Below are 144,179 nucleotides of genomic sequence, written 5' to 3' on the forward strand. Positions count from 1 at the left end.
TCTAAATTTCTTCACACTCAGTTCTTTGGAACTTGCCTTTTTTTTTGGGGGGGGGCACACCCAGTGATGCTCAGGGGTTACTCCTGGCTATGTGCTCAGAAATCGCTCCTGGCTTCAGGGATCATATGGGACACATGGGGATCGAACAGCAGTCCTTCACAGACTAGTGTTGGCAAGGCAAACTCCTTACTGCTCAGCATCACAGCTCCGGTATTCTTACAGTATCTTTTCTTTTCTTTTTTTTTTATTATAGTTACCTTTAATCAATTATCGTATTTTCCGGTGTATAAGACAACTTTTGAAACGAAAAAAGTCAACTGAAAATCGGGGGTCGTCTTTTTTTTTAAAACTTGAGAATGTGTTCACTATTTTTCTTTTATCCTTTTTTAAAAATAATATTAAATAGTATTTATTATTATTATTATTAAATATTAAACACAAAATAACTTTTGTGTCTGGTTTCTTTCACTTATCAATATGCTTTTAAGGCTTAATATCTAGTATAAAGTGTACTAGTGTTTCATTTTTTATTACCAAGTAAAAAAATTATTTTTAATGTGCCTTGTTGTACTTTTGTTCAGGTGTCTCTTGGCTGGTAATCTTTTTTTTTTATGGAAAAAAAAACCCTTCACCAATGCAACATTCCCATCACCAATATCCCAAGTGCCCCTCCTCCCCACCCTACACTGACCTGTAATCTAGACAGGCTTTCTACTTCCCTCATTCAGTCACATTTTGTTATGTTAGTTCTCAGTGTAATTATTTCTATGACTGCACCCAACAATCTCTGGGGTGAGCTTCATGTCGGGAGCTGGATCCTCCAGTCTTCCTCTATTACACAAATGTTTTTCATTTTTCTCAAAACCCATATATGAGTGAGACCATTCTGTGTTTATCTCTCTCCCTCTGACTTATTTCACTCAGCATAATAGATTCCATATACATCCATGTATAGGAACTTGCCTTAAAATACATAACTATATCCATAGTACCTGTTCTGAGACAGCTGCAGTGCCCCTACCAAATAGAAGCTGACTTTAGTTGTATTTATTGCATTTGAAATTTTAGGAACCACCATGTTTGAATTTTATACCATTTAAAACATGTATCTGAATGTTTAAAAGTAAAAATAACATGTCTTTATTGAAAAATTACAGGAAAGCATTGATGAAAAAACATGATTGTGTTCATTCCTCAAAAATAGTGTACATACAAGTACCTTTAAAATTTTAATACACTAGATTTCTTTCATAGTTTCTAAAATGTTGAATAGAAGATAATAGTAAATTAAGTGGAATTAGATAGGGTTTTGAGAAGTATTTTAAGAAGTGGATAATCTTCCTTTGTTCTCTTGCATTTACAAGATCACTGACTGGTTAATATTCATCTTTACTGCTAGATTAAATAAAATTAACTTATCAAAACTACAGAAAATATTTCTTTCCATTCTCTCAAGCATTTTGTTTCTTTTATTTCTAGGAAGGAACTACTTCCATAGAGCAGCCATCTGTGAAACTAGACAAGATTGGTTTATGAAGTTCAATCAGGCTGTGTATCAATCATGCCATTCTTCCAAGCACCAAAATACTGCAGTTGTAATAGGACAATAATCTCGAGCGATGGGTCTCCTGTCCATCTCCAAATGATTAAAGTTAGTTCAGAAACTGAAAATGTCACAGAAAGGTTCCTCTTCTGCCTGGGGCTAGGCTGCAAAATTTTCTTTTTTCTCTGATTATATCCAGCATCTGTTGCTCCTAAACCCTGTGTGAACCCTAGAATCTCCACCAACACAAGTAAACTTAATAGGTGTTATTATTAGTTATTATTAGTTTGGATTGAGCTAATGTTGCTGCACAGTTTCTTAATGTAATATTATATTTTATATAATCTCTGATCTCTACCTTTCTATGTAGATTCCTTGAAAAATCCCTTCATGATGAGTGTGAGCAGGATCTATGAATCATATTAGCACAGTAACTCCTGGAATTACATTTAAGACATGAAAAAGAATCATCCTGCTGGAATGCTCACAGCTTTGCTATGGAAAAGCTAAGGACAATCCTAGAAGCTAGAGCAATTCCAATGAACAACTGGCAATAAAACATGAATCTTTCTAATTTTATACAGCTACAAGGAAACAAATTCTGCCAACAATGTGAACAGCTTAAAAGTGACCATATCCCAATGCATTCAGATTAGAACATCATTTGGCTTATATCTTTATTTCAGCCTACTGAAGACTTTAACAGAGGGTTCCGCTTCAGAACATAAGCAAAAAAATAGTGGGTGCTATTTATAAAAACTGTTTGTAGGGGCTGGAACAGTGGTGCAAGTGGTAAGGCATCTGTTTTGCCCACGCTAGACTAGGACAGACTGCGGTTCAATCCCCCAGCGTCCCATATGGTCCCCCATGCCAGGGATGATTTCTGAGTGCATAACCAGGAGTAACCCCTGAGCATCACCAGGTGTGACTCAAAAACCAAAAACAAAAAAAAATTGTAGTCATTCGTTATGTAGCAACAGAATACTGATTAACTCAAAGACAAGAACTTAATACGATAACCATTTTCTGCAGAAGGAAGTTGATTAGGAAAGATTAACTGACTTTCATTCAAGTGGAAATAAATGACATGACTAAAATTGGATTCTCATTTTTACTCAAAATTTTTTCCATTGTTTTTGCAGTATTATATTGTTCCACTTTAATGGATATTATTGGCAGGATTTTCTCTTTTGACCACTACTAACAACATCAATATATAAAAAGAACATGTAATCTTCCTTTATACAGCTCATTATACATTATACAGCTCATAAAAATAATGCAATGACTTTTATTAATTTTACATCAATCCTATAGTAATAGAGTACTAATCAAATCATTGTGATATATTGCCAATATTTTAAGAGAAATCTGAATCAAATGTCAATCATCATCTCTAATTGAGCAATATTCTGTATAGTCTAGATCAGGAAATCGTATATTTAATTCTACCCACTTTTTGTACTGTTTCTTCGATGAATCATTTTTGAAAACCACTACAAAATTCCTTATTTTGAGACATGGCAAATCTAATCCTTTATGTACCATCATGGTTCCCCAAGCCTAGAAAACAAAGAAAGAGCAAGGAGATAGGTAAATAAAATTTAAATATATGATAAAAATTTTCTTTTGCCCTTTTCTGCACCCTCCCAATTACTTACTTGACCACATTTTTTGCAAATTATCTCTCCATTTGTTTGATAGTCAGCAAACATCTCTGTTAATGCTTTGTTTTCTATGACAATGTACATGTCTCTAAAATTATCAAGGAGAAAGAATCATTCTTGAGAGCTCACAATGGACCAAAATGAAGCCTGTAATCATTAATGAATGGATACTTTTCTGCATATGTACATATTATTCTACATACCATTACTTCTCTCTTTTCCTTTTTCAGTTACCAGGAAGAATCCCAGTTCCTCTCTAAAACATTTCTCAAACAATATGCTGCATTTGGGGCCTTATCTCCATTCTGTTGTGTTTTGCTTCTTTTTTTAGGCAAGAACCAATTGTACACTGGGCTTACTCCTTAGTAATTACTCCTGGCAGTGCTCAGGATACCAAATGGGATGCCAAGGATAGGACATGGGTTTGCCATATGCAAGGCAAACATTCTACACACTGTACTATTTCTCTGGCTTCTCTGTTGACTATTTTAACTAGATTTAAATTATTCAAAAAATTTAAACAAATATGAACACACACCAACTTATTTATCAAAGTGGTTTGGGTGTCTTATATGTTTGCAGTGTATCTGAAAATTTGATATGTGAGTGGAGCATAATTTGGTTACTTAAGAAAAAAATAATAAAATTTAATTTTACTATTTTGGAAGAACTTTTATAACACAACTATTTCTATCATTTAAAATTTACTTAAAATTGAGTTATCCTAGACTTACTTGAATTCTTGTGTCATATTGACATGGTGCATCTTCTCAATTACATGGATAGCATCCCCAGAGCAGGCTAGCACACTGCAGTTTTTACAGAGAAATGTTATTAATGATGGGTTTTCCTTGTATTGTCTTGAAATATTTTTCTTGATTTTCATTTTCTTTTCCATTATACTTATCATCTGTAACTCCAAAATCTGCATAAAGAAAAGGGATAAAATAAGTCTTTGTAATTAAGAGATTTTAGATAACTATGAAAATACATATTTGGTCCACCATCTAGAAATAACAATAGTCCTCAAATAATTAAATATACCATCTTTTCTTACAATTATGTGGTATACACAGCACATAACAAACAGTTTTTTAAATTAAAATAAAAAGCTCTATTAGAGAAAGTCTTGGTAATTTTCAATAAAAATATTTCCTTTTAGAGCCTAGAGCATTAAAGCAGGTAAGGCATTTATCTTGCACACAGGTGACCAGTCTTCATTCACTAAAACTAAACATGGCCCCCTAAGCTGTGCCAGGAGTGACCCCTGAGTAATTCCTGAATACTTCTGGGCAAGGGCACACAAGACTTTCCATATTCATTTAAATTCTGATTCTTTTTTATTAATATTTTTATTTAAACACCTTGATTACAAATATGATTGCAGTTAGGTTTCAGTCATGTAAAGAACACCCCCCTTCACCAGTGCAACATTCCCAGCACCAATGTCCCAAATCTCCCTCTTTCCCACCCCACTCCCATCTGTACTTTAGACAGACTTTCCACTTCCCTCATTCATTCACATTGTTATGACAGTTCTCAGTGTAAATTCTTATTCTTAAAGAAGTCTCACCTTTTTCCTATGTGAACTCTCTTTTCAAAACTAAGCTGTTATTAACTATTCACAGACATCTGAGATTCATAATAATCACCAATGTCTTTCATTTTTTATAAGTTATAAGTTTTTATAAGTTTTATAAGTTACCTATCTTAGCCAATTTTTATTACAGATATATAGCACAAACAAACAGTTTTCTACTCAGTATAAATTCCTCTCAGAAATATGCAGGTGCCTGAAGCCCCCCCAAAGGGGCCCGGCCAGCAGGATTCAGCTGGGGAGACTTCTGGACAACTGCACTCCTATTTTGCTGAGTAGAATCACAACCACACCTATAAAAAATCTGAGAGAGGTTAATAATAAATGGCCTAAGACAATATCTCACTGTTCAAAGGCAAGTTTATTGGGCTACAGTTTCTTTTTATATAGTGAAGGAGAAAAGGGGCAGTACAAGGTGATGTCAATTATACTTCTGGCGCGAAAGCCAATACATTGCTCCATATAAGGCAAGAATATATTTCCGGGTACAAGAAACAAAGAAATTAAATCATTCTCTAAAATAAGGAAGTGGACAGTGGGCTAGGTGGCAGGAGGGCTTACAAGTCGTGTTGGACGTGTCGTTTCTATGGGAACGTCTTATGACCTTCTAGCTGCATTCCTAACTGCCTAATTAACAGGAGATGGGCAAAGATGTGCTAGCCTCAGTGTTTTTTGAACAGACAAGGTAACATATACTTATTAATAACAGCCTTGTTAGCTTGGGAAGATTTAGGGAGTGAGGCCTAGTTTCTGATAAGGCACCAGGCAGCTTTTGCTCTTCTCAGGCTGAAACCAAATTTTTATCTTGCAGCTGCATTCATATCTTTTCTCTTTAGTTCAAGGACTTAACGGCAAAGACTGCTTGCAGCCTTTTAAGTAAAAGACTGGGTTAATGGCAGAGAAAAACAGCAAAGATGGCCTCAAACTGGTCACAGTCCCCAACAGAAATAGAACTATAATTTTATTTTAGGTGGAAACATGCTAGGTAAATTATAACATTTGTACATCTGGGGACAATAAAATATAAGATGTTCAATAAAATTTCAGAAAATTTTCTTAAATATCATATTAGTGAGATATATACATATATTGATGTGACTATATCAATATGTATACCTATATAAAACTTGAGTGAGTCATGGCTGATGCTCACACTTATACAAAGTGGCAGCATGAAATGTACTTAAGTTGTTTACATTCCAACTGAACCTTTCAGGGCTGGAGAAATAGTACAGTAAGGAGGATATTTTCCTTGTACTCAGTCAGTCTGAGGTCAATCCCCAGTACCCTATAGTGGCCTTTGAGTCCCACCATGAGTGATTCTTGAGCACAGAGCCAAGAGTATAAGTACTAAGCATTGATGGATGTGACCCTATGAAACAAGTGAACCTCTCAGAAATAACAAATTCACATTAAATTGTGGAGATCATTGATTTCCTTAAGACCCAGAGTTATGTTTTTAATCAGTGCCAATAAATGAAACTGATGCTTCTCCTTAGTTCTCTCATCAATTTTTAAAAGCCTTGACTGAATGAAGTCCTATTTAACACAGCAGCCTTGTAAATAAACTTGTGGACTACATAACAGTTTGATCAGACAAGTACAAAGACTAATTCCTTGTGTAAATTATAACAATATAATATTCTATTAATTAAAAGCTTAATTAGGTTGTTCTTGCAAGATAATTATGGTTCAGTTAGCTGATTAATAGATGATTTGGCATGGAACCATAAACACGTGGGCAATTAAGAAATAGCTATGACTGTGACAGAAATTTTTTTTAAAAAACAAGCTCATATATGGAAATGTAAACAGGATATCATAAATTAAAAGAATCGTTCTAAAAAAGTAAGGGGCTTTTAAAACTAGAAGAATAAAAATAATAAATAAGTGAAAACATAAAGAATGTATGGCAGGTACAGTCATACTCAGTCTCAGCACAAGTAAGATGTAATAATGGAGAAAAAAATCATTTGAATACTTTCAGGAAAAACAGCTTTAACTTTTCACTAGAAATTGGACTTTATTATAGAAGCTTTTAGTTATATCTAAATTCTGAATTTGACATGAAAACATGTCATGAAGCCTTTAATGTCATGAACCTTTAATGAAAATATACTCACTCTCATCAATTATTAGTGTTGTCTGAATATTGTGCTGACAAAAGATTTTCATGCTGAAGAAAGGAGTACTGTAATGTTGACTGGGACCTTCAAACAGGATAGTTGGGACCTTCAAACAGGATAGTTGTGGCACTATTCATCATCATGACCAACCTTGCTTTAAGCTTGTCAACCTGGAGAATTATTAGGAGGGCAGGTTTCTTAGCTAAAGAAGACCTGACAATATACTACTAGACAAAATACTACTAGAACACCTCCTCCTATCTCCACCTCCAAAAGATTATCATGTTAAAAAAAGTATCTACAAAATTTTAATTCATAATTATAACAATTTTCCCACAATTTGCTCAAAACAACAAATCTTGAAGCATCCTTCACTGAAAAGTTTCAAATCGATTTATTCCTATAGGGCATTTAATGCAAGATAGTGATTTTGCAGTGGTATTGTTTCACCACTGATATTTGATTTGACACTACAAAATGTTTGGTTGTCAAATTTAAAGAGGTTTTAAAATATAAGTTTGTGTAGAAACCTGGCCAGGAAACCTTGGAGTTGGTTATAGCAATGCACACCAATTTGAAAGCATCCCTTTCGTGAAACTCTATTTAGGTTAGAGCCAATTCCAATGTTAAGAAACTAACATTCACACCCATATGCAAGGGTGTGAATTTTCTTCTAAATGGATTGTTTGCTATTATAGTAGTTACAGTCTTTAATTCAGTGGTATGGGAGATTTACTGAAATATTGTGGAAATACACTCTTCACTGCATTGCTCATACTACTCAAATGAATAACTGAGATGCAGCTATCAGGATATATCTAAAAGGTAATCTATGTATATATAGACACAATATATGCATATATGTTCCATGTCACTTTTCCTATCATTTAACCTAAAGTGTTCATTAAGTAATTTGTTTCACAGTGTCCCTTTTAAATTGACCAGCACTTATTACTGCATAACATATTTCATGCTTTATTTCTGAACACTTTTTCTTCAAATTGTATTATGTTTACATCAAAATATAAGACTCATGCAGCAGTTGGTCTAAAACTGTTACCACAGGTCCATATATGTTATCTGCCTATATGTGCCATGTTTCTAGAACATTCCTTGGAATGCAGTAGGCAGTAGGTGCTTCATAATTATTTCTAATATTTCATAATATACTCATAATTAATAATACTATTTAGATAATTGGATCAAATTAAGATCATCAGGTTGTGCTGAGTGGATGAATTGTGATAACCCTTTTTATCAAAGTTTATAATTTATTTACTGGGATACATGACAATTTCTGTCACCATGGATTTGAATCTTCATATGTAAATTTGGCCAAAGCACAGTTCTTCGAACTGGAACTTATAATTCAGAACAAAAATTCCTCTCTGGGGACTTAGCCATGGAGATATCAATGGTAATCACATAAAGCCATTTAGAAGTGAAAATTAACTTCAGGGAAGGACCAAAATAATACCTTATGAGCATACTCCTCTGGATTCATATTCTGTATATGGTCTATGGCTTTATACATCATTTTCTCTCTGAAATAATTTACTGTTTCACGTTCAACAACTCCCGATCCACTGGAGGCAACCAGTATGTAGGTGCTCTCATCAGCTCTAGCTCGACCACGGGCCTAAGGACATAAAGACATCAATTAAATGAAGAGCTGTGTCCATTTGTTAAATAATACTATTAAGAATGGTATTTGCTACTCCATGTTCATGCTTTCCAGTAATTTCACCATTATCAGTAAAATTTGAAATCATCCATGCTTTTGTAGGTCAACTATTTGAAATTTAAGATGCATTTTAATGCAGAAACAATGTCTCAAACTTAGACCTGTGAGCTACATGCAGCCTATAAGGGACATTTTTCTTACAGGCTGGGTGTTTTTGCCACTGCTGCCTGACCTGCTTAGTAGAAAACTCATTCAGGGCCATAGTATGCATGTGTGGGATTTGTGTCATACTCACTGACTCCCCTCCTTATGTCTGTCTCTCAACTCCCCCTCTCAGTCTTGGGCAGAGGTCCTCAAACTATGGCTGTCAAAAGCAGGCCCATAGTTGCCATTGAAATACTTGTAAATTTTGTAATGTATTTGTACTTGTTCTTCATTTTAAATATTGTATTTGTTCCTAAATTTTTTTACTTCAAAATAAGATATGTGCAGAATGTGTAAGAATTTATTCAGGTTTTTTTTTAATTACTGTACAGCACTCCAACAGGCTGAAGAACAGTGAACTGTCACCCTTTTTAAAAAGTTTGAGGACTCCTGTTCTAGATGTTGGGAAGTTCTTAAAAGTCCAATATCAATAATCATTCTATCTTTTTGTTTCTAAGTCTGTTTGCAGCAGCCAACCAACATTAATAACTTTCACTAGGGAGTCCCACTGTCTGCCTGGAAAGAAAGATGGGTGGAAAGAAAGGTAGTCTGACCTTCACACCAGAGCTGAGGAATAAGAAGCTGTGTCTTTGACCGTCTATTTTCAATTCTTTTCATAGAAGTGATATTTAAGTGCATGTGACCAACATAAAATTTTGGCACAGCCCAGGAATCAACTATATCATAACCCTCAAGAAAAATATATTCTACTAATAAACCACAAATCAACAAATTGACTTCTAAAATAAAAGAATTCCTGATTTGGTTGCAGTTCGGTTAAAGTAGTTTTCCATGATGAACACTGATGAGCTATATTTAAAGTATTCACATTGATGAACTCTACTTAAAGAATTAAAGCACCTACGAGGCTGAGAGATGCTGTAAAAGAATAAATGCTTCCTTAACATGTGGCCAATCCAGGTTTGATCTCCAATACTCCATATTGTCCGAAGAACTAAAAGGAGGGGCCCCTAAAGATAGAGTAGGAGTAAGTTCTGAGCACCATTAAGGGTCCACATCAAAACAAAAAGCACTTTTTGGGGGCTGGAGTGATAGCATAGCAGTAGGGTGTTTGCCTTGCATGTTGCTTACAGGGAAGAACTTGGGTTTGATCCCTGATATTCCATATGGTCCCCTGAGCTTACCAGGAGTGATTTTTGAGTGTAGAGCCTAACCCCTGAGCACATCTGGGTGTGGCCCATAAAAATTAAAACAAAAAATAGTACAGTACTTTTCAGATAATATGAAAGACAATGTATTATCTCTATTAACCAATAATGTAACATCTATGAACATGGCATGAGAAAGAAAAAGTGAAGGTGAATGAAATTGGATATACTCCTATTTTTCTATTCTTGCATCTAGCAATCTGGTCCCCATCTCCCATGTTTTATTATATATATGACAAATAAAGAAAACTTTAACTGTCAGGGAAAATGCAGAAACAGTAGGGCTCCCTAAACTCTGAGTAAGTTATTTTACAGAAAATATGAGATTCTACTCCAACTGCTACAGCTGGAACTTACAGAAATCCCAGGAATACTTCATATCATCTGACTTTTATATAGTATGGCAAAAATTATTTTTCTCAAAATATCCTTAGACAAAGAAACAACAAGAAGAGTTGGTTAAAAATATGAAAGGGGGGGGCCCGGAGAGATAGCACAGTGGCGTTTGCCTTGCAAGCAGCCGATCCAGGACCAAAGGTGGTTGGTTCGAATCCCAGTGTCCCATATGGTCCCCCGTGCCTGCCAGGAGCTATTTCTGAGCAGACAGCCAGGAGTAACCCCTGAGCACCGCCGGGTGTGGCCCAAAAACAAAACAAAAACAAAAACAAAAACAAAAACAAAAATATGAAAGGGGACCAGAGAGATAGAAAAGGGATTTAGGCACTTGTCTAATAAATGGCAGATTCCAGTTTGATCTCTGGTACCATCACATATGATGTTAGATACTTGGTCATCAATGCACCACTAGATGTAGTCCCTAAGTACAGAATCAGAAGAAAGCCCTCAAAACCACCATATATGACTAAAAAACAAAACAAAAGATTGAAAACAACAAAATATAAGTATCTAGTGACCAAAGAAATTAAATTACATATAAAATGTACCACATGTACATAGTTCAAGATAGCTCTTTCAGTAAAAAAGCATATTTAACAAGCTTAAAGGATAATTTTTTAAAGGAAATAATTAACACCAGACTTAATAGTACCCCATCCCCCGAACTTCCAGGTGAAAGACGAGCAAATGAATAAGAACAAAACAGTTTAAAATAGAATCTGAGTGTACCTGCACCATAGCTATTTCATTAGTGACGAGGCCATACCGGATAACAATGTTGCATTCTTTGATATCCAGACCTTCTTCTGCCACTGTGGTAGCGATAAGCAGATTTATTTTTCCTGTGCGAAATTTACTAATGACATCTCTTTGTTCATTCTGTAGAAACATTTTAATAAATTAAATTTTGTGATGCTAAACACATTAAAAATCTTCTAATTAGGAGAAGAAATAATAAATTACAAATGGTCAGTGTAAATCAGAGGATTAGCTCATACATGGATTGGCTGCCATCTGTTTTTGGCAATGAACAAATACATTATGGTGAGACAACATTTGATTTCCAATCTGGAATTACCACACAATAACAAAAATATTTCCATTCTCTAGTCTGGAGGTGGGAAGACTATCAGTTATGCCAAGAAATAAATTGACTTGAGAGGAAGGAAAAGGAGATGAATTTGGTTCAAAGAGGATCAGATAATGAAAAGTTAAAATGAAGTTTGTTTTTTCACTATTATTACCCTCTGAATCTTTAATAATCAGAGAATCAAATGCAATGACATTTTTAAAGATTGCTCAGTTATAAATTATGGAGAAATAAACATTATGCACTATACTTAATTACTTTAAATGCAAGTCAAGGAAGGACTCTATGAAATATTCCTGAAAATACATATTAAGTATTAAAACAATGGTTGTCTCCAGGGAGGGAAGTCAAGATTCTGGAAGATGGAAGTATGATCTTGTTTAATTTTGAAAGTGGTACATATACGATAGAACAGATAATATATACAAAAATAAATATGGTAACTTTTATTATATTATCTCAATAAGGAAATAGTATATACAAAAATAAAATAGTCTTAGCTAAAATGATTTTATTTAAAACTTTAAGAATTCTGAAAATATATGTAAGTTATGAAATTACTATAAATATGTACTCTGACCCTTGCACAGGAGAAATGAGTAAGCATAGACTTAGACCATAATGAATGGTGGGTATTCTCCTCATAAAATAATTCTGATCAGGGCTGTTGATCTAATCACCTTTGCTAAATATTTGTTAGATTACATTTTATTTTACCCAAAACAAAGATCATCTCTGGTTTTTTTTGACTCTTTGTTTACAACTTGGTTTCACCCAAAACAAAGATCATCCATGGATCCTTTGTATCTATTTGTTTACAACTTAGTTTTCCCCAAAACAGAGATTGTCTTTTTTTTATTATATATATTTTTTTATTTTGACTATATTGGCTTACATATCTTTCACAGTAGTATTTTAGGTACATATTAACATTGAATCAGGGGAATTTCCATCACCAAATTTGTCCTTCCTTCAGCCCCGTTCCCATCCTGCATACCATTCCCCCCATCAGACCCCCCGGGCTGCTAGAGTGAGTGGTCCCCTCTGTGTCTAGCTTACTATTTAGTAATCATTTATCTGTTTGGTCCTGCTACCCTCCCTTATTTCCCCCTCTATTTGAGAGGCGGAACTAGATAGTTCAAGTTATGTGGTTTTGTTTGAAGAAGAGAAAAGCAATAAAGTGGGGTAAAAATAAAATAAGCCGAAAATAGGTGTAGTCCTTCTAGAGGCTCTCAACCTCAGTTTGAGAGAGGATAGGGAAAAAGGAATTGAAATACCACAACAATACAAAAGAAATATCAAATAAATATTCAATGAGCACTACAGCACTGAAGGCAAGCACCACATAATTGTGTCGGTCCTGAAATAGAACCATACAGAGCACAAAAAAAAAGAGAGAGAGAGAGAGGGAAAGATAAAATAACATAAAATAAAATTGGAGACATCAACTTCAATATCTACACCAAAACAAAGAAGTCCCAAAAAATAAAAATAAAATAAAAAATAAATAAATAGATAAAAAAAGATTATTTTGTGCCTTTTTTTTCCCTGCATAGGCATAGTAAATATTGGGGGTATTAGAGAGGGAATTCCTTTGGCCTAGGAGATATAGGTTTCTCCACCCTTGAAGTACAGTATCATAGGATTGACTGTAAAATCCTTGTCTGTTCATTTACTCTCCCCTTGTTGCTTTGTGGTGTATGGAAGACTTCTGCTTCGTCATGGGCAATAAAATCAGATCTCTGTTACTAGAGATCTTGTTAGCTACAAAGGTCAAGGAATGGAGCTTAAGCTGAAGTCTTTCTTTGTGGTTCTATGAGTTCTGTTCCTTTCGTGTCGATTTAATCTGTCTTCTGTAGTTGGTGGTCATGGTCATTGTGCTGCTCCTAGGATGGAGTCTGGGATAGTCTTTTGTTATGTTTCCAGGAGACCTGTTCAGTTGCGATTGTCTCAGTCAGATCTCTGGAATTGGAGATCTTGTTTGTTGTACAGATTGTAGACCAAAACCTAGGCTAGAGCTTTTTTATTGGTCCCAGGATGCATACTGTCCAGTCATGGTTGTAACAAAAATCATCTGTAGATAGCGATCTTTGCTTTTGCAGAGGGTGACAAGTCTTCTGATTTTGTCTTATCTTTGACTGGTGAGGTAGAACAACCTGCTCTTAGATCAAGTTGTTCCCATTTCCTCGTTGTCAGCAGCATATCATTTTAGAACTGGCACATGTTGGTGTCAGAGCAGTATTAAGGGTGCCCCGTAAGGATTTGGTTCCTGGAGCTGTTGTAGAGAACTGTGTCGTTTCCATGTGTGGGATCCAAGAGTCAAGGCTGGATGGTCAGTGTCTAATTCCCTGGGGTACCTGGGCTGGACTGGCTCAGGATAGCCTGAGTTATCTGTCCTTACTCTGCCCTCTGTCCTTACTCCCCTTCCTGAGAGTCATCTCTGTACTCAATAAAAATGTCCATTCTGGTAGGCAACTTGCTCTTGATAGGAAGTAGATGATTGTCAGAATATCTGGATTATTTTGTGCAAAATCAAAAATGACAGGGAGAAATTATGTCTAATACCATAAAATTACAAATGATCATATTATAAAAAATGTTATAAGCAATGCTTGTAAATTTGAAAAGGACAGAAGAACTTTTACATTTTTAACTCTCCCAAGATTGAATCAGGAGTAAAATAAACCAGAATAGTTGAGAATAAGCAAGTAAAGGAAATAGTAATAAATAATAAATTCCAGGTCCAGATTAAAAAAAAAATTCTTCTAGGGATCAGAGCAGTGGTGCAAGCAGTAGGGCATTTGTCTTGCACGCACTAACCTAGGACGAACCGTGGTTGGATCCTCTGGCATCCCATATGGTCATCCATCCAGGAGAGATTTCTGAGTGCATAGCCAGGAGTAACCCCTGAGTGTTACTGGGTGCCCCCCCAAAAAAAGGCAAAAATTTTCTTCTACATCTTTAAATATGATCTATTACTTATTCTTTCAATTTCTCCTAGAAATTTAAAAACTACATTCTTTCAGTGATATTCTTCCAGAATACCACCATTATTCTGATATCAAGGCAGATATAACCCCTACATATGCACTCACATAATTAAAGACCAATAACCCTGCTGAATATGGAAGCAAAAATCCTAAACAAAACTTTAGTTAATCAAATTTAGGGGGCTGGACAGATGTTATTAATACAGTTGTCCTAAATATGGCTGATCTGGTTCAAACCCTGAAGCACCTTGAGATCACCAGGACTGAGTCCAAATCCCAATGTAGTCTATGAAGACTACCAGGTGTGGTCAAAAGCACTAAGTCAATAAATTTCAACAATTTTAAACACGCAATTGATCAAATGAAATAATTCTAGAGTCACCTTGAGATCACCAGGACTGAGTCCAAATCCCAATGTAGTCTATGAAGACTACCAGGTGTGGTCAAAAGCACTAAGTCAATAAATTTCAACAATTTTAAACACGCAATTGATCAAATGAAATAATTCTAGAGATGTAAGATTCATTCAACATATAAAAATTAATGTGGTATACTACTTCAGTAATAGAAAAAATAAAAATAATACTGATGCAATTATTATAATATCAATAATACAGAGAAAAATTTTGAAAAGATTCAACATCCATTTATGATAAAAAACTATAGAAAAGAAGTAATTTATTTTAACATAGATAAACATAGATATGATATGATAGCATGTTCATAAGTATATATGAACATAGATATTCAACATAGATATTGCAATAAATCCCATATCCAGAGCTAATATACACTTAATGGCAAAGAGCAGAAACGTTTTCTTCTACAAGAGCAGAAACGTTTTCTTCTACAAGCAGGTTAAACAAAACCTCAAGATTTGTACACTTACCTCTATTATTTAATTTAGTGTTTAAAGCCACATGAGAAAGATAAAGGAAAATTAAAAAGAAAAGATAAAAATAAAAAAGGATCCAAAACCTGAAAATAAATTAAATTATATTGCTATATTATATATCATGCAAAGGAAATTCTAAAGAGCGACTAAAAACTATTATACAAAATAATTAAATGCAGAACCATTTGAGGCTATGGAATACAGAAGTTAAATGTATTTCTGTATACAAACAATGAACTTAGATAAAAGTTATGACAAAACCTAAAAACCCCATCAAAAAATGGAGAGAGAAAATGAACAGACACTTCTCTGAGGAAGACCAACAGATGACCAACAGGTACATAAAAATTGCTCATCATCATTTATCATCAGAGAAATTTAAATCAAGACAACAATGAGACATCATTTTACACAACTTGAGGATGCTATATGTTAAAAATGGGAACAATCTCTGTTGGTGAGGTTATGGTGAGAAAGGAACTCTCATCCATTGTTGTTGAAATGCTGCCTACTCCAACCTTATGAAAACAGTATGAATGGTTTTCGGTAAACTCAAAATTGAACTGCCATACAACCCAGAAATCCCTCTTTGGGTAGCTATTCCCAGGACAGAAAAACATTCATCTAAAAAGAATGTAAAATGAATAGCATGCCACGATTCATTGCACCACTCAGTACAATAGCTAAAACTAGGAATCAACCTAGCTGTCCAACAACAGATGAGTAGATCATGAAGATATGTTACATATATACAATGGAATACTACATAGCAGTAAGGAATGATGCAATTATGCAATTTTTTGCAACATGAATGGAACTGGAAGATATTATGTAAAATGAAGTTAGTCAGAAGAAGAATAAATACAGAATGATATACATGGTATTATATATGGTATTTAGAATGACTTTATGAAGAAATGCAAGGGTCAAAATGGAAGTTGTCTCTACCACCTTTGGTCATAGAATATAGCAAGGAGAAGGAAAGAAACTAAGTGGAAGATGAAAAACACAAATACAATACAATGAGGGCCAGGGGACAGGTGGTCACAGGGGCACTGACAAAGATAAAATAGAAGAGAACTAAATATAGAAGCTAAAGTCAACAACAATAGAATCAAGAGATTCAAACTTTAACAATCTAAACTTAAAATGGTCCTGTTATACTGGCAGACTGGGGGGCACAGGGTGGTGGTTGGAATACACTCTAGGAACATTGGTGGAGAGAAGTGGACAGTGGTAATGAGATTGGCCCTGATTCATTGTATCTCAGAAATCCAACTATGAAGGATTGTTGTAAATCACAATTATTTCAAAAAAGAAAAATAAAATAAAAAAATAAATCTACCAAGCACTGTTAGCTTAAACAATAACATAGAAGCCTTAGTAGCACCAACTATAGCCCACTAAATCCTTAGACATTGATTTTAGTAACACCATGAAGAGCAATTACAATTATTTCAAATGACTCTTGTAGATCTACATTTTGGTAATTCCAGCTGCCTTTGTGTTGTAGCAAGTAATATGAAGTGACCTTTTTTTATGTCTGCAAGGGAACAAGAGATGGTGTTTGGTGGGAAGTTGGGACACTGGTGCAGGGAAGGTCACACAGGTAGCTGGTAGTGGGATTAGTGTTTGGACATTTAATGTCTGAAATGACTGCATTATAAAACACTTGGTAAACTACAATATTATAATAAAAAGTTTTAATACAATCCCAGGCCTGAGCCATAGCACAACAGGTAGGGCATTTGCCTTGCAGGCAGCCAATTAGGCTTCGATCCTTGTTATCCCATAAAATCTCCCAAGCACCACCAGGAATGCTCTGAGTGCAGACACAGGACTAATTCTTGAGCACTTCAGCGTGTCGTGAAACAAACTAAATACAAAAAATAAATTAAAAAAAATAAAAAGAAAACAATACCATTTATAATTGCATCAAAATACTCAAGTGCCTAGAGATCAATTTATAAAGGAGGTAAAAATATATACATCAAAAGGAGCAATTATTGCATTTTATTGCAATTTGGTGGATAGAACCGGAGGGTATTCTTTTAAGTAAAACAAGTCAGAAAGTGAAAAACAATACTGGATGATATCACTCATATATGGAATTCAAGTAAAAATCAAGGGAACAGTCAGACTTGTACTATGATTAACACTTGTACTTAGGTTACAAAATTTGTTAAAAAACAGTATGGTAAGAAGTGAATAAAGACAATTTTCAACCCATTGAAGTTTTAGAAGTTACCAAAATTATTTAACTTATAGCTCTATTTCAGAGAAAATAATCCAGCAATGTCCTCTTGGAAATCTAGGCTTTTGAAATAAGTCAGAGAAAGAGGGATAGACAGAATAATCACATACACACTTGTCAGGAAGATCAGTGAGTGGTAGGAATTTGCTACAAATAGTGGGCCGATGAATTAGGGCAAATAAGAGGCCATGATGACAAATAATGATCACTCTGGACAAGAACAGGATGCTGAAAGGAGGTAATGTGATATGCCTGATACCCCTTTAGTAATAATATTGCAAACCACAGTGTCTAAAAACAAAAAAAAATTAAAAAAAGAGAAATTGAGAGAGAGAGAGAGAGAGAGAGAGAGAGAGAGAGAGAGAGAGAGAGAGAGAGAGAGAGAGAGAGAGAGAGGGACAGGGGCAGATGGGAGGGAGGGAAGGAGGAAAAATGTCTGTCACAGAAGCATGCAGGGGGAAGGGCAAGTGGGCAGGATAGAAACTGGGGACACTTTTGGTGAGAAATATGCATTAGTGAAAGGATTTTTACATTATATAACTGAAAATCAATCATGAACAATTTTGTAAACAAAAAAAACTGTATTATGAACAATCTTGTAACCATGAAGTTTAAATAAATTTGTTTAAAAAATGTACTCTCTCTTCTCTCTCTCTCTCTTTTTTTTTTTTTTTTAATTTTTGGGTCATACCCGGCAGTGCTCAGGGGTTACTCTTGGCTCTACGCTCAGAAATTGCTCCTGGCAGGCTCGGAGGACCATATTGGATGCCGGGATTCGAACCACAATCCTTCTGCATGCAAGGCAAATGCCTTACCTCCATGCTAATTCTCTAGCCCCAAAATGTACTCCCTTAAGTAAACAGAGAAAGCTCCTTCAAATTGAACCAAAGGCCTTTGCTACTCTCAGCTCTGCCATATCTTTCCACCGTCCTTCAGCTTATAAGGCAAACGTCCTACCGCTGTGCTATCTCTCCGGCCCGATACTGGCACTTTGTTAGTAAGTTTGATATGATTACATTGTCCCTTTGATTTGATGGGGTGTGATCAAAACTGGTAATTATCAGGAATTACTTCTGGCTTTGAACTGAGGAATCACTACTATCAGTGCTCAAAAACCCATATGGGATGCCAAGAATCAAACCCTCGTCAGGACATGCAAGGCAAGTGTCTTAAATGCTGTCCTATCTCTCTAGAAACTGATTACATCGTATCTTTGAAACAAAAACTTTTTATTTGGTATATTCCTTTATATAATAAACATAAATAATTTATTAATAGAAATATGTTAAGAAAGTAGTAGAAAATATAAAAACATTTTATTTTTAGAAAACATTAAAACACATTCTTTTTTTCGGGTGGGGGCGGTGTTTACAAGCAGCGCGCTCAGGAGTTACTCCTGGCTCTACACTCAGAAGTCACTCCTGGCAGGCTTGGGGGACCATATGGGATGCAGGGATTCGAACCGGGGTCAGTCCAGTGTTGGCCAAATACAAGGCAAACGCCTTACCATTGTGGTATTGCTCCAGCCCCTTTAAAACACATTCTATTTGTTCCATTGGCCTGTATGGTTATATAACAATTGCACAGCCTGCATCTTTGTAAAACAAGACTCAAAGTTATTCAATTACAGAGAAACATTAGTTTAGGTTCCCACCATTTTACCCCATGTTTTTAATGTCTAAAATGCATTTTGTTTCTATATCAAGTGTGTGTTATCTGTATACAATAAATTAAAAAAAAACATAAACTGAACAAAAATGCAAAAGATAAAGTCAGTCTCAAGTCTCTATCAATGTAGATGATCTTAATTATGCCAAGTTCACTTATTGAGTTCATCCTACTCAAACTTTGTACATAGCTCTATTAATAATATGCACATTTTGGAGGATTTGAGTTTCCCACTCAATATTATAACCTAACAATCTTTCCATTTTGTTACTAAATTTAAGTGACTATAATTTTTGCTAAGCACTGTCAAATTTGACAGTTCCATGAAGTGTGTGTGTGGGGAAAATAACTGCTATGTTATGTTATGCTTAGTTTATCAGATAAACAGATTAGATTGCTACCAAAGTCATAATTTAGTTCAGGAATGAGTGCTTTGTTCTGTAAAGATACCTTTGGGGAAAATGAAATAATATAACCACATACAAAAAAAAGTCCTTGGGGCCAGAGAGATAGCACAGCAGTAGGGCATTTGCCTTACATGCAGCCAACCCAGGACTGATGGTGGTTCAATTCCCGGTATTATATGATCCCCAGAGCCTTCCAGGAGTGATTTCTGATTGCAGAACCATGAGTAACCCCTGAGCACCACTGGGTGTGACCTCAAAACCAAAACAAACAAACAAACAAAATAAATAAGAGCAAAAACAAAAAAAATTCAGGACAAGAGAAAGTATAGAGATTGAGGTACTTGCTTTGCATGCGACTGTGGCCAGGACAGTGATTGTAATTCTGGTACTGAGTATGCTACCCCAGGCTTTGTCAGCTGTGATCCTTGAGCACAAAGCAAGGAGTGGGCCCTGAGCTCTACATGCACACACACACACACACACACACACACACACACACAAAATCCCAAAGAACATTTGTACCTGTGTCATAGGTTTGAATTCACTGCTGTGGCCAGCTCCAATCAAATGGTGGGCTTTGACTCCGACTTCTGCAAATTTCTTGTTTTCAGTGATCCACTGGGAAAGCGCATATGCACTCAGTCGTGTTTTTGTGAAAATGATGCCTCGTGCTGTTTCTTCAGTTTTGGTAAACTGCTCCATTATTGTGCTTCTTAATTTGGTCAGCTTTTCATTTTCATGATGTGGATTTTCAGCCAGCTTTTTCAATATTTTCTGGTTTTCTTTATGAGATAATTAAATGAGCAAATAATGTGTTTAATTGTAGTTTAAGGTTTTATACAACAAGAAACTATGATTGGCTCAACTATATCTTGTGCTATAACTAATAACCATATGAGTAGATTAAATTAAATTACTGCAGTGATTTTGACAAATAAAAAATAAAAATGAGTAAATGTTTTATTTTGTATAATATAGATTACAATAAAATTAATTAGAAATAACTGAACTTCGCTGGATCTCAGATGCCAGCACCCTTCTGCCTCTCTACTCTGCTGTCCTGCATTTTTGGCTTGATTTCATCCTGGGTGCGGCCCATCTGCCAGCCTGCCTTCCTGTGAGCCTTCCGTGGAGGTGAGTCGACACGCCCAGAAAGGGAGAAGCCAGAGGAGCACGGTTGGTCCGCTCCCCTTCGCGACGGTGCACAGCATTTAGCCAATGAATACAATCACAACACGTAGAAAAACACGCAGTACTAGTGTGACAATGGGGAAACAACATGGGCCAGTGCCAGACATAGAGAATGAAGATGGCAACTCTGATGACTTGAACATGATCAACCACCTAGTCAGTCTCTCAGATAAGGAGTTTAGAGTTGCAATATGGAATATGTTCAAAGAACTCAAACAAAGTATAGAAGAGAAAACTAAAAAGAATCAGGAGAATATGAAGATAGAAATGAGAAAACTCCAAACGGAAATTTCAGATCAAATAACAGGTCTGAGAAACTCAGTAGATGAATTGAAGAAAAACATGTCTGAGATTTCCCACAGGTTAACAGCAGCTGAGGATAGAATCAGTACACTGGAAGATGAGATACATAACAATTACATACAGCAGAAGAAATTGGAAAAAAGCCTCAAAGCAAATGATCAAACAATGGAAAAATTACTCAAAGAATGGGAACAGATGAAAATAGAAGTCTATGATAAGCTCAACAGAAACAACTTAAGAATCATTGGAGTCCCAGAGACTCAGGAAGAAAATCTCCGGGAAGAATCAACAGTCAAGAACATCATTAAAGAGAAACTACCAGAGATAATGAATACATGTGATCAAATCCTGCATGCCCGAAGAGTGCCAACTAAAAGAGACCCCAGAAAAAACACCCCAAGACACATCCTAGTCACAATGACGAATCCCATAGATAGAGACAGAATTCTGAAAGCAGCAAGATCGAAAAGAGAAATTACATTTAAGGGAACATCTTTGAGATTTACTGCAGACCTGTCACCAGAAACACTCAAGGCTAGAAGGCAGTGGTGGGACATAGTGACAAAACTCAATGAAATAAATGCTTCGCCTAGAATACTGCACCCAGCAAAACTCACTTTTAGGTTTGAAGGAACAATACATAGTTTCACAGATAAACAACAGCTCAAAAACTTCACAGACTCAAAACCATTCTTAAAAGAAAAACTGAATGGCATACTTTAAGACAAGGCTTACCAACAGACACACTAAACTTTAATATAAAGATGGCACTAACTCCCAGGACAATTCTTTCTCTCAATGTCAATGGACTAAATGCACCAGTTAAGAGACACAGAGTGGCTAAATGGATCAAAAAACTCAATCCAACCTTCTGCTGCCTACAAGAAACGCACCTGAATAGTCAGAACAAACATAGACTCAAAATAAAAGGCTGGAGGAAAATCATCCAAGCAAACAACACCCAAAAAAAAGCAGGAGTGGCCATATTAATATCAGATGATGCAAACTTTATACTTAGGAAAGTAGTAAAGGACAAAGATGGACATTTTGTATTAATCAAGGGATATGTACAGCAGGAAGAAATCACCCTCCTAAACATATATGCACCGAATGAGGGGCCAGCAAAATATTTAATACAACTGTTGACAAATCTGAAAAATAATATCAATAACAACACAATAATTGTGGGAGACCTCAACACGGCATTGTCAACACTAGACAGGTCAACCAGACTGAAACCCAACAAGAATATACTAGACCTGAGGAGAGAAATGGAAGTAAGAGGCCTAGTAGATATATACAGGACACTCCACCCCCAGAGGCCTGGATACACATTTTTCTCTAATGTACATGGGACATTCTCTAGGATAGACTACATGTTAGCACACAAAACATATCTCCATAATATCAAGAGGATAGAAATTTTGCAGGCTGCCTTTGCTGACCACAAAGCCCTGAAATTATATATAAACTACAAAGGGACACAGAAGAAAAATTTTAACACCTGGAAGTTAAATAGCCTCATACTGAATAATCAGTGGGTCCGAGATGAAATCAAAGAGGAAATCAAAACCTTCCTGAAAACAAATGACAATGGAGAAACAATTTATCAGAACCTATGGGACACAGCAAAAGCAGTACTGAGAGGAAAATTTATAGCTTTGCAAGCACACATCAGGAAAGAAGAAGGGGCATACCTGAATAGCTTAATGACGCAGCTCATAGAATTAGAAAGTGCTCAACAAAAGGATCCAAAAATAGGGAGGCAGAAGGAAATAACAAAGCTGAGAGCAGAAATCAATGAAGTGGAAACCAGAAAAACCATCCAAAAGATCAACGAAAGCAGAAGTTGGTTCTTTGAAAAAATAAACAAGATTGATAGACCACTGGCAAAACTAACAAAGAAAGAAAGAGAGAGAAACTTGATAACTCGTATTAGGAATGAAAAAGGAGAGATCACTACTGATATGGTAGAGATTCAAAGGGTAATCAGAAACTACTTTGAGAAACTCTATGCCACTAAAAATGAAAACCTGGCAGAAATGGATAAATTTTTAGAATCTTATAATCTTCCACGATTGAATGAAGAGGATGTAGCATATCTAAACACACCCATTACTATTGAGGAAATTAAGAAAGTAATCAAATGTCTGCCCAAAAACAAAAGCCCAGGCCCAGATGGATTTACTAATGAATTCTTTCAAACCTTTCAAGAGGAACTACTACCAATCCTGGCAAGACTCTTTCATGAAATTGAAAAAACAGGAAAACTTCCAAATAGCTTTTATGAAGCCAACATTACCTTGATACCTAAACCAGACAGAGATGCTATGAAAAAAGAAAATTACAGACCAATATCGCTGATGAATGCAGATGCAAAGATCTTCAACAAAATCCTGGCAAATAGGATTCAATGCCTCATTAAGAAGATCATCCACTACGATCAAGTAGGTTTCATTCCAGGAATACAAGGCTGGTTTAACATCCATAAATCTATCAACATAATACACAACATCAACAGCAAGAAAAATAAAAATCACATGATCATATCAATCGACGCAGAGAAAGCATTTGACAAGGTCCAACACCCATTTTTGATCAAAACTCTCAGCAAGATGGGAATGGAGGGAACCTTTCTCAATATAGTTAAAGCCATCTACCACAAGCCAGAGGCAAATATTGTCCTCAATGGAGAAAAACTGAAAGCCTTTCCTCTAAATTCTGGCACAAGACAAGGCTGTCCTCTCTCACCACTCCTATTCAACATAGCACTGGAAGTACTCGCTATAGCGATTAGGCAAGAAAAGGATATCAAGGGAATCCAGATAGGAAAGGAAGAAGTCAAGCTCTCACTGTTTGCAGATGACATGATACTCTACTTAGAAAACCCCAAAGACTCTATCAAAAAGCTTCTAGAAACAATAGACTCATATAGCAAGGTGGCAGGCTACAAAATTAACACACAAAAATCAATGGCCTTCCTATACACCAATACTAATAAGGAAGAAATGGACATTAAGAAAACAACTCCATTCACTATAGTGTCACACAAACTCAAATATCTTGGAATCAACTTGACTAAAAATGTGAAGGACCTATACAAGGAAAACTATAAAACTCTGCTCCAAGAAATAAGAGAGGACACGCGGAAATGGAAGCATATACCCTGCTCATGGATTGGCAGGATTAACATCATTAAAATGGCAATACTCCCCAAAGCACTGTACAGATTTAATGCGATCCCCCTAAAGATACCCATGACATTCTTCAAAGAAGTGGACCAGGCACTTTTGAAATTTATTTGGAACAATAAACACCCTCGAATAGCTAAAGCAATCATTGGGAAAAAGAATATGGGAGGAATTACTTTCCCCAACTTTAAACTTTACTACAAAGCAATAGTTATCAAAACAGCATGGTATTGGAATAAAGACAGGCCCTCAGATCAGTGGAATAAGCTTGAATACTCAGAGAATGTTCCCCAGACATACAATCATCTAATTTTTGATAAAGGAGCAAAAAATCCTAAATGGAACAAAGAAAGCCTCTTCAACAAGTGGTGTTGGCAAAACTGGGTAGCCACTTGCAAAAAATTGAACTTAGACCCCCAGCTAACATCATGTACGAAGGTAAAATCCAAATGGATTAAAGACCTCGATATCAGCCCCAAAACCATAAGTTATATAGAACAATACGTAGGTAAAACACTCCAGGACATTGAGGCTAAAGGCATCTTCAAGGAAGAAACTGCACTCTCCAAGCAAGTGAAAGCAGAAATTAACAGATGGGAATATATTAAGCTGAGAAGCTTCTGCACCTCAAAGGAAATAGTGCCCAAGATACAAGAGCCACCCACTGAGTGGGAGAAACTATTCACCCAATACCCATCAGATAAGGGGCTAATCTCCAAAATATATAAGGCACTGACAGAACTTTACAAGAAAAAAACATCTAATCCCATCAAAAAATGGGGAGAAGAAATGAACAGACACTTTGACAAAGAAGAAATACAGATGGCCAAAAGACACATGAAAAAGTGCTCCACATCACTAATCATCAGGGAGATGCAAATCAAAACAACGATGAGATACCACCTCACACCCCAGAGAATGGCACACATCACAAAGAATGAGAATAAACAGTGTTGGCGGGGATGTGGGGAGAAAGGAACTCTTATCCACTGCTGGTGGGAATGCCGTCTAGTTCAACCTTTATGGAAAGCGATATGGAGATTCCTCCAAAAACTGGAAATCGAGCTCCCATACGATCCAGCTATACCACTCCTAGGAATATACCCTAGGAACACAAAAATACAATACAAAAACCCCTTCATTATACCTATATTCATTGCAGCTCTATTTACCATAGCAAGACTCTGGAAACAACCAAGATGCCCTTCCACAGACGAATGGCTAAAGAAACTGTGGTACATATACACAATGGAATATTATGCAGCTGTCAGGAGAGATGAAGTCATGAAATTTTCCTATACATGGATGTACACGGAATCTATTATGCTGAGTGAAATAAGTCAGAGAGAGAGAGAAAAACGCAGAATGGTCTCACACATTTATGGGTTTTAAGAAAAATGAAAGACATTCTTGCAATAATAACTTTCAGACACAAAAGAGAAAAGAGCTGGAAGTTCCAGCTCACCTCAGGAAGCTCATCACAAAGAGTGATGAGTTTAGTTGGATAAATAACTACATTTTGAACTGTCCTAATAATGAGAATGTATGAGGGAAATTGAGAACCTGTTTAGAGTACAGGCGGGGGTCGGGTGGGGAGGAGGGAGACTTGAGACATTGGTGATGGGAATAAAAAAAAAAAAAAAAGAAAAAAGAAAAAAAAATATAAAAAAAAAAAAAAGAAATAACTTCAATTAAGTTACATTTCTTCTGTCAAAGGATCAGAGCTAGCACAGTGGGTAGAGCATTTGCCCTATAAGTGGCCACCATGGGTTCAATTTCTGGCATAACATATCCTAGACATCCACCTAGCCTGGCAGGAATAATTTCTGAGCACAGAACCAGTAGTGACCCCTGAGTGCTGCTGGGTGTGGTCCAAAAAATAAAAACAAACAAAAAATATATTCTAAGAAAAACTCTTGGAGAGCTTTTGAGAACAGGTTCAAATTAAAGAGTTATAAGATGGGACCATCAATAAGCATTACACTTATTCTTACCAAAAAATAAAGTCATGAGAAATATATCTGCCTCATCCAGTATCAAAGGTTTCTTTTGATAATCCTCATTTCCATCAACATCATTGTCACTGTCACTATAATCCTCTTGAGCTGCACTCTTCTTTCTTTTCTCATCATTATAGAAAGTTTCAAGGTGATTATATGCATCAATCATTCTGATTGTATCATTAATTTGTAGGGCCTCATTGTACTTTCTCAAATGTTCTGCACAAACACGTTTCTTGCGATTTCCTTCTTTTGCAGCTACAAAATAAGAGAAGACATATTCTTAGCTGGCCACATAACTGAAGTTAAAGTCAGTGGGAAGCAAGGAAAAAGGAATAGACATTAAGGATCCTACTGTGAAAGAATATTGACAATTTGGTGGTATTTTGTAGTAACAATATGTCCTTAAAACACAAATATTGGGGCCAGAGAAATAGCAAGGAAGTAAGTCATTTGCCTTGCATGCAGAAGGTCAATGTTTCTAAACCCGGCATCCTAAATAGTACCCCAAGCCTGCCAGGAGTGATTTCTGAGCAGAGAGCCAGGAGTAACCCCTGAGCTCTGCCAGGTATGACCCAAAAACAAACAGACAAACAAACAAAAACCAACAATTTTTACCCTCTTGTAAATCAATCATACTTCAATAAACTAAAACATATATATGTATATATATTTAGTATCAAAATAAGGGACTTGAGATATATCACCGGGTTAAGGAACTTGTCTTATGAGGCTGAACCAGTTGCATTTCCAGTATCACATATGATCCCTTGTGCATAATAGGAATTGTCCTAAATACCACCAAGAGTGGTTTCAAAATCCCCAAATAAAAATTATATGTAGTATAAATAATCCAACACAGTTACTAAAATATGATGTAAGTTGAAAATGTTTATAGTATTGATTCTAGATAGACTATGTCTTGATTTTTTTTTAAGGAGTAAGGGTAGTGATGAGCCACATGCAGTTTCTTGGGACTCTTGCTGACTGTTCTCGGGGGTTACTGTTAGGGATACTGGGTACTAAGGCCAGGCTGACTACATACAAGGCAAGTGCCTTAATCTCTATATAATCTCTCTGCCCATGTTTTTGTTTTTGTTTTTGGTGTATGGGTCACACTCAGCGGTGCTCAGGGGTTATTCCTGGCTCTATGCTCAGAAATCACTCCTGGCAGACTTGGGGAACCAAATGGGATGCTGGGAATCAAGCCCAAGTCCGCCCTGGGTCAGCTGTGTGCAAGGCAAACACCCTACCACTGTACTATCTCTCTGGCTGACTCTTGGCCCATGTTTTTTTTTTAATTGAGGTTCAAGTCATGCTGTGGACTCTGAAAAGGGAAAGACTTTTTAGTTCCTAGATTTCTGCTTATATTCTATCATTGAGCACACGCATGAACTATTCTATATTGAGAAGCAGAAGAATAACATAAAAAGCACAGTGAGGGAATTAGAGAGAAAGTATAGCATTTCAAGAGCCTATCTTGTACATAGTCTAAACAAGTTAGATTCCTAACACCCTACTTAGTCCCTTGAGTCTACCAGGAGTGATCTCTGAGTACAATCAGGAATAAGCCCTGAGTTCTGCCAGATGTGGCCTGAAAAAAACTGAAATAAAATAGACATAAAATGAAATGATAAAAAGAAAAGCACACATTGGGAATTTGCCTTTGGGAACAGAAGAGTTAATATTTATACTGATAGGGCCCGGAGAGATAGCACAGTGGTGTTTGCCTTGCAAGCAGCTGATCCAGGACCTAAGGTGGTTGGTTCAAATCCCGGTGTCCCATATGGTCCCCCCGTGCCTGCCAGGAGCTATTTCTGAGCAGACAGCCAGGAGTAACCCCTGAGCACCGCCGGGTGTGGCCCAAAAACCAAAAAAAGAAAAAAAAATTATACTGATATATGATAAGTGAAAGACTAAAGACAAGAAAAAGCGTTAATAAAATGCTGTCTCCTTAATAAATTGGCACTTGTATAACCTTATATTTTACCACAAACATCACATTTATACATTTACTTTTAGTTTTCTTGAGAATATGTAATATAGTCATCAAATTTCCTGGCATAGATAGCACCCCAAAATCTTAATTCAAATGGGCATTATGTACATTGTGTTCATTGATGCTCTTAGCATAAAACCCCAAAATATAGAAACAACTCAAATGCCCAACTTTAGATGAATTGATTAAGAAGCTGTGTGTGGGGCCAGAGAGCATGGAGGTAAGGCGTTTGCCTTTTATGCAGAAGATCGGTGGTCCGAATCCCGGCATCCCATATGGTCCCTTGAACCTGCTGGGAGCAATTTCTGAGCATAGAGCCAGGAGTAAGCCCTGAGCAGTGCCGGGTGTGACCCAAAAACCAAAAAAAAAAAAAAAAAAAGAAAAAAGAAAAAAGAAAAAAAAGAAGCTGTGTGTATAAACATGTATATGTATATATATATATATATATATATATATACACACACACACACACACACACATAAAGGAATACTACAGAGCTCTAAAAACATGTAATTTATAGTAACATGCATAGAACTAGAAGATATCATACTTAGTGAAGTTAGAAAAATAGATATAGAATTATTTCTCTCATCAATGGGACTTAAAGATACATAGCCAAGTAACAAAATGGGGAAAAAAAAAACAGAATAGAACTGATCAACTCAAATGAATTACGGGGCACTGAAATTAGGGTGTGGTTACTTGAAGAAGGGAGCTAGATATACTGGTGACAAATGTGGTGTTAGAAATATGTGCCTGAGAGCCATCATTAACAGTATTACAGACCATAGAACCTCAGTTAATAAAATTAAATAAATATTGGAAAAATAAATTATGAATAACATGGGACAAACTGTTAAGTCAAAACTAAGTTTACCTTTTTTTTCCATTTTAATGGCCCATTGTTCATAAGGTTGAGTTCCAAATTCATGCATTGGAATCATTTGGCAAAATGTCTGAATTCTTGTCATTATTTCTGTAAGTTTAACTTTAAATAGATCCTAAAAAAAATTACATTTATTATCACATGTTTATATTTTTAAAGAAAGAGCAATATCTTTGCTAAAAGATCTATCAGTGTTATAATAGATTATTTAGAATCTTTGTATAAACAATAACAAATTAATCTAGGGTCAAATCTCTGCATTTATATACTTACTTTTAGTTTTCTTCTTTCTACCCCCCATGCTACATCCATACCAACAACATGTACCACCTTATTTACAACTTAAATATTTTATAGAGTTCAAGGTGATAAATTAAAGGGCTACAATGAATGTTTTGCATGTGGCAAGCCTGGGTTTGATACTCAGTACTGAAGAGTCTCCAAATACTGTTAAGATTGCCTCCTGAGAACCAAGCTAGGAGTACACCACCAGTGGCACCTAAAATGATTCCCAAAATAAAATAAATTTATAACAACAAAATTAATAAATATCAATCCTAAATGTCAATAAAAAGCATATGTATATGTATATACATAGGTCTTTTACTTTTACTTCAAAATCACTCTTGCAAATAATGTTTAGCAAAGCATCTTCACCTCTTAGCAAATCATATTCATCTTAGGGGACAAAGAGTAAATGAACAAAATGATACAATTTTTTAATAATTTTATTCATAGTTACTTGGGCAGTCAGATGATCCATATTTACTAGCACTTGATAGGCAAAATACTTTTGTGGGAAATTTTGATCTACAAAAAAGTGAATTTTATTTGCAAAACGTGGATCTGATTTGATAAAAGATGACTCTGATTTACAAAAGGGTGAAATTGGAGAATAAAACCTGTGTGTGATGTCACAATAATTTGTTACAATAAGGACCATGGCTCAGCTCAGACCATTCTGAACCAAAATAAAGTTCAGAATCAGTCATAACCTATTTTTGGTGCTAGAAGTATTAGGATAGTAGTTTTCCTCACAGGATTGTCTTGGTTGGCAAAAGGAGGCTACTGAGTTGCTGAAAGTATTTAATGTATAACTGTATATTTCACCTAAAGAGCAATGCTCAATTTACAAAAATTCAGCAATCAGCATTTATAATTTAGCATTTATAAGCATGTCCTTTTTTCTGTATGAGTGTTATTCTTTTGTCATTTAAGTTTACCAAACCCTAAGTAAGTTATAATATAAAATGACAAATTCTTAAAATAAAAGCATCTGAAAACATTACAGGTTTTTTTTTAATAATTATGAGTTGGAGAATACTTAAAATGTTGAATAAAACTGAATTAATCATAAATTGGGAAAGAAATAAACATTTAACTATGCTAGTTCAGATAAAAGGAACAGTTTTCTTAGGATTAAAAGAACACTGGCCTATGGAGATAGGTCACTAGCATTTCACTAATGCTTATCACATTTCAAATACAGCACTATTATGTATGTTTCGTAACAGTTAATACTAATATATTTGTGAATTTTTTATATAAATTCACATATTATCAGCAACATATAGCTAAAAAATTTACCATATTTTAAAATTTACAGAAGAAACTATTGATAGAATTGGTGATAATGTATAAAAGAACCTTCAAGGTTTTTTATTTTTTTATTTTATTTATTATTTATTGATTTTGGACCACACCTAGCTATTCTCAGGGTTTACTCCTAGCTCTAAGCTGAAAGATCACTTCTGGTGGGGTTTGGGGGAACATAAATGAAATATTAAATTTTAAGCACATACTTCTCTCGTATCATCTGCTATTACCACCTTTTTATACGGTTCCTTTATTTGGTCTTTGAGCTGATCAATATTGTTTTTCACAGTTTTAATAGTAAATGCATCAAGATTGGCACAGATCTGAAAAAGAGAATATTTTTATATTAAGATAGTAAATTTTCGGGGCCAGTGCAATAGCGCAGAGGTAAGGTGTTTGCCTTGCTTTCGGCTGACCCAAGATGGACCTGGGTTCTATCCCCAGCGTCCCATATGGTCTGAATGCATAGCCAGGAGTGATTTTTGAGCGCTAACCCAGGAGTGACCCCTGAGTGTCACCGTGTGTGACCCAAAAAACAAACAACAAAAACCTATCCCCCAAAAGTAATTTTTCTCTTGTGATTGATTAAATATAATTGTTTTTATGTATGGAATGGCATTGCTGGTTAAATATAACATTTTAGCATTACTTTAATGTGGAACTGATTAAACTATAATACTTATTCTTATGTAGATAAATGAAGCTTTGAAGTACAGTTAGTAATTAATTATAAAAAGCATATTTATTTTAATATTTTACTTTGATTTCATACTTATTTGGGGGGGCACACCCGATGATGCTCAGGGGTTACTCCTGGCTAAGCGCTCAAAAATCACTCCTGGCTTGGGGGAACCATATGGGACGACGGTGGATCTAATTGCAGTCAGTCCTAGGTGAGTCACGTGCAAGGCAAACGCACCATCGCTCTGGCCCCTATTTTAACTTTTTAAATTTAACTTTTCAGCTAGAAAATCTGACATGACTTGAGAGAAAATTTGTTTAGGAAGCAAAGAATATTTGTGAGATATTGTATTTATTCAATAATATCACCACACATTTTTGATATAAAAATACTGGACAAGATAAGAAATACCTGAAGCCCTTGTCCTTGGATCTAGATTGCAGCCAGTCCATTCTCTTAGTAATAATTTATATAGTGGAACATTTAACTTTAGATCTGTCAACTCTACATGATTGTAATGAAATCAAATAAAGTATATAAAATTTTAAATAAAAACTCAATTTTTGATGTCTACATATTTCTTGGGTTTTGTAGAATTCACTTGACACTTGAGGTCAACAGTACTATATTATATATTGCTACCATATGGGGGCAAAAAATACCATGTAGGGGCCGGTGCGGTGACACAGCAGTAGGGCGTTTGCCTTGCATGCGTCTGACCTAGGACTGACAGAGTTTCAATCCCCCAGCATCACCGGAGATGCTCAGGGGTTACTCCTGGCTATGTGATCAGAAGTTGCTCCTGGCTTGGGGACTATATGGGACGCCGGAGGATCGAACCACAGTTCGTCCTAGGCTAGCTCTGGCAAGGCAGACCCCTTACCACTTTGTGCCACCGCTCCAGCCCCTATATATAATTTTTGATCCCATAAAATATGATCATTAAAAACTTTTAAACTATTTTCTAGATCAAATAATCAGTAAATTATTAATAGGAGTATAGTATTATAGGAAGGCATTTCATTATTAGAACTTTTCTTAATTATATCACCTCTCTATCCAATTTGTAAAACACTCTATTCTTTATTTTTATTAAGGCATATTATCTTTTTGAAGAAAATAAGTAATTTTTTGTAGACTATTGAGTAAATTTACTAAAACAAGTAGAATCTCACCTAAGATGATCATGTAACACCTTTCATAAACTCAGCGGTCCTTGGATCTAACCTTACTTAAAGAATACTGGCGTTCACTTTAGCGTTAGATTTTTGTTGTTGTTGTTTTATCACTTAATTAAGACTTACTTTTAAAATGTGTTCTTCAGCTTTGGCTTGCTTTGTGGCTCCTCCAACACCAGGGGAGGCTGTTAGTCCTAATATTTGAGGCAGAGGAATTATTGGCTTGTTTTCTTTCTTGAGTTTATTGTTTTTCATCTTCTGCATTAAATAACGCCTCATGATATTATTGTAGACTGCTTCTTTATTTGTGTGATGGCATTCATCAATGATGATAAGGGAAAAGTCTTAAAAGAAAATGTAAATAGTTTATTTAATAATATGACCAAATTGTCCAAACAGTGAGAAACTTACTATTCAGCTAGCATTGCTTCACCAGTGTCTTTTCTTGGGTAGAATACTGAAACAATAATTTTTCTTTTTCTTTTTTTTCCTCTTTGTATTTTTCTGTGGTACTAGGAATTGAACACAGGCTTTGTGTATACAAGGTGTATGCTTTACCACTGAGCCATATCTCTCACTGTCATTTTCAAGGGGGAAATATCACGATACTAGTCACTTTACATGCAGAAGTTTATTTATATTAATGATCCCACTCTCCCTATTAGATAATAACTAATTAGACAATATCTAATATAAATTGTTGAAAGTTTATAGAGCTATAAAGTTAAAATAGAATTAAAAGATGCAATTCAAACCTTAACATTCTCCAAAAAGTTCTCAGGTTTATTGACCAGCTCTTTAATTTTCAGTTGGTAAATTAATTTTTATTATTTCAGATGAAAACACACTATTTAAAGATTTGCCTTATTTAATGTTTCATTTAAATTTATCCTTATATATGTAAAAATCTGTGCCCTTGCCTTCTCTTCTATTCTCCATAAAATAAAAATGGGTCACTCTTAAGTAATAACTTTGCCTGCTTGCAGTGGTTCAGTGCTAAGCCCCAAGGATGAAGAGCTGTGGAGACCAAGAACTTCTAAGGTCACCCTAGCAGTTCTAAGAAGTTTACATGATAAGGGAATCAAATACTTGCTATGTATGTAATTTAACCACTAAACTATTTCCTTTTCTCTGAGAGGACATTTTGTTTTCATTTTTTTGGGCAAAAAGGCTCATACATAGTGGTGGTGCTGGGCTCTGTGATCAGATGTCACTCAGTGGTGTTTGGAGTGGGTAAGTACACATGAAAAGCAATGTGGAAAACTGGGTCTGCTGCATGTAAACAGTTGCTCAACCTATAGAATTAATTTTAACTCAAAAGTAATATTTTTACTTTTCTTTGGCAAATTCATTAGCCTATAGAAATAATTTGTCAATACCTAAAAATAAGTAAATGGAAATCCAGTATGTGCTTCACTTGATATATTCACACAAAATAAATTATCTCTTTCAAAAGAGGTCTCAAGACAGGAGTATTTTAAGCCCAAGAATTTAAGACAATCTAAGATGCAAAGTTGAAGCAAAGTTCAGCAACAGTGAAGGAATTATTTAACTTATATTGTCTCATTACTATCACTGATATCACTAAGAAATCTGTTTCCAAAATAAACACTTTAACAAACCTGATAACAGAACACCATCATCTTCTCCTTTTTCTGCATTTAAAAGAGAGTTTTCAAGGATCTGAGCTGTACTGATAATTATATCACAGAATTTGACAACATTGGGAAATGATATTTTCAACTGAGAGTCACCACTTACTCTCTCAATAGCATAAAACTTCTTCAAAAATGGATTGAATTCTTTGCGGTAGAGCTGTTCCACTAAAGGTACCTTTAAAGATATGATTACAAGAGAAAAAAATTTGTTAAAGAAAAGAAATTAATGGCCAAAATACCTACTGTCAAGTATTATAATGAATGCTTACATCACCAATTAGTGACATCAGAACTTATCTGTCATTCAATCTATTCATTTATCAATAGTTCTCTTAAATCCATAACAAGTGTTGAAACTGCATATGGAATACAAAAATGTTTAAGATATAGCTGACAACTTCGAAGAACTTAGTCTTGACCGCTAAACCAAGTCAAACAAATGATTATCACTCAATGTTGTAACTCTCCCATAAAAATGCATATGGGGCTGGAGCAATAGCACAGCAATAGGGCATTTGCTTTGCACGAGAACAGACCTAGGCTTGATCTCTGCCTCAATATGGTCCCCTGAGTCAGGAGCGATTTCTGAGTGCATAGCTAGGAGTAACCTCTGAGGGTCACCACGTGTGGCCCCAAAACCAAAACAAACAAACAAACAAAAAATTGCATATGAAGTTGATCACTCTAGAGCAATAGTATTGTGGGTAGGATGCTTGTCTTGCACCTAGCCAACCTCGCTTAGATTAATGACACCCCATATAAACCCCAGAACCTGCCCAGAAAGATCCATGAGTGCCTAGCTAGGAATAATAAATGCTTGAGCATTTCCAGGTATAGCTCAAAAACAAAATACAAACAAATACCTGTACAAAGTGACAGCAAAGAGAAAGAAAAGCTTACAAGGAATTTGAAACTTTTAGTCCAGGGATCAGTGAAAAAAATAATTAAAACTAAGGCTGTGTAAGAAAAAATTCAGAATTGTAAAGTAATTCCTAGATGTAAAAGACTGAATACTAAGTAGAGTAGTTATAATTAAATAGAATAGTTCACAGAATTCTGGTAAATTATGTGGCAGAATTAATCTCTATCTGTATTTTGTTTGGAATCAAGTCAAAGGGATTGAAGGGAGAAAAGAATCATAAGTAAAGAGATAAGATTTGCCTTGAAGGGACTTGAGATAAAAGAACAAATGTTCTGCTAAAAAGTCTCCTCAGATGACTGTGGCTATGCAGATTGTTTAGTCTAAAAAAAAAAAAGACATTCTAGGCCACAACTTTATACTATTATTTATCAGAATGAAAAAAATAATCTAAGAGTTAATGTGAGAGGGTAAAGGGCAAAAGAGAAAGCCATGAATTCTTTTTTAAAGTTGTTCTTCAATTTTGTTTTATTGAAATCATTATGATTTACCAAGTCCTTCATAGTTGGGTCTCTGACATACAATTAATCAGAGCCAATTCCACCACCAGAGTCCACCTCCCTCCACCAATGTTCCCCACTGATTCTCATACTACCCTCTCTGACCTTCAGCATGCCAGTCTAACAGGCCAATTTTAAGTTTAGATTGTTGAAGTTTGTGTCTCTTGATTCCATTGTTGTTGACTTTGACTTGGATATTTAGTTATGTCCTGTCTTTAATCTCAACAAATTCACCTGAGAGCACTTGATTCTGATCCTCATCCTTTGGTATATGTTTCTCCTCTTCTACTCAGTTTCTTTCCTTCTCCTTGCTATACTTGGGGCTAAGGTTTTTCAAGACAACTTCCATTTAGACCGTTGCATTTTTTTGTGAAGTTATTTTTAATAAGTAAATATCAATGTAAGTGATATTATTCTGTATTTATCCTTATTTTGGCATACTTCATTTAAAATAATATCCATGCTGCAGCAAATTTAATAATTTCAACATTTACAGCTATGTAGTATTCCATTGTCTGTATGTAACACATCTTCATGATCCACTCATCTATTGTTGGACGTCTAGTTGGTTGATTCCAAGTCTTGGCTATTGTACTGCATGCTGAATAGTGGTGTGCGTACATCCTTCAAAATAAATAATTTTCTGTTCTGGGGATAGCTATTCTAAAATAAGATTTCTGGGTCATGGTTCAATTTTGAGTTTACTGAGAACCCTCCATACTGTTTTCCATAGATTGGACTAGGCAGCATTCCCACCAGCAGTGGATATGAGTTCATTTCTCACCACATCCTTGCTAACAGATTGGTTTTTTTTAATATGTGTCATCCTCATTGGTGTAAGATGATAGCTCATTGTTAGCTTGATTTGGACTTCCTTAATAATAAGTGATGATGAGCATTTTTTTATGTGTCTTTGGATCATCTGATGGTATTCCTCAAAGAAGTGTCTGTTCATTTCCTATCCCCATTTACTAATTTTTTTTTTAGGTTTTGTGGAGTTAACTTTTGTGAGTACTTTGTAGATCCTAGATATCAAACCTTTATCTGACTTGTTGAATGCAAAAATTTTCTCAGCTGTCTTATTTCTTTTGTTATACAAAAACTTTTTTAGTTTTATGTGGTCAATTTTATTCAGATTTGATGCTATAGCCCTTGCCATTGGCATCCTATCATAGAAAACTTCTTTGGGATCTAATTCTTGCAGCGTTTTGCCTATGTTTTCCTCATTGAATGTTATGGGGTAGGGTCTAATATTAAGGTTTTTAATTCACTTTGAATTTACTTTTGTGTAAGGTGTAAAATATGGATTGATCTTTAATTTCTTATACCCAGGTGTGCTCATGGTTTGCTCAGGTTCTGTGCTCAGGGATCACTCACTACTAGTATTGCTAAAAGGAGCCTAAGTGGTGTCTGGGATTTAAACTGGGGTCAGCTACATGCCTTAAGCCCTGTGCTATTCTTTTGTTCCTAATAGCCAAATTTTGTAGTGAAGGAATATAATATGAGAAGAAAAAAATTAATACTAGCTCCTTTTTTTAAAAAAAGTGAATTTTCTAATCTACCCTCCACAAAATCACTTGAAAAATTATATATATATATATATATATATATATATTCTTGAACTCACTCTAGAATTAATGAGTACAGGTTTTCCTTTTCACTGGAAGAATTTTAAAAGCTGCACTTTTATGAAGTTTTCAATGTAATGTTCTTTAAAATGTGAAATGGAAAGCTTTTCTTTTTCTTCGAGTTACAAGAGAGGGGAGATATATAATTAGGAAGAGAGAAAAATGTTTGGGGAAGAGAACAAGAAGTTAGTAGAACATGATGTAAGGAAAGACCACTATTTGATTAATGGATGACCTCAGACATCCAATTAAGTTACTTAATCATATTGGTCACCTAGACTTCTCTATTAGTTAAGATAAAAATACTTTTTTTTTTTTTTTTGGTTTTTGGGCCTCACCGGGTGATGCTCAGGGGTTACTCCTGGCTGTCTGCTCAGAAATAGCTCCTGGCAGGCACAGGGGACCATGTGGGACACCGGGACTCGAACCAACCACCTTTGGTCCTGGATCGGCTGCTTGCAAGGCAAACGCTGCTGTGCTATCTCTCCGGGCCCGATAAAAATACTTTTAACCCATGATAGAATGTTGTAAGAATTTAATGAAGCAAAAGTTTACTTATTAAAAGTACTCAGAAAATGTAAGTCATCTTTTTATTCTAAAAGGAATATAGTGCAAAATGAAGATTTTAGAGGAAAAGAGTTCAGATCTCAGCTCTGCTACTTATTGGCTAGATGATCATTGTCTGACTAGATAAAGACACAATGTTTCCTATCTAGCAATATAAAAATAATTATGGTTAATTCAAAGATTAGTTGATTGGTATTAGTGAGATAATGTGTAGCCCAAATATATTGGATTATAAAGACACACTCTATTTCTGGAAGTTTCTTGAAGACAGATCTGAATTCGGGCCGGCGAGGTGGCGCTTGAGGTAAGGTATCTGCCTTGCAAGCTCTAGTCAAGGAAAGATCACGACCGTGGTTCGATCCCCCATGTCCCAAATGGTCCCCGCCAAGCCAGGGGCAATTTCTGAGCGCTTAGCCAAGGAGTAACCCCTGAGCATCAAACGGGTGTGGCCCGAAAAAACAAAACAAAACAAAACAAAACTGAATTTGATTTGTCTTTTAAAAACCCTCAGGCTGCTGAGTGATTTAAGAATTGCAGTACTTTGGAGTTACCTAATTACCTGAGATTCTGCCCATAAAGTCAACCTCTTCCAGAAAAACACTATCTTCTGGTCAATGGCAGAATGAAAACAAGTTGCTGCTGGAAGTAGCAGTAAATGCTGGTACTCACTCTGGGTGGCATTGACTTCATACTGAAGGACACAGAGAAAGCCAGATGCAAGGCTGACATGGTTAATTGAGAGGTGTGTGGTCCTTTTGGAGCCTTTTCCTGAGATGTGACAGAGTGCCTGCCAAGACTAATCAAACCCAACTGCTACCCACTTCTGCTGAATCAGATGCTATAACATAGCATCTGAAGAAACCTGGGATTTATCTCTCTTGATGTTGAAGCCCGAGATAGGAAACAGAAAGTCTGGGAACACAGGTGGTGTTTTCATTTTTTTCCTGCATTTGAAGGCTATAACTTCAGAAAAGATGGAGTAAGGGAGAAAAGTAAATGGTGTTAGGGAACAAGATTTCTTTTTCCCTGCATCAAGGGTCATAATACCTGGCTTTTGGAGCAAATGCAAAATGCAGGTTATATGGGTCAGAAATGATGTATGAAAGAAACAAACTGAAATTATTGTAAATTCAAGGAAATGATATGATAAAGTAAATATTTATCACAAATATTGGAAAAAAATATTTCTAGTAATTTTTGGAGAAAAATAATAAGAAAGCAGATCAGGAATTTAAATATCCACAAACATGTTTGCAATCATGGTGCTTAAATAAAGATATTATTAAATGAATAAAAAATAAAATTGCCCACAAAACAATTGTGATTATAATTATCACAAATGACAGTCATTTAATACCTAGTCCATTTAAAACCTAAACACGAATAATAATGTAAATTTTTAAGACTCATACAGGTATAATGTGATGAAAGATTTGTGAAAATAATATACTTTCTGATATATATTCAATTAATATATATTTCAATATATAAATAATTTTAATTGAATTATTTATTGAATTGAATTGGATTCTAATTGAATTGAATTTTTTGATTTGTTGAATTTATTTAATAAATTTATTTTATTTACATGTTTATATATGAATATAAATTATTCAATAAACTAAATAAATCAATAAAGGTTGATTTATTATTCAATAAATTTATTGATTAAATTCAATTAATTATTCAAATATTATTGACATTTAAAGTGAATATTTAAATACGAGTTTGAAGGATTCTACTTCAATGTCCATCCTGAGTATGAATACTTAGGATATTGAAAGATCTGGATGTCATGTTATACAAATGACATTTAAAGGAACTGCGAATATTTATCTGACAAAAGAAAACATAATAATATAGGGTTGTTTATACTAATGTCTCATTGTGACAGGATGTCAGAGGCAAAATTATTGAGATGGAGAGTTATAAAAGTCAAGTTCTCTGGAAGGGTAGAGGATAAGGCAGAGTTTGAGGAAATGACATGATGTTCAAAGGTATGTTTAAGTGGTTGCCAATGGAGTAATTATATCCATTTTCTGAATCTAGTACTTAAGACCCTATTGGCTAGGTAAGGAAATTTTATTTCATTAGTTATAAATATAAGGAGAAGAGAGTAGGAAAAAGAAATACTTATGGAATCTTTCCAATTCTTAATTTAAACTTAAAAACTTAAAAACGTATTATTTCATTTTTTATGAAGCTAAGCTATTGTTCATTAGAAATAGATTAAATTCTAGATTTCTTTATTTGAAGGATAATATCCTCATAAAGAAATAATATGAAGAAATTATAATTTTTCACTATTATAACTTATATACAAAATCCTTTTCTAAAAATAATGTATACTTAAGTATTAAGTTTGAAGTTGGGGAAAGTAATGCCTCCCATATTCTTTTTCCCCATGATTGCTTTAGCTATTCGAGGGTGTTTATTGTTCCAAATGAATTTCAAAAGTGCTTTATCCACTTCTTTTAAGAATGTCATGGATATCTTTAGAGGGATCACATTAAATCTATACAATACTTTGGGGAGTATTGCCATTTTAATTATGTTAATCCTGACAATCCATGAGCAGGGTATGTGTTTCCATTTTCGTGTGTCCTCTCTTATTTCTTGGAGCAGAGTTTTACAGTGTCTTTGTATAGTTCCTTCACATCTTTAGTCAAGTTGACTTCAAGATATTTGAGTTTGTGTGGCTCTAATGTGAATGGGGTTGTTTTCTTAATGTCCATTTCTTTCCTATTATTATTGGTGTGTAGAAAGGGAATTGATTTTTGTGTGTTAATTTTGTAGCCTGCCACCTTGCTATTTGAGTCTATTGTTTCTGGAAGCTTTTTGGGAGAGTCTTTAGGGTTTTCTAAGTAGAGTATCATGTCAACTGCAAACAGTGAGAGCTTGACTTCTTCCACATGGAATGCCAGGATTTGAACCACCATCCTGCATGCAAGGCAAATGCCCTGCCTCATGCTATCTCTCTGGCCCCTTATACTAGTTGTTATCTTTAGCCAAGATAAAAAGACTGTAAAAGACGGGGCCGGGTAGGTGGCGCTGGAGGTAAGGTGTCTGCCTTGCAAGCGCTAGCCAAGGAAGGACCTCGGTTTGATCCCCCAGCGTCCCATATGGTCCACCCAAGCCAGGGGCGATTTCTGAGCACATAGCCAGGAGTAACCCCTGAGCGTCAAACGGGTGTGGCCCAAAAACCAAAAAAAAAAAAAAAGACTGTAAAAGACAACATTTGACTATATTACAGTGATGTTTGAACTTGTTCATGTTCCCAAGCATTGATAACTTAAATTAGTCCCCATCAACTTTAAGTAATACCTGGGTGAAAATAAGCTCTTTATATACATTTTAGCATTTGGAATTAAAATTCTAGCTTATGATAAAGTTCGCTAAAATATTATAAACAGATATTAGATATGACTAGAAAAGCAAATATTTAAAATAAAATAAATTAGCTATTTTGACACTTCTAGTATACTATATCTGTGTGATCCATTGTTACCTTGTGAACAAGAGTTTTAAGTCATTAAAATAAAAATAAACTATGTTATGATTTGTCATTTAAATACCTTATTGACAAGAACTATAACTTTCCCAGGTTCAGATGCTCTTTTCTTCTTGTCCAAGTGATCCTTGGCAATATAAACAGCTACTCTGGTTTTCCCACTCCCTGTAGGTAGGCATATAATTATATTCTTCCCCTCCAAAGCTGGCTCAGCAACTTCCATTTGGTAAGACCTGAGACAAAGTTCTGGCTCGGGGGATGCTCTTCCTTCTATATCTTCTTCATCTGATGGCAAATAAACAAAAGAAAAATTGAGCAACGGGCAAGAAAATAACGAAGGCTAGAAGCCTAAAATTGAACACAGGATTCTTGGTTATTTATACCTTTGTACTGCTATCTTAATGATTCTATTTTTTCTACCGATGACTATCAAGTCTCATTTGTATTTTGGGGATACAATTCATGTAATTTATCAGGTATATAGACTTGGGAAAATGGGTGCATCTGAGGAAGTGAATTAATATTATAGAGCTCTGGAAATTTTTTGGTTCTTGGATTATTTTTTTTTTCTAATGCCATACCCAGTGTTGCTGAGGCCTACTCAGCTCAGTGCTCAGGGATCACTTCTGGCTGAACTCAGAGAACCATAAAGGATACTGGGAATCAAACCCAGGTAGGCCAGGTGCAAGGCAGGAGTGCTACTCCTGTCCCCTGAATGAATTTTTCTTACAAAAAAGACTACTGCAACTACCCAAGAGTTCTTATAGTATCTGATTTTGTGTTTCTTCCTTGAATGCTGAAGTTTCAGTTTTCAACCCATCTACTGGCAAATCAAGAAAACTGAAATGTAAAATCATCATGTCCTCTCTTAAATTTATCTGACAATAAAATACCTCAATTTTTGCTATTTGAAACAACTAGCTTGAGCAAGACAATATTTAGGAAGTAGAAAGAACTTCTATACTAGCCTTTAAATAATAGATTTTCATTAAAACTGAAATGTAAAATCATTATGCCCTCTCTTAAATTTATCTGACAATAAAATACCTAAAACATACATATCTATAAGTATATATATATATATATATATATATGTGTGTGTGTGTGTGTGTGTGTGTGTGTGTGTGATTTTTGCCATTTGAAGCAACTAGCTTTAGCAGAACAATATTTAGGAAGTAGGAAAGAACTCCTATACTAGCCTTTAAATAATAAATTTTCATTAAAGATAAAAACTTCATTTTTTAAACTGAATTGTATCTAATTTTTCACTTAGCTTAGAATTTGTTCTTTCTTTCTTTTTTGGGGGGGTGGGGTCACACCTGGGAGCACTCAGGGGTTACTCCTGGCTCTGTGCTCAAAAGTCACTCTTGGCACACACAGGGGACCATATGGGATGCCGGGATTCGAACCACTGTCCTTCTGCATGCAAGGCAAACACTCTATCTCCATGCTATCACTCTGGTCCCCTAGAACTTGTTCTTTATTGTTTTCATTATAAGTATGTGTCAGTATGTTCATTTTTCTCTAGATTCAATGCACTATATAATACACATTTTTCAAATAACATTTCTAAACTTTCAAATAACGATAATAAAGTAAATATTAATATATGTTTATTTTATAAACATTCAACCAGTTATTAAAACTTGAGTTAAATATATTTTGTTTAAAAGTGAGCATATTAGTGCTCGCTTTGGCAGCACATATACTAGAAGTGAACATATTTATCAACATTAGCCAGAGAAAAATCTAAAACTTCATAACTTACATAATATAAAGCAAAATAAATATTGTGTCAATTTAAAAGCTCATCTTATGTTTTATGCAGTCACAAGAAAAGTGAAATGACAGCATTATCAGTATTTTACTGCACATGAATTTATTGTTCTTTCTCTTATCAAAGATTACAACAAATCTGAACTAACATAACACCATTAACTTTGAAAAAGTTGCTGATGATTCCATTTTAGAAACTGGATGATTCTATTTGACTAGGTTTTAACTTGTTGTGATAAGTACTATCTGAAAGGTAGGAAAAATTTATACCAAATACCACTTAGTAAGAGTCATCTACTAACATGTCAGGAAATTTGCCTTCTGTATGGATGAGTAAACAGATTCAACACATTTAGGCTATCATTTGCTCATCTGTTGATTCATTTATGTTTTCATTTAAAAGCTCATTCAAGAGCACCAACATTTGACAAAATACAAGTCTTTTTTTGCTGTTTGTTTTGAACTTTATAACAATTTAATTAATTCATCTTCTATTATATATTTATGTAAGTTCACATTTATTAAGAATATAAATATTTCTCTAAGTAAGTTTATTATCAAAATTCTAATAGAATACCATTATTATGTACATTTGGTCACTAAAATTTCCAAAAGAATTAGAATATTTGCAAACAAAGACTTACTTGAAATCTTTTAACACCAAGATCCTGGAGTTTAATTTTGCTAAATTGGTATTTGATCTAAGAAATTTGCTAAAATATATTAGCACATTCTTTTTGCTTAATTTTACTCTAGGTACATTTTTGCACATATATATAATTCAGCTTCCCATAATGGGGAATATGCCTTCCACTTGTAATTTAAATATAATTCAATTTAAATTAAATATAATTTTACCATTTGGTAAAAACATTTTTAAGAAAAAATATGTCAAGTCTTTGCTCAGGAATCTAAAACAGTGAAATATATAAACATTATTATCACTTATACATAGTAGATGCTTATTGGACTGATAAATTATAATATAAGTATAATAGTCAAATTTTAATTCAAAAACATAATCATAACATTTTAGTGTTACTCATCATGTACTCCTAATTTCTTCTGTAGTAAATACTTAGTAGGTATTTAGTGGGTATCTATTATAAGCCATATACTTCCAAAAATAGAATCTCTCCTCATCTTCAAAGATCTCAGTCAAGAGCATTATACTGTTGCCAAAAATATCAAGATGAATAAATAGCTCCGTATTCTTTCATATTTTCAAGACAAGTCTAGAAATTTGATGGGTATCCCCAAGTTGAAAAAAAGAAGCACAGAGTGAATTTGAAAAAATATTAGAGTTGGATTCATTATGAGAATAGCATCCAAAGTAAGAGATGGGTGATTGCTAAATATTCAGCCTGCATCTTGTCTTGTCAGATCCTTTGATATGAAGATGGAAAATCTATCCACAAGCAGTGAATATGTACTCTTCTTTGTCACCAGGAGAGATCTGGGCTGGTGTCAATGAGTTATGAGCCAGTTTTCTATATTGAATAAATGCTTGAAGTTTCATTTGTTGTTTATTTGTGTTTATTTTTTGAAGAAGCAAAATCAATTAAATGCTGTAATAAAATGGTATTTAAAAAATACACACGGTTTTAAATAACATTGTGTCCTTGCTCTGAAGGAAATATTTATTTCAGACCTTAAAATTATGCTACATAATATAAATGGTCAAAAAAAAAGCCCACCAAAATTTAATAGGGCTTAAATAATAACATTCTATTGAAACTACACCATGTGGCAAATTTCATTCTCACGTTGATTTTGACAGCTGAGTTATTCTTGGAGAGAAAAGGTCTGTCACTGCATGTGTTCGAAATCTACAAAATATTCCTTTACCTATACTATCTAACCACAGAAAAATACACCATTCCAGCTGGACAAATATTAATAGGAATTACCTTAAAATAGTAAGGAAACACTTTCTGCATAGCAGGCCAATATGCATTGCCAAAAAATATCACCACTTTGTTAGAGGTAGCATATCACTCAAATAATGAGAAACAGGAAAACAAAACAAAAAAGCCTGCCATATTACAATAGAATTTTAAAGTTCTAATGCATATTTAAGTATTTTCTACAACGGAACATCACTTCCAAGAAGGATTACAATGCTAAAGTTAGTGGTCTTCTCATCCATGATCCTGATGACACACTTTGGAGGTAGACAGAGGGCATTTGGAATAAAGTCTCTTTTATTTTATTTGTTTGTTTGTTTGTTTATTTATTTATTTTTGGGGCCACACCTGGTGACTCTCTGGGGTTACTCCTGGCTATGTGCTCAGAAATAGCTCCTGGCTTGGGGGACCATGTGGGACGCTGGGGGATTGAACCATGGTCCCTCCTAGACCAGACATGTGAAAGGCAAATGCCCTACCACTGCGACACTGCTCCGGGCCCTAAAGTCTCTTTTTATATCAACTTCAAAGATTAAAATACAAATCCCAAACATTGTAGTGCTTTCCAGTACTTGATTATGCATTTAGTAATTTGTAATTTATCTAAACCATTTTTAATTTATTTATATTTCATTATATATTCTGCACAGCAGTTCCTGTTTCCTGAGCACTGATCAATCTAGAACTTGAATAGCTACCTATGACTATGATTATGCTTGTCATGAGGTGCTTTTGCTTGCTTTTAAAAATATATTTTCTTTAGAAATTAATCTGTGTTCAGATGCTTTATGTTGTTCATGCAAAATAGAAGAGTGAAACTCAGTATTTAGATTTGCTAACAACTCAAAACAGATGAAATTCATCAATAGTATTTAATAGAATCATTAAATGTGTTTAGTAAGAGCAATAAACAAAATCATTACATAGAAATACCATAAACATGAATTGGGCCAGACCAGAAAGATAACTCAACAAGCTGAGCATATTTTGCACACAGTGAGTCAGGTCCAATCTCCTCTACCACACAGTCCTAGTAGCATCCAGGGGGCTTGTTCATCCCACACTTTCAAAAGAAAAACGAAAACCATAACATTGACAGAACTGAACATAAAATGTATTAATCCTTTCTACTTAAAGTTGTGACCCATATTTGGTGAACTGAGTTCTTCAAGCCCACAGTTCTGAAGGATTCCGGAGTTGTTTTTTATTATTAAAGAATAGTTAAATAAAAGAGGTAGCATGTTCTAATGCTGTGGGTTTGTAGAGCAGATTAACATCTTTATGTAAACATTTTTGTCCCTCTAAATCTAAGCTAATTTTATTTTTTCACAATGCAGAACACTTTGATTTTTGTAAAGTGTCTATACAGCAATCACAGAGCAAGTGAAGTATAAAATAAATTGTTTCTCAATTTACCAGTTATCCACTTCTTATTAGCCACCAATGTCTGCAACTTTTGTGTGTAATGTTTTACTTTAATTTATAAAGCATTAAATATAAAAAATAAATAAAAGTATTAACAGACATCCTAGGACCCACCATTTATTCTTAAAAGATAGTTCTTTAGTAATTGTGAAAACACGTGCATAGAAAGCAGAAAGATTTCACTTAGAGTCAGACTGATGAAAGTTAAGACTCTGACAACAGGAAGCAATGCTTAAGTGTAGATTTGGGAAGAGGCACTCTCACTTACTGCTGGTAGGTTATATAATCAATATGGAATAAAATTTTGGAAATACCTAGTCAAGTTCTTGTTTAGTCATAAAAATAGTTTTCAAACTCTACTCCAATGCCAGATATATTTATGCAAATTGGAACTCTTAACACTATGTATATTTGATAGCTTTTCATTTGATGAGGGACTCGTGTTTTCTGCAGTTATCTACAGAATTATACTTATCAATAATAGCTCCCTTTTAATTTTAATTATTTTTAAAAGGTAGAACTATGGAATAAAATACAACAAATTAATAGAGAATTTAAATGTAATCAAATTAATTGAAACATATCAATAAAATAGAAAACATAATTTTATGTAATAGTAACATATGCCAGACTAAAATGATAAGTACTGGATCAAAATTAGAGAGCTCGATTCTAGGACTTTTTTTTGTAAGTTTTACTTTTAAAGGAAGTGAATGGCAAAGTTCCAAAAGTACTTCAACTGTAGGAAAGAATTGCTTTAATTGCATAAATACATTAGGGAGGGTATGAACAGCCCCCATGCTTTCCACTATACGGCGTCTTATTTCACACTTTTTAAGGTTTACACAACAGTTAGGCAGTACCTGATTCACTTCCCATGGTGCCTGAATCACTGCCCATGTTGCTGTTATGTCCAAGACTTTCATCTAAGCAGCTGACACTTCCTTCTGCCAAACTTGTGTCTGATTCTGCAAAGGAAAACATTTTTAAATATTTTAAAAATATTTCTGAGAATAAACGAATTTTAACAGCACACCTCTACAGCACACAGTACATACAGTTCAATGCATGTGGGGAAGGCACAACCAGACAATTATGAATAAAAATAAGAGTTTCTGGCGAGCTACACATAAAACCTCTACTAAGGATGAGCAGCTGCTGGGGAGTGAATCAAAAATATATACCTACTTAAAGGACCATACACTAGTATGAGAGTCAATTGCACTTTTTCAATGATTTATGGCTTTTATCATAACTCTACATGCATTTTTGTCCCCCCATGATCTAAATTTGATGTCATTTATATAAAAATGTTAATAAAATTAGTGAATTATTTTACATAGAGTGGGATTAAATGTACAAAAAGTTAATAAAAACACATAGATACAATAAATGAAAATAGCAGTTGGTGAACAAACAACGCCATTAAAAATTAAATCTCCAATAAAAATTGCTCAAAATAATGTCATTAAAACCTGGCATTATTGGTCTACTAGAAGCTTATTGAAGACTAAAATGATTATTTTTAGTTAAATAAAATTTCCATCAAAGAGTTAGACTTTTAATAAGTGTGGTAAAGGCATACCCTTTTTTATTGATCCAAAATTTATAATTTCAATACTAGTATCAGTTCCCTTTGAAGCCCTTATATCCTTCAGGGAAAGCTTCCCTTTTAATAGTATTTTTCTAAAGAATTTTTTTGTTACCCATCAGTAAGAAGAATCACTGCTGAACTTACAAAAGTTTATAAAAAAGAGCTTCAGTATGGGAGTTAAAATGAGAAGATCTTTATAAATTTGCTTTTAATTTTATTTGAACTGAATTTTCTGTCAATTTACAAAAGTGGGGAGGGAATTAGTGGAGAAAAGTAGATGGGAGAGGTGTGAAACATTGTGAGCCTGAAACCCAATCATAAGTAACTTTAATTTCATGAAGGCGATATAAAAATGTAAAATTAAATAAAAAACAACTGCAATTTGCTCACATAATCTGACAGTATTCAAATTACTGTCACTAAAAAGATATTAGGTATAATAAATCTTAGCACTGCAACATAATTGCTGGCAGTTGTAAAATGAAATAAAATCAACTTTTTATATTACAAACATGAGTTTCCTTGAACAATATTCTTAAAATTATAATCGCTTTATACTATTTTACTTGTTAGATAAATGTTATTTTACAATAAAACTTTTCAAATTACCAAATAACTTATTGGCATAGCAATTTAAAAGAAGTCTATTTAAACTAAGTTATTTAAAACAGGTCTAAGGTTATAAATTTAGGAATAGAAATACCAATGGGGAAGGTTATATGTTCTATAAAATCTCTTTGAAAAGAGACAATATAAATGCACAACTACTTATAAAAGTATGCAGTTTTCAAAACACCATCATAATTAAGATTTTTCCATAACCTCAAAAGTCTCTTCAAGCCCCTTTGTTGATATTCTCTCCTGCTCTCATCTGATAGTCACTTATTAACTTTCTGCCCCTATGTTCTAATTTTTTCCATAATGTCTTATAACAGATTCATGTAATATGTACCCATCTTGTCTTAATCATTAAACTAGCACTATCTTGAGATACTCATATTGGTTTTTTTTTTTAAACAGTATTAGACTCCTTTTATTGTCAACTAGTGTCCAATCGAATATTTGGGACATCTAAAACAAATCTGTTCTAACATAGCTTAGGAAATTTAGCTTGGGAAATATAATGAAATTACAGCGAATGCCAATCAAACATGTAAGACATCTTTCTTAAAAGTTTGAAGAAAGCTTGAAAGAAAATTGTAGAAAATCTCAATGGACATGCATACTGTTTAAGTATATTAGCACAACACAAATATACTAATGTGGAAATACTGTACTTATCAGTTGTTGTAGATTAGCTCTAAAACTCAGAATTGAGGAATCCCTTATGATCACACTGAAAAACCTGTATAACTCACTGAGAGATTTTAAATATGGCACTTTGCAATTCCCAGAGGTAATGCTTGTTAGATGCTCAGAGGCGAGTGTGGGATAGAACTGTCAAGGAGAAGAGTGTTTTGGGCAGATGTACTGATGAAAAGAGAATATGATTTGTAAGGAAAAGGCAAGGTGTAAAATGAGATGGGGAAATGTCATTGCAAGGATAATTCTCAAGCTAGAAATATAGACCAAGACTTTTGAGACGAAAAAGGAAATTTTAACATGCACTTATTCTAAATGTGATGTTGAGAACTAAATATAATATTGAAAATATTAAAAAGTATTAACCAATGTTATCTAAAATCTAACTCTGCATTTTTGTTTCCCAAAAATGTAAAGACAAATAAAAGTTGTATTTTATTTTCATTTGAGTTTCTAATCACTAGCAGTTAAAATTAATCTCAATTGCTCAATGTACATCCAAAGTTAAGATTTTTCCCAGATTTTGTTTTAATATACATAACATTAAAAAAACCTATTTAATCCAATGTAAGCATAATTCATGAATGCTGAAAATAAGGTATTATTAATTAAGTTCATTATCTAGATGATTTTGATCTAACAAACAATTCTGCAAAGTGTCAGGAAGAAATTTAGCTTAGCGCGTATACAGACATAAAGTAAATTACTTTTTAAACTTTCAATATCTGAGATAGATACCCATTATCACCTCAGTTTTATTAGTGAGAAACCAAAGTTCAGAGAGGTTAAATGACTCATCCATATCACACAGCTGAAGTGGGGGAGAGCCACTTAAATGCAAAGCTAGTTCCTTAATGCAAGGCTAGTTCTAAAATGTTTTTGACCTAACACCAGACTTAGCTGATGATTTGTGTGAATCTTTGTAAACAAGCAATCTTGTATCCATAGCAGTAAGTAAAATGTAAGTTTGATTTTTACGAGCCTATAGATTTTTTTATTGCAATGTCTATGGCTTTTATCAATCTCGAGACAGATTTCTTTCCCAGAAAAAGAAATTATATTTTGCTGACATTTCTGATTCTATCAATAGACTTACATTGTTTAAAGTTTAAACAATCTCTTGTTAGTGTTTTTCTTCACACAAAAGAAAATTTCTATCCTAGATGAACAAAATATTTCGGGATAATTTTTAAATTATGAAATGAAGTGACTATTTCTTTAGCATTTAAAAAGAGTATAACTCTCTAGTATACACAAAAATAGTTTTCACTCTTAGCCAGAAAATTTCTGTAATTTTGATATATTTTGTATTTCATAGATATAAAACCATTACTAATTTAAATAATAAAAGAAAATTTATTATATCTTCCATGGTATTAATAAGTGTTTGCCAGAGATTTTTCTTTAGTTTACTTAAAAAATTTACATATCCCCAAATTCAACTAGAGAAAGTTGTTATATGAAGCAAAAATTAAATAACCTATTTTTAGGACAAGATTTCTTGTTTTTAATTAATTACATATGATTAACTTATTTTATTCTTTGTATTTCTTACATGTCAATCTCAACTCATATTGTAAAGAGTTGCCCTGTTTCTAAGATTTTTAAAATATCAAACAATCAGGTAGCTATTATTTGTATAAAAATAATATATTCTAGGGAGTAAAGATTTAAATTCAGTTATTACTAAATTTTTAAAAGTTAATATATAATAATTTTTACCTTCTTTATTATTGCAACTATTCTTTTAAAATAAAAACATGACTTAAAGAGAAACAGAATTTAAGTTCATAAAGTTTCTAACTAAAGAAAATATTTATATTGGGATAATACAATAAAATTAGTTAAATTTTAAATAGGTATGATCTTATCAAAGGGAAATATCAAAATCATCTTCAAATAGATTAGCAAAGGCTGATGATTCTGAACTGTTAAGGGAAGCAGTTATAACAAATGTGACAATGATAATAAAGAAAAATAATTCATTCAGTTAAAAGAATGAACTTTGTGATAATTGTGTAAATAATATAGAAAAGAATAAATTTGCTAACATTAATAATGAGGGTCTAAAACCAGATTAAAAAAACTATTTTTTCATTTTACATTCCCAGTTTGAATATTTTACTAATAAGACACAATATATCAAACTCAGAAATTTAATGTTTTATAAATCTAAAATACTTTAAAATATTTTAAACTATTTAAAAACCAAAATTACTGATTTTTTTTTTTTAATTAAAGGGAAAAAAAATCTTTTGGTCCCTGTAGCTCCATTTCAATGTAAATTCTGCCCTCTGCTGGAAGATGCCATCAGAACTATCAGTTGTATATTATTCAACCGAATAGCTAAACTATTTTAGGTTAGATTCAAATTGATTCCTATTTCTATTCCTGCCTGCCAGGTAATGTTCTCCTATTTTCAGCTTAAATGCATTTATTGCTGCACCAGAATGTATTTCCTCTCTTACACTCTTGCTTCAGGCAGACATTCTCTTTGCTGCAAAGCAATCTTTGCCTTACAACAGGCAGTAGTCTAAGGGACCAGCACCTCTGTTCCATATTGAGAAAGAAAGAAAGAAGGGAACCAAAAGATCCTATTCTCCAGGTACAATGCTCAAAAGATCCTCAAATAATCTAACTGTGATTGCTACAGTGAGTCGTGTTTATTCTTCCTACTTTGTGATGAATTTTAGCTTTACCTCTTTAGTATTCTAGTTGCATAATCCCCACAGCCTGGAATGTCAAAGACTTCTAAATATTTCAAACATAAGTGCATGCTCATAGAACTGCATGGGTTTCTTAACTGTGCATACTTTCATACTACTAATAATATAGAATTTCTTTTCTTTTGAAATAACAATCATAATCTCTTGGAAAAAATAGATGACTTATTTTCAGCTCTATGTATATGGATTTATGTGTGCGTGCGCACACACGCACTCACACACACACTTGCATGCACTCACATTTTGGTCTGTCAGATTTTGTTCTCTATGCCAGGGAGCATGTGTTCCCACGGAATGGAGAGAAGCCACCTCCACCCACCTTGCATATTCTCTCCTGGATCCAAGATTCTAGGAAATGAGTTCCCCAAAGAGAACAAAACCTCTCCCTAGAGCCACAGGCCCACATGGCTATCCATGGAGAGGCTCAGCTCCTGTTTATAGAATTTAAACTGCAAAATGTTCCAGAAGAAAATTTGTGTATAATAAAGGTGTCTTATATTGTATAATTTATTTCCTAATTTAGCTTTTGGACTTGGAACTCAGTCAAGAAACACAGTTATTGAAGTACAGGATTTCAGGGATAATCATAACCATGAGAATGTCCCATTCATGTACACTGATAATCAATGCCAAAGATAGTTAATTAAAAAGTGAATCATCTTTGAGTGACAAGCCAAATAACACAGGAATAAGTCTGGGCCATCACAAGGCTTAAGGCTTGTGTAACAGAAGATGAACTGGAAATACCTTTGACTGGAGAGCACTTAAAGGAAGAGCTTTGCAAGTCAGGTAGATAGGAACAACATAAAGAAAGTAAATATTCGAAGAGATACATTTAAGTGCATTTCAGTTCATGTTCAACAGTCAACCTTTACAGGAAAAAAAATCCACGATTTACAAGTATTTTCCATCTCTATGATGTTTCATGAAATTTCAGTTAATTTCCATAGCAATTTTAAGCTATGAATGTTAAGTCACTAAGTGAAGTTGGGAAAAGATCTGTATATTTGGCTCTTGCAAACCAGTATGATCTACTGCCAGCTCCCCTAATGGATACATTCCTTTAGCTAAGACTTTTCTAGAAACCTTAGTGAAATTATACCTGCGTTGTGCTACTATTTTGTAAGTGTCTGCAAATTAATGACATGCTCTTAAGAGTATTTTCCATTGCAGTTGAGTAGAGGATTTGCGAAAGTAATAAACTGAGTGGTCAAAGAAATAGTATAGCAGACAAACTGTATACTTTACACATGCTGATCTGGATTCAAAGCTGGCACCTTATAGGGTCCCCTTTGAGTTTACTGGGAATAATCCCTGCACTCAGAATTAAGAGTAAACCCTGGGGCCGGAGCGATGGCGCAGGGATAGGGCGTTTGCCTTGCTCGTGGCTGACCCAGGACAGACTGTGGTTCGATCTCCCGGCATCCCATACAGTCCTCAAGACAGGAGCGATTTCTGAGCGCATAGCTAAGAGCGTCACCAGTGTGGCCCAAAATAAAAAGAAAATGGAAAAACAAAAGAGTAAACCCTGAACATCACCATGTATAGACCAAAAACAGCTAAAAAAATCATACTTACATAAACTAGTAAATTATTTTTTATGCTAGACCTATCTTTCCACCCTCTTTCCACAGTGCCCCACTGTCTATTTTTTTATTTTTTGGGGGGGCTAAAGCTTGGTTTGTTTTGTTTTGTTTTGTTTGTGTGTTTGTCTATGGATCACAACCTGGTGGCGCTCAGGAGTTAACTCCTGGCTTTGCGCTCAGAAATCATTCCTGGCAAGCTCTGGAGATGCTGGGATTCAAACCCACGGTCCATCCTGGATGGGCTGCGTGTAAGGCAAAAGCTCTATCGCTGTGCTATCTCTCTAGCCCAACCATTTATTTTTGATACACACATTTTTGCATGCTAGTTAAAGTAGTTTAGATTTTTTCTATAAACTTTATTTAGAATAGCTTTAGACTTGGAACAAAATTAAGTGAGTGGTATAGAGTTCATTAATATATATACTGCTCTCACCACATACACAATATTTCCCATAATCAACATCCTCCACCCAAAACACATTTTGAAGTTTCCATATTATATTCGATTGTTGTTCCTGATGTTTATGTATCCTGTAATGTCTTCTACGACTTGTACTTACTAATATAGCTTAGGACTTTCAAGCTTCAGGTTTCATATTTCATAAGTGAAATGTATACATGTATATTCTCCTCCGATAAGTTATTTTTAAGCCTTCTTTTACAAATATCCTCTTTAATACTTTCCATTTTGATAAAGGTTATAGTTTCTTTATGAAAGCATGTAATTGGTTTGCTTGAACTGGATCATACACTTTTTGGAGGCGCACATAGCACTTTGATGTCTGATTTCTTTTTTTTTTTTTTTTTTTTTTTTTTTTGGTTTTTGGGCCACACCCGGTGTTGCTCAGGGATTACTCCTGGCTGTCTGCTCAGAAATAGCTCCTGGCAGGCACGGGGGACCATATGGGACACCGGGATTCGAACCAACCACCTTTGGTCCTAGATCGGCTGCTTGCAAGGCAAACACCGCTGTGCTATCTCTCCGGGCCCTGATGTCTGATTTCTATTCAACTCACTCCTTCCTTCTTAGTACACTAGCTTCAAGTCTTTACTCCCCACCCCAAGATAGAGAAATTAAAGTCTAATGATAGAATTAAAATTAAAACCAGAGAAACTACAGAGAGATTATACAGAGATCTATGATATAGTACAGCAGATAGAGTGCTTGCACTGAACGTGGCTGACCCAAGTCCAAACTCCAGCACCCCAACTGGTCTCTGATCACTACGAGGAGTGATCCCAGAAATAGACCCAAGAGCAAGAGTAAAACCTTATCACTACCAGGTGTAACCTAACAATACACAAAACATTCCAGAGAGTACAATACAGGGGTATTTGGCAGAACCTGGTTCACTCCCCAGCACATATATATTCCCCTCAGCTGAGCAGGGAAGGCAGAATTTCTGTGCAATGTCACATGTGATGCAAATTTTCCCCTTAAATTTAGATTAAATCTTAATTTTAACTAATCACCTTTGTTAAACTTTTGCTAAAAATATTTGGGCTTTTAACAACATAGAGATATCATGACATGCATATCCAGCATAAATTATCAATTTATCTTTTAAACTATCAATATCTTATCATTCCTCACATAAGAACATTAAAATTCCTAGAACTATCATACAATTACAAATCATATAATTACCCTACATAGGTCCAGGCAAGTTTAATAAATACACAAGCCTATAATCTCCTTTAATATACACCAATATATGCATCTCTCTTTTTTTTTTTCTCTTTACTTTCTCAGATTTCCTCAGTAATATTTCTAGCTTTTCATTTACAATAACTATTGCCACTAAGCTTAGAAAAATGTAAAATTAAAAATGTTGTTTTAATTCAAACCAATCCTGTAATAATATGAATGAGTCTGAAAAATACTAACACTGCTGTATCAATAATCACTCCCATTAATGTATCACATACTCCATGTAATTTATGTCTAGAAATTCAAAATCACTAGACTTCTAATGGTTAGTGCCATAGAACATTATTCTGGTCTTTAAGTGTAAGGATAAATTTTGTGACATTTTTTACAGAAATTAGTATAGACCAAATCTAAGATTGGACTGTGGTCTATAAAAAGGCAAAACAAAACAACAACAAAAAAGTGCTATAACAGATTGGGCCAGGGAGAAGGAGGCTGTTTTATAAAGGTCAATTTTTAAACCCCTCCTACATAACATGATCTATGCAAAATATATCCACAATATATTCCAAAGCATAATGTCACCGGATAAACCTAAGGAATGGAACATATGGGGAAATATGAAAAAGAAGGTATTAAAGTCTGAAAACAAGCAGGTTGGTAAGCTCATTAGCTGGGGTGGAATTTTAAAATCTTCACGTGAAAGAATATATAAATCAAAATATACACATGCACTCAAAGCCATGCGCACTGTATGTTCATACATGCATTCTCATGCACTGTCTCATTTCACATATTGAACAGTAAAATTTCATTTTCTTTCTAAATCTAAAAGCGCCCTCTGGTGGTCAATCTGAAGTACTTGCATTTTCTCATTACAAACAGTTTCAATACAGAACAGTAAAAAAGATGTTTATGAAATTATTTTGAGTTCCATGTTTAAAAGATGCTTTGTGAAAGAAAGAGACAGAAACAGAGAGCGACAGTAACAGAGAAGAAAAATATCTGCCCATGGGGCCAGAGTAATAGCACAGTGGGTAATTTGTTTTCCTTGCATGCAGCCTACCAAGGTTTGATCCCTGGGAACCCATAAGATCCCCTAAACCTGCCAGGAATATTTTCTAAGTACAGAGCCAGGATTAACCACTGAGCACTACTGGCTGCAACCCTAAAAAAAGGCAAGAAAAATGTATTCCCCAGAGTCAGGACAGGGCATCAGGGAGGAAGAGAGGGAAACCGGGGATATTGGTGGAAGGAAATGTGCACTGGTGAAGGCTGTTGCACGTTGTATGTGGTAACTCAATCATGAACAACTTTATATGTGGAAAAAATAAACTGTATTATGTACAATTTTGTAACCATGATATTTAACTAAAAAATAAAGGTGTTTCATGAAAAAAAGAAAAAAATAAGAAAGAAATTTTCTATAGGATTTTTCATTAAAATAATTATTTTAAATACAATAAATGGTACTTAATATATTTTCATTTATTTTGATTATATACTGTTTATTTCTAAATAATACACATCTATGACGTGAGACAAAACAGTAGACTAAAATCAGTCTATAAAATATTCAGATAACATGGTATTTTGTATAACTAAATATATTTTACATAAACTGTATTGAGTATTTTTCATTTCTCGGATACCTTATATGGAAATACTTATGACATCCAAAGTTTTCAGAAAGAAAAATACAAAGTACAGCATTAAAATCCTAGCAAGTGTTTGGACTCAAACAATTGTCTGATTCAAATATATCTTAGAAATTATTCTTTTAATAGTAAAAAAAAATATTTACTTTTTGTTTTGTTTGGGGCTACGTCTAGTAATGCTTAGGGACTATTCCTGGTTCTGTACTTAGAAATCACTCATGGCAGTACTCAAGGGACTTTAAGGGATGCCATAGATCAAACCTGTGTTGGTTGCATGCAAGGAAAGTGTCTTACCTGTTGTTCTATCTCTCCTGCACCCCACCCCGCAAATATTAGCTTTTAAAATTTAATTAAAATTGTTTTAAATTCTTTTGATTAATGGTATTTTTATTTATTATATTTATTTATATTTTATTTATATATTTATTTATATTAGTGAATCTTAGTTTAAGAGCAAAAGGAAAAGGAACATATATCATATAACCCACAGCATTTATCAGCAGCAGAATTTAAGGAGTATAAAGGTACTGCCCATTAATAAATAAGCTATCTATTATTATTATTATTATTATGGAATGCTCCACAATTTATTAGCCTAAGCTGCTCCGAAAAAATATATGTGAGAAGTCCAAACATCACAAAGATCCTACAAGATTAGAATACTCGCAGCAATGTGCATTTGGTGTGATCCTCAAATTATCACACAATTTCTTGTTCTCACATGCTTTAGACTGAAATATAGTTTTATCATTTTGTAATTTTCCTTTTAAACAGTGTATAATCTGCTCCATGGCACTGGCACAATATATGATTGATATTGGCTGATGCTCTGTTCAAATTTCCATAATGGCCATTTTTGTTATATAGCTGCACTTTATTTACAGTGCTGAACAGTACAAGCTGGGCACAATAGGAGTTTGAAGATATTTTTGATAAATAAATTAAAGAAAGGATCATAAAGAAGGAAAAGACATTTTTTGATTCCTAAGGTCATTATCAAAATTAAGATTTTTGTCACTTGATACCACTTAAATTACAATAAACAAAAAAATGGCAAAAATCGCAGTTTCTCTCAAAGCCCTGCAGCATCTTAACAAGATCCCCTCCTCCAGGTAATTCAGCACTGTGCTACCTGGAAGCAACATATTAAGAAAACCAAGTATCATAAATAAGCAGCAACTGTAAAAGTGTATAATAATATGACAAAAGATTGCTATCCTATATATTTAGTTTATAAAAATCTAAAATATAGAAAGGTAATCATTTAGAATATCATAAATAATTGGTAACTAAAAATAAGCTTGTAAAATGTTTTTAATTAAAAATCAAAAAGTTCAAATTCAAGTTAAAACGTTGTTCAAGTTTGAAAATATTATCTACTCTTACAGACAAGATCTGGGTACAAATCTCCTAGCTGTGCAGGACATGTAAACTTATACAAGTTCTTAAAGTGACATTAGACAATATATCATCTTAGTGCTGTAGAAATATTTTAACCTATAATTTCAACTATCTGAAATGTTTTTAAGAATTAGATGGAGACAATTACAAAAGAACACATCTGAATACTAATCATAGTGCTATGGATTTCATAAATAATGAAATTAAACAAAATTTGGTTGTATATATTAAATTTGGGAAAATTCTAAGTTTTAAAAACTACTAAATAAATATGAAGGAGCCAAGGAAGTGGCCCAAGTGGCAAAGCACATACTTCATCTGTGAGAGGGCCCAGGTTCTCCTCTGCAAGGTTCTCTCCCCCAGAAACAACAGACACATTACTTTTGGTAGTCTTCCATCAATAGATCAAATGCTGTAGAGAGAGACATTTTTTCCATCTCACCCCCTCAGCAAATAGAGTAAAATTAAAAAAAAACATATTACAAAAGAATATGGAAGAAATGAATGGAAAATGCAACTATGTATTCTATATGTGTGTATGATTTGTGTGTGTATTGTGCAGGCAGTGTGTATGACTTTTCTTTGGTTTCTATGATTTCCAAATTGCCTATAAAATAAATAACATTTTTTGAGAATTGTATTGAAATAATAAATGGTATTGCTGTTCTAGAATCAGTTTATGGTGCTTTACAATTATTTTTAAATTCCGGGAATTTTCTAAGTCAGTAAAGTATACCCATTTTCAAATAAATTACATAAGCTTTCAACTAATTAAAATAAAATAAATAAAAAGGTCACTTTAAAAGTCATCAGTTTCTAATAAGTTTCCTTATTAGATTTTACTATTATTAATAAGGCCATTGGTTTATATTTTCTCAGTATAGTGAAAATGTGATAGAATGGTATGTTCCTGCTTATATCATTTCCAGTTTTGTGCTCAGTAACTTGACATAAAGTGTTTAATCAAAATCAGTTTTAGTGGTAATATTTACACGTTTTAAAATTTTGGCAGTACACTTGCAAAAAAGCGAACTCAGACCCCCAGCTAACACCATGTACAAAGGTAAAATCCAAATGGATTAAAGACCTTGATATCAGATCTGAAACTATAAGGTACATAGAACAACATGTAGGTGAAACACTCCAGGACATTGAGACTAAAGGCATCTTTAAGGAGGAGACAGCACTTTCCAAACAAGTGGAAGCAGAGATAAATAGATGGGACTATATTAAGCTGAGAAGCTTCTGCATCTCAAAGAAAATAGTGCCCAGAATACAAAGGCCACCCACTGAGTGGGAGAAATTATTCACCCAATACTCATCAGATAAAGGGCTAATATCCAAAATTTAGAAGGTACTGACAGAACTATACAAGAAAAAAACAACTAACCCCATCAAAAAATGGGGAGTAGAAATGAACAAACACTTTGAAAAAGAAGAAAGGCAAATGGCCAAAAGGCACATGAAAAGATGCTCAACATCACTAATTGTCAGGGAGATGCAAATCAAAACTACTATGAGGTACCACCTCATGCCACTGAGATTGGCACACATCACAAAAAAGGAAAACAAGCAGTGCTGGCGGGGATGTGGAGAGAAAGGAACTCTTTTTTCACTGCTGGTGGGAATGCCATCTAGTACCACCTTTATGAAAAGCGATATGGAGATTCCTTCACAAACTGGAAAATAAGCTTCCATACGATCCAGCTATACCACTCCTAGGAATATACCCAAGGAACACAAAAATACAATACAAAAATCCCTTCCTTACACCTATATTCATTGCAGCACTATTTACAATAGCCAGACTCTGGAAACAACCAAGATGCCCTTCAACAGATGAGTGGCTAAAGTAACTGTGGTACATATACACAATGGAATACTATGCAGCCATCAGGAGAGATGGAGTCATGAAATTTTCCTATACATGGATGTACATGGAATCTATTATGCTGAGTGAAGTAAGTCAGAGGGAGAGAGAAAGACGCAGAATGGTTTCACTCATCTATGGGCTTTAAGAAAAATGAAAGACATTTTTAACAGTATCTCAGAGACAAGAGAGATGAGGGCTGGTAGGTGCAGCTCATGACATGAAGCTCATCACATAGAGTGATGAGTGCAGTTGGACAGATGACTACACTGAAAATTATCATAACAATGTGAATGAATGAGGGAATTAGAAAGCCTGTCTCGAGTACAGGTGTGGGGGGGTGGGGAGGAGGGATATCTGGGAAATTGGTGGTAGGAATGTTGCACTGGTGAAGGGGGGTGTTCTTTACATTACTGTAATCATACAACTATAATCATATTTGTAATCATGGTGTTTAAATAAAGATAAATATAAAAAAATAAAAATAGGTGTAGACCAAAGGGATAACAAATAGCTGAGTCTGATAAGCAGTACTGGAACAAAAAAACCCACAAATAAACAAAAAGATGGATAAAAAAATTGGCAGTACACAGAGGACTTCTTGTAATTTTTTCTGGCAAAAGGTAATAATAATGTCACTTTGCAAGAAGATAAGAGAGAAATATTATCTTATAAAATATTAGGCAAGATATATGTCTTCATTTCTGTGTGTTCTCTGATTTCTTGAAACAATGTTTTATAGTTTTCTCAGTATACGTCCTTCACTTCTTTAATTAAGTTGACTCAAAAGTATTTGAATTTCTGTGGTGCTATTGTGAAAGGGATTTTTTGTTTTGTTTTTCTTTGGGGGCCACACCCATTGATGCTCAGGGGTTACTCCTGGCTATGTGCTCAGAAATTGCTCCTGGTTTTGGGGGACCATACGGGATGCTGGGGATTGAACTGCGGGCCAACCTAGGCTAGTGTTTGCAAGGCATACGCCTTACCTATACTGCCACTGCTCTGGCCCCCAAGGGATTGTTTTTTAATGTATTTTTCTTCTCTCATTATTGTGTATAAGAAGGTTATTGATTTTTGTGCATTAATTTTGAAACCTGCCACTTTGCTATATGAATCTATTGTTTCTAAAAGGATTTTTTGATAGTCTTTAGGATTTTCCAAATTATCGTTCATGTCATCTGTAAACAGTGAGAGCCTGACTTCTTCCTTTCCTATCTGTATTCCTTGATATCTTGTTCTTGTTTAATTGCTATGGCAAGTACTTTTAGTATTATGTTGAATAGGAGTGGTGAGAGGGGGAAGCCTTGCCTTGTGCCAGATCTTAGAACAACTACTGCTGGTGTGGGTGTTAGGTGATAGGAACTCTCATTCACTGTTGGAAGAAATGCCATCTAGTCTAGTCTTTCTGGAAAACATATTTCTTAAAAATTCCTTAAAAGACTGGTGCCCCAGTAGGGCATTTATTTGCCTTGCATGCAGCTGACCCAGGACAGCCCTCATTTCAGTCCCTGGCATTCCATATGGTTCCCAAAACTAGGAGAGATTTCTGAGCACATAGCCAGTGGTAACCCTTGAGCATCACCAGGTGTGGCCCAAAACAAAAACAAAAAATTTAAAAATAATTGGACTTTGAGTTCTCATATGATTCAGCAGCACCACTAATAGGAACATACCCTAGGACCACAAAAACACAATAAAATAATGCCCTCTGCACTCCTATGTTCATAGCAGAGCATTTTACAGTAGCCAAAATATGGAAACAACTCAAATGCCCAACAACAGATGAGTGGTTAAAGAAACTGTGGTATATCTACACAATGGAATACTCCTCAGCTGTCAGAAAAAAATGAAGTCACAAAATTTGCCTATACATGGATGGATATGAAGACTATTATGTTGAATGAAATAAGTCAGAGGAAAAGAAATAAACACATAATAGTCTCAATTATTTGTGGGATTTAAGAAATAAAAGATAGTATAGTAATAACATCCAGAGACAATAGAGATGAGGGCCTGAAGGATCAGCTCATAATGTGAAGTTTACCATAGAGTGGTAAGTGCAGGTAGAGAAATAACTACATTAACAACTACCATGACAATGATAAAGAGAGAAGTGCAATGTCTCTCATGAAAACAGGCAGGGGATGGTGGAGGAGGGAAATGGGGGATATTGGTGGTAGGAAAGTTGCACTGGTAAAGGGAGGTGTGAATTTTATGTCTGAAACCCAAGTATGAATATGTTTGTATTCATGATGCTTAAATAAAAAGAATATTATTAAACTGAAAAAACAAGAGAGATTCATTTACCTTAAAGAAAAACCTTTGAGCCCTGTTTGGGGCATCAGGCAGGGAAAAACCACGAATATGCACCTGCCCAGTGGAGCCCAACTGTGAGTGCTCCTTGTAAATGTTTCTCTACTGTCCTCTTGCGTGAAACTCTTGGGAGTGGGGCAAAAGACGCTCCAGCAGAGCACGGCCGCTCCGCTTCGCTACGCAGCCGTGCGCTCTTTCTAAGAAAAGAACACCATCGTAAAAAGAAGAAAAAATCACACTAAGAACTGAGCTATAACACAGAAGCAAGCATTCCTCTTCGGACTGTCTTCTCCGTTGAATGCTTGGGCCTAAGATTTGATCCAGTGTGAGGCTTCACCACCCTCCCTTAGAGACAAGTCAGCCAATCCAGAAAGGGCGGAACCAGAGAAGTGTGCTGCCTACATCATATAGCCAATGAATACCACCACAACACGTAGAAAAACCCAAAATACAAGTGTGACAATGGGGAAACAACGCAGGCCAGCATCAGACATAGAGAATGAAGAGGACAATTCTGATGACCAGATAATGGCCAACCAACTAAACAACCTCTCAGATAAGAACTTTAGACTAGCAATATGGAATATGTTCAAAGAACTCAAAGAAACCATGAATCGAGTTGAACAGAACACTAATAAGAACCAAGAAAATATGAAGACAGAAATCACAAAACTCCAAACTGAAATAACATATCAATTAACAGGCCTGAAAAAGTCAGTAAACGAAGTAAATGACAAAATGGATAAGCTCTGGGACAGGGTATCAGAAGCTGAGAATAGACTTGGTGCTGTGGAAGATGAGATACATAACAATTCCATACAGCAGGAGAGATTGGACAAAAAAACTTAAAGCAAATGAGCAGACAACGGAAAAATTAGTCAAAGAATGGGAACAGATGAAAATAGAAGTCTATGATAAGATCAACAGAAACAACTTAAGAATCATTGGAGTCCCAGAGACCCAGGAAGAAAATTCCCAGGAAGAATCAATGGTCAAGAACATCATTAAAGAGAAACTTCCAGAGCTAAAGAATATAGGTGATCAAATCCTACATGCTCGAAGAGTACCAACCAAAAGAGACCCCAGAAAAAACACCCCAAGACACATCCTAGTCACAATGACAAATCCCACAGATAGAGACAGAATTCTGAAAACAGCAAGATCAAAAGGGGAAATTACGTTCAAGCAAGCATCCTTGAGATTTACAGCAGACCTGTCACCAGAAACACTCAATGCCAGAAAGCAATGGTGGGATATTGTGACAAGACTGAATGAAATGAATGCTTCACCCAGAATACTATACCCAGCAAAACTCACTTTCCGATTTGACGGAAGAATACATGGTTTTACAGACAAAAAGCAGCTCAGAAACTTTACAGACTCCAAACCAGTCTTAAGAGAAAAACTGAAAGACCTAATTTAAGACAAGACTAACCAAGAGACACACCAAATTTCGATATAAAGATGGAATTAAATCCCAGGACAATTCTTTCTCTCAATGTCAATGGACTAAATGCACCAGTCAAGAGACACAGAGTGGCTAAATGGATCAAAAAACTCAATCCAACCTTCTGCTGCCTACAAGAAATGCACCTGAATAGTCAGAACAAACATAGACTCAAAATAAAAGGCTGGAGAAAAATTATCCAAGCAAAAAACACCCATAAAAAAGCTGGAGTGGACATACTAATATCAGATAATGCAAACTTTATACTCAGGAAGGTTGTAAGGGACAAAGATGGACATTTTATATTAATCAAGGGGTATGTAGAACAGGAAGAAATAACTCTCCTAAACATATATGCACCGAATGAGGGGCCAGCAAAATATTTAATACAACTGTTGACAAATCTGAAAAATAATATCAATAACAACACAATAATTGTGGGGGACCTCAACACGGCTCTGTCAACACTGGATAGGTCAACCAGACTGAAACTCAACAAGAATATACTAGACCTGAGGAGAGAATTGGAAGAAAGAGGCTTAGTGGATATATATAGGACACTCCACCCCCAGAAACCTGGATACACATTCTTCTCCAATGTACATGGGACATTCTCCAGGATAGACTACATGCTGGCACATAAAACATACCTCCATAATATCAAGAGGATAGAAATTTTGCAGACTGCCTTTGCTGACCACAAGGCTCTGAAATTATTTGTGAATTCCAAAGGGACTCAGAAGAAAAACCTTAACACCTGGAAGTTAAACAGCCTCATACTCAATAACCAGTGGGTCCGAGATGAAATCGAGGAGGAAATCAAAAGGTTCCTGGAAACAAATGACAATCAAGACACAAACTATCAGAACTTATGGGACACAGCAAAAGCAGTACTGAGAGGAAAATTTATAGCTTTGCAAGCACACATCAGGAAGGAAGAAGGAGCTTACCTGAGTAGCCTAATGACACAGCTAATAGAACTAGAAAATGCTCAACAAAAGGACCCAAAAATAGGAAGACAGAAGGAAATAACAAAGCTGAGAGCAGAAATCAATGAAGTGGAAACCCAAAAAACAATCCGAAAGATCAACGAAAGCAGAAGTTGGTTCTTTGAAAAACTAAACAAGATTGATAGACCACTGGCAAACCTAACAAAGAAAGAGAGAGAGAGAAACTTGATAACTCGTATTAGGAATGAAAAAGGAGAGATCACTACTGATATGAGAGAGATTCAGAGGGTAATCAGAAACTACTTTGAGAAACTCTACGCCACTAAAAATGAGAACCTGGAAGAAATGGATAAATTCTTGGACTCTTATAATCTTCCACGGTTGAAGGAAGAGGATGTAGCATATCTAAACAACCCCATCACCATTGATGAAATTAGAATGGTAATCAAAGGTCTGCCGAAAAACAAAAGCTCAGGCCCAGATGGATTCACTAATGAATTCTTTCAAACTTTCCAAGAGAAACTACTACCAATCCTGGCAAGACTCTTTCATGAAATTGAACAAACGGAAACACTTCCAAATAGCTTTTATGAAGCCCACATCACCTTGATACCTAAACCAGACAGAGATGCTACAAAAAAAGAAAATTACAGACCAATATCGCTGATGAATGCAGATGCAAAGATCCTCAACAAAATCCTGGCAAATAGGATTCAATGCCTCATTAAGAAGATCATCCACTATGATCAAGTAGGTTTCATCCCAGGAATGCAAGGCTGGTTTAACATCCGTAAATCTATCAACATCATACACAACATCAATAACAAGAAAAATAAAAACCACATGATCATATCAATAGATGCAGAGAAAGCATTTGATAAGGTCCAACACCCATTCTTGATCAAAACTCTCAGCAAGATGGGAATGGAAGGAACCTTTCTCAATCTAGTTGAAGCCATCTACCACAAGCCAACGGCAAATATTATCCTCAACGGAGAAAAACTAAAAGCCTTCCCTCTAAATTCTGGTACAAGACAAGGCTGTCCTCTCTCACCACTCCTATTCAACATAGCACTGGAAGTACTTGCTATAGCGATTAGGCAAGAAAAATATATCAAGGGAATCCAGATAGGAAAGGAAGAAGTCAAGCTCTCACTGTTTGCAGATGACATGATACTCTACTTAGAAAACCCTAAAGACTCTACCAAAAAGCTTCTAGAAACAATAGACTCATATAGCAAGGTGGCAGGCTACAAAATTAACACACAAAAATCAATGGCCTTTCTATACACCAACAGTAATAAGGAAGAAATGGACATTAAGAAAACAACCCCATTCACAATAGTGCCACACAAACTCAAATATCTTGGAATCAACTTGACTAAAAATGTGAAGGACCTATACAGAGAAAACTATAAAACTCTGCTCCAAGAAATAAGAGAGGACACGCGGAAATGGAAATGCATACCCTGCTCATGGATTGGCAGGATTAACATCATCAAAATGGCAATACTCCCCAAGGCATTATACAGATTTAATGCTATCCCTCTAAAGATACCCATGACATTCTTCAAAGAAGTGGATCAGACACTTTTGAAATTCATTTGGAACAATAAACACCCTCGAATAGCCAAAGCAATCATTGGGAAAAAGAATATGGGAGGAATTACTTTCCCCAACTTTAAACTGTACTACAAAGCAATAGTTATCAAAACAGCATGGTATTGGAATAAGGACAGGCCCTCAGATCAGTGGAATAGGCTTGAATACTCAGAAAATTTTCCCCAGACATACAATCAACTAATTTTTGACAAAGGAGCAGGAAACCCTAAATGGAGCAGGGAAAGCCTCTTCAACAAGTGGTGTTGGCACAATTGGATAGCTGCTTGCAAAAAATTGAACTTAGACCCCCAGCTATCATCATGTATGAAGGTAAAATCCAAATGGATTAAAGACCTCGATATCAGCCCCAAAACCATAAGATATATAGAACAGCACATAGGCAAGACACTCCAGGACATTACAGGCATCTTCAAGGAGGAAACTGCACTCTCCAAGCAAGTGAAAGCAGAGATTAACAGATGGGAATATATTAAGCTGAGAAGCTTCTGCACCTCAAAGGAAATAGTGCCCAGGATACAAGAGCCACCCACTGAGTGGGAGAAACTATTCACCCAATACCCATCAGATAAGGGGCTAATCTCCAAAATATACAAGGCACTGAAAGAACTTTACAAGAAAAAAACATCTAATCCCATCAAAAAATGGGGAGAAGAAATGAACAGACACTTTGACAAAAAAGAAATACAAATGGCCAAAATACACATGAAAAAGTGCTCCACATCACTAATCATCAGGGAGATGCAAATCAAAACAACGATGAGATACCACCTCACACCACAGAGAATGGCACAAATCACAAAGAATGAGAATAAACAGTGTTGGCGGGGATGTGGAGAGAAAGGAACTCTTATCCACTGCTGGTGGGAATGCTGTCTAGTTCAACCTTTATGGAAAGCGATATGGAGATTCCTCCAAAAACTTGAAATCGAGCTCCCATATGATCCAGCTATACCACTCCTAGGAATATACCCTAAGAACACAAAAATACAGTACAAAAACCCTTTCCTTACACCCATATTCATTGCAGCACTATTTACCATAGCAAGACTCTGGAAACAACCAAGATGCCCTTCAACAGATGAATGGCTAAAGAAACTGTGGTACATATACACAATGGAATATTATGCAGCTGTCAGGAGAGATGAAGTCATGAAATTTTTCTATACATGGATGTACACGGAATCTATTATGCTGAGTGAAATAAGCCAGAGAGAGAGAGAGAGAAACACAGAATGGTCTCACTCATCTATGGGTTTTAAAAAAATGAAAGACATTCTTGCAATAATAATTTTTAGACACAAAAGAGAAAAGAGCTGGAAGTTCCAGCTCACCACAGGAAGCTCACCACAAAGAGTGATGATTTTAATTAGAGAAATAACTACATTCTGAACTTTCCTAATAATGAGAATGTATGAGGGAAATGGAGAGCCTGTTTAAAGTACAGGCAGGGGTTAGGTGGGGAGGAGGGAGACTTGGGACATTGGTGGTGGGAATGTTGCACTGGTGATGGGTGGCGTTCTTTACATGACTGAAACCCAAACACAATCATGTATGTAATCAAGGTGTTTAAATAAAATTAAAAAAAAAAAAAGAAAAACCTTTGAAACACAAAACCAAAGAGGCAAAAAAATGTATTTGATTTGGTTTGAACTTTCCAGGACTGTTTTTTAGCAAACATGTACATGTTGCTATTTAGTTCTCCCTCCAGTCCATGTTAACGTCAATTTGGTATTTGTTTTACTTCCATCATATAGATATGGTTTTGGTTTCTATAAACAACTGAACTTCTCTGAGACATCACAATCTGTAAATCAGAGGAAATCATTTAGAAGAAATTATTTACAGAGTAAAAAACTATAGTTAACTTTCAAAACTTTACCTGAATCAAATGAGTTAATACCTGAAATTGTATAAGATGATTCCAGTGAAGTATTTTCAATGTCTAAGCCCTCTTTCTCTGGACTTGGCTGATCCGTGATTAAAAAAGTTGGCTCTTGAGCTTCAGGACCATCTTCCTGTGAGAATTTTTTAATTCCTGTGAATAAAAATATAAGAATACAAAACACTGGGGCTAGAGAGATAGTTATGGGTTTAAAGTTCTTGCCCTATATGCAATCAATCCCTGTTCAATCCTCAGCATCACATATGGTCTCCTAATCAGTGCTAGGAGTGATCCCTGAACACATAACCAGAAAGAGCCTTTGATCATGAACAACACCTGACAAAATAAAAATTTTTATAAATATGGCAGTGCATGCTATTATATGGTATACATTATCATTACTTGCCGCAGATTGCTCAGCCATAGGAGGGCAGCTCTAGGGTCCTCCTCAGAAGATGGGGGGCAAGGGGTTGGCATAACAAAAGACTTGAAGTCTTGGGTGCTGAAAAGTGGCTAAGAGCTTTGGCCTGAGCCTCAGCTACAGAGCAACTGCATTTATTTCTCTAGGTTATTTATACATCTAACAGCAGAATATTGGCAAAAAGTCAAAATACATCAATTTACAGGTTCCTCATTCCAACATATATTTAGCACATATTAGCAATTTTCTAGGCATGCTGACCTTATCAAGAGTTAGATCAAATCTTACTATTTTTAAACAATGGCACTCTGGTGATTGTCTGCATTTACTGTATGACCTAAGATTAGTGGTTAATGTGGTTAATCTTTACTTGATTATAGAAATCTGCCCAGCCTAAGCTGTGAGCAGGATTTTTATTATATTTAATATGTTATATATCCACCATTTTAAATCTATGTCTGGGGTTCCAGGTTTAGGTCTCCAATCATGTACTGCTTTGGTCCAAGCCTTTCACAGCCTTCTTTATTTGCTTTTTAGTAAATCCTTTCGTTCCTGTGTAAGACAACTTCAAAGAAGCATTGCTCTTATTAATATTTCTAAACGGGGCAATTTATAATAAGACACTCTTTGTCCTTCATTGCACCACTTCTCTGTTACCAGCCTCATCATACACTCCTGTAAAGGTAAGGGATCAGGTTAATCCTATGCTAAGTGGGCCATAGTCTAGTCCTATGATGGCTCCCATCATTTTTCCCTGTATTACCATCATATGCCTTGCTTTTTCTTAGGAACATAAGAAATCCTGTTTCCTTTACCTGATCTATTTCTGCCTTATTATAGGGACACTCAAATGAATCTGTCACAGTCCTTTAAGTGTCTCCAGCTGTCAGGTTTTGTGCTTTGGGTTTTTCCCTACATTCTTCTATTGGAGACTTTTCTACTTATAACTGATCCAAAGTTGTTGCTAAATGATTCTTACTATTATTATTCTTAAGGATATTAGTGATAGGTTTTAAGCAAAATTCCTTGATTTTCTGCTAAAAGCTTCTTTTCTAAAAATCATTCTTGGAAGTTTCTGTGTGATTCATAAAATCATTAGCGTGCTTTCAAATAATTATGTTATGTATTTCTATAGAATCTAGTGTTCCCAGATTACTGTATTATGGAATAAAAAAAAAAACCAATCATCATTATTCCCAGAGCAGTACATGACATGGGGAATATTTTCTTGCTCCAAGACCACCTACAACTGTTCCAGGAAAAAAACTTTCGTGACAATTTTTCCTCAGGTCTGAGAACATGGCTTTTACTATGTCACAGACTCCATTGGAGCTGCCATGGCAATTACTATTATTTTAAATGAAATGGAAGTATCTAATAGAAAAATATTAGGCTGAATGCAAATTGTATTGCAATGCAAGTTTCTATATAATAGAAATAGTTATTATTTTTATTTTGAAGATGAGGTAATCTTTAGTAGAAATTAACTTCATACTTTGAATTTTGAAAGAATTGGGGCAAGACTTTGCTATGAGATAGCATTTTTATTTTTAATTTTGGGTCAAAATTTGGCTAGGCCCAAAGCCTACTGCTAGCATGGTACTCAGTGATCACTACTGGTAATGTGGTGGGACCATGCAGATCTGGAGAGTAAAGCTCAGACTATCATACTGAAAACTTGCACACCAGTTTTTTGAGCTATCTTCCTAGATTCAAAATTTTTATTTTTAATATGAACATTAAATTTTTGCAATGGCTACATTTTATTTAAAAATAACATAGTATTATGCTAGTAACACAAGAAAGTTAACTTATTTCTTAACTGTCCGGCCTTTTTGGAAAGTAAAGCACTTACTTCAGGATATGAAGTTAAACTTAAGGTTGAGTTCATGGAAATGCAAATTTGGTGCAAGTTTTTCTTTAGCTTGTGCTCTTGCCATTTTGTTCCCTCATGCATTCTACACAATATATACATATGCTTTAATGTCAGCCTAAATGCATGTATTCTGAATTGGGGGAGATTTTTTAAAAATGTAATGAAATATTATATTTTTCCCATCACTTTTCCTTTATTATTTATTTCAATATTTTCTTCCTTGAAGCAAATGTATAGTTTTATTAAGAACCTATATTTATTAAAAAAAGAAAAAATAACTTCTGTCCTTCTGAAGGTACAGTCTGGCGAAGAAGACTGATGACATCAGGAAAATGTCCTAACGTGTATTTCACCTTAGTACATTTGAGGGAATAAGAGGAAAAAGTGCATGTAGAATTTTCTTAGAAAACTTTTCTGACTCTAGACTGTCTTTGTCAGACAATTTGACAATGTTTGCAACAACATAAATTAAATATGTTTGGGATTTATAATCAAATAATCAGTTTATGTATATGTTGGCCATGTAAGAACGTTAAATATGTTGACTCATTCAATCCTCAAAAGTATACTCAGTAATATATATTATCATTTTTGTTTCACAGAAAAATAGACTGAAGCACAAAAAAACAAGTGTCAGGCCAAATTCACATCAAATATCCAAAGCCATAACTTGGGCTCCTGGATCAGTCAGATCTGAATAATATAATAAAATGCTATAGATTAGTAATTTAAGCTTCCAAATTATCCTTTTACAGTTTTGAAGACTAGAAGTCTAATATTAATATACCAGCATATTGGTGTCACTGAGCTCTCTAGTTGGTTTTAAAAGTCCACCTTCACTCTTTTCACATGGTAGAGACAGAGAAAGACAAAGATCTCTCTTATTTTTTATTCTCTGTCCTATCAGATTAGTACTCATCTTTCTGACTCTCATTATAATTACCTCCTGAAAACCCCACTCCCCAAATGCAGACACACACAGGATGAGCTTCATTTTAAAATTTTTGGAGAGCAACCAGACATAACAGTGGGCAGAGTGGTCACCTTGCATATGGCTGACCCAGTTTCAATCTCAGGTACTCCATGTGGTTCTCCACGGACTCCCGGGAATGAAACTTTTATCAGAGCCAGGAGATCCCCAAGCACACTCTGAGTACCAATGTACTCAGAAAAATTTTAAAAAAGAAAGAAAAAAATCAACGTTTTTTTGGAGGAACGGTCAGAAAGTTAATTTAGGGCTTAATATCCTTCCTGGCATTTGTCAGCACTGGTTTGATCTTTGACAACAAATGTTCCCCTAAGCATCCCAAAAGTGACTCCTGAAGACAGAGCTAGAGTAAGGCATGAGCACTGCTGAGTATGGTCCCAAAGCAGATATGATCAAAAGAATAACCTTAAGTAAATTGCTCTATTTCCTATCATAAAAAATGCTTAGATTTGCATAAATTACACTGAACAATCAATCTTTAAATTCCTGATTCTCTGGTTGATTTTTCTGAGAACATAAGTAAACCTACTTGGAATGAGTTGGTCAGAAGCAACCTGACTGCCAAAAATGATGGTGGGGAGGAGTATAAGAGAGCTGAGCCTCTGATTGAGATTGGATTTCTCTCTCACACAGGATGGAAGCTTAGATGCTTTCTCTTCTATGGCTTCCTTCAAAAGATCTTACTTGTTTGAACCTACATACTGATCAAGACAGGGGGAAAATGCCAACTGTGAGAGGACAACTACCACATATAAATTTTGCTTTATTTTTTTGTTTTTATTTGTGGGGGGGCACACTCAGTGGCACTTAGCTATTTCTGGCTCTGTGCTCAGAAATAGCCCCTGGCTTGAAAGACCATATGGGATGACAGGGATCAAACCTGCATCCGTCCTGGGTCAGCCATGTGTAAGGCAAATAAATGTCCTATTGCTGTGTTACCTCTCTGGCCCCATAAATTTTTCTTTTCATAAATCTTTGTCTCCTTCACAGAAACTTAGTCTTGATCATCTAGTAAATGGGTATGAACTGGGAGAAAATAGACAAACCAAGTCAGTAAAAAACAAGATACAGACCAAATCAGATTAGAAAGTTTTAGTATAAAAAAAAGAAACAAAAGAGGAAGGCATAAAAATTCTAGATATTTATAAATACTAGATTAGATGTTTTCTAACACTACTGTAGTGGTATTTCATGAAGTTTACTATATAAACTATCAGGATTATTATTCAATGGATTAAAATTTGAAAATTACATTAAATTTATAAGAAGACATCCTGCACAAGAATTTAATAATACCTTAGCAAGCATATTCCTCACATTCATGAGGTCCTGGGTTTGATCCCTGGAAGCAATAATAAATTAATTCTTGAAAATATTTCCAGATATGTAGTCTATTCTAAATACATCTATAAAACACTTTGGGACAGACTTTTCTCTTAACTAAACAAGTCTTCTACACAATTTTCAAATGGGCAGGTTCCTTTTACCTGGGGAAATGGATATTATAATGTCTTTTGTGATTTGAAGAAGATATTTTTGCTATTCCTGGTTATATGAAGACCAAAAGTTATTTTTAAGGGAGATGAGAATGAAAATTTGTGGGCTGTACTCTAGGTCATTGTTTAAGCCTGAGGAAAATTCTGGCCACATCTGAAAGGTGACACTTCAGCCTTTTTTGGGGGGGGGAGGGGGGTTTGGGTCACACCCAGCAGTGCTCATGGTTTATTCCTGGCTTTACATTCAGAAATCACTCCTGGCAGGCTCAGAGGATCATATGTGATGCCAAGATTCGAACCACTGTCCGTCTACATGCAAAGCATGCCCTACCTCCATCCTATCTCTCTGGCCATGTGCATTTGCATTTAGAGAAATAACTACATTGAGAACTATCATAACAATATGAATGAATGAGGGAAGTAGAAGTGGGGTGGGGTGGGGAGGAGGGAGATTTGGGACATTGGTGATGGGGATGTTGCACTGGTGAAGGGGGGTGTTCTTTACATGACTGAAACTCAACTACAATCGTTTGTAATCAAGGTGTTTAAATAAAATAAAGATATTTTAAAAAAAGAGACACTTCAGAATGATGGCAGAACTGCATTACATAAATACAAATAACCATAGGCTTGGGGTGACAAGCAATGCTGAGCCTTCTCCAGAGAACAAAAGAAGTAAAATATAGATGCTTCTCATGGAAAAGGACTTTCTGCAGTTCACTGACAGCTAAAAGAGAAACAGTGACAGAAGTCCAAGAAACTATACGCGGACAATTGTAGAATGTTGAGTTCAAATAAATGACACTGAATTTTTATTTTGGACAAGAAAAAAACCTTTGAATTAAACCTTAGTTATACTTCATTTACTATATTTCTTTGTCATAGAGGCCCATTATGCAAATTTATAATTCTTTAGAAGTTTCTAATACTTAACAGCAAAAATAACTGACTACTTGAATGTGTATATATATTTATGTTTATCTATGTGTATGTGGACATTTCAAAGTACTAGGCAATGGGACAATATAAAGTTACCTCACACATATAGCAAAAGTAAAACAAGATATTTACTCTAATAAGTTAATAACTATTTGTTTTATTTTGTATAATTTATGAAACTTTATTCTATACTTGATTTTCTACAAAATTTGATTAAACATTTTAAAATTAAATGAACCTAGTTAACATCATTGTTTATTGAGTACGTATTTCCATTCAACAGTGTATGGGAATGGGTATTTGGTTTTATTTAAGTTTAAATCTTCAGAAGCAGTAGCAATGTCTAGTACATGATTGGCACTGATTGAGTATTCATTGAATGATTAATCACTAACTGAGAGAAATAATTTATTTCAAGCTCATTACACTTGAGAATATAACTCCTTAAATAATTTATTACCAATTAACTTTCAACTTGTCTTACATATATTTTTAATAAATAGGGTATTTCTATTCTTAAAAACTAGTCAAAATTAGTAAAAACACTATATGTGAGAAAATCATAATTTAAAAAAATTAATAAAATTAATAAAAATTAATAAAAAAATCTTTTTTGTTGTTTTGGTTTTTCTTTTGGGTCATACCCGACAGTGCTCAAGGGTTACTCCTGGTTAGAACCAGGAAATCGCTCCTGGCAGGCTCAGGGGACCATATGGGATGTCAGGATTTGAACTACTGATCTTCTACATGCAAGGCAAATGCCTTACCTCCATGCTATCTCTCCGGCCCCAAAAATCTTTCTTTTTATAACTGAGTAACTTTTTGTTTGTTTTCTTTGAGTGGGGTTGAGAGGGTGGTTGCCAAGCCACACCCAGCTGTGCACAGAGTTCACTTCTAGGGATACTCAGACAAACTTACGCAATTTAAATGATCAAGCCAGATCACAAACAAGCTGAGTGCTTTAACCTCTGAAATATATCTCCAGCATTATCATTGAGAACAGGAAGTTATTATTAAAATGCATTAATCATAATAGACCTTTTAATTACATGTCTTAAAAGTATAAATAGAAGAATATAAGGCAGGGTCATAACAGCTCAAATACTTTCTTTTAATGTATTTGTGTCTATTAAAATATCTTCCCTTAATATTTCCAGGCAATAACCTTATTTCCAAAACAAGATGAAGTAAATAAATCATTGCTGATTTTTTTGAACTTCAGAAAGTTAATATTTTACACAACACTTGAGCAGCACCTCTTAAACTTTTTCCACTCACAACTTTTTTGTCCCAAAGAAATGCAACATGGGCAAGCACTACCAGTAACATTGCAGATTCATGACGTATTTAATTTTTGCTGTTTTGCATCAGAAAAGTTTACTCCTGACAGAAGTGTCATGATCTTCACTTTCAGATATGCAAGCCCATGTGTCATGACTCACAGTTTAAAAAATGAGATACTAAATTATCTCTCCTTCTAGTGCTGAAATGTTGCCTAAGAATATCTTAGTGTCTGATCTTGTGTCAGTGGACTTCACTAAACTCTCAGTCACCAGTGAAACGTACTAACTTCCTTAGTAGAAATGGAAATACCTGCACTGTTTTCAGAGTGATGGGAGCCAGTTAACTCTTGGGCCAGTGCTTCATTTCCTGTTTGGTTTAGAACATTCAGGAAAGTAGAAAACCAGTGTTCTTTCCGCACAATCCTTTTCAGTAGTTCTCTTACACCTGCTTCATTTGCATTATTTTCTGCAGCAGAAACCTGTTTTAAGATAAACATAGAAAAAAAAAGATAAACATAGAATTAAAGAAAATCAGGAGTTGTAGCAATAGTACAGTAAATAGGACACTTGCCTTGCATTCAGCTGGTCTTTGTTTGTTCACCAAAATCCCATGTAGTCCTCCAACCCAAACAGGAATGATCCCTGAGCACCACCCAAAAACAACAATTTTTTTAATTAACCATATTCTAAATATATTTAAAAATGAATAGGCCTTTTGGAAACTAAGTAAGCAAGCAGTAAGTAGGAAGATTTATGTTCAAAACTTAAAGAAAATAGCAATATTATTTGTAGAATAAATTCTGGACTCTAGGGTAGGCCACACATCTTTTTAAATATAACCAGAAGGGTTAGGAAGATAAAGTGGCAGAACACATGTCTAGCATGTACTAAGTTTAAACTCAAATCTCAGACACCACAGAGTCTCAGAAAAAAAAAAAATTAAGTTGACACACTGAACGCAGCAACTCCAGGAGCAGGTCCCAGACCACGTGTACATACAAAGAGGCAGTATTAATAAATTTTAAGTAATTAAATTAAAAATAAATTAGTATAAACTCTATTTTAAGTTCCTTTAATATTTTGGATTGATACTTAAGGAAAACATATTCTAGTCCCAAGCTATGTCTCATGCACATATATCTTTCTGTATGTATGACTTGCTATTTCTCTTCACATCATGGAATGTGTAAATAGGAAATTAAGCCTTTATTATCTTACTCCTCATTCTTCTTTAATATCATGATGAAGGAATTTCTATTGTTTTTATACTATTCCCTACATAGTATTTGCAATTCTTGACCTATTTTCTTAACTTGCATTCATTTGGGACAGAAAGATAATATAATCAGTAAAGTGCTTGCCTTGCACACTGCTGATCTGAGTTCAATTGAGCACTGCAAGTAGTGATTATTCCTGAGAAGTCAGGAATCATCCCTAACCACCACTGGGTGTGGCGCACACACACACACACACACACACACACACACACACACACACTTATACACACGTGCGCATTCGCTCACACAAACTTGTGTTAATTAGAACTGTGAGAAAACATTTACTTCTGTATGTATCTATGTCTTTTGTAAGCATCAGGAATAGTTATTCCTATATTCCTTCATAATAATCTTTAGCTTTTGCTTAATTTACCTTTTAGAATAACCCAGCATATATTTTAAAATATGGGTCATATATATATATTATCAATATCAGAATATATCTGCCAACATATGGTGTCAATATCTAATACAAGTCACATTTAGACCAGAAGTCAAGATCTAATCAACTTGTTATGTCATTGATAAACAAGTCATATTATCTCAGTTTCTCTCTATATAATTTAAGGGGACTGAAAAGAAAGGAAAACTTTCCCCTATACATTAGAATACTGTTCTAAAAATACTGATGGGAGACAGGGTGGGAGCAGAGATATAGAGATTAAAGCATTGTCTTAAACATGGTTGCCCCCTAGTGGATCCTGGGCATTAGATATGGTACCCCAGGTACCATCAGAACCAGAAGTAAATCCTGTGCGAGCACTACACAGTCTCAAGATCCAGAAATTATTTTCAAGCACAATTCTGGGATTAGTAGGGATGTTGTATTACCCAGTTTGACAACCTTTCCCTCCCCCAAAAATAAATCATTATACAATAATCTTTAAATAGTGATCTACCTCCAAGAGATGAATTGTATTTTTTGGGAAATGTGGAAAATAAAGATTTTAAATCAACGAATTGTTATAAGCATCAATTTAAATGAAAATATTAAATAATATATTTCAAGGCTTTTCTTAACATCTGCCCATCTTCTATATGCATGATTTGCAATAGCTATATTAAATCCCACAAAATTTAGGCAGTTTCTAGATTTATTAATATGGTATATGATTTCTAATTAAGAAATTTGTAATTTTTTGGCTTTTGGGCCACACCCTGTGATGCTCAGGGGTTCCTCCTGACTATGCACTCAGAAATCATTCCTGGCTTTGGGGGACCATATAGGATGCCTGGAATTGTACACAGGTCCCTCTTGGGTAAGCTGCAGGCAAGGCAAGTGCCCTACCGCTGCATTATTGCTCTGGCCCCAAGAAACTTGTATTCTTGTAAAAATTATTATAAATAAAGCTATTTACTATATAATTATTTTGTATAGTTAGGAAAAATGTCTGTACTTATAAGCATGTTTTAATCAATAAACACTACTTATATAGAAGCTTACAACATAAAATTCTGTTTATTCATTTGTTTTTGTTTATGTTTCTCAGCCACACCACATTGTGTTCAGAGTTTAGTCCAGGCTCTTTGTTCAGGGATCACACCTGCTCAGGGAACCATATGTGATGCCAATGTTCACTTTGCACATTACACTAATAGATAGACTATGTGCAAGGCAAGCACTTAAGCCCACCGTATTATCTCTTTGGCTCCCAACAATGACATTTTAATCAATATCTATTAGAGTTATAGACTAATATTAATGGTGATTCTTATAGACTTTGCATGTATTAATTCTGTAACTCTGGAGAAAGCACTAATATTACGCATTGAAAGATCAGAAATATAAGGCACATGGACTCCTGTGCCATGCACATGGTCCTTGCATATACATGTTGCCTGCATCTCCCCCCTTGAGTTGTGTATATACTTGCTTTCACACTGGCTTGTGTATCTGGGCTCTCTCCACCTTTGTAGAAACCTGTGCTCTCCTTGAGCATGTTACTTTCTCCCTTTTTTATTCATTCTCTCTTTTCTTCATAATTTCTAAATAAAACCTGTTTTATTTCCAAAAAAGATAGATTAGTAATCTATCCAGTTTCCTCCCCAAGATCACAACTAATAAATTGTAGAGATATAATTTAATCCAGGTCATTGGCTCTTGGGGCCAAATATTGCCTTTCTGAACTAATATATAGCACATAATAATAATTCAGTAATTGTCTCCAACTTGAAAATTTATTTATGGCAAGAGCTGGCTAAAATGACTACATGAGCAGACTAGAATTTAGTTCATTTCAGTCTATTTTCCCTATATTATCTGACTTTTCATTCTTCCTTATAATTTAATTAAATTCTTGCTTATTTACCTCTTTTCTTCCAGCTTTATTAGTCTCCGAATGGAAAAATCGTAATCTTATCTGGTATGTGTAGCATCTTTCTTAATACCTGCTAATTTCATCAATAACAGCTAAACAACTAAATAACTAGTTCTAGCACCTTCTCAGACATTTTCATTTTCAATGACTCCATCATTTAATCATACTTAAAGCCATTTACAAAACATCTCTATAAAGAAATTTTGTACTAATGAACACTTCTACTAAATTAACCTTATCTATAAATTTAAACTGTTAAGTAGAAATTTTCTGAAAAACTACATTTGCCAAGCTTGTTTGGTCCTGACTAAATTCAGGCAAAGGTTTATTGTGGTATTAATTCCTTCAAGTATTTTCCTTATTTGAATTTGATTCAAGCAGTTTAACTAAAATTCTGAATTTTTAGGAAATATTAACAATTTGGGTGTTAGAAAGTATATTAATTTCCTTCAAAGGAGCCGTGTATATTTTCCTTAATGTTTCTTCTAAAATATAATAAAGACAGTAAATCCTTATGTAAAACTCAATTACTAAAATTTGGGGTATCCGGATATATAATAATTCCCATGCCTGTCCTCCTTGAGTGGATGCCTGTGAATCTGAAGTGAAATCTGAAGTGAATCTGAGGTGAAGTCTATATTGTTTACTTAGTTACAAAACAGAAAACAAAAGTGAACCTGAAGAATGCAACTGAGGTGTGGTGTTGGAAATCATGCACATAGGAAACCTGCATTGACAGTACTCTAAATCTCAGGACCTCAATCAAAAAAAGTTAAAAAGTATAAAGTTTATAAACGATAATTCAATGTATTCTAAATACCTTGACCTCAATTTTTCTTTCCAACAGAAATCATTGGAGAAATCAATAATATTTTCATTTAGCACTGGCTTGTCAACACAATTTTGGAGTTCAATAAAAATGTTTTCTTCCAGGTCAGAGCAATAATACAGCAGGTATTCTATCTCGGACACCCATAAGGTACTCAGAGCCCTGCCAGGAGCAATTCCATTTTATAGAGCCAGGAATAAGTTCAGAGCACTGTTCATGTACTCCCCCCCGAAAAAAAATATGCTTTCTTCCCCACATCAAACTTAGTTATTTAAATAGTTGCGATCCTCCAGAGCATTAGATTCCAGCTCTCAGAATAGTAGTTCCCCTATTTTATATATGTGTATATACATATTTAATATGTATATATGCTTATTCATATGCAAAGTTCCATTAAAATTTAATTTATAAGTTACACACAGTAAGAGCTTAATGATATTTAAAACAAACTGGAACATTTAAAACAATATGAAAGCAATGAGAGTTACACATATATTCTGTTTATCTCTCTCCTTTACTGTTTCAAAATATCTTCCTGTACAGAATATTTCTAGTTTTAACTTAAAATTGACACTATGGAAGGCAAATGGGAAAATGGAGACTAATGTACCAATAAATGAGGAAACAAGTGATGTTAAAAACAGAATTTTTTTTTCTTTACTATTTTGGGGAAGCTAGGACTTCCAAGAAAAACTTAATAGGCCTAGAGGTTCTGCTGGCCTTTATCAGTCACCCAGACTGGCAAATCATTCAGATCTTCAAGATTTAGTATTATTTTTCAGCCCTGCAGAGTAGGATTGAGCTCATGGGCCTCTGGGGCTTCACTAAGAGATGCTGGGAAGTCAAACCAGAGTCTCAGCATGCAAGGTATGTGACTTAACTTCTGTACTATCTCTCTGATACAAAAAAACAAACAAACAAACAAACAAACAAAAATTTTTAAAGAGCTTTACCCTAGTAGAACTAACTGAATGTGCTGCAAGGCTACTCCTGGTAATGCTAGGCCACAGTCAACATTATTCAGGAGGCCATGAACTTAGTGGGAATCAAACTCCAGGCATTGCACATGTCAGGTATGTACTTTACCATTGTAGTTGCCTTCACAGTCCAAACACTATTTTTAAGAAACAGCCCCTCCAAAAGTTTAGTATCTTTGCAAACAAATGAATATGTATTGTCATATTGACATAGAAAATTCCTTTTTAGTATTTTTTCATACTAATAAATTTTGTACCCTATAAGAATACACCAAGCTATTAACACAAAATAAAGGCATTCCATCTTTTTCTTTCTTATAAAGCTCCTCCTTTGATATGTAAAATTTGTCCTGGATTTGATTCCATCCTTCCCTGTCTGGTTTAAAGGGTATTGGTTTAATAAAGAAAGAGGCAGTTCTGGTTTTTGGCTCAGGAAGAAAGACCATGTGGTGAAAAACCATGGAAACCATGATTCTTTCCTGACTGGTGTAGTTTGTTAATCCTTTGCTGTTACCCTGCTTCTTCAGACCCATTTACCTGGGGATGGATATACAGTGTATGGGGTGATCTCACAACTAGTGGATTTTATTTTACATACCCATCCTAATTTACCTATCAAAATAAATTAAATGGGGAGAGACTAGAACATGGCATATTTAATTCCATAGAGAAAGAATTACACTAATTTTCTAATGACTAAGCCAAATAAAATATACAGACTGTTTCCAGGAATATAGATAATTAAATCACTGACATAGATGGGTCTGAAATAGGTGTCTCTCCACATCTGTTCAGGATGATATTAAGACACAATAGGAATGGGGCCAGAGTGATAGCACAGAGGAAGGGAATTTGCCTTGCACGTGGCCAACCTGGGATGAACCCAGGTTCAATCCCCGGCATAAGATGTGGTTCCTCAGCCTTGCAGGATGAGTTTCTGAGAGCACTGCCAAGTGTGACCCCCCAAAAAACAAACAAACAGACACAATAGGAATGTTTATTGATCACTTCCAGGGGTCATGGTTGTCTAAGTCAATGATCTTACCAAGGTGTTACTAATATTTTAAACTACAAATGGCTCAACTCTGGGAACACTCTTATCCTTAGAATCATTTGATTATGACTACTTTTAAGTAACTCCTATATTGATTGAAGAATCTCCAGTTTTCACAATAGTTCTCACATTATTAAACATCTTAAACCATTTATTGAATGATCAACATAAACTCCATGCTGCTTAGGCAGAGTACATATTATTCTCCAAAGCTTTCACCAGAGTGGTGTCAGGCACTAATGTTTCATCTATAAATGTAAACCCAATTTAATCAACTTATTAATCAAATACTTTTACTGAGTAATTGCTGTACACAAATTTGAATCTCAAATACTGTTTCAAAAGCTATCATAAGGGAATCAGGGATTATCAGGTTAAAATGGACATTTTAATCTAATAGTACACGTTGAAAATGTCTAACAGAAATATAGGAGAATTGAAATATTTTTAAAGCCTTATTTCATATAAATGCTTCACCAAACTGTCAAAAAAGTAAATTGTATAGCTTAATCTTTATCATCTGTCTATTCTCTCCATTCTTGAATGTCTTAGCAAGGCAATTGACTGTATTATGTGTTTTAACCTTATTCCAGAACCCTTTTTGCAATAAATTCATCATTCAGAAATTATAAAACATGAAACATGTAACTAATCCTGACATTCTTAGTATTTTCATGAGTAGTTAGGGTCACAAAACTTATCTAACTTGGGTTAAAGTATTAGACATTATAAAATTCAAGAAAAATGTTTCAAATTCAGGTCTTATTATTTCAAATGCCTATAATACTTTGCTGTTGTTATTAAATAAATATTCATTCATGACAGCCACATCATATAGCATATAAGCATAGTCCTTCACTCTGATCATCTTATATACTACATTTTTAAGACTGATAATAATATGTAAAAGTGTGGAAACAAAATTGATTCCATCCTCTCACAAAGGCACAATTTACCCTCTGATAACATAAAATACAGTTTGTTTCTCTTCTGGATTCTCCTTTGAAGTTCATATCTGAAGAAGAGTTTGGGTTGTTTTGGCCTTAATTGTCATCAGTACAAAATATTCCCTTACTCAATATCTTTTTTATGTCAAATCCCTTGCATCCTATTCTGCTAGCTCCCTCCAAGCTTGCCAGAATCAAGAAGTTGGATAAAATCTTGCTGGCAGAAATTCAATCCAGGCAAGACAAAAGTGATGCTGATAGGAAGAAGTATTTAGAGTAAATACTAAGAAGTGCTGTTTCGCTGGCAATCGGTACATCATACCCACCAAACATAAACAGCTTTGTGGTGTTACTGGACTCTGTTGCTGCTGGACTTCCTAACAGCTACTGTGGCTGGAAATGCCATCTTCCATCTCCAGCTGGCTTGAAGGCTGCATACTGTCTTCCAAATTAAGATTCTGCCACAGTGATGTACACATTTGTCATATCCAGCTGGACTACTATAATGCGTTCTAGCTGGTTCTCAGTACACAAAACTACATAAACGTTACTGACAACAGTGTAAAGTCATTTACTTGTTACTAGGGAAAACCAGTTGTCAAAATGAGATGCATGCTTGGGTCTTTGGACAGGCCCTATGGTTTCCAAATCTACAAAAAAAAAAAAAAAAAACATTACATTTAGTTATCAATGACTAAATGATAGCATAGGCTGATGTGAAACCTATGTCCAAAATTTTATAATGAGGATACTTGGAATTGAAGGCACAAAAGGAGTAACAGAGAAATGTCAAAATTATAGTAGGCTAGACAAATCCTTTATCTTCTAGTTATGTGTATAAATTCACTTCAAAATAAGACTTTTGACTAACAATCTGAGTAAGATATATTTAGACTGATTAGCATTTCCAGTTGCATAATATATCCTTACCTATTGAAAAATCAATAAAACACTAAAAATAATCAGGGAATGACACTAAAATAAATCATAAAATTACCTTTAAATTTATTCTATCTACATGCCACCTAGAAATTTATTATCATTGAGTTAGAGAGATAGTACAGAGATTAAGTCTCTTTCTTGCCTTGTTTGTGGCCAATGAATTGCCAGCCCTACTAGGGATCAATCCTCAACAAAACAAAGCAAAAATAGTCCTGTCATTCTTTCACTAATATTAAAAACTTTTTCAATTCCCAACCATTTTTTTTATATTATCAAAGTGTTTGTGTAGCCTGGAGAGGTAGTACACTGCAGCTGATCCTGACTTGATGTTGCTTTGAGTACCATCAAGAAAAGTCTATGAACACAGAGCCAAAAGAAAGCCCTGAGCACTAACCCCCAAAAAGTGTGAATATGTGTGTATCTCTGAGTGATTCCTTCTTTAGAAGAAGATTAAGTGGAATTTTGTAATATATAGGCCAAAAACTGTCAAGTAATTTCTCTAGTAGTATGTAATTTAGGCTTTCTGATCTATACAGTGTCAATTCAACTGATCTTGACGCCTAATTGCTGTTAGAATATATAAATGAATGAGCATGTCTGTGTTCCAATTAAATTTCATTGAACTCTGAAACTTTAAAATCAAAAACAATCCTTAATTGAATCTAATTAGATTCTATTGAATTAAAAATTGAATCTAAAAAATCAGCAGCAGGATTTAGTCCTGATTACTGGTTTATATAGCTATATAAAATAATATAAAACCCCTTTGCCCTCCAAACCTAAATTCCTAGCATTTCACCTCGAGCGATTCTGGTCAAGCTATTTAATTGACTCCATTTTTTTTTTCTGAGATAAAACAGCTAATATAAAAGTAACCTCTGTGTGTGTGAGTGAGAGAGAGGGGGGGGGGGAGAGGGAGAGAGAGAGAGAGAGAGAGAGAGAGAGAGAGAGAGAGAGAGAGAGAGAGAGAGAGAGAGAGAGAGAGAGAGAGAGAGAGAGAGAATGGCCTATGTCTTGAAGTGTTCTGATATTCACTTCTCAGGGAACCAGATTTTCCAAAGACATCCAAAAATGTTCTGAAGTGTGTTATGCCCCATTTGCAAGAGCTGTCCCCAAGCTCAGTTCCAGGTATAGGCAGACACATACCCGATTTCTATCTTCATGGGTCAGCAGATTCTCCGCCACACAGATATCCAGGACATCTTTAACCAGAAGTTTCTCCACCAGAGTAGGCTGAAGAAGGGTCAGGAGTTGGAGGCACTCGTCATGGGTATTCTCAAAGGATGGAGAGGGCAAGTCTTTGGTATTCATGTAACGGGCAGCTAACGGGTTGCCCGTCTGCTTGAGTGCCTCTACAAATTCCGTGGTCCAGCCCTGGGACCAGGCCCCTTTCTCCAACTTTGTCAGCAGTAGTTCTACTCCCTGTGCGTTCCCCTTGGAGGAGGTTTCTGCACTAATGAGTTCCTTGTCCTCCAAAGGTAGAAAGGGCAGGTAGTCCAGAACGGGCTCCACCTGGATGTACATCTTCAATCTGTCCCTAAAGCAAGACAAGAGGTAGCAGAAACATCTGTTTTCGGAATCCTCATTGGACATCTCACTGGACATCTTCAGTTCCCTCAATAAGGTGGGGTTCCCCACAATAGTTGTGGATCTCTGCTTAACAGGTGCTTTCGGCTGCAGGTGGCCTCGGAGCTGCGCTGATGCCGATTCACCACCCCGGGGGCCCTTAGGACCCTAGGATGAGCGCGACGTCTCAGCCTCACCTGGGTCTCAGTGCAGCAGAGCCGGTGAATGAAGTCCACCAGGACCGGGGCGCGGGGTGCTGTCAGCTAGGCAGGGCTTCCGGTAGTTCCGGGGTGGGTGGGACAGCCGCGTCCAGTTTTCCTTCTGACTACAATCTTGCCAGTCGTCGGTTTCTGTTTCGATTCTCTGCTCCGAAACTTGCTCAGCAGAATCAGCTGCAACAGGCCTGCTGACGGAGGAGAGAACCTTGGCTCGGTAGGAAGGAAATCGAAAGGGAAAGCGACTTTTCTCTCTTTCTCTCTCTCTCACGGACTGTCAAACTTCCAGGCTGCTACAATACCGCGGGGGCGGAAATTTGGCCTTTCTTGTTTGTTTGCATAAGCAGATCTGTGAAAGCAAGTAGCTACGGACTTTCCTCTTAAAAGTTAAAGAGTAACTGCCCAAACCCTAATGGGGATTTACCCACCGTGGGAAGGATCAAAACTCTCCTGAGGAAGCGATTATATGCAGCGATGGAGTCATGAAGCCCAGGAAATACCTTCCAGAGATATTGGAGCCCCAGTCCCAGGACAAGACCTCTGTGCCCTCCTAGAATAAATCTACCTCCTGCTTCCCCACCCACACCAGCCCCCAGACCTGCTATTGCTCTGTGGGTTTGTGGATAGGTATGATAAACAGTAATTAACTATTCCCTTGACTTCCTCTTCTATTGCCTGGTGACAGACTTAAAGGACTTTTAGCATCAGCTTAGGAGAAAGCCAAGGCTAAAGATTTCCTAGTATGCAAGGCCCCCATATACTTGCACATACAACTTTCCTTTAATAAAACAAAACAAATTCTCCAACAAGTTATTTTTTGTTATAGCTGCCCTTCCTTTCTTGGATTCAATACAGCAAGTTTTGGCTGAAGCAGCTAGTAATTTAATTAGCAACTAATGTACCAACTTGTAGTAAACATCAACATTTGTCTATGTCAAAAGTGAAAAAAAGACACCCACACTGAAAAAATGGCAGCTTTGTTTTTAGTGCAGAAGCCACATAAACCTGAGTCCTTCAGGTTGCTACTCTCTAAGGTTTTCTTGGGAAAAGCAATCTTTCAGGGAAGTTTGGATGGCTCAAGGAAGCGTGGCAGTGTTTGGGTGAAAGGTGGATGGTAATACATAGGTGTTCAATGAGAGAACCCTACGGTCAGAATTGTATGGAAGATGTCATATACAGCAATCACGATCATTTAGGTTATAAAATATACATATACTCTTAGTAAAAGAAATATTTTAAAATGTTTGAATAGATCAAGGAAGCATGGAATGCTTTGGATAGATTAACAGAAAGATAGAATATAGTCTTTGTGAGTGATTTGGGGGACATGCAATTAGCCAATTGAGAATTTACAGCATATTTTCATTTTTTTTTAATTACATTTGTAGATAAACCCTTTTCTTCTCCCAGGGAACTATAATATGCTTAAAGGAAGGACATATTTCCTTAATACATAGAAATGCTCAGTCATTAGTACTGGTAAGGTTCCAGATACTCTTTGCAGAACTAGGGATTGAACTTGGGTTATTCATTTTTCTTATCTACCTGGGCCATGCTGAGGTACTCTATATTTTTTAGATGTTGATTGAATCACGTAATTTAAATAGTAACACTTTAAATATTGTACATTTAATGCTTTCACCAGGGAAGCAATTTTGTAATGTAAGAAGGTGATTTAATTCCTCTTTAATTACTAATGTTTAGAACTAAAGGATAGAAGGAAGGGTACCAACTAAAATATTACTTTATTTGTTTTCTTTTTTTTTTTTTTTTGTTTTTGAGTCACACCCCGTGGCGCTCAGGGGTTACTACTGGCTATCTGCTCAGAAATAGCTCCTGGCAGGCACGGGGGACCATATGGGACACCGGGATTCGAACCAACCACCTTTGGTCCTGGATCGGCTGCTTGCAAGGCAAACGCCTCTGTGCTATCTCTCCAGGTCCTATTTTCTTTTTTTTTTTGTCCCCCAATTCACAATACAGACCAGGCAAAGGGCCTGGGTTGAGGTATATATGGGGCGCATTTACTGTACCTCCTCTTTATATACAGTCAGTGTAAAGAACACAGCCTGTGATAAGAATTGGGAGGCCTTATTTTTTTTCCTTTTTTTTCTTTTCATATATATATATATATATATATATATATATATATATATATATATATATATATATATATATATATATAATCCTTCACCAGTGTAACCAGTGAAAGCCTGACTAGAGTACAGGCTGGTGTGGGGTGGGGAGGAAGGACACTTGGGATATTGGTCATGGGAATGTTGTACTGGTGAAGGACTTTACTTGTTTCTTTGTTTCTTTATTTGCTTGTTTTTATTTTAACATATTAAGTAAAAACTGTAGATACCTGAAGCGGTAAAAATGGAGTCTTTCTTGTAATAGTACAAAAACATGCCCTTGTAGATTCAATAACTGAAATGAATAATTTTAATTTTTTGTAGAATATTTAATTTGATCTAATCTATAAGGTTATCAACAAAATTAAATAAAAAAATCTACTATGCTTTCATGCAAAACAGAACATATAGACCAGATACCAGACCTTCAGGGAAAAACTCTTTCACTTCAGTAACTTTTAAGTTGTGTTTGCTAGAGTCAAAGGAACTGAAATTCTCTTCAGAGGATATGATAGCAAAGTCCTACTATTTGTGTCCAGGACTTTGAATAAGGGGAACTCTAAGGAAAATGCTACCCCCTTGGGATGGGTGGAATTTGGTTTTGAGCTCAGCAAAAATTTGTGTTATGTGACTGTGGTTGATGTTGTGTCTGTCTTTGACAACAAAAATTATTATTATTATTATTATTATTATTATTATTATTATTATTATTATTACTATTGTTATTGTTATTGTTAGTTTTTGGGTCACACCTGGCAGTACTCAGAGGTTAGTCCTGGCTCTAAGCTCAGAAATCGCTCCTGGCAGGCTCAGGGGACCATATGAGATGCTGGGATTCAAACCACCATCCTGCATACAAGCAAACGCCCAACCTCCATGCTATCTCTCAGGCTCTTGACAACAAAATTTAATCTGCAAGTTTGATACCAATTATTTGCTCCCCTAAGAACATCCCAGGAGCAGAGTAAAGAGAGTCAGGAAACATTGGATAGTCTCAATTTGCCAGTGGGGTTCAATTTGCCCTGGATACATCTGTCTCTCTTGACCAACCTTAGTTGCCTCAAGGCAGAGGAACATCATCTGCATGTGTATAGATATGTGTGGCCACCCCTTTTATTCCTTATCAATCTGTCCACTTGTATATCTGTATGGTATTGTTAGGGCCAGTTTGAGTGGAAAGGGGTCCAAGTAGTATTAGCACTAGGAAATGTATCTGCCTTACTTCATTTTGTGAGTTTGGTACTGTGCTAATGTCACCCGTCTCTGCTCCCCTTTCCAATGGTAGGAATTAGCTGGACAACAAGACAGAAGTTAGATGCTGATGAAATCAGCAAAGGAACAAGACAAGTTTATTTAGCCATCAGGCAAGGTGAAGGAGGTAAAAAAAAACTATTTTTTTGTAGCTTACTGAATCAAATATAGTCTAGCAGGGTTAATATAAAACCCACTCCTCTTGGATAACCCATATAAAAGTATACCTACTGGTTGTAATAGACTGTTCATGAAGGAACATAGAGCTGTACATGCTATTGCTAGTCTGACTATAGTGGAAGCCAGAACTTTACCAGGGAGAAGTTAGGCTGAGCAGGAAAATGGGGGAAGTAGCTCAAAGCTGTGTTTTATCTGCTGTTACTGAACCGAGTGGGAATCCTGGGTCTCCTCTCCCAGCAAAACTTATATAAACCAGGAGAATTTATCCTGAGGAAGACTGGCAGCATGTCCTCACACAGATGCCTAAATGCTTTGATTTCTGTTGCTTAACTTCTGTGTCATCATTCCAGAGAGTGCAATTTTTACTGCTCTGTCTTTCCAAGGATAGAGAGGATCATTTACTGTCCCATGGCCTGATTCCTCTGTCTAACTTGAAGCAGTCCTCCCATTAATTGATCCCCATTAAAAGCTATGGTAGCACGAGAGTTCACCCTTATTTCTTACAGAAAGAGTCTACATTCCTTTGCCAGCCTAAAGAATTTATAAAAGATGTACTTTCACCCACATTCCTTTTAATGACTTCGAAGGTGGTGAAATCTCTAGGAAAAATGGCCAGCAGAAAAGCTGCCAGGAGAGTAAGAGCAAGAGGGGCCACAGAAACTTGACTAGCTAAGGCCATTGGCACCAATTGGAAATTACACTGTGCCTTTCAGCCTCAGAGCTTGAGGCAAGTGGAGAGAATGAACTGAACCCTAACTTTTAAAGATGATGGGTAGTGGAAGAAAAGAGTGAGCAAAGATTGTGGCTTCCTCTGGTGATGCTAAGTATAAAAGAATTAGCACCAGGTGTGGGAGGTGGCATTTCTGTCTGACCCAGTGCAGAAAGGGCAATGACCCTTATATATTGTCTCTACAGGCAGCTGGATTCTAGGGCTCTATATTGTTCTCTCCACCCCAACAGCTGTTTAATTTGCAGGATTGAAGAAGACACAGGAACATCCTTGTTCCCTTCCATGGAGAGTCACAGCCCAAATTAGAAGGATCCCCTGCAGATTAAGCTGACTCAGGGACAAGGAACTAAGGGAGAGTCAAAGATTTGACTCAGTTCCAAGAAAAGAGGGGGGCATGTGAAGACTAGAGCAGAAGGGATTTCGCTTTGTTGAACCAAGGCTAAGTTGCCATTTAAGGCTAAAAAGGCAAAGTTACCATTTAAGGGCTAAGTTTCTATCCCAACAATAATGACGCAGACTCCATGGCTGCTATAAATCACAATGCACTTCCCTAGACATCAGGCCATAAAAGAACATGATTAAACATACTAGAAAAACCCTAGACAATAGTCAAAAACTTAAAAATTAAAACTTTTTGTTTCTAGTCCTATATAACTAGGCTTATGACCCCCAACGGGTCTCCACATTTGGGAGGAGGCTCTGGCTAGCCAGTTTGTAGCTCATTGGTTGACAGAATAAAGATTTGCTTTGCTTTGCTATATTTTAATTGTGTGGTTTCATCCTTTAACTCCTGAATCTAACACTGTACTTTTATAAAGAAAATAATTTTATTAACACTTACCTATAAACAAGCAATATAAAATAAAATATGTGTGCCTACCAAGGGTGTAGATTTGGGATTTTGTGGAGGATAGTGGAGGAAATTTAACATTTGTGGTGGGATTGATATTGCAACATGAGTGCTATAAACAAATGTATTATGATCAACTATGTAATTCAGTCTCTGAATAAAGTAATTTATAGCAATTAAAGAATATATCTTTTCATACTACCTCTCTCTTTTAAAAAGCTTTATTTGGAGAGATGTGATTTACAGCTTGCTGATCTACAGTATTATTAATGTCAGGGTTTCACACAAAAAGAAATCATTCCTACACAACACCCTCAGCTAGAGTGGCAGCCTTTCTTCACATTTCTAGTGTTCCCTCCATCCCCACATATTCTACAATCCCAATTATAGTTCTATGCTTCCTATTAAAGACCTGTTATCAGTTTTTAAAAATGAAGGAAGGAAGGAAGGAAATGTAGAAGGAAAGAAGAAAGGAAGGAAGAGATAGAGGGAGGGAGAGGAGGAAGGAAGGGAGAAAGGAAAGTAGGGAGGAAGGAAAAAAGAGAGAAAGGATGGAAAGAAAGGAGGGAGAAAGAAAGAAAAGGGAGGATGAGGAGGAGGAAAGGAGGGAGAAAAGAAGGAAAGAATGAAGGGAGAAAGAAATGAAGAAAGGAAGGGAGGGAGGGAGGAAAGAAGGAAATAATAAAGGGATAAAGGAAGGAAGAAAGGAAGAAAAGAAGGGAGGAAGGAAGGGAGAGAGGGAGGGAAGGATGAAGGGAGAAAGAAAGAAAGAGAAGAAAGAAAGAAAGAACGAAAGAAATAAAGAAAGAAAGAAAGAAAGAAAGAAACAAAGAAATAAAGAAAGAAAGAAAGAAAGAAAGAAAGAAAGAAAGAAAGAAAGAAAGAAAGAAAGAAAGAAAGAAAGAAAGAAAGAAAGAAGGAAAGAAAGAAGGAAAGAAAGAAGGAAAGAAAGAAGAAGAAAGAAAGAAGAAGAAAAGAAAAAAAAAAAGAAAGAAGGAAGGAAGGAAGGAAGGAAGGAAGGAAGGAAGGAAGGAAGGAAGGAAGGAAGGAAGGAAGGAAGGAAGGAAGGAAGGAAGGAAGGAAGGAAGGAAGGAAAGAAGGAAGGAAGGAATAAAGAAGGGAGGAAAACCAGCAAGCCTTTGCAGAAGCCGGGTCCCAGTTTGTGACATCAGGCGGGGAAAATCCACGAAACTATGCGGGCCCAGTGAGGCCCAACTGTGAAAAACTGTGAGTGTGACCTGTATATGTCTGTCTACTGTCCTCTTGCGTGAAACTCTTGCGAGTGGGGCGAAAAGAGGCTCCAGAAAACTCGCTCATCCAGAGGCCATTTTCACGGCGGGACTACAGAGCATGAAAACCGGCAAGCCTTTGCAGAAGCTGGGTCCCTGTTTGTGACATTAGGCAGGGAAAATCCACGAAACTACGTGGGCCTAGTGGGGCCCAACTGTGAAAAACTGTGAGTGTGACCTGTATACGTCTGTCTACTGTCCTCTTGCGTGAAACTCTTGCGAGTGGGGTGAAAAGAGGCTCCAGCAGAGCAAGGCCGCTCTGCTTCGCTACGCGGCCCTGCACTCTTGCTAAGGAAAGAACACCATCGCAACAAGAAGGAAAAATCACACTAAGAACTGTGCTATATCACAGAAGCAAACATTTCTCTCCGGACTGTCTTCTCTGTTGCATGCTCGGGCCTAAGATTTGATCCAGTGTGAGGCTTCAGCCACGGAGGACTCCCCTCCCTTAGAAGCAAGTCAGCCCATCCAGAAAGGGCGGAGCCAGAGGAGTGTGCTGCCTGTATCATATAGCCAATGAATACCACCACAACACATAGAAAAACCCACAATACAAGTCTGACAATGGGGAAACAACGCAGGCCAGCATGACACATAGAGAATGAAGAGGACAATTCTGATGACCAGATAATGACCAACTGACTAATCAAACTCTCAAATAAGGACTTTAGACTAGCAATATGGAAGATGCTCAAAGAACTCAAAGAAACCATGGATAGAGTTGAACAGAACACTAATAAGAACCAAGAAAATATGAAGACAGAAATCACAAAACTCCAAACTGAAATAACATGTCAACTAACAGGCCTGAAAAAGTCAGTAAACGAAGTGAATGACAAAATGGATAAGCTCTGGGACAGGGTATCAGAAGCTGAGAATAGACTTGGTGCTGTGGAAGATGAGATACATAACAATTCCATACAACAGGAGAGATTGGAAAAAAAACTTAAAGCAAATGAGCAGACAATGGAAAAAATTAGTCAAAGAATGGGAACAGATGAAAATAGAAGTCTATGATAAGATCAACAGAAACAACTTAAGAATCATTGGAGTCCCAGAGACCCAGGAAGAAAATTTCCAGGAAGAATCAACGGTCAAGAATATCATTAAAGAGAAAATTCCAGAGCTAAAGAACATATGTGATCAAATCCTGCATGCTTGAAGAGTACCAACCAAAAGAGACCCCAGAAAAACCACCTCAAGACACATCCTAGTCACAATGACAAATCCCACAGATAGAGACAGAATTCTGAAAACAGCAAGATCAAAAGGGGAAATTACGTTCAAGCAAGCATCTTTGAGGTTTACAGCAGACCTGTCACCAGAAACACTCAATGCCAGAAAGCAGTGGTGGGATATTGTGACAAGACTGAATGAAATGAATGCTTCACCCAGAATACTATACCAGCAAGACTTACTTTCCGGTTTGATGGAAGAATACATGGTTTCACAGACAAAAAACACCTCAGAAACTTTACAGATACAAAACCAGTCTTAAGAGAAAAACTGAAAGACCTAATCTAAGACAAGACTATCCAAAAGACACACCAAATTTCGATATAAAGATGGCGTTAAATCCCAGGACAATTCTCTCTCTTAACGTCAATGGACTAAATGCACCAGTCAAGAGACACAGAGTGGCTAAATGGATCAAAAAACTCAATCCAACATTCTGCTGCCTACAAGAAACGCACCTGAATAGTCAGAACAAACATAGTCTCAAAATAAAAGGCTGGAGAAAAATTATCCAAGCAAACAACACCCATAAAAAAGCTGGAGTGGCCATACTAATATCAGATAATGCAGGAAGGTTGTAAGGGACAAAGATGGACATTTTATATTAATCAAGGGGTATGTAGAGCAGGAAGAAATAACTCTCCTAAACATATATGCACCGAATGAGGGGCCAGCAAAATATTTAATACAACTGTTGACAAATCTGAAAAATAATATCAATAACAACACAATAATTGTGGGGAACCTTAACACGGCTTTGTCAACACTGGATAGGTCAACCAGACTGAAACCCAACAAGAATATACTAGACCTGAGGAGAGAAATGGAAGAAAGAGGCCTAGTGGATATATATAGGACACTCCATCCCCAGAAACCTGGATACACATTCTTCTCCAATGTACATGGGACATTCTCCAGGATAGACTACATGCTGGCACATAAAACATACCTCCATAAGATCAAGAGGATAGAGGTGGGAGAGAAACCAACGCCTGGTTTGGAGCTGCCGGGCCGACGCCGCTGGGGTTTTCTTCTGGCCAGTGTTGTCTTCACCAGTCTACAAGTATGGGGAATATCTTTGCCAACCTCTTCAAAGGCCTCTTCGGCAAAAAAGAAATGCGCATTCTCATGGTGGGCCTGGATGCTGCAGGGAAGACTACCATCCTGTACAAACTGAAGCTGGGTGAAATTGTGACCACCATTCCTACTATAGGCTTCAACGTGGAAACTATGGAGTACAAGAACATCAGCTTCACGGTGTGGGACGTGGGTGGCCAGGACAAGATCCGGCCCCTGTGGCGCCACTACTTCCAGAACACACAAGGTCTGATCTTTGTGGTTGACAGTAATGACAGAGAGCGTGTGAACGAGGCCCGTGAAGAGCTCATGAGGATGTTGGCTGAAGACGAGCTCAGGGATGCAGTCTTGCTGGTGTTTGCTAACAAGCAGGACCTCCCCAATGCCATGAATGCGGCTGAGATCACGGACAAGCTGGGCCTGCACTCCCTGCGCCACAGGAACTGGTACATTCAGGCCACCTGTGCCACCAGTGGGGTCGGGCTCTATGAGGGATTGGACTGGCTGTCCAATCAGCTCTGGAACCAGAAGTGAGCCAGCACTCTTCTCTTTTCCCTTTCACCCCCTCTCCACCCTCGCTTTTCTCTCATGTGGCAAACGTGCGCCCTGTGGTGTGAGTGCCAGAAGCTGTCTCCATGGTTGGTCACAGTGTGCTTCACCATGCTGTAAATGTGCAGACGCAGCCTGCAACCGGGTTTTTATTTAATGTAAATAGTTTTTGTTTCCAATGAGGCAGTTTCTGGTACTCCTATGCAATATTACTCAGCTTTTTTTATTGTAAAAAGAGAATCAACACACTGTTAGTACTGGGAAGGGATTTTAGGCACAAGCAGCCTCCAGGAGTTGCTGTGTCAGACAGGCTTGGCGCACCTTCTGTAGGCATCAGATCTGTGTTACAATCCATTTGGATGTTGGTTTTTAACCCAAACTCAGTGCATTTTTTAAAAAAACAATTAAAATACAAGATAAGGCAAACACTTGAACACAGAAAGGAGAAACGTGCCTAGTGTAGATTCTGCAGTAAGTTACGGCCTGAGTGTGGTCCTGTTTCCTGTCGGGAACGTGAGACGATCCATTCTGCATGGTCACAATAGGGCCCCTGTGATTTGCTGTCTTGGGTCATCCCGTATCCATAGCGTTTGTGCTTGTATTTGTGCTTAAAGGGCCATCCGGGAGATGGGCTGGGGGCTCTGGCCAGCTGCTCTTGGACCTCTCGCAGGGACCCAGGCCTTCCTTTGGGTCAGCATGGCTGGGAAGCTCTGGCCAGGAGGAAGAGTCCTGCCAGACATCCCCAGGCTCACTCCGGGCTGGCTGGGTCTCACCAGCAGGAGTGTGGGCGGCAGGCAGGGCTGGTCATCCTAGAGCCACGGCCCCCTCGGAGCACCCGCTACATGTGCTTTCACTCCCTCCGCCTGCAAGGGTCAGATTTGCCATCGAAAACAACGACCTCGCCTTTTTTCTTTTGTATTTTGATAAACACTGAAGAAGCTGGAAAAAAAAAAAAAGATCAAGAGGATAGAAATTTTGCAGACTACCTTTGCTGACCACAAGGCTCTGAAATTATTTGTGAATTCCAAAGGGACTCAGAATAAACACTTTAACACCTGGAAGTTAAATAGCCTCATACTCAATAACCAGTGGGTCTAAGATGAAATCAAGGAGGAAATCAAAAGGTTCCTGGAAACAAATGACAATAAAGACACAAACTGTCAGAACTTAGGGGACACAGCAAAAGCAGTACAGAGAGAAAAATTTATAGCTTTGCAAGCACACATCAGGAAGGAAGAAGGAGCTTATCTGAGTAGCTTAATGACACAGCTAATAGAACTAGAAAATGCTCAACAAAAGGACCCAAAAATAGGAAGACAGAAGGAAATAACAAAGCTGAGAGCAGAAATTAACGAAGTGGAAACCCAAAAAACAATCCGAAAGATCAATGAAAGCAGAAGTTGGTTCTTTGAAAAAATAAACATGATTGATAGACCACTGGCAAACCTAACAAAGAAAGAGAGAGAGAGAGAAACTTGATAACTCGTATTAGGAATGAAAAAGGAGAGATCACTACTGATATGACAGAGATTCAAAGGGTAATAAGAAACTACTTTGAAAAACTCTATGCCACTAAAAATGAGAACCTGGAAGAAATGGATAAATTCTTGGACTCTTATAATCTTCCACGTTTGAAGGAAGAGGATGTAGCATATCTAAACACCCCCATCAACATTAATGAAATTAAAACGGTAATCAAATATCTGCCCAAAAACAAAAGCCCAGGTCCAGATGGATTCACTAATGAATTCTTTCAAACTTTCCAAGAGAAACTACTACCAATCCTGGCAAGACTCTTTCATGAAATTGAACAAACGGAAACACTTCCAAAAAGCTTTTATGAAGCCCACATCACCTTGATACCTAAACCAGACAGAGATGCTACAAAAAAAAAGAAAATTATAGACCAATATCGTTGATGAATACAGATGCAAAGATCCTCAACAAAATCCTGGCAAATAGGATTCAATGCCTCGTTAAGAAGATCATCCATTACGATCAAGTAGGTTTCATCCCAGGAATGCAAGGATGGTTTAACATCCGTAAATCTATCAACATCATACACAACATCAATAACAAGAAAAATAAAAACCACATGATCATATCAATAGATGCAGAGAAAGCATTTGATAAGGTCCAACACCCATTCTTGATCAAAACTCTCAGCAAGATGGGAATAGAAGGAACCTTTCTCAATGTAGTTCAGGCCATCTACCACAAGCCAATGGCAAATATTATCCTCAATGGAGAAAAACTGAAAGCCTTCCCTCTAAATTCTGGCACAAGACAAGGCTGTCCTCTCTCACCACTCCTATTCAACATAGCACTGGAAGTACTTGCTATAGCAATTAGGCAAGAAAAAGATATCAAGGGAATCCAGATAGGAAAGGAAGAAGTCAAGCTCTCACTGTTTGCAGATGACATGATACTCTACTTAGAAAACCCTGAAGACTCTACCAAAAAGCTTCTAGAAACAATAGACTCATATAGCAAGGTGGCAGGCTACAAAATTAATACACAAAAATCAATGTCCTTTCTATACACCAATAGTAATAAGGATGAAATGGACATTAAGAATACAACCCCATTCACAATAGTGCCACACAAACTCAAATATCTTGGAATCAACTTAACTAAAAATGTGAAGGACCTATACAAAGAAAACTATAAAACTCTGCTCCAAGAAATAAGAGAAGACACACGGAAATGGAAATGCATACCCTGCTCATGGATTGGCAGGATTAACATCATCAAAATGGCAATACTCCCCAAGGCATTATACAGATTTAATGCCATTCCTCTAAAGATACCCATGATATTCATCAAATAAGTGGATCAGGCACTTTTGAAATTCATTTGGAACAATAAACACCCTCGAATAGCTAAAGCAATCATTGGGAAAAAGAGTATGGGAGGAATTACTTTCCCCAACTTTAAACTGTACTACAAAGCAATAGGTATCAAAACAGCATGGTATTGGAATAAGGACAGGCCCTCAGATCAGTGGAATAGGCTTGAATACTCAGAAAATGTTCCCCAGACATACAACCACCTAATTTTTGATAAAGGAGCAGGAAATCCTAAATGGAGCAGGGAAAGCCTCTTCAACAAGTGGTGTTGGCACAATTGTATAGCCACTTGCAAAAATTTGAACTTAGACCCCCCATCTAACATCATGTACGAAGGTAAAATCCAAATAGATTAAAGACTTTGATATCAGCCCCAAAACCATAAGATATATAGAACAGCACATAGGCAAAATACTCCAGGACATTACAGGCATCTTCAAGGAGGAAACTGCACTCTCCAAGCAAGTGAAAGCAGAGATTAACAGATGGGAATATAGTAAGCTGAGAAGCTTCTGCACCCCAAAGGAAATAGTGCCCAGGATACAAGAGTCACCCACTGAGTGGGAGAAACTATTCACCCAATACCCGTCAGATAAGGGGCTAATCTCCAAAATATACAAGGCACTGACAGAACTTTACAAGAAAAAGACATCTAACCCCATCAAAAAATGGGGAGAATAAATAAACAGACACTTTGACAAAGAAGAAATACACATGGCCAAAAGACACATGAAAAAATGCTGCACATCACTAATCATCAGGGAGATGCAAATCAAAACAACTATGAGGTACCACCTCACACCCCAGAGAATGGCACACATCACAAAGAATGAGAATAAACAGTGTTGGCGGGGATGTGGAGAGAAAGGAACTCTTATGCACTGCTGGTGGGAATGCCGTCTAGTTCAACCTTTATGGAAAGCAATATGGAGATTCCTCCAAAAACTGGAAATTGAGCTCCTATATGATCCAGCTATACCACTCCTAGGAATATACCCTAGGAACACAAAAAATACAATACAAAAACCCCTTCCTTACACCTATATTCATTGCAGCACTATTTACCATAGCAAGACTCTGGAAACAACCAAGATGCCCTTCAACAGATGAATGGCTAAAGAAACTGTGGTACATATACACAATGGAATATTATGCAGCTGTCAGGAGAGATGAAGTCATGAAATTTTCCTATACATGGATGTACACGGAATCTATTGTGCTGAGTGAAATAAGTCAGAGAGAGAGAGAAAAACGCAGAATGGTCTCACTCATCTATGGGTTTTAAGAAAAATGAAAGACATTCTTTTAATAGTAATTTTCAGACACAAAAGAGAAAAGAACTGGAAGTTCCAGCTCACCTCAGGAAGCTCACCACAGAGAGTGATGAGTTTAGTTAGAGAAATAACTACATTTGGAACTGTCCTAATAATGAGAATATATGAGGGAAATGCAGAGCCTGTTTAGAGTACAGGCGGGGGTTGGGTGGGGAGGAGGGAGACTTGGGACATTGGTGATGGGAATGTTGCACTGGTGATGGGTGGTGTTCTTTACATGACTGAAACCCAAACACAATCATGTATGTAATCAAGGTGCTTAAATAAATAAATTAAAAAAAAAGGTCTTCCAAAAAAAAAAAAAAAGAAGGCCTGAGAGTTTGGCCTACCATATGCTCTGCTGAATTACATATCTGAATTTAGCAATTGTTTCCTTTGAATTCTGGCCAATAAAGACTTTTGATGATTAAATATATAAAAAAAAAAAGAACTGAGGGTACTTCTTTGAGAAATTGTTCATTTCTTCTCCCATTTATATTAAAATAATTTTTATTAAAAAAAGAAAGAAGGGAGAAAGAAAGGAGGAAAGTAAGGAAAGGGAGTAAGGAAGGAAGGAAGGAAGGACAGAAGGAAAGGAGGAAAAAAAGAAGGGAGGAAGGAGGAAGAAAGGAAGGGAGGAAGGAGGAAGAAAGGAAGGGAGCGAAGAAAGAAGGGAGGAAGGAGGAAGAAAGGAAGGAAGGAAGGGAGGGATAAAGGAAGGAAAGGAGGAAGAAAGGGAGGAAGGAAGAAAGGAAGGAAGGAAGGGAGGGAGAAAGGAAGGAAAGGAGGAAGAAAGGGAGGAAGGAAGATAGGAAGGAAGGGAAGTAGGGAGAAAGAAGAAAGGAAGGGAGGGTGGGAGAAATGGATGCAGGTAGGGAGGGAGGGAAGGAAGAAGAAAGGGAGGAATGAAGGAAAGAAGGGAGGGAGGGATGGAGGGAAGAAGTGGGGAGTGAGGGAGGGACGAAGGGAAGAAGGAAAGAAGAAATGAAGGGATTAAAGTGCTTACAATGCATGTGGCAGGCTCTGCCTTGATACTAATCTCACAGACACCACTGGAATTGACTGCTAAGTGCAATCCAAACAACCCCTTCCAAATGAAATGGGTATATGTATGAAAGGTGGGATATTCATGATATTTAAGAGAAGAGGGAGAGCTTGAGCATATTGATTTCCCAGAATCAAGATGCCATCCAGAGTCTAATCACATTTGCTAATTTCCAGGAGATCAGAAACTTTAATAACATACATGGTGGGTGTTACCCCCCACATAAGAAAACACACACCAGATGTGGCTTTTGCCTTCCTGGTGCAATGTCTAATTTTCCTCCCAAGAATTATCTGCCAAAAGGTTCGTTCAGAGAAGTCAATTATTGACAATTTGCGTGGATTATTGGCTATAATTCTAACATGGCTGTGACATTATATTTAATCTTTACTATTATTTTTTTGAATTTTGTCTCTTTTGCCACTATAGAAATTCAGCTTTAGCTATCTTGCAGTCATTAAAGGAATTTCAGTACCAAAGCAAGCTGCTAGAAGTTCCCTGCTGGCTTAGCATATTTGCAATTTAAAGTCCAGCCAGCTCTTTCTTTCTGTCAGCCTTCTCACTTCCTAAGGCCAAGTCAAAACATAACATCTTCAAGACAATGGTCTTCTCTCCCTGCTTTTGAGCTTCAAAGCAGCATGATTTCTGTCTTGGGAACTCTCCCTGTCACTTGAATACCTGCTTGAAAACAGGTTTGGTCAGTGTAAAATTGGATTATTTCACTCGGTATAATTATTGTATCCCTTTCTTTAGTGTTATTCTCTTTCTATTACCAGATCATAGGAAATGGGTCTTAGCCCCTAGCTAGAATACTATTTCCCTCAGGTTAAGAATATTTGTTATCAGGAGTAAACCAGAATTCCTGCCATCCCTTTAATTTACATCAGTAATGACACCTAGAGCCAGGAACTTCTTTGGTATGTAAGAATTTAGTCTTCCTTTTATCCTCTAACTCCTAACTGAAACCTATTCTATTCTAAGGGTACTAAATACCCTAAGCTATGTGTATTTGCTCTGAAATGAAACTATGTACATTGCATTCTTTTCATGTTATGACTGCCTCTCTTTTCCCTTTATATATTCTATTGCCTGTAGATTAAAAGTTGTTGTACTCTTGCCAGAGATGTGTTGACCCCACACATACTGCGTGTGGTATCATTATTTCATATTTCATATTTGTCCACTTCGTGTTTCTGCTTATTCCCAGAGAGAATTTATCTGACCCACTAAGGTTTTGCTTAGGGACGCAAACACATTCGCAGCAGGTGGGGGTTATTTTTACTCTGAAGGTATATTGTAACTAGTGTATAATGAAGCTTGAAGTTATTCATAATTAATTCTCTGTCTTTGATTTTCTTGGATTTTAGGTTTCAGACATCATTGTTCTCACCTTTTGAAGTATATAATATCTGAAGCATTAAATACTCTTTTGGAAAAAACCTATTAAGCTTCTTTGAATTATAGAGGACCGTGTAAGAGATATATGGTCAATAAATAGAAATTGATCAAAGATTGGAGGGCAAGAAGTGCTATTATTTTAAAGGACCAGTACAGTAGGAGCAAAGACATTTCTTTGAGGGGATAATAGAATGATTTAGGGGTTAATTTTGCAATGTCTTCACAATGGAATATTTTCCATAGTGGCAAAATTTTCAGATTCTTTCCTCATCTAGATCAATTGTTTATAACATTTACACCAGTCTTTTCCCCTTATTTTAATATCTCTAATAATCCTGATAAGACCACCTTGGAGAAGAAAGATTACAAAGACAATCAAAATACTCTTTCATTACATATTTTTACATTGCTATTTAGTTTAATACTTAATTTTTTATGTTTAATAACTTTTGTTTTCATTAGAATAACTTTCATTTTCATCTTCAAATTTTTAATTATAAGTTTCTGTTTCTTCTCTGCAGAAGAATTATTGCTGATCTAATCTTTCCTTTTTATAAACTAAGCTTTTTTTTTTTAATTCCTCCAACCTCATCCTGTTGAAGAGTTAACCCCTATCATTTTAAAAACTTATCCTATAGTAATTCAGGAATGAAATTTTATGAGAAAGTTTAAAAAAATTGAGATCAACAAAAGAACCTACGGGAGAGTAAAAGAACATGTAAGGAGCCTGTAGATAATTATTCCCATGATAGTATACTTCAAGTGCAGAGAAATCCTCTACCTCTTAGGCCAAGGAATTCCCTTTATAATCTCCCCAATATTTACTGTGCCTATGCAAAAAATAAAATAAATAAATAAAACCTACACTGTTAGTTTCTCTTTAGGAAAGGAAATAAGATGCAGTGGACAATACTACATAGGGTAGACACCTACATAGGTAGGCCTCATTACCACATTGTTAGTACTCAAAACACGTAACCTATATGTATCCTAAACTGCTCCAGCAATTATCTAACCTATCATCATTTAGCAATGCTTAACCCCATCACTGATAAAATGCCTAGAAACTGGAAAAGCCTCCCAACTCCAACACACCCATCCAATCTCTTTTTTTTTTTTTCTTCAGACCACACCTGTTTGATACTCAGGGGTTACTCCTGGCTAAGCTATCAGAAATTGCCCCTGGCTTGGGGGAACCATATGGGGTGCCAGGGGATCGAACCACGGTCCTTCCTTGGCTAGTGCTCGCAAGGCAGACACCTTACCTCTAGTGCCATCTCGCCGGCCCCAGTCCAATCTCTTTTGATTTACTTAATTTTTCTTGAAATTCTTTTTGGTTTTTTGGGTCCACACCTGGCAGTGCTCAGGGGTTATTCCTGGCTCCAGGCTCAGAAGTTGCTCCTGGCAGGCATGGGGGACCATATGGGGCACCGGGATTCGAACTGATGACCTCCTGCATGAAAGGCAAACACCTTACCTCCATGCTATCTCTCCGGCCCCCGATTTACTTAATTAAAAAAATTATTATATTTACTTATTTTTTGTTTCTCCTCTGTCTTATCTTTTGCTCTCCCTTCCTCTCTTTCCTAAGCTATACCTAAGCTAATTATCTTAATTTAACCAGTCCTTAAGAGCTCAGAACCATCCTATTAGGGTCAGATATCCAACAACACTTTAAGAATAGATCATTAATGCACATCTTCATGTGGGCATGAGTACATATAGAGAGGACTCCTCTATGAGAGCCGAACCTAAATTGTAAACAATGTATGCCTACAGTGTATATAGTCCTTCCTATATACTATCCCTCCTCCCACCCCTTCAGAGATCCTACTATCCCTTCACCCCCCAATCCCAATCCGATATCCTACCTTACCAATGCTCTTTACCCTCAGTTCTTAACCCATTAGGTATCAAGACCAACCTCCTGCCCCAATAAGCCATCACCCAACTCCCAAGCAAAAAGACACTCTCTCAGCCCCACATCTCATCCCCCGGCAAGAAACTACAACCAACACTCCTGCTGATTCATGCTTTGTGGCCCTCCTTCTCATCCCCCCAAATGTGGACTGTTGCTTGATACCAATTTCAGCTCCAGAAGGACCCCCCAGTGCAAGAACTCTACACCACCCCGTTCTGCTGCAAATCATTTTTCAAAGTCAACAAGACCATGGTCTGTGATGAAAATGTGCCCTGGATTCCACCCCCCCACAAGAATATCTCAAAAGACAATGGGGAAGCCTATATTTCCTTTATATGTTTAATACCTCTATAATACTACCTCTTAACCCATTTATCCCCAAATGTAAGGTAGTCTCCTGCATAACTTTTTTCCTTTAATTAAAAATTTTAGATTTGGCTAAAGAAACTGTGGTACATATACACAATGGAATATTATGCAGCTGTCAGGAGAGATGAAGTCATGAAATTTTCCTATACATGGATGTACACGGAATCTATTATGCTGAGTGAAATAAGTCAGAGAGAGAGAGAAAAACGCAGAATGGTCTCACTCATCTATGGGTTTTAAGAAAAATGAAAGACACCCTTGTAATAAAAATTTTCAGACTCAAAAGAGAAAAGAGCTGGAAGTTCCAGCTCACCTCAGGAAGCTCACCACAAAGAGTGATGAGTTTATTTAGGGAAATAACTACATTTTGAACTGTCCTAATAACGAGAATGTATGAGGAAAATGGAGAGCCTGTCTAGAGTACAGGCAGGGGTCAGGTGGGGCGAAGGGAGACTTGGGACATTGGTGATGGGAATGTTGCACTGGTGATGGGTGGTGTTCTTTACATGACTGAAACCCAAACACAATCATGTATGTAATTAAGGTGTTTAAATAAATTAAAAAAATTTAGATTTATCTTTATTTATATTTTCCTTTATATATATGTGTATGTATATATATATACACACACACACATCTATATGTTTATATATATTGTCATGTTTTTGTTTCCTTCTCTTCCTTAACTTCACTCTTTTGGTTCTTCTTGGTTCAAAACATACAAGAAAAAGTCTTGCCTGAGAAAAAACTTGGTCAAAACCAGGGCACAGGGGTGATAGAGCCTGACAATCCACCCCCAAATGCACCAGCAATATAATATAGCACCATTTCTTTTTGCAAAGGCATACTAAAGAAGGGGAAATTTTACATATAGAAACAAGCTCTTATCTACTAGGGATAAGAACACATATATTTTACAATATAGGGGCCTTTCTCACCTTGAACATATGTCATATGGTCCCAACTTAGACTTCATGTGATTAGACAGCGATCATCCAACCCTGATCTCAGACATAGAACCGACACAGTTCTCTGCAATAGCTCAAGGAACTAAACTCCCTCTGGGACATTCTTAATACTGCTTTGACACCAACATGTGCCAGTTTTGATATAACATCCTGACAATGAGGAAATTCAACAACTTGATCTAAGAGCAGGTTGTCTTATCTCACCACCTAACGATAAGATGAAATATGAAGATACATCATCCTATAATCTGTGCAAAAGCCAAGATCACTAACTACAGAAGACTGACTGTGACAACCATGACAGGGCAGAACTTATCCTGGGAACAATAAGAAAGACCCTAATCTAGGCTTTGGCTACAATCTGTATAGCAACCAAGATCTTTAATTCCATATATCTGAGTGAGACAACTGCAACTAAGCAGAACTTCTGGAAATGTAATGAAAGACTCTATCCTAGGCTTCATCCTAGGATCTGTGCAAAAACCAAGACCACCAACTACAGAAGACCGATTAAAACAATAGTGATGGAACTGAACTTCTAGAGCCATAAAGAAAGACTCCATCCTAGGCTTTATCCTAGGACCTGTGCAAAATACCACGATCTCTAGTTACAGAGGCCTGATTTTATTATCCATGACTGAATGGAAGGATTCCAGACACCACAAGAAAAAGTTGAGGAGAGTAAAATAACAAGTATGGAGCTTGTAGTTATTCCCATGACAGTATTCTTCAAGGGCAGAGAAGCCCTGTATCTCTTAGGCCAAGGGACTTCCCTTTCTAATCCACCCAATATTTACTGTGCCTATGCAAAAAAAAAAAAAAGAAGAAGCACAAATATTTTTTGTTTATTTTATTGTTATTGGTCTTTGTTTTTTGTTCCATTTTGCTTTGCATTGTTTTTATTTCATGATCGTGGTTATTGTTTTGTTGTTGTCTTTTTTTTAAATTTTTTTCTTTTGTTTACAGGATGCATATCTTTATTTTTTTTCTTTTTTTTTATCACCAGTGCAACATTCCCATCACCAATGTCCCAAGTCTCCCTCCTCCCCACCCGACCCCCGCCTGTACTCTAAACAGGTTCTCAATTTCCCTCATACATTCTCATTATTAGGACAGTTCAAAATGTAGTTATTTATCCAACTAAACTCATCACTCTTTGTGATGAGCTTCCTGAGGTGAGCTGGAACTTCCAGCTCTTTTCTCTTTTGTGTCTGAAAGTTATTATTGCAAGAATGTCTTTCATTTTTCTTAAAACCCATAAATGTGTGAGACCATTCTGCATTTTTCTCTCTCTCTCTGACTTATTTCACTCAGCATAATAGATTCCGTGTACATCCATGTATAGGAAAATTTCATGACTTCATCTCTCCTGACAGCTGCATAATATTCCATTGTGTATATGTACCACAGTTTCTTTAGCCATTCGTCTGTTGAAGGGCATCTTGGTTGTTTCCAGAGTCTTGCTATGGTAAATAGTGCTGCAATGAATATAGGTGTAAGGAAGGGGTTTTTGTATTGTATTTTTGTGTTCCTAGGGTATATTCCTAGGAGTGGTATAGCTGGATCGTATGGGAGCTCGATTTCCAGTTTTTGGAGGAATCTCCATTTGTATTAATCAAGGGATATGTACATCAGGAAGAAATCACCCTCCTAAACATATATGCACCGAATGAGGGGCCAGCAAAATATTTAATACAACTGTTGACAAATCTGAAAAATAATATCAATAACAACACAATAATTGTGGGAGACCTCAACACGGCATTGTCAACACTAGACAGGTCAACCAGACTGAAACCCAACAAGAATATACTAGACCTGAGGAGAGAAATGGAAGAAAGAGGCCTAGTAGATATATACAGGACACTCCACCCCCAGAAGCCTGGATACACATTTTTCTCTAATGTACATGGGACATTCTCTAGGATAGACTACATGTTAGCACACAAAACATACCTCCATAATATCAAGAGGATAGAAATTTTGCAGGCTGCCTTTGCTGACCACAAAGCCCTGAAATTATATATAAACTACAAAGGGACACAGAAGAAAAATTTTAACACCTGGAAGTTAAATAGCCTCATACTGAATAATCAGTGGGTCCAAGATGAAATTAAAGAGGAAATCAAAAAACAATCAAAAATCCTGAAAACAAATGACAATGGAGACACAAATTATCAGAACCTATGGGACACAGCAAAAGCAGTACTGAGAGGAAAATTTATAGCTTTGCAAGCACACATCAGGAAAGAAGAAGGGGCATACCTGAATAGTTTAATGACACAGCTCATAGAATTAGAAAGTGCTCAACAAAAGGATCCAAAAATAGGGAGGCAGAAGGAAATAACAAAGTTGTTGTTGTCTTTATTGCTGTGATACTTTTCAGGGTTTTTCTTGTTTGATTTTTGTTGTAGTATTGTTATGTTTTTCTTCCTTTTTCCCTTTCTTCTTGTAAATTGACATTTATAGCTTCTAGAAGGACTCCTCCCTGTTTTTGTTTATTTTATTTTTGCCCCCTTTTTTGTTGTTGTTTTTCTTTTTTCTTTTTACTTCAAACAGAATCATATAACTTGAATCATCTTGTTCTGCCTCATAAATGGAGGGGGAAGTAATGGATGGTACCAAGACCAAACAGTCGTATGAACATTCAGTAGAAATAAAAAATGATCAGATTTAAACAACAAATTCAAAGCCAACGACAGCAGAATTGATACCCAATATACAACAAGCTAGACACAGAGGGGACCACTTAGACTAGCAGCTCAGGGGCAAAGGAGGAAGATATGGGACGCATGCTGGAAACAGCAGTGGAGAGAGAATAACATTGGTGGTGGGAATGCCCCTGATTCAATGTCACTATGTACCTAAAATATTACTGTGAAAGATTTGTAATCCACTTTGGTCAAAATAAAAATTATTAAAAAAAAGAAGCACAAAATAATATTTTTATTTTGTTGTTGCTTGTTTTTTGTTTTTGTGCTTTGTTTTGTTTTTATTTCCGGTTGTTGTCTTTTTGGCTTTAGTGCTTGTTACTGTGGTGCTCTTCAGGTTTATTTGTTTGATTTCTTTTTTTGTATTGTAGTTATGTTTTTCTTCCTTTTTCCCTTTCTTCTCTTAAATTGATATTTATAGCCTCTAGAAGGACTCCTCCCATTTTTTGCTTGTTTGACCCTCCCCCTTTTCTTCCCCTCCTTCTAATAGAACCACATAAGTTGAACCATCTTGTTCTGCCTCACAAATTGAGTGGAAAATAATGGAGGGTACCAAGACTAAACAGTCATATGAACATTGAGTAGAAATAAAAATTGGTCAGATGTATACACCAAATTCAAAGCTAATGACAACAGAATCGATACCCAATCTACAACAACCTAGACACAGAGGGGATCACTTATACTAACAGCCAGGGGGCAAAGGAGGGGGGATATGGAATGCATGCTGGGAAGAGGGGTGTATGGAGGACAACATTGGTGGTGGGAATGCCCCTGATTCAATGTCACTATGTATGTAAAATATTACTGTGAAATATTTGTAATCCACTGTGGTCAAAATATAAATTAAGAAAAATTGAGATAGGAGTCAAAGTAGATTAAGTTAAAGGAGTTTATTTACATAGCTGAAGAGTTCTGGTAGCCCTGGAAACTGCATGCTGGAGAAGAGGTACACATTGTTTTAATAAATTCTGCTATAGGAATCGCATAAGTAAACATTTTCACAGAAGACTAAATTGCCATTGAAATTGATGTGGCTTTGAATAGAGCAATAGTTTCTATGCTCTAGTGTGGGTGCTTCTGTACCAGTATAACTTCCATATCTTGTTTTCACCTTTTCTTGTGACCATAATCTTACCATCTTGTTTTTTCTTTGATGTTCTTAATCCTTGTCCCTAGTTTCTATCCCCAATTTTCTTCAGTTTACCTCACACCCCCTCCTCTACTTTGACCAAGTAAACTGGTTTCTTATGTATTTTCTACCTTTTTCATTTAGTCTTATACTTCCTGGTTTGGTTGGCAGTGGTAGGGGGGTCTCTTTGCACTACTAACAGCTACTAACACTAACAGCAGCCTGACTTCTTTCTACTGGGGTTGATGAAATGTATTAACTCATACACAACACAAGACACAGACAGGAGAGAAAGAAAGAGGGAGTGAGAACAAGAGAAAAGGAGAAAGAGAGAGAGTAGTGACATTGTGGGTTGTAAAAGTGGAGTGATCCATGGGGCCCATTTTTTCCATGTTTCCAGGGAGCAAGATCAAGTCTTGATTAGCTCCAGCAGTTTTTGTGTGTCTTTATGCAGGAGTCCTGATTGATTAGCACAGAACCCCTTCTCTTGGAACATGACACAAATTCCCCCTTTCTCTGCAGGGAGGATACCTAGCCATCCTCTCTCTTGCAGCACTACTGCAGGTAGGGAGTCTAACTGATCTTATAGCCTGATCACTTTTCAGTGAGCTGCTTTCATATCTTCTTATATTTGTAAAGAGGACTTGTTGGATACCCAGGGAAACAATGCCCATTCCAGCTGTGTCTGCCAAAATAGCTCCTAGAAAGATAGGCAGGATGACAACCCTTAACTGTTATTTTGTTAGCTCTTAAAATGGACAGGGTCACTTGATCCCCAGGGAAGATGTCTAAATCTGGCATGAGGAAGATTATTTGGAACTCTATTTTAGAGGGGAAGTACAGTTCCAGCATTATCAGAACAAGCATTTAATACATATAAGTAGGATTTCAATGCCAGATTCTACAGGTTCAGTATCACTATTCCTAGCCAACATGTTCAGGTATGGCAGTTCTCGGGCCTATAGCGAGAAACACAGTCACCAGAAGCTGAGCCATAAAGCCATGGGTATGCACCTCAGGTGTATAACTAAAGCCAGCCATTGGTGGAGTAGTCAGTAGTGTTCTCTGTATATGGCTATGAAGTCTTCCCTTTCTGTTCAATGTATCTTGCACTGCTCAGGGCCTTATTTTCTTAATGTGTGGGTGGAAGTCCACGAACTGATCCCGACTTCACTTCTTATGAGTAAAATATCTGGGCAGAAATGTGTTGGTATACCCTCCTCTACTGATAAATGGTCTAAATGCTAAAGTAGTTAATGCTACTGAGCAGGAAAGGGGCAGTTGGAGTTGAATCTTAGTAATTTCAGACAAAAAGTAAGGAGGGGAACATGAAGATCCTCCCTTTTTTTAAAGTTTATTGATTGATAGATTGATTAGTCTTTGGGCCATACCCAGCAATGCTCAGGGGTTACTCCTGGCTCTGTGCTCAGGAATTGCTTATGGCAAGCTTGGGGGACCATATGGGATGCCAGGAATCCAACCAGATTTGTTCCCGGTTGGCCACATACAAGACAAATGCCTTACCACTGTGCTATCTCTCTGACCCCACATGAAAATTTCTTCATATTTTTGAAGTTTGAAGAACAGCCAGAACCTGGGTGACTGGAGCAGGGTTAAAATTTTCTCTTTTCTTGAGAGAGGTGGAGGGTCTAGACTGGCTCTTAGTATAAAGTTAAACTCTCACAGGTTGTGCAGAACCACCAATACCAAGTTACAGGCTCACCTCATATATGGTGAGCCTTCTGATTTCCCTCATGAAATAGGCTGCTACCATTAGGAAATCAAGTTTCAATTGAATTGATCACATTTAAATCAACCCTATTATAATTGTTCAATTATTTTTATAGGTCTTGGATCTAAGTTATACAGTAGGTAAGTTAATTACATACAGTTTTCTCTCTAACTTTATTATAAATCTTGCTAGATATCTTAAATATACCTCACTTGTTCTTTTGCATACTGATTTCCACTATAGAACTTTCTATTTGAGATATTCTTTTGTTTTCTTAACTGAAAGGCCCTGGGGATTAGCTAAGGACAGAGCAGGTGATTATATTAATGAAGGCATTAATATTTTCCTGTTACATTAGGGTTGCCCAGGTCTGGCCAGTGTGAAGATGTGGAAATAATTTCAGCGTGTGAGCTCGTGGAATATCAGGTCAGTACAATGAACTAGAGATGGTTTCAGGTTTCTTACTTTCTGTAGGAGTGTCCTTGCAGGACTGAATCCATCCCACCTCTTTTCAGGGTTAGAAAAGATTCTGGGTTCAAAGATCCTAGGACTTTTCTTAATGCTGAATCCAGCTGTGGACAGTCATTGCAAATCAGCAGATCTAGATGTACCTCATTTCCCATAGCAGAGATGATTTGCAATTCTTCCTGAGGCCAGCCTGCCTCTAAGGTCTTCCTGAGGTTTGTACGTACTAATAAAAATATCTGTATTACTCTTGCATCCTCTGCTGATTAATTTCATCTCTTTTTAAGAACATAGTGCCATGAAGCATTAAAAATCACACTTAAGGTGCCAATAAGAGAGAAGAGTAAATTTTTCTCACTTATATAAAACATAACAATAACAGCAATTTTTTTAGATACATGAGGAAATATTAATTCCCTGTAGTTTCTAACTGTCCAGTTTTCTATGAACACTGCAACATTAGCTTGGAACATCTCAGTTTCTTTTCACAGACTCCTCCAAATTAAATATAAGAATTGTGAGGAGCCAGAGCGATAGCGCAGCAATAAAGCGTTTGCCTTGCACGTGGCTGATCAAGGACGGATTGCTGTTCAATCCCCAGTGTCCCATATGGTCCCCCAAGCCAGGAGAGATTTCTGAGTGAATAGCCAGGAGTAATACCTGAGCATCACTGGGTGTGTGCCCACCCCACCCCAGAACAATTCTGAGAATATGCTTTAAAGATTTCCTTCTAACAATCCAATTTCAAAATACAGTGTTTACATAATCCTTACCTTTTTACATTACTTTAAATCCATTTTGTCCTAAAAATTTTTAGTCCCAATTCAGAATCTATCAGCTTGACTTTGGAAAATTCTTTTCATTATTTTCATTAATTATATAGCTATCCATTATCTTTCTTACGTAAGATACACATCTATATTACTTATAGTCACTTCTTACAAGTTTTACTTTTATCTTACACTTGGAACACTTGATACTCTAATAAACTTGGAAACATGTTATAGATATTTTTTTCATCTAAACATGAAACAATTATACACTACAGTATTTATTTAAGACTATTAAAACCTCCCTGAATTAAAACAATTCAGTCCTATAGATTTCGAATAGCTTTGGATACTCACAATACAATATCTTGTAATACACATTACATTTGACAAGAAAAGTTTGTTTTATTTTATAAATTAGCCAGAAGATACTCATCTTTAAGAATCTTATATTTAGAAATTTGATTCCAACAAACACAGATAGTAATTAAAAGACACTCCATGAAACAGTTATAATTTCATACTTGTAAGTAAAGTTTAGTTTTCTTTTGATCAAAACTAGATTTGATACTGGTGACAAAGTTGACACAAAATAAGTTATTTTAATTATAGCATACATCTTCATATGCTGAGCAGACAAATTAACAATATAGTCCCAAAATAAGCTTATCACAGTAATTATCCACATCTTTACCCAATTCTTCATTCTTAAAAAGTTAAAACAGTTCATTCAGCAGTGACTCATTAACATACAGTTAATGACTTTCCCTATGCTGAAGAATTCCTCAGGAAGGAAAAGGAGAAAGATAATTTCTTGCAGTTTTTAGGTACACCTGAATCTCTGACAAAACTGACAGTGCCTTTCCCAAACTTCAGAAAAGGGACTAGTTAGAGTGTGAGGCCTAATTTTTATACTTTTGATAATGTTCCTAATTATTTTGCATAAACTCAGTAAGAAATATTCAGATTCCTTTTATATAAAACAGATTAATCTTAAATAGTCTCTCTGGTCTCAGAAATAAAGGTGAGAATAGGATTGCTCTTGGATTTAAAATTATTTACCACCAGAACCCACCTGCAACACTAGAATTTTGTAGTTGATTACTTCCTAATTATTCATTGCAATATGTAGCATTGACTATCTTCTAAGTATTACAAACAACAAATTGTTATGAAATAAAATATACAAAAGTAACAAAAAGGAGAAAGCAAACATTTTACTTACATCATTTGTTCTTCATATAAATCTTGTGAAATAAATAATGCGAATCAATAGTTTCCTTTAAAAGAAAATAGTTTCCTTTTAAAGGAATAGTTTCCTCAATAGTTTAAAAGGAAAAAAGTTTTAATAGTTTTAAAAGGAAACTGGGATAGTAATAAACTGCATTATGGAAGTAGGCCAGTGAAGCTTGGAAACTGAGGGCCATTATCAGATCTTTCAGTGCATCCTGATAGTTAGGTGTTACTTAGAATCCATGAGAAGAAATGGCCAGGAACTATATACCCACTTTTTCTGCCCTCAGAATGTAGGTAATGGCTCAAGAAAATCTTGGAAAATCAGCTTCTCTCCCACAAACATTTCAAAAAGTTCTAAAATTAAAACAGATATAGAAAACCAGAACTAGACTGTAACCTTCTGGGTGGGACACAAAGAAAATGCCTTCAAGTTTAAATTTGAAAATTGGAAAAGTAGTCAGAAGCCAATATATTGACAAAGAAATATGAATTGAATCAATGAATAAAAATAGAAGTTATTAATAAAAATCAATGGTATACACCAAATATGTGAGCACAATTTTGTAGTTCTAGATCTTCGTTAATATCAATTTGAAAGGTGAATAAGATGAGTAATTTTTTCCGCCAAAAATATTTTTACAATCACAGAGTTATTGGATATAAAAAATACAGCTAGTACAATTACAAAATGCAGAACATAATAAATGAGCTCCAACTTAAAAATGAACAAATACTGTTTAGACTAAAATAGTAGCAATGGCTCAGATGAAAGAGAGAGAAGTGATATGCAGAAGAAATGAAAATACTGTTTGAGACTATTGGAGTCTATTAGAAAAATAACTTAAGGATAATGCTTATACCAAAATGTGAAGATGAGAAAAGGCAAACAAAATACTGTATTTTCTGGCATATAAGATGACTGGGCATATAAGATGACCTCCTACTTTTCCGGTTAAAATATAGGGTTTGGGCTATATTCACCCTATAAGACTGCCACTCTTTTAACACACACCAAATGAAAATTAAAAAATGTAAGAGAAAAGAGTAGAACTCTCAAAGGTTAACAGTATGTGTTTAATAAAGCTTGACTTTGGAGTGCCAACAATCATTTTACATTTGTCATTTGTAGTGAGTGACTGTGGTATTTTAATTGTGATCTACATTGAGAACAGGGAGAGGGGGCTCCTCCAAGAGCAGATGGTTGGGTGCAGTGATTAATAGGACAGCTAGATGGAAACAGAGTGCCTCTGTGTTCCATAAAAAGTGAACAGAGGACTGAGCATTGGAAAGTCGCATACCAGCGATGACACCCGGCTCAGGCATGAGATGCAGTGCTCATTAACTCAGCTCCTCTGTGTGCCCTGAAAGATTAATCAGGAGAAGCATAGGACTGAGTGATGACACCTGGCAGCTGGATGGGATGTGGATGTAAGAGTGGGGAGGATCACTTGTCCCAGAAGCTGGAGTAAGTTTCAGCATGCCGTATACCTGCATATAAGACGACGCCCAACTTTTTTTTTTTTTTTTAGTTTTCCTGTGCTTTTATACAAAATTAGATTGCCATAAAGTATCAAGAAAAAACGAACGAATACAATCCATGTGGTCATAACAATCGATGCAGAGAAGGCTTTTTGACATTATCCAAGACCTGGGGCCAGAGAGATAGTATAGAGGTAGGGCGTTTGCCTTTCATACAGAAGATCATCGGTTCAAATCCCGGCATCCCAAATGGTCCCCCGTGCCTGCCAGGAGCAATTTCTGAGCATGGAGCCAGGAGTACTACCAGGTGTGACCCAAAAACCACACAAAAAAGACAATATCCAAGACCCATTCATAATAAAACTCTTCAAAAATAGGATAGTAATAGCCAATATCTCAGTCAATATCATGGTAAAAAATTGAAAATCTTTTTCCTGAAATTTAGGCACAGGCCAAGGAAAAAAACTGTCATCTTTTATTTAGCATAGTCCTTGCCACAACCATCAGATATTGTTGGGTGTGACCCAAAGTAATAATAATGATAATAATAGTAATAGTAATAACCAGAAAAAAATAAAAAAATTCAAAACCATTTCCTAAAACATTAAATACCTAGAAATCAACTTAACATGGGTGTGTAAAGATTTATACAGTGGAAACAATAAATCATTGCTAGAGAAATAGACAAAAACATGATCATCTGTAAAGGTAATCCCTATTTGTGGATTAGAAGAATCAATATTTTTAAAATGATCGATTAGAACAATCAGTATTTTTCGAATGACCATTCTACCCAAAGTACTTCATAGAGTCATTTACTTTTATCAAAGACATAGAACAAACCCTTGTAAAATCTGGGGGTTGCTCCTGGCTCTGTGCTCAAGAATCACTCTGTCGGGGGGGGGGGGGGGCGGCGGAGACCACATGGGATGCCAAGGATTAAACCCGTGTTGGCTGCATGCAAGGCAAATGCACTACCCGCTGTGATATTGTCCTGGCCCACCTACTAAGATTTTTTTGGTACAGAACTATAAAATTCCCTGTATAGCCAAAGCAACCCGAAGGGGTTTTCAAGTACGGTCCCTCAAGCCACCCAGGAATGATCCCAGAGTGCAGGCAGGGTCAGGAGTAAGTCCTGAGCACTGCCTGATGAGGTGCAAAAACAAAAGGCAAAGGGAAAAAAAGATATTTTCAATGATATAAACATAGGTTGGGCAAGCCAGGGTGCCCTCATACTAGGGCACCACCAGGAGTGGAGCCTGCGGCTTAATTTGACTCAACACAGGAAACCTCACCTGGCCCGGACACGGACAGGATTGACAGATTGATAGCTCTTTCTCGATTCTGTGGGTGGTGGTGCATGGCCGTTCTTAGTTGGTGGAGCGATTTGTCTGGTTAATTCCGATGACGACGCCCAACTTTTAAGAAGTTTTCAGGGTTAAAAACTCATTTTTTTATGTTGGAAAATATGGTACTTATAATTATTGAAAACTTCCCAAATATAAGAAAGAACCAACAACATGTCAAGGAATTTTAAAGGGCAATCAATTTTCTAAATTCAGAAATACACCAACACACGTTATTATTAAATTAAATTATTACAATTCAATGACAAAAATTATTAATGGAATCTAGGGTGAAAATTAAACATAAAAGTTATTTTGAATTTTATCTTATTTCTTTGTGAAATTCTATAGGCTAAAAGAGACTAAAATTATATACTCACAGTTTGAAAAGATTAAAAACTCCTAATATCTGGAAAAACAATGTGGTTGCCAAAGTGAAAAAGGAAAGAGTTCAGGGAATGAGTAGAGGGCATCATTTTGATAGTGTGTTAATATTAGAATATTTGTGGGTAGGTTAGACCTGTAAACATATAGAGGTGTGAAACTTTTCTCCAAAATCTATGAAATTTCAAACCAGTGGCAAATCAATAAAATTGGATTTAAAATGTAACTGGTATTTGTTATGTTTTCTTTGAAATTATTTGTCATATTAAACTTAAGGATCATATTTTTGAAGAGTAGCTATTATAATTAATATATATAATTATATACATTATATAACTATAATTAATTACTATATAATTATTGAATATCAGAATAACAAAATGGGGCTGGATGGTGGTGTGATGGATGGAGAGGCCTTTCTCCTCTAGCCCAGGGCACATGTCTGCAACCCCCTTCAGTCGGCAGGTCTGCAGGTTCAGGATAATGGCGAGGAAATGATCCACAGAGAGGTTTCAGGAGACATCAGGAGGTTTCAGGAGACATTTATTGAGGCTCTAGACACCACATTTGTGGCCTATCATAACCTTTCAAGCCATCTCCATTATTGGTCCTGCATCTTCCTCCATCTCTCTCTCTTTTTTTTTTTAATTTTTATTGTGACCAAAGTGCATTACAAATCTTTCACTGCATCATTTATGGTACATAGTGACAATGAATGAGGGGCATTCCCACCACCAGTGCTGTCCTCCCTCCGCCCCTATTCCCAGCATGCATCCCACATCTTCCTCCTCTACCCCCCAGTATGCCAGTGCAACTGGTCTCCACTTTACAGTTTGTTGTAGAATGAGCATCCATTCCACCGTCATTGGAGATAAAAAGGATAAGAAAAAGGGGAGAAAAAAATTTGGTGACAACTACCAAAAAAAGAAAGGAGAAAAGAAAAAAAAAGAAAAGAAAAATGGAAGAAAAAAGAAAAAAAATGGACCCGGCAAATAAAAATAAAAATAAATTTCTAAATAATAACCACAAGTGTGAAAAGGAAAAAGAGAAAAGTGGAAGAGCAAAGAGAAGGAAAATAAAGTCAAAAACTGAAAAATCAAAGCAAAACAAGAAAAAGTATGGGTGCTGGAGTGGTAGGGTTTGGTGTTCCCTCCACTTTTTTTTTTTTTTTTTTTTTTTTTTTTTGCATAGGCACAGTAAGCATTGGGGAAGAAAGGGAATTCCCATGGCCTAAGAGATTCAGTGTTGGGGCCGGGCGGTGGCGCTGGAGGTAAGGTGCCTGCCTTGCCTGCGCTAGCCTAGGATGGACCGCGGTTCGATCCCCCGGCGTCCCATATGGTCCCCCAAATCAGGAGCGACTTCTGAGCGCATAGCCAGGAGTAACCCCTGAGTGTCAAATGGGTGTGGCCCAAAAAACCAAAAAAAAAAAAAAAAAAAAAAGAGATTCAGTGTTTCTCCATCCTTGAAGCATACCATCATGGGATCAACCTCTGGCTCCATATATACTCATTACCCCATCTCAAAGGCTTTTTCTCTTGATGAATTTCTCTCCATCAATTCCCCTCCTCCTCTTTGTGCCCCTCTGGCAAACCTTTTGATACCTCCCAAAAACCCCTCCCAGAAATGGGCAGGTCTTACTATCAGGTAAGCTTACAGAAGATGGGGGTGGGATGACATATAATTAATATATTTAATTAATAAAATATATTTTTATTTTACCTCTGCTTGTGACTGAAAAATCTTGAGGAGTAAGAATTCTCTAAAATGAATTATTAAAATCAAATATTGATATTAATTAAGCATTATTTTGAATTGCTATTATTCAACTGAAACTTAAAAAAGAATAAGGCATTTTTGGTTATAAAATATTTTACCAACATGGTAATTAAATGTTAATTGTATACCAATCTTTCTTAGTTTTATCTATTCCCCTACTACTTAGTTATTCATTTTTCTATTATTGTAATTATATTGAAAAGGGAAATCAGCCCCCCCCACCAACCTTGGTGGGTGCCCCGCCCTTTAGGGAAGTTGTCACTGCTTTGGCCCCACCCTTAAGGAAGTCGTCACTGCCTCGGCCCCACCTCTACCCCTACCTCACGAATCATTGGTGTTATCGTAGCGGAAGTCCAGCCCTCAAGGACTCTTCTTCCCCTCCCACTTCCCATCCTATATAAGGGGGTGACGAGGAACCCACGAGGTCTTTGGTCCCCTTTCTATTCTGGGGGAACTTTGACCCTGGCCATTTGACTGGTCAGTATTAAAGCACTTTTTCAAAGCATCTGCTGGAACTCATAAGCCTCTTCATTTCTCTGCGCCGGGTAACTAAATTAGGACTTCCGGACCTTTCAATATATTCAAAGATTTTTTTAATAAGTAAATAATAACTGAAGAGTATGTTCAATGTTAATTTACTAATAAATCCTCTTTCCTAATTTGTTGCTTTTTATCATGTTATTGTGATATTTAGGGATTGCAAACATACCTGAGTGTATCATTTTAAAGTTTTTTTAGCTGTGCTTCTTGATGCATGTTGCATCTCCAATTGTGGTGCTCATACACTCAATCACAGTGTAACTCTAATTTGCCTCCTGCAATTATGGGGACACTGCAGAGTTCACATACATGTTAACCAGAGGCTGCAAACCAATGTTACTGGGGCATCAGAGTCAGAGTCAGCAGAGCCGCCGGGATCAGATTGTCAGATTTCATAATCAGCATATATTGGACATCAGGGATTTTATCTTAGCACATATGCTTGCAAAGTAGAGACTCTAAACTTCTGTACTATTTCTCAGGCCATCTTACTCAATTTTTTATGATAGGGATCAATTACAAAGTACTTGGATGCTACAGTTCTTTCTAGAGAGACTCCTAAAGGTTAGTATTTATGATTTCAAAGGGGGAGATAATAAGAATGGAAGATGTGCTGGTGAATAGACAGAGACTCCATGAAGAGAACTGAGACCTGGAAAATAGGACATTTCGGGGCCGGAGAGGTGGCGCTAGAGGTAAGGTCTGCCTTGCAAGCGCTAGCCAAGGAAGGACCGCGGTTCAATCCCCCAGTGTCCCATATGGTCCCCACAAGCCAGGGGTGATTTCTGAGCGCATAGCCAGAAGTAACCCCTGAGCATCAAACGGGTGTGGCCCCCCCAAAAAAATAGGACATTTCAAGTTACTAATATTATTTTTTTATTTTGTTTTATTTATTTATTTTTGGGTTTTGTGCTATACCTGGCAGTGCTCAGGAGTTACTTGTGGTTCTATGCTCAGAAATTGCTCCTAGCATGCTCAGGGGACCATATGGGATGCTGGGTTTCAAACCACATCCATCCTGGGCCGGCTGCATGCAATGCAAAAGCCCTATCACTGTGCTATCTCTCCAGCCTCCTATGTTTTTTAACACTTGTTTTGTAATACATTGAAAAGGGAAATCAGCCCCCCCCCCACCAACCTTGGTGGGTGCCCCGCCCTTTAGGGAAGTTGTCACTGCTTTGGCCCCACCCTTAAGGAAGTCGTCACTGCCTCGGCCCCACCTCTACCCCTACCTCACGAATCATTGGTGTTATCGTAGCGGAAGTCCAGCCCTCAAGGACTCTTCCTCCCCTCCCACTTCCCATCCTATATAAGGGGGTGACGAGGAACCCACGAGGTCTCTGGTCCCCTTTCTATTCTGGGGGAACTTTGACCCTGGCCATTTGACTGGTCAGTATTAAAGCACTTTTTCAAAGCATCTGCTGGAACTCATCAGCCTCTTCATTTCTCTGCGCCGGGTAACTAAATTAGGACTTTCGAACTTTTCAACATGATATACTTTTTATATAATTTTTTTAAAATAAAATATATTTTATGTTATTGCCAAACATGCTGCACAATATTTTTTTCCTAAATTGATTATTTTAATGAAACTCATTTTAAGAATAGGGGAGACAGCACAATAGGTTGAAATACATGCTGCCATGGCATACATAAACTTTTAGAGAAGCTCAGCCCACCAGATGTATCTTCAGATTTTCCTGGTGGGGAGAACTGAAATAACTCCCAAGAGGTTCCTCAAAAGGCTCGCTGTGGATGCCTTTTTTCTCTGCGTGGATGGTTGAGGAATTTCCGAAGAGATGCTTGGCATTACATTTTCAGTCAGTATTTGGCTATCGCTCCTTTGAAAATATCAGGCAAAATTATGGCCTATCAAATAATTTGGCTCAGAAATTCCAGCACCAAAGATTACTGAGACCCCCCTTTTTCTGAAAAATATTTAGCACCTAAAGCAAAGACAATATTTTTTCTTTTTCAAATATGTCCTTGCAGTTGCAGTTTCTGGTAATCAAGGACGAAGCCAGAAAGCAGACCCTGGGCTATTGACTCTCCTTAGAAAAAGGGAACCACACCTAACCACACCTAAGGGGATTTGGGTCCTTCCTTTACTTGACCTCTAAAACTATAGAGCCCAGCTCAGCATAGACCACATTCCTAGGTATTTCCTACTTCCTAAAAATCCCTAAATTTGCATTTGAAGTAAGCTTGCAAAGAGCTGCCTTGTTATAACCTTCTCCTTGGTAACTCAGAATCCTTATAGTTCACACCCATAGCTTAAGTATGCTTACTGTTAAACTTTGCTTTGTGATTGTAATTATTCTTCACTATACCTATGGCTGGTTTTACCCTTATAAATCCCCTTGCCTAAAGATTAAATTTGTTGCACTCCTACCAGAAGACGTGTTGACCCACATACTCGGTTTTATTATTCCATATTTCATATTTCGCAGTCTGTGCAACCCACTCTCCCTAAAGTGGATTCACCAAAATTCCACTGATGGCTGTAGGACAGAAGCTGCCTACAGCAATATGCTTTACTTCACATAAAACAACTCCAGGGCTGGAGACATAGTATAGAGATTAAAATACTTTCCTGCATGTGACTGATTTCAGCTTTATCCCTGATACCACTGTGGTCCTTTGATCTTTCCAAGAATAAACCTGAGCACAGATTCAGGAGTAACTGAGCACCACTGTGGGTGACCCAAAATCAAAGGGAAAAATAATGAATAATAGGTTGTGTTATGAGATTTCACTTGCTCTATTGACCCTTTTTGGCTCCAAATACTTCATAAACATTATGAGGACCATGAGGAGGAAGAAAGATCCAGGGTAAATGGAATAAAAACTTTTTTTCCTTCCTTATTTTTAGCCCTAAAACTTAGTTGCTGCCATACTTGAAAAAAAAAAAAAAAAAAAAAAGCAGCTGGTCCCCTCAAGTATAGTGAACAGGGATGAATAAATTTTTTTTTTCCTTTGGTTTTTGGGCCACACCCGTTTGACGCTCAGGGGTTACTCCTGGCTATGTGCTCAGAAATCGCACCTGGCTTGGGGGGACCATATGGGACGCCGGGGGATCAAACCGCGGTCCGTTCCTTGGCTAGCGCTTGTAAGGCAGACACCTTACCTCTAGCGCCACCTTCCCGGCCCCAGGGATGAATAAATTTATATTGAGGAGCTTTATTCATAAAGGATAAACATTGACCACCATGTGATGAGAAGCAGAGTTGTCAAGAAAAAAAGAAAGTGTATCTATGCAAGGTGTGACAAAGATCATGGAGTAAGAATTTGTTCAAAGTAGAGTATAAGAGCATAAGCCTCTGAAAAATTTCAATCATCATAGGAAATATATTAAACTTAGCTCTGTGGGAAGATCATCGCAGTAGGCAGACTTTCAGCGGCAAAGTAATACTTGTCTGTCTGTGTCCCAGAAAATGGAAATTTTCTTTTATTTCTTTTTCTTTTCTTTTCGTTTTGGGGCTACACCCGGTGACACTCAGGGTTTACTCCTGGCAATGTGCTCAGAAATATCTCCTGACTTGGAGGACTATATGGGACACTGGAGAGCAAACTGAGGTCTGTCCTGGATCAGGGGATTTTTCTTTTTATTACAAGAATAGTTACTGTTTTTTTTTGTTTTTTTTTTTGGGGGGGGGGTCACAACCGGTAGTGCTCAAGGGTTACTCCTGGTTTAACACTCAGAAATCATTCCTGTCAGGCTCTGGGAACCATATGGGATGCCGGGATTTGAATCACCGTCCTTCTGCATACAAGGCAAACACCCTACCTCTATGCTATCTCTCTGGCCCTGTCAATGATTTCTTTAGGAAAAAACTGTGTACTGTCATTTTCTATAGTTTTTTTTTTTTTTTTTTTTTTGTAAGGACTGCAAAATAGCTACATGAGCTGAAAATATCTTTTGTTGCTCTAACTTTTGTTAAAACTGTTTGGAGAGTGACTAAGCATAGATAATCTCCCATTTGCTTCCTCAAATCAATGAAGAAGAAAAGTATCTCAGGAATTCATTCCCAACAGAAAGTTCCATATATCTCATTGACTGAAATTGAGCTGATTCAATACCTCTTGTTCCAGTCAGGTACCAGAGTCAATATATCTTATTTAAATAAAGCAGCTGAAAGGAGTTCAAGGCAAATTAAAACTTACTTTCTATTTACTTTCTCTACCTATGCTCACAGGTTGGAAATTTGCTTTGGAGAGAATGTTCTCTTCCCAAAGAAGTACCATAAAAGTACCCCCAAAAGGGACAAAAATTGCCTCTCAAAATCTCCCCAAATTTAACTCTACCAAAGTACCTCATTCAATTTCTTGCTCTAGCTACGAAGAACTAGGAAGTTGTTCTCAAGATGTTTATTTGACTCACTTGAAAAGGTATATAAAATCACCTATTGAATTAAATTTTATGATAGAAATGGTTTTAGTATCAGTTTTAAACCTACTTATGATTCATTCCACTAGCCATTTAAAGTAGAAAACTAGTTGTTATGGCCTCCATTAGTCTAGGTCAACTTGGAGCACAATTCAATATCATTATTCATGGTACTTGTGTACATAAAGATGCTTTGAACACTGAATTAACAAGTACTGAATCACTGCTTCTAGGGAAAATAGAATTAGGTTCCTGTGACCCTCTCTGGTCACACCATTTCTAAAACCTTGCTGTGTGTGTGTTTGTTTGTAAATACATCATCCATTATGCTGGCTCACTAACATTAAATTAACTTTTAAAATAGCTCTTCTACTGAACAAAGTTTATCTAGAACATATTTTCTTTGTAGGTATAGAACACCTTAAAATTTTTGCTTAAAAATAAAAGTTATCACTTCAGAACTATAGTTGGAGCAATTATAAGCAATGAAATCAGCAAAAAAAAAAAAATTACAAGGACCATGGAAAAGACACTTGACTTCAGTGCGAGAATGGAAAAAGAAGGCAGACCAACAACTTACTCAGTTTTTGCTGGGAAGATATAAAACAGTTGTTAAAATTATGTGCTTCTCTACATGTATCAACTAATCACCATGAAAGTCAAAAGTAAGATTTCCTGTGATGTGGGTAATAAAATAAATGTTAGTGCTTAGTTGAATGGTTATTTGGTCTAACATAAAGAATTAAAAAAATTTAATTAAAAAGTGAAAATGTGCTTTATGGACACTTGAATCATTCTTTCTAATTCAGTTTAACTAAAGCTTTGATATAAACATATATTCCCTGGTGCATATGATGAATGGTGTACTTTTCATCCATAAAATCCTTTGACATAGACATTGACATAGAATAAAGCCTAATAAACATCGTCAACATAGATATCTCTCACAGCAGTGACATCCTGACTTCAAATTTTAAATCTCCATTTGCTATTTGGAAAAAAAAAATGGATCTCATATAAAGTGAAATTAAAAGGTCACCAGTAGCCTGGGAATTAACCCAGTTTTGAAATGTTTATCTTAAAAACATAAGTAATAATTTTAATTCTTTGATTTCAACATTGGCAACTTTGCTGTTTTGAGTCTGGATTTCTGCAGTTTATAATTGCTGGTGCTGCAGATTTCCAGTGAAATCTGGTGTTTCCAGTGAAAACAGGTGTTTTCTGACACAACTTACAAAAGGACAACAATTAAAATAGTACGCTAGAATCTATTAGATTATGTCATATTTTCATAAACCAACCAGCAGCAATAAAATTCATTCTAGATAACTGCCCGAGTTTTTCCTAAAACGTTAGAAAAATTGAACAAGTACTGATTTTGGAATGTCATATTGTTGAAAAATAGAAATGGGTTTTAGTTATATATTTTTATTGTTATAAATAAAAGAATACATGAGTAAAAGCAATAAATAAATGAAAAAAAAAACATATATAAAGCCCAGGATATAGTACCTTCCTCTCATGTGTGGAGTTCCTACTTTGATTCCCAGGACAGCTTGAGTGATTGTTTTACCACAGTGAGACAAGTATGTGGAAATACCACAACCAAAAGCTAAATTCCCAGACACAACAAAGGGAATGAAGAGAGAATAAAGGGCAGATGACATTTACTGAGATCAAAATTTATACTTATTTTATAAAGTTATAATACATTATTCATTAATTTTCCCTAAATAAATTATTTTCTTCTGAATTCTTAAAATATACATATATATGTTTAAGTATATCCATTTTGATAGTAGCTCTAGTGAACTTCTCACAGAGTTACTGTGTAAAGATATAGTTTGCAAATCTAATAAACTTGCCCAACTCTTATACCTGGTACATAATTTTAAAACTTATTTAATAAAGATGATTTATTTCACTAATATTTTTCTCAAGTATGATAATTATGTGTAAAGTTAAAATAAAATTATTTATTTCACCTTATTCATTGGTCCAAATTATTTCCTATTCTCAAAAATACGTCAAGATGAAAAATGATTTTAGTGAACAATAAGTATGGGTAAAATTGCATATATAAATTATGAGTGATATCTAATTTCATAAGTTTTACAAATAGTGTTTTATGAAAGGACTGTTTATAAGTACACGAATGTGCTTGGTGTTAAACTGAAATTAAGAAAATATTAACAATTAATATTCTAGAACACCATAACTATTGGGAATGTGATCGAAGATCTCAGGTGAGTTTTGATTCACTATGCTTGTAATTCATTATTAAGTTTCATGGAACTTCAATGACACTGTGCTCTTTGGAGCTAGCAGGAGCAAGTAACACAGGTGATTCCTGTCCAGCTGTATGCACAGCATTCTCAGGCAGGTGCTAAAAAGGAACTTCCCTTGCTTCCCTAGCTTCTCAGTCTCTAATCTGCAGTTAGTGTTGCCTGTGCTGCCACCTTGTGGGACTTTAACTGTTCCCAATTGCATTGGTACTAGTAACAGATTATAACATATTTAAAGATTTTTGACAAGTGACAGAAGAGGGAAGTATAGGTATAAATTTCTCAATAGAAACATAAAAAAGCTATCATAATTTGGCATAAACTTAGAATGCAAAGGCAGAAAGCAGTACAAAGAGGTATAGTTGAGTTTCAGGTAGAAAATTTTGCAAATGAGAAGATGACATCATAGAAACTTAACTATATTCAGTCAACAGGTAAAGTTGAAGTCAATTATCAATCAAAGTATTTATAGCATAGTTTCCTCAAAATTTAGCATTGGCAACAATGAGTAGCCTCAATTGCCTTTTAGGATGTAGGTTTTATTATCAGTCCAGTATGGTAAAAGGATGATTGTTATTGAAAAAACTGGTTACAGTTTTCAAGGCAGGGGTAGGGTCAGGTGGTATATAACATAATACAAGGTACAAGGGAATAGCATCAGGTCAGTCAAAAGCCAGAAAAAGGCAAAGCATAGCAGGAAACTTTATTGTGATTTTCATAGGTAAAGCAGAGCAGCTCAATAGAAACGAAATTAAAATTGTTCCTTTAAATAACTTCAGTGTGATCTTGGGACACAGAGCCATTCCTTGAAGTCAGTTGATTCTGAGAACTTTAGAGCAGAAGAGAAGTCTTCTAAAGCTTTAAAGCCAGAAAGATGAGGTAGTTCAAAGTTAGGGATCTGGGTTAGCTATGTGGTAAATTAGCTGGTTTTCAGAAAAATTATGTATTCCCGAGAAAGACATCTCTCCCTAGGTAAGATTTTAGATAATCGCACATTAAGAATACAGAAAATGTCAGGTCTACAGATCTGAGCTTGGGGATAGAAATGATAATAGGGGTGAATGGGAGGAAACCTTTGGACTTCTGTGGAAATCCATTACGATATTTTTGGATATAGTGTTAGAACATTTGAGGCTTGAAAATCTATAATTAATAGTATTCTAGATCATTGTATCTCAATAAAATTGGATACCTTTTTTGAAACTTGTCTTTTTTGAAAAATATAGAAAAGAAGTCACAATATAATACAGGGAATAATGAACTTGCCTTTTTTTGTTGCTATCAATTCAATCTCCAGTACACTACGTTCCAAGTGACCAGAGGAGTCACATCTTGGCAAAAAGTCAGGACACTTCTGAGTATCTTTAGATGTGACACCAAAACAAAAATAAGACTAGGCACTCCTGCCTTATCAATTTGACCCACCAAGATACCTTCCAAATTCCTAGAAATGGCTACATTGCTCCCTTCCCAGAATAGGCTAAAATTATTTTGTGTAAAAGTTTTATCTTTGTCATTTGTTTAGATCTATTCATGGCCGATCTAAATTTCTATTAATGAGTGAGCAGTGATAGCAGGTCTCTTTATTTGTCCTTGGCTCCCAGTTTCTTCAATATTTTTAAGAATGAAAATTTCGAGTAATGAAGATGCTCAGACTTGGGAAATAGAAAAGTTAATTGGAAAGTAAATAGAAGAGAAAGAAACTCTCCAGCCAAGGGGGGAACTTAGAATAAGACTAATTTAATTATGGCTCATTTTTTGGAATTCTTATGGGAAAATTGTGTTTATGTGTTTTTGGGAATATTATCTCTTCATATCTTGTTATCTTAGAAGCTGGGACAGAATTTCTGGTCTTAGAAAAGAGTAATTTAATCATTTGGACTCAGAGATTCCGGGAATTTGCAGAGCTGACTGAAATGTAGACCTAAGTCAGCTGAAATGGATCTTCAAGCAACAGTGGACAAGAGCAAAACTGAAGTCTTCTTTTTCTTTATTATGCATTTCATATTCTTTTTTAATGTGATTGACTTTTACATATAACTTATCCTCTTTACCAAAATCAATACATGTCTTCTACTCAACTTCCTCCTGGGACTAACAAGTCTATAAAAAAAAAAAGGTTTTCTTCCGGAAGTATTCCAGAAAGGTCTCCTTGATAGTTTCGCTATTTATTGACCAGTGTATTTACTGTCTTTCAGTAGACTTTCCTCTGCATAATTCCACTCTGTCCTGGTCAATTCTTTTAGCACCCTACAGGTTGGACCTAGCAGGGTCTGGGTTTGAGCAACTCCTAACTGTTCCATGAATACAGAAATAAATTTTAGTCCACCAATCAATATAATTTATTGAAATCATAGTTTGTTAAGTGAATAAATCTGCAGGCTTGATGCCAGGAAAAATGCTCTTGCCCAAAAACTAAATAATAATAATAGAACATCTTATCTTCAGTTTACCCTGCTCCCAAATGTTCAAACTTTGTTTTAAACAATCTTTAGGTATAAAGTGTGCCTCAGGAACCAGTCCACCAGGAGAGTGTATTGTTTGTTCTGACTCCTGATAATCTGCAGTCCACACATTCATCCTGTTTTTTTTTCTTAACAAATAAACAAACAAAATGACGCTATTCTTGTGACACTGAAGGCCAGAGCTTCGAATACAAGACCACTGTCAAGTTGCTATGATTTGAATAATAACTCATTTTTTGTTTTTGTTTTGTTTGGGGGCCTTATCTGTTAGTGCTTAGGAATTACATCTAGCTTTGCACTCTGAAATTACTCTTGGTTGGGTTCTGGACAATATAGGATGATTAAGACAGAATTTGGGTCATCTATTACCATGACAAATGACTTACTAACTATATTATTTATTGTTCAAGTCCCATTATTTATTTTTTTTTCTTCTGATCAACTCTTGTCTAACAAGTAACTGGCCTTTGAGAGGCAAGCACTAGAACTTGAGTTAGGGCTGAAAAAAGTTGGTGCTAAATTAAAAAAAAAAATTTGTGTCTGAGGGGCCGCATTTGGCAGTGCTCAGGACTTTCAGTTGGTTCTATGCTACATTGAAAGTATATCAACCAGGTTCAATACAACCAACTTGATTGGTCCTGCCACAAGAATTACAATACAGATGTCTAAATTTTTAAAAAATTTATAGTAGGATAACTTGATCAATAGAGTGCTTTCTAACTTCTTCAATTGTTAAATAATTTGAAATGTTCTAAGTACAAGAATTGATTTATTCACTCTCAAAACCACAAGCACATATCTTTCAAGTATGAGAATATTCATTTTCTTTTAAACATTTTTTAAACATATTTTATTTTAAACATATTTATTTATTTTATCTTTATTTAAACACTATGGTTACAAACATGATTGTAGTTGGGTTTTAGTCACAAAAGAACACCCCCCTTCACCAGTGCAACATTCCCACCAACAATGCTCCCAATACCCCTCCATCCACAACACCTGCCTGTATTCAAGACAGGCATTTGACTTCTCTGACTCATTAACATTGTCATGGTAGTTGTTAGTCTTCTAACTACACTCTTCTCTCCTTGAGGTGAGCTTCATATTGTGAGCCTGTCCTTCTGGCTCTCATCTCTGGACATTATTACAATAATGTCTTTTATTTTTATTAAAACCCATAGATAAGTAAGACTACTCTGTGTGTGTATCTTTCTCCCTCTGACTTATTTCACTCAGCAAAATAGTTCCCATGCCCATTCATGTATAGGAAAATTTAATGACTATATCTCTTCTGATGGCTGCCCAATATTATATTGTGTATATGTACCACCGTTTCTTTAGCCATTTATCTGTTGAAGGGCATCTTCTTTCCAAAGTCTGGCTATTGTAAATGGTATTGGGATGAATATAAGTGTGAGGAAGGCATTTTTGTATTGTGTTTTGTGTTCCTAAGGTATATCCCTAGGAATGGTATAGCTGGATCATATGGGAGCTCAATCTCCAGTTTTTTGAGGAATCTCCATATTTATTTAAAACATATTTAAACATATTTTATTTTAAACATAGTCAATGGAGTAAGTACTGGCTGGCTGTGGGGGTTGCCAGGTGGAGTACTGATTGTTCTACCTGTAGAGACTCCGCCCTGCTGTGCTTCTTCTGAGGAAACTGAGGACCTGAGGAAGCTCTGTCCTGTGCTTCTCTGTCTTTCCTGAATTCTTGAAGCTTTCCTCAGAGCCCTGGGAAGCGAACCCCCAAAAACTGTCACCTAGAGGCCCCAGCAGCCATGCACTCTTTCTAACCAATAAACCCCACCAAAACATGCAGGAAAAACCACACTACTAGTGTGACAATGGGGAAAACGCACAGGCAAACACCATGCACAGAGAATAAAGATGATAGCTTAGATGACCTAAAAAATTCCAACCACCAGATTAACCTCTAGGATAAGGAACTTAAAATAGAAATATGGAAGATGTTTGTAGAACTCAAAGAAAGCATAGATCGATCTGAACAGAACACAAAGACAGAAATCAGAAAACTCCAAACTGAAATAGCAGATCTGAAAAACATGCTCCTCATCACTAATCATCAGGGAGATGCAAATCAAAACAACGATGAGATACCACCTTACACCACAGAGATTGGCATACATCACAAAAAATGAGAACAATCAGTGCTGGTGGAGATGTGCAGAGAAAGGAACTCTTATCCACTACTGGTGGGAATGCCATCTAGTCCAACCTCTATGGAAAGCAAAATCTGGAAATTGAGCTCCCATTTGACCCAGCTATTCCACTCCTAGGGATATACCCTAAGAACACAAGAACATAATAATAATAATAATAAAAAAAAACCTTTTCTCACACCTATATTTATTACAGCACTATTCACAATAGCCAGGCTCTGGAAACAACCAAGATGCCCTTCAACAGATGAATGGCTAAAGAAACTGTGATACATGTACACAATAGAATATTGTGTACATCAGGACAGATGAAGTCATGAAATTTTCCTATACATGGATGTACATGGAATCTATCATGCTGAGTAAAATAAGTCAGAGGGAGAGAGAGACACACAGAATAGTCTCACTCATCTATGAGTTTTAAGAAAAATAAAAGTCATTTTTGCAACAATCCTCAGAGATAAAGAGAGGAGGGCTGGAACTTCCAGCTCACTTCATGAAGCTCACCACAAAGAGTGGTGAGTGCAGTTATAGAAATAACTACACAGAGAACTACCATAATCATGTAAATGAATGAGGGAACTGAAAAGCCTGTCTGGAGTACAGGTGGGGGTGGGGTGGGATCGAGGGAGATTTGGGACATTGGTGGTGGTAATGTTGCACTGGTGAAGGGGGGTGTTCTTTACATGACTGAAACCTAATCAAAATCATATTTGTAATCAATATGTTTAAATAAAGAAAAACATATTTAACATATTTAAACATATTTGGTTGCTGAATAGATTATACAGGGTTTAGGACTGTGATTTCATCCCAGTGCAACCTTGGAGAACCCCAAACACACATAATCACACACACCTTTTCTTTTTAACGATAACCAAGAAGTAGCTTAATAGTTGGGGTGCATACCTGCATGTATGAGATATTCATTTGATCTCTGACACTGCATCGTTTTCAGAGGACTGTTGGGTATAATTCTGCATGGCCAACCTGAGCAGCACTGCATCATGAATCTTAAGTAACACCTAACTGTCAGGATGCACTGGAAAATCTGGTAATGGCCCTCAGCTTCCTTAGCTCCACTGGCATACTTCCGTAATGCAGTTTATTAGTATCTTTTCCTTTTAAAGTGTGATTCTCTATATTTATTTCACAAGATTTCTTTTTCCTTAATAATTTTTATTGTGACCAAAAAGTGAATAACAAATATTTCATAGTAATATTTAAGGTATATAGTAACAATGAATCAGGGCCATTCCCACCACCAGGGTTGTCTTCCCTCTATCTCTTTTCCCAGCATGTGTCCCATATCTCCGTTCATAGCCCCCCAGAGTGCTAGTGTAACTGTTCCTCTCTGTATATAGTTTGTTGTAGATAGGGTATCAATTCTGTTGTTGACTTTGGGTTTTGTATTTAAGTCTGATCATTTTTAATTTCACTCAATGTTCATATGGCTGTTTGGTCCTGTTACCATTCATTTTTATTTTTTCTTCTCAATTTATGAGGTGAGCAAGATAATTCAAGTTGTGTGGTTCTGCTGGAAGAAGACAAAAACAAACACAAACAAAACCCAACCGTTTAAAAGAAAGACAGTAACTACCAAAAAAAAAGCAGTCAGCGGCAAAAAAAAATCACCAAGTAATAACCACAAGAGTGAATAAGAAAAGAAAGAAAGAAAGAGAAAAGTAAAAACAAACAAAGAAAACAAAACAAGGGGTGCTGGTGTGGCAAGGTTTTATGCTCCCTCCCTCCTTTTTTTTTTTTTTTTTCATAAGCACAGTAAGTATTGGGGAAGTAAGAAAGGGAATTCCTTTGGCCTAAGAGATTTAGGGTTTCTCTGCCCTTAAAGCGTACTGTCATGGGAACAACTAATGGCTCTGTACATTCTCATTACCACACCCCACGGTCTTTTTTATGGTATCAGGAAACTTACCATTCAGTTGTGGATTATAAACTCTGTAGCTTGAGATCTTGGTATTTGCACAGGTCATCGGACAAAGTTTAGGATAGAGTCTTTACTGTTCTAGAAGTTCTGTTTTATTGTAGTTGTAATCATTCTTCTGTAATAAGTGGTCTTGGTTTTTGCTTAGATCCTAGGCCAAAGCCTAGAATAGAGTCTTCATTATGGTTCCAGAAGTTCTGCTTAGTCTCTGTTGTCAAAGTCAGACCTTTGTAGTTAGAGATCTTGATTTTTGTACAAGTCCTAGGCTAAAGCCTAGGGTAGGTAAGATTTTCTTATTGGTCCCAGGATAAGTTATGCCCAGTCATGGTTGTCAAAGTCAGTCTTCTATAGTTAGTGCTCTAGGTTTTTGCACAGATCAAAGGGCGACATGTCTTCTGATTTTATCTTACCATTAGGTGATGTGATAGGACAACCTGCTCTTAGATCAAGTTGTCATTTCCTTGTTGTCGGTATGTCATATCAGAACTGGCAGTTGGTGCCAGAGCAGCGTTAGAAATTTCTCAGGGGAGTTCGGTTCCTGGTATTGTTGCAGGGAACTATATCAGTTCTACATCTGGGATCTGAGGTTCAGGATTGGACCAACGCTGTCCAATTTCATGGAGACTGAGTTGTTTCCACATGACATATGTTCAGGGTGGGAGGTGCCCTGTATTATAAAAAGTATGAGTTCTTATCCCTAGAAGATAAGATCTGGTTTCTGTGCATAAGGTTCCCCCCCCTTTTTTTTTTTACTGTGCCTATACAGAAGCATATGGTGTCATATTATATTGCTGGTGCATTTGGGGGTAAGAATGACAGGCTATACAATCTCTGTGCTCTGGTTTTGAGTTGAGATTTTATCCTAGGCAAGACTTTTCTTTTCGGTTTTTGTACCAAGTAGAACCAAAACAGGTGAGGTTAAAGAAAAATAATATATATATATATATATATATATATATAATAGAAGAAATAAATAAAACTGAACTTTGAAAAAATGTAATTAGAGAAAAAATAAAGTGATGGAGGAGGCTATCTTTATATTTTGGAATAAACACCCTTAGATGCATTATTATAGAGATATTAAGCATACAAAGGCAATATAGGCATCCCACTTACGTCTTTTGAGATATTCTTGTGGGGGGTAAAATCCAAGGCACTTTTTCATCACACACCGTGATCTTGTTGAGTTTGAGACATGATTTGAAGCATTAAGGTATCAGGTAGTGTCCTTGAGGTGAGGGTCTTTCTGAAGATGAATCCAGTACCATGCAACAGTTCACATTTTGGGGGGGGGGGTGAGAAGGGCCACATAGCATGAGTCAGCAGGTGCGTTGGTTGTAGTTTCTTGCTGAGGCACTAGTTGTGGTACTGAAAGTATGTCTTATTTTCTTTTTGGGAGCTGGGTGGTGGTTTGTTGGGGCAGGAGGTTGGTCTTGGTGCCTACTGAGTTAACAACTGAGAGTTAAGAGGGTGAAATAAGGAAGAATAACTGATCAGGATTGGGGGGGGTGAGAGGATAGAAGAGTTTCTGAAGTGGGGGAAGGGGCAATATATAAGAGGGCCTATATACACTATTGATATGGATTGTTTACAGTTTAGGTTTGGCAATCAGAGAGAAGACCACTGTACACAAACACATGCCCACATTAGACAGACTTTAGGCATCTATTTAAGTATTATCCTCCGGGTCTTGGGCATTCCGTTTTCATTCCTAGGAGCAATCTAAAATTCTGAGCATTATGAAATCGTGGTTATGTGACAGCTGTCACATAGTTATGGGTGTGCTAGCACTGCGGGGCCTCTTTGAAAATGAGGACTAATGAGAAAAGTCTCCCCTGCAAGGAGGTCCCTCCCATAGCCCTCCCTGTTTATGGCCATGGAAGGGGCTGGTTTCCCTTCCCCCATACCCCAGAGACCCAGCTGTTCGGCCTTGCTTGGCTTGGGGGGGGTCCCATTTCCCTGTTCAGTACAGGGGTCCTGTCTGCCAGCTCCCCTGCTCAGAGATCCGAGTTAGCAGTTGCAAGAGGAAAGGTGAAATCCTGGTATCTGGGGTCTGCAGAGCCAGTCGCTAGCCTAGCCTAGGTTTTATGCATTAGGGAGGGTTTGGCTTCCCTTCTCCCACACCTTCAGAGACCCAGCTGCCTGGCCTTGCCTTGCAGTGAAGGCCTGGTCTGGCTTGGGGGTGTTCCATCTCCCTGCACTAGGGTTCAGTACAAGGGTCCTGTCTGCCAGCTCCCCGCCCAGAGACCCCGCAGTTACCATTTGCTAGAGGAAAGATGAAATCCTGGTATCTCTATTTCACAAGATTTCTATGAAGAACAAATGTAGTAATCTGAACAATACTATGAAAATCACGATATAATTTTTATTCTCATTAATTAACTTTCATACTTACCAATTAATTATTACTTAATTTTTTATACTTACCAATTGTTTGATACTGATAGGTTTATAGGATTGGGGGAAAAGTACTTTTTTTTCTCAAAAAAGCACAAAACTACTGAGGATCAGTGTGTATCCATATGGTATCAGCCTTTAAAAATTTACTTAATCAATGAATCATAAATTTTTGTTTTTTTTTTAATTAATGTATTTATATTTTTGACCCTGGAGATTGTATAAGGATAATTTGCTTATTTTATTCATGTTTTAAGATTTAAGATAATGAAATTTAACTGGACAACCTGTATTTCTTGATTTGCTAGTTTTTGAATTCCAATCACCATTTGCCACTCAAACTACAAAGAATATTTGGATAACATTTGATCGCAAGCTCCTAGTAGAGTGTTCTCCTCTGCTAGGGGTCAAGATGTAAAAGTTCTGATAACCTGAATCAGCATTCAACAAAAATAGATGAAAATCCCAAGTTGTGAAATTCACAGATGAATATTTAAAAGCTCAAGTTTGATAAATAAGTTAATAAGTTTTAAAAAAGTCATGGACTGGCGGCTTTAGTTTCCACGAAGAAAATCTTGGGCTACCTTTTCTTAAACCTTGGTAGATGCTAACCCAAAAGGTGTTTGTTTTTAGGTATTTAGAGCGGAGAGAAAGCGAGACCGGAACAAGCCAATAGGAGCCTAAACGGAGAAACATTGGGCGGGTCTAGTAGTCAGGGGACGGAGAACTCTTCGGAGACTTGAGTAGTGAAGATGTTGAATCAGCCAATCAGAACGGAAAAGGGCGGGCTTAGACTCCGATTTGGAATGATCTGAGAAAGTGAGAGGCACAATAACTGCATCTTTTATCCTGAACTACATCAGCTCCAGCTCCGTTATCTTTGCGGGGAGGACGCTGTCTGGGCAGTGATGGGTGATGTTGGCGCTTGTTAGACCCTCTAGAATCTGTTCGCTTTGCCCAGCCCTCTCCATCTTTGGTTCTTAATTTTGCCTCCTATTTGCCCTACATCTACCAAACGTCCTCTTTCAAAAGTTTGTCCCTAAAACTTGTTTTCTATTTTGTTTTGAAATTTGATTGTGAATAACGTCTGATATTAAGTGCCTAGGAAATCTTGATCCATCTACCTAGGACTATCTCTTCTTCCAGACTGTGTTAAGCAATTGGACCCCAGTACATAAACTATTAAGAGCTTGTAGGTTGTAATTGTATTTGGACCCTAGGCTCATCTCTACAGAGGAATCTAGATTTTTTTTTTTTTATCTCTAAACATTAGGTAAGCACACTTTTTTTTTTCTTTCACAAAGAGGGTCTGTGGGATTATCCTCTGGTATGGGGAAAGGAAATTCGAGTTTCTATTTTAATTTCATTGTTTGGGGGGCAATGAGTACTCAATACTTCATATATGATTAAGGTCTATTATTTGATTAAGCATATGTGATTATAAGTCCTAATAGATGATTATGGCAGTGGTTTTCAGAAGCCTTTCCTTCTATTTGGGGAAGCACGTAAAAAAGAAAGATGGTTAATTTTGACACCTAAACCATACATACTTCTTACTTAAATTTTATTTGCTCGAACAATTGCTTGTGTTCCCTGAATCTTCCACTTTACAATGGTTAGTCTTCATTAGACTCATGGTACCATGAACTTGAGGGGTCTTTTAATTTGTGTTTTCTACATATTTTCATTAGGGTGAAGCTTGGAGTTCTGAATGTGTCTTTACTCTTTTTGGAATGTTCTAAAGGCACACACATAAAATAGTGAGTGGTAAGAGTAACACATTTCACTCAAATTATTAGCTACTTTTGCTCATCCTTATTAAAATATCAACATTTGACAGCACTTATTCTGCAAGGGCAAACTCAAGAGACCACCTTTATATGTGTGTTCTGGCTATATAAACTTCCTTTCCAACTTAATAAACATAGACCATTTTAACTCTTCCTTTTTTTCTTAAGATTTTTATTTATTTATTTTTGTTTTTTTTTTGGGGGGGCCACATCCGTTTGATGCTCAGGGGTTACTCCTGGCTAAGCGCTCAGAAATTGCACCTGGCTTGGGGGGACCATATGGAATGCCGGGGGATCAAACCGCGGTCCTTCCTTGGCTAGCACTTGCAAAGCAGAGACACCTTACCTCTAGGGCCACCTCGCTGGCCCCCATTTTAACTCTTCTAATGATCATCAGTAACTGGGAAAAAGGTACTCTTAATAAAGGAACAATATGCTTTAATGCCACCTTCAGATTTCTTGAAAAAAATTTTTTCCATGGAGTATATTATAAGTTAGTTAAGACATTTATAAGTTTACTAATTATAGTCACTCCTAAGTAGTGTTACCTATGTTCATTTAACTAATATAAAATGTTAGCTGGTAGGCATATTTATTTTGATTTTTCATGGTGTATTTTTTTATAGTAGAGACTACTACAGACATTTCATGTTTAGCTGTAGGGCTGCTGACAGTGTGGGGAGTAGTGGTGATCAGACGACTGGTGTGTGTAGGAAGGGGACTCTGTGCAAGGATCCAACTCGATATCTTCTACATGTTAGGTGTACTCTTCCACTTAAACCCAAATAGTGTACCTTAAAAATAGTGAAGTCAAACAGTCTATTTGTGGAAATAACAAAGAGAAAGAGAACCTGAAAAAAAATTTACTCATTTTTGGGTGGACACAATAGTACAGCTTTGTACACTGTACAAATAGTATACAATGCTTTTCATTATGAGCTATACGAGCTATACAGATTTGATCCCTGGCATACTTTAGGATCTCCTATAGTTTGCTAGGAATGATCCTTGAGTTCAGAGTCAGGACTCAGCCCCGCCAATCGATTGCCAGGATTGGACCCCAAGGGGGTGGGGACAATAAAAAATGTACACTTGCAGGGGTACTCCAGAATAGAGTGTTGTAAAATGAAAGAGAAATTGTGCACATCAAGCTGAAAAACATTCAGATTAGTCCAGAGTGATGTGTCCAGAGACTCAGGGGACTCAGGAATGTACCCCCTGCTTCCTTCTCTCCATTTTATTGAGTTCCCATACTTTAGAATACTCTTTTTTTTTTTTTTTTGGGTCACACCCGGCGTTGCTCAGGGGTTACTCCTTGCTGTCTGCTCAGAAATAGCTCTTGGCAGGCACGGAGGACCATATGGGACACCGAGATTTGAACCAACCACCTTTGGTCCTGGATCGGCAGCTTGCAAGGCAAAAGCCGCTGTGCTATCTCTTCCGGGCCCGCTTTAGAATACTCTTAATGATAGTTGCATACATACATTGTTCTGACACCAGACCCAATACTAGACCACTAGAGCCTCTTGAAATGAATAATTTAGGCATTTTCCAGACTACCTTAATCTCTGACTTTTGGTGCATATGACCCATTGCTAAGGTGTTGTCAACAAATTCCAGCTGTGCACCTTATGGTTTTACAGGTGCCTAACTTGTTTGAAGAGAGAGTATATATCACAGGCTGTGATCCAATAAATTTTTACATTGCTATTTAATAATTTTCAACAATTTATTTTTTTACTAATTGCGTATTTTATTGCATATTTTTTAATTTGATGAAAATATAATAGTATATCATTTTCCAGCAATAATATTAAGCATAAAATCTTACTTTAATTAGATATTAATGGAAAAGTAAAAATAATTGATTTCCAAGAGTCAGAGAAAAATGAAAATTTCTTCGGGGCCAGAGAGTTGATACTGTGGAAAAGCTGCTTAGCTTGTTTTGCATGTAACTGACCTGTATCCTATCCTCCAAATCCCCAAGCTGCTAGGTGCTTCAAACCCCCCAAAATACCTCCCCAAAACAAAACAACAGAAGAACTCTAAAACCTACGAATATTATTCGGTTGTTCAGTTTATTTTTTGTTTTGGGGGTGGGGCATGGGATTCCTGGAAATTATCTGGGGATTAGAGGGAAACTTCCTGCAGTACTCCAAACAACTAGGCTGGATGCTTCAATGCTAATGCCAGTTATGATTGCTGCTGGGGATCACCAGGATCACATTTGGGGGACTTAGGCCATGCTGGGAATCAAATTTGTGGCCTTGAATATGCAGTACTTAACCAGATTTTCAGGCTATCACACTGGCTCTTATTCACTTAGTTTTAATTAAATGTGAATATATAATCCATTATTTTGTATACAGACTTTGAATTTTTTCACAGACATGTATTTGGTGTGAAATGACTTTGATAGATTATAATATAATAATATACTATACTATACTGGAATTCTGATCTTAACTGTTGTAGGGTAAAGCTACTGTAGTATTGATGTATATTATTGATGTTAAATAACAATAATAAATGGCTTAGTAGCCTAAAATGTTAACTTCTTTAAAATGTTTCAGTTAGAAATTGGAGAGATAATAAAAAAAGTTTAAGGCCCCAAATAATACTGCTATTGCTGCCAGTGACAGTTTTTGTGGCTACAAACCTGATTCAAATCTTAGTACTGCATATGGTCCCCAGAGCACAGAAACAGGTGTAACTCCCTAACAACAAAGATGATATGGTCTAGGTACTGTTCTGAAATTGATATAATTTTACTTATTCAGGATCTCTTAATTGAGATAAAATTTTATTAATAATATTCATATATTTTCTACACAATGTGACTTTTTATTAGATCTCTGTATTTTCCCAACACATCATTTTCTCTAGGTGTTCCTGTGACTTTTGGTAATAAGTGTATAAAATGTAATTTCCATGTTTTCAACTTCCTCAGGAGGGAGCTTAATAAGGTCTAGGGTATATAAAATGTTATTGAAATTTATTTAACACATTTCCCTCAAACATTATTAAACATTAGACTTCTTTTATCTAGCATAACAATGTTCTATGTCAAACTACATTGTCAGATGATTCCTTAGCAGATTTCAATAAATAATATGAAAACTCACAGAGGATATGTTGCTGAGATTTTTAAGATGAAATATAGAATATGTTTTGATGATTTTAAATTATCAAGTGCTAAGCATCTTTCTATTAGTCAAGCAGAAATTAAATAGCATCATGACAAGAACTATCAGAATATGAATATTATGTAGTAGTTACGGATTACCTGATTCCCAAGTTTTCTTATGTTGATGTCAGTTATTGAATAAAGTACACTCTTAATGCCTAAATGCTTTTTTATTTATACAAGAAACATTTTGAGAATTTTTAAATAAACATTCATATAGCTTGCTGTAAATTTTTGCATAGTACAAAAATGTTACACATATGAGATGCTTTAATTCAAATAACAGCAGAGTAGTTCACTTAGGTCTAAAAAACTGCCAAATGTTAGGTATCATACTACTATTCCTAGTGACAGTTGATACATTTGAAGGGGAAATCAATACTTATTGATTCTTAATTTGGTCCGCTTTAAGTATACTTTCAAGGACTGCTCATTTTATTTATTTAGGCATGCATTCAGAAATAAAATAATAAAAATTCAAGTGATATGTTTATTTTCAGAAAAGCATTAATCCTGGAAGAAAGTAGAATTTAATAATGCAAAGTGTGCAATTAAAAAATAAAAATTATTTTTAATTTTTTCTTAAGTAAAATATACAAATCAAGTTCATGTGTAATCTTATTACATCACTTTTCTGAACAAACACAATATTATGTCAGAAATAAGCTCTTATTTGTCCTTTTATATTTGATAACTCATAAATGATATGTTTAATTTGTAGCAGTTTTTTTGGAAAGTGATAGGAATCATTTTGATAGAATTCAGCAAATTAAATCTGATATGTAAAATCCAAGATGCTTTTAACCATTTAGCATATTTTGCTTTCAAACCAAAATATTCCCAGTGTTGAAACATTTTTCATTACATAAGTAATAACAATTTTAGGCTTTAATCAAACATATATAATTAATATTTAAGAACAAATATATAACAATAAGGTATCATCTAAGAGTAATAGTAATAGATGATATAAAAGAAAAATAAACAATTCAATAATAAATGCAGATAAGATTTTACATAAATATTATTATTCAGAAATTTGTCTAAAATAAGGTCATAATATTATAGATGACCATACATTTAATTAAAAATTCCTATAACTTAAAATGCAAAGTACAAAATTACTTTCCAGCAAAATATTGGGTAACAGGAAAAATTTGTTTGATTCAATCAGCTGATTATTTGAAAGTTGGGAAATCTGTGCTTTTAGATTCTTGTCATATCTTTATCTTATTCAAAAAGAAGTATTTTTCTGGCTTACCAAGAAATAAAATTTATTAACATTCATCTACCCAAATGCTTGGTAAATTGCAGCTTTCTGTGTTTTTTCTGCATTCAAAACCTGTGCTTACATATATAAATATCCAAATATATCTATATTTTTATTAATACATTGTGCTCTATTGTTAAATGAAGGTCCTTGTATGTTTTTATTGTGCCCCTTCTCATCAAAGAAGAGATTTGGATAGTTTATAATGATCAAATAGTATTGGGCTAAATCATTATTTGATAGTTATATTCAGAAATAGTTATGCGATTAGTAACTTGCGCACGCCCACTGGTGTGTGTGTGTGTGTGTGTGTGTGTGTGTGTGTGTGTGTATGTGTGGGTGTGTGTGTGTTTCTGGTAATGCAAGAGGGAGTCTGTAATTTACAGATATGCATACAGTTATCTTTTAATGATATTTTATCTTTCTATGACTACTGGTAATAAGAATAAACTGAATTGTACTAGTGTGGTATTCCAGAGCCATTATAATTAAATTTCTTTTGAAAATTGTATTCCATTTTACAGTGATGAGTTATTTTAACTTTTGTTACTTTTAATTATTTTTTATGGTTTTCTAAATGAATTGTTATCAAATTTATCTATGACAAATTTTATTTAATATTTAGTCTTTTCAAATTTAAGGTTCTCATTTTCTAATTAGTTTTATGGTTAACATTCTTATTGCTTTCTGCCCATCTTCAGTTTTATTTTAATTTATCTAATAGGGAAATGTTATCTTTTTTTTAAATTTTACAAATGTGTATTGTGAATCTAACCTACTAGATAGACAAATACTTCTTTACTTAGAACATGTCAGATTATAACCAAAGCATTTTATTTAACATTTTCTTTAAAGACAATTTCATATTTGGGGAGAGATAGAAGATACTTCTAGGGAAGGTACTAAGAGTTATGAAACAGTGAGTTAAATTGGTACCTGCATATTTTCATTATTAATGAAAAATATCAAGCATACATTATAACAATGTTTCCCATGTAAGTTGAAACCTACTTAACCATTATTTTTAAGAATACCAAAATATTTTACTGAATTGTTTAGAGCTGAGAGCAATATATAGTATATGTTTTATAATTTAGCCAATGTTTTTTCTCTCTTTACTCATGTCCCAATAGCATCATTAAACTGTAGCATAGTTAGAATTATATGATTTCTTTAAGTACATGAGCACCACCATGCCTCTATATAGTATTGTACCTAACAAAATGTTGAGAATAGTTGACAGCTCTTGTAAAAGTATTATAACCAGCTAATGAGAATTACTTTCTTTTTCTCCAAAATAGTTTCTTTTACAAATATTGAATTTCCATATACAAATAAGATTAGAAATTATATAATTCATTCTTAAATTATGTATATATACTATCTTCAATATAACGTGTACACTTAGCTACCAAAATTTTTTAACTTTTTACATGAATTTACATTTTTATTTACAATTATTTGCAGGTTATTGCAAAAACTAGTGTGCAAGTAGATTACACTGTAAATACCACATATCAATCTTTGAATAAAATTTTGCTAAAAAATAAATAGTTCTGCAAAAGTATTTCAAAAGCATTATGATTTCATGCTACATTATGTGCATAAAGATTAAGAAATAGTGTGTATTTTGGTAGTTTGTTTCCATATGCTTAAAACATTCTAAAGTACTTTAGGACTAAACCAATGTGAGAGACTTGCTTTATATTAGAGAACTGATGCCTTCAAGTAATTGCATACTTTTTGTATTATTCTTTAATTGAACACACATTTGACATAATTTTTCCTATCAAAATGATAGAATGGAAATTTGAATGGAAAAAGTGGTAATGTGATTTTAAATTAATGAATTACCTAGGAGTTAAAAAATTTGGGATATGTGGGGCCAGAGAGATAGTACAGCAGGTAAGGCATTTGCCTTGTACCTGGCAGCCCATATGGTCCCCTGAGCCTGCCAGGAGTGATTCCTGAGTGCAGATCCAGGAGTAAACCCTGAGCACCACCGAGTGTGGGCTTTCTACCTTAAAAAAGGCAAAAAAAAAAAATTAGGTATTCCTCAATATTTTTACCTTATTTATTTAGTATTTGGAATGATGGTATATTATTTCAATGCCATTGAAATGGTAGAGACATTATGATAAAGTTATGAAATCACTGATCTTTGTATTTTACTCTAAAATAAAATAAGAATGGTGAAATATTGTAAATTTTTTTCTTACATACTCAAACAACATAATGTCAGTATGAAAAAATATATTTGTATGTTAATAGTTTTGATTAGTTTTCTTTTAAAAGCAATGAAACAGGGCCCGGAGAGATACCACAGCGGCGTTTGCCTTGCAAGCAGCCGATCCAGGACCAAAGGTGGTTGGTTCGAATCCCGGTGTCCCATAGGGTCCCCATGCCTGCCAGGAGCTATTTCTGAGCAGACAGCCAGGAGTAACTCCTGAGCAACGCCGTGTGTGGCCCAAAAACCAAAAAAAAAAAAAAAAAAAAAAAAAAAAGCAATGAAACAGCCGCCATGGTGGCGCTAGAGGTAAGGTGTCTGCCTTGCCAGAGCTAGCCTAGGACTGACCGCAGTTCGATCCCCCTGCATCCCATATGGTCCCCAAGCCAGGAGCAACTTCTGAGCGCATAGCCAGGAGTAAAACCCTGAGCGTCACCGGGTGTGGCCCAAAAACCAAAACCAAACAAACAAAAAAAGCAATGAAACAGAAGTAGTGCAAAGAATATAGGTAAATTTATACTGTTTTAACAATAATACGTACACCAAATTATTTCATAAAATAATAATGAAGTCACAGTAATTATGACTTTAATTTATCAACTTATCTGTTTGGACATCATTTTTGTAAACTAGCAATATTAGTGTTGTCAGTTCTCATAATAAATATATTTTAGGAAGCACATTTCTGTAATAATTCTTATTCTCACTTACAGGTTTGATTATTAGGTAGAACAATAACATTGGTTAACTGATTCTAGACCTGTGTTCTTAATATTAAATTTATATGGATATTTTTTCTATTAGCAGTACAACCAGTTATTTTTAAATAACTTGTCTTAGTTTTTGTCAACCTCCACTTACTAGTTTACATAAATAAAATTTGTGATTATTTTTTCATGGTATTAGCTATTAATATTTCATGTATCCTGTGAATTTTCTCTTATGTTTCATATTGCTGAGCATAAAACAAAGAATATTTGTACCACAAAGCCATCAGATGAATAATTTTAAGACTGAGTAGTGATTGGCCATAATATCTAGTACTTTATAAAACTTAAAATTATGATTCTTTTAAAAAGATTTACATCATTCTTAGTTCAGTAGAACAACAAGAAAGCAGCTTTGAATCAAAACACTAAAGAAAGGAGGAGTAACTAAGGAAGCTATTATATATCTAGGAAATAATGTCTATAATATATATTGGGAAAAGGCAATATTTAGTAAATATTGAGATGCTGTAGCAGAGAAATCTTGCCTAACAATGGCATTCTAAATCTGATCAAACAAGTTACATGAAAATCAGTCAAGATTTTAGTCAGAGAATGTAAATGCAGTTATTGTTGGGTAGGGGCAAAAGCAATGATATTTTAAATAAAGTAGTGCTTTTCCATCATATCAAATGACTAATTTTATAATGTGTAATTTTTAGATTTATTGTGCTTTCTTTGTGTGTTTGTTTTAAAAACACCCACTTCCATAATTCAGTGGTTCCTCAATAAAACCCTTCATGATATTTAAGAGGTCAACTTCATTTTTATTGTTTGGGATACTAGGATTTACTGAGTCTTTTCT

At 36.0% G+C, this 144,179-nt stretch overlaps 2 protein-coding genes and 1 non-coding gene across 3 annotated transcripts; 1 reads left to right on the forward strand and 2 right to left on the reverse strand.

The window, feature by feature from the left end:
* Window positions 1-2,783: 2,783 nt before the first annotated feature.
* IFIH1 (interferon induced with helicase C domain 1) lies at window positions 2,784-85,674 on the reverse strand. Its single transcript, XM_049773365.1, has 15 exons — window positions 85,104-85,674; window positions 75,924-76,092; window positions 47,471-47,575; window positions 41,564-41,784; window positions 34,339-34,549; window positions 32,843-33,060; window positions 31,063-31,179; window positions 29,252-29,375; window positions 26,370-26,633; window positions 20,213-20,472; window positions 11,116-11,265; window positions 8,411-8,572; window positions 3,945-4,135; window positions 3,205-3,298; window positions 2,784-3,106 (listed from the first exon to the last, which is right to left on the reverse strand). Exons 1-15 carry the CDS (start codon window positions 85,560-85,562, stop codon window positions 2,927-2,929), a joined length of 2,925 nt encoding a protein of 974 aa, XP_049629322.1. The 5' UTR covers window positions 85,563-85,674; the 3' UTR covers window positions 2,784-2,926.
* A 2,022-nt stretch (window positions 85,675-87,696) lies between these two features.
* Window positions 87,697-87,829, reverse strand: LOC126010039 (small nucleolar RNA SNORA51). The gene has a single exon (XR_007496179.1). It is a non-coding gene; the product is annotated as a small nucleolar RNA SNORA51 (small nucleolar RNA).
* Window positions 87,830-94,431: 6,602 nt separating this feature from the next.
* Window positions 94,432-95,275, forward strand: LOC126009031 (ADP-ribosylation factor 1-like). The gene has a single exon (XM_049773361.1). The coding sequence runs from the start codon at window positions 94,475-94,477 to the stop codon at window positions 95,018-95,020; it is 546 nt and encodes a 181-aa protein (XP_049629318.1). The 5' UTR covers window positions 94,432-94,474; the 3' UTR covers window positions 95,021-95,275.
* The last annotated feature ends 48,904 nt before the right edge of the window (window positions 95,276-144,179 follow it).

Source organism: Suncus etruscus, chromosome 5 (assembly GCF_024139225.1).
Source record: "Suncus etruscus isolate mSunEtr1 chromosome 5, mSunEtr1.pri.cur, whole genome shotgun sequence".
NCBI lineage: Eukaryota > Metazoa > Chordata > Mammalia > Eulipotyphla > Soricidae > Suncus > Suncus etruscus.

Coding starts and splice junctions, on each gene's coding strand:
- IFIH1 (XM_049773365.1), bottom strand. CDS start 85,562: ATGTCCAGTGAGATGTCCAATGAGGATTCCGAAAACAGATGTTTCTGC. Junction 34,550..41,563: donor TTATAGTTCTTGTCAATAAG/GTATTTAAATGA, acceptor ATATCTTTAAAG/GTACCTTTAGTGGAACAGCT. Junction 29,376..31,062: donor TAGCAGATGATACGAGAGAA/GTATGTGCTTAA, acceptor AATTTTTTTTAG/GATCTATTTAAAGTTAAACT.
- LOC126009031 (XM_049773361.1), top strand. CDS start 94,475: ATGGGGAATATCTTTGCCAACCTCTTCAAAGGCCTCTTCGGCAAAAAA.